The sequence below is a fragment of the Barbus barbus genome, assembly GCF_936440315.1.
Source record: "Barbus barbus genome assembly, chromosome: 17".
NCBI classification, from domain to species: Eukaryota; Metazoa; Chordata; class Actinopteri; order Cypriniformes; family Cyprinidae; genus Barbus; species Barbus barbus.
In genome coordinates this window covers 7,261,565-7,405,743 of record NC_136745.1, presented here as the reverse complement: position 1 = coordinate 7,405,743, position 144,179 = coordinate 7,261,565, and the positions used below count along the sequence as shown (strand labels likewise).

At 38.9% G+C, this 144,179-nt stretch overlaps 7 protein-coding genes across 23 annotated transcripts in view; 1 reads left to right on the top strand and 6 right to left on the bottom strand.

Annotated features, from left to right (window-relative positions):
• LOC306883329 (receptor expression-enhancing protein 2) overlaps positions 1–7,544 on the bottom strand; it is a 22,086-nt gene extending 14,542 nt beyond the window's left edge. The window contains exons 1-2 of the mRNA XM_079438511.1: positions 7,338–7,544; positions 4,945–5,017 (exon numbers count right to left, since the gene is read on the bottom strand). Coding sequence (XP_079294637.1) covers positions 4,945–5,017; positions 7,338–7,369 — 105 coding nt within the window. The 5' untranslated portion in view covers positions 7,370–7,544. The remainder of the gene's footprint in view (positions 1–4,944; positions 5,018–7,337) is intronic.
• A 5,975-nt stretch (positions 7,545–13,519) lies between these two features.
• On the bottom strand, positions 13,520–46,198 carry LOC306883429 (lysine-specific demethylase 3B-like). Of its 11 annotated transcripts, none has more exons than XM_079438685.1 (26): positions 45,737–46,157; positions 43,927–44,079; positions 43,347–43,460; positions 43,126–43,231; positions 41,861–41,997; positions 41,707–41,775; positions 40,479–40,652; positions 39,924–40,337; positions 36,418–37,609; positions 34,337–34,544; positions 34,035–34,249; positions 31,696–31,848; positions 31,469–31,570; positions 31,259–31,386; positions 30,894–31,158; positions 28,174–28,421; positions 27,573–27,845; positions 27,321–27,492; positions 27,095–27,185; positions 22,990–23,120; positions 22,779–22,898; positions 21,771–21,794; positions 16,864–17,003; positions 16,548–16,724; positions 14,621–14,755; positions 13,520–14,476 (listed from the first exon to the last, which is right to left on the bottom strand). In XM_079438685.1, exons 1-26 carry the CDS (start codon positions 45,887–45,889, stop codon positions 14,396–14,398), a joined length of 5,175 nt encoding a protein of 1,724 aa, XP_079294811.1. In that variant the 5' UTR covers positions 45,890–46,157; the 3' UTR covers positions 13,520–14,395. The 11 variants fall into 11 exon arrangements, with proteins under 11 accessions (XP_079294811.1, XP_079294812.1, XP_079294813.1 ...); XM_079438686.1 differs by having other exon boundaries at positions 27,573–27,848; positions 39,924–40,334; positions 45,737–46,144; XM_079438687.1 differs by having other exon boundaries at positions 39,924–40,334; positions 45,737–46,144.
• Positions 46,199–51,584: 5,386 nt separating this feature from the next.
• LOC306883431 (uncharacterized protein) lies at positions 51,585–88,606 on the bottom strand. 6 transcript variants are annotated; one of them, XM_079438690.1, is made up of 14 exons: positions 88,252–88,500; positions 83,775–83,831; positions 77,584–77,663; positions 72,892–73,060; positions 72,604–72,736; positions 68,915–69,073; positions 67,618–67,677; positions 63,707–63,865; positions 63,426–63,531; positions 57,099–57,469; positions 55,169–56,477; positions 54,240–54,364; positions 53,804–53,891; positions 52,184–53,026 (listed from the first exon to the last, which is right to left on the bottom strand). In XM_079438690.1, exons 2-14 carry the CDS (start codon positions 83,822–83,824, stop codon positions 52,863–52,865), a joined length of 2,973 nt encoding a protein of 990 aa, XP_079294816.1. In that variant the 5' UTR covers positions 83,825–83,831; positions 88,252–88,500; the 3' UTR covers positions 52,184–52,862. The 6 variants fall into 6 exon arrangements, 4 of the variants coding, with proteins under 4 accessions (XP_079294817.1, XP_079294816.1, XP_079294819.1 ...); XR_013785354.1 differs by lacking the exon at positions 83,775–83,831 and adding an exon at positions 53,985–54,156 and having other exon boundaries at positions 52,252–53,026; positions 88,252–88,498; XR_013785355.1 differs by lacking the exons at positions 83,775–83,831; positions 88,252–88,500 and adding exons at positions 53,985–54,156; positions 82,043–82,224 and having other exon boundaries at positions 52,252–53,026.
• LOC306883433 (uncharacterized protein) lies at positions 58,762–62,952 on the bottom strand. Of its 2 annotated transcripts, XM_079438697.1 has the most exons (5): positions 62,822–62,952; positions 61,054–61,393; positions 60,719–60,877; positions 60,146–60,241; positions 58,762–60,012 (listed from the first exon to the last, which is right to left on the bottom strand). In XM_079438697.1, the coding sequence occupies exons 2-5, from the start codon at positions 61,195–61,197 to the stop codon at positions 59,713–59,715; spliced, it is 699 nt and encodes a 232-aa protein (XP_079294823.1). In that variant the 5' UTR covers positions 61,198–61,393; positions 62,822–62,952; the 3' UTR covers positions 58,762–59,712. The 2 variants fall into 2 exon arrangements, with proteins under 2 accessions (XP_079294823.1, XP_079294822.1); XM_079438696.1 differs by lacking the exon at positions 62,822–62,952 and having other exon boundaries at positions 61,054–61,583.
• A 13,376-nt stretch (positions 88,607–101,982) lies between the features above and the next one.
• On the bottom strand, positions 101,983–103,412 carry LOC306883435 (lysozyme g-like). Its single transcript, XM_079438700.1, has 5 exons — positions 103,349–103,412; positions 103,126–103,209; positions 102,818–103,014; positions 102,467–102,605; positions 101,983–102,345 (listed from the first exon to the last, which is right to left on the bottom strand). The coding sequence occupies exons 1-5, from the start codon at positions 103,350–103,352 to the stop codon at positions 102,212–102,214; spliced, it is 558 nt and encodes a 185-aa protein (XP_079294826.1). The 5' UTR covers positions 103,353–103,412; the 3' UTR covers positions 101,983–102,211.
• Positions 103,413–108,535: 5,123 nt separating this feature from the next.
• On the bottom strand, positions 108,536–129,197 carry LOC306883204 (lysozyme g-like; the record flags this gene model as incomplete). The annotated part of the gene is given in 7 exon segments (XM_079438324.1): positions 108,536–108,759; positions 108,889–109,027; positions 113,377–113,446; positions 113,448–113,571; positions 127,590–127,672; positions 128,887–129,126; positions 129,181–129,197. Coding segments are annotated over 7 exon segments (807 nt in total). The 3' UTR covers positions 108,536–108,625.
• Positions 129,198–130,122: 925 nt separating this feature from the next.
• Positions 130,123–131,045, top strand: LOC306883436 (lysozyme g-like). Its single transcript, XM_079438701.1, has 3 exons — positions 130,123–130,186; positions 130,340–130,423; positions 130,537–131,045. Exons 1-3 carry the CDS (start codon positions 130,183–130,185, stop codon positions 130,689–130,691), a joined length of 243 nt encoding a protein of 80 aa, XP_079294827.1. The 5' UTR covers positions 130,123–130,182; the 3' UTR covers positions 130,692–131,045.
• Positions 131,046–144,179: the final 13,134 nt, after the last annotated feature.

Below are 144,179 nucleotides of genomic sequence, written 5' to 3'. Positions count from 1 at the left end.
AAAATTAAAAAAAAAAAGTCAAACAGCACCTACATCACCACATGTTGTTTGGGAGGGTTTCAAGAAAAATTCTCATCACTCATCCCAAAACAAACTCCAGCATATTCAGTTATCAGACACGACTGTAACTTCAAATGGGACTGGCTTCTATGGTCAGATGAAACTTTAAAAAAAAAGAGCTTTTTAGCAGCAAACACTCAAGATGGGTTTGGTGAACTCAGGGATAAAAAGTACCCCATGTGTACAATGAAATATTCTGCTGTGTTTTTGATGTTGTGCACCTATATTTCTGCTGGAGGTCCTGGACATCTTGTTTAGACACATGGCATCATGGATTCTATCAAATATCAACAGATCAAAAAAAAAAGTGGCTGACTCTGTTAGAAATCTTATTATGGGCCATGTTTGGATCTTCCAAACGGACAATAATCCAAACACGAACCTCAAAAACACCACAAAAATGGGTGACTGAGCACAAAACCAAGCTTCTGCTGGCCATTTCAGTCCTCTGACCTGAACCCTGTATAAAATGAGGGAGGTGAACTGAAGAGAAAAAGCACCGTCATGGAGCTGGGAACCTAAAGGATCTGGAGTGATTCTGGATGAAGGAATGGTCTCTGATCTCTTGTCAGGTGGTCTCTAACCTCATCAGGCATTATAGGAGAAAATTTAGAGCTGTTAAACTGGAAAATGGAGGTTTCAAAAAGTATTGAATAAAAGGGTGCCGTTAATTGTGGCCAATGTGTATTTGAGAAAAAACATTTATTTCATAATGATATTTCCCCCCCATTTTAAATTCTTATTATCCAATGAAAGGTTAGATGTTTGTGATTTTTTTTAATAAAAGATCAAAAGGAGTAACAATGCAGATTAATATTCACAGCCTTCTTTGATCATATTTACCAAAGGTGCCGATATTTTTGGCCACGACTAATATATATATATAGTTTTATGTTGCTGCCTTATGTTAAACTGCTTTAGATTACTTTTTTTTTCCACATCAATCTACACTCGAATACACTATAATGGTAAAGCAAAAAAAAAAAATCTTTGCAAATTTATAAAAAGAATTAAAAAAAAAAAAAAACTTTAACGATTCCATTGCATAAGCACTCATACCCTTATCTGGGACATTTGGAATTAAGTTCAGGAAAATTCATATTGCTTGTAGGTGTTACTAGACTTTGAGTGAAGGTAACCTGTGGCAAATTCAATTGAATGGGTATGATGTGGAAAGGCACACACACATCTTAATAAAAGGTCCAACAGCTGATAATGCATAGCAGAGCAAAAACCAAGCCCTGGGGTCAAAAGAACGGTCTGTACAGCTAAGAAACCGGTTTGCATCAAGCCACACATCTGGGGAAGAGTTCAGAAACAATTCTGCTTCATGTACTCTCTGTTACCCTTAATGGAAGAAGATTCTTCTTAGAGCTGGCATCCTGACCAAACGGAGCAATTGAAAGTGACGTGACATGTGACCAAGTATGGTTACCTACACTCGGAATTTGTGCTCTGAATTTAACCCATCCAAAGTGCACACACATAGCAGTGAACGCACACACACCGTGAACACACACCCGGAGCAGTGGGCAGCCATTTATGCTGCGGCACGCAGGGAGCAGTTGGGGGTTCGGTGCCTTGCTCAAGGGCCACGACTCCCCCCAAGATGGAGAACGGCTTTGGTTAGAGTGGTGACGAAGAACCTGATGGTCACTCTAGTTGAGCTCCATGATCATATGTGGAGATATGTGGAGAAATCTACAGAAGGACAAACATCACTGCAACACTCCACCGATCTGGGCTTTAGGGCTGTGTGGCAAGACTCAATCCTCTCCTCAGTGAAGACAAAAGAAAACACATTTGGAATTTACAAAAAAAAGCACCTAAAGGACCCTCAGACTCTGAGAAACAAGATTCTCTGGTCTGATGAAACTCAATTCTAAGCATCATGTTTGAAGGGAACCAGCTCTGCTCATCACCTGCAGAGTACCATCCCAAAAGTAAAGTCTGCTGGTAGCAGCCTCATGTTGTGGGGCTGTTTTTCAGCAGCAGGGACTGAGGGACTCATGAGAATAGAAGAAAAGCTCAATGCACCAAAATATTGAGATGGCCTTAATGAAAACCAGACCAGAGCTAAATATTTAGTTAAGGGTATGAGTAGTTATGCAATGTACTTAGAGTTTTAAATGTTTTAATAAATTTACGAAGTTGTGACAATTCTGTTTTTGCTTTGTCAATATGGTGTATGGAGTGTAGATTGATGTGGGGGAAAAAAGTAATTTAAAGCAGTTTAACATAAGGCAGCAACATAAAATGTGGAAAAAAACCAAGGGGTATGAATACTTTCGCAAGGCACTAATATATATATAAAAATAAAGAGTTCATTTGCAAAAACCGATAACTTCATTTTTTTTGTTTTTTCCAGAAATCACGTTTTTTTTTAGTGCGCATTCCAAGTAATATAAATCAAACTGCAGTTGGGTTGTTTTGATTAAGTAATAATAACTAAACAAATACAGGCAATATACAAAATTAAAGTTCTTTGAAAGTATGTTTTACAGCAAAAGCAGATAACTCCACATTTCAATTTTTAGAGTTTTAAAAACACTTGTTTAATCTTTGTAATCTCCACAGATGACAATGTAGATGCCTGACAAACGTTGTTGTTGTTGTGATCATAGTGTATGGATGTGACATGGAGCTTTTCCCTCACCATTGTAACGTGCTGCTTTTTCAAGGTTCCATGAAAATGTTTCAGCTTTTGTTTTCCTTTTTCGCCCTGAAGATGATATCACAGGTTTATCAAGTTCGTCGAAATTATCCATCCTCGATCACTTTTAGTCAGCTTTGACGAAACTCCTCTCAGCTAGCACGTCTTTTCAAAGAGAAAGTAGCCTTATCACCTGACCTGAATACAGTGTGCTGATTCGCTAAAATGGACTTATTGGCTTCTGTTCAAAAACAACAAGGGTGCTTGTTGGCTTCTGCAGTAAAATGTGAACTCGCGATGCCTTGAAAGTGGAAAATACAGGCTTTTTTGACAAAATGTGTTAAGGGTTGATCAGTTTTTGCAAATGAACTCTTCATATAAGTGCCGTAGAAAGGTTTTTGCCCCCTTCCTGTTTTTTTTGTTTTGTTTTTTTGCATGTCACACTCAAAAGATTCAGATCAAACTAATTTTCATATTACACAAAGATAATGCAATAAATACAAAATGCAGTTTTTAAATGATTATTTCATTTATTAAGGGAAAAGAGCTCTCCAAACCTGCCTGGCCCTGCATGAAAATTCCCCCCCTCCTGTTAAATCATGAAAGAACTGTGATTAACCACATTATTTTAGAAAGCGGAGATAAAATTCACTAGCCAAAAACAGGCCTGATTACTGCCAGACCTGTTGAATCAAGAAATCATTTAAATAGAACCTGTCTGACAAAGTAAAGCATGCTTAAAGAGCAACACATCATGCCGCAATCCAAAGAAATTCAAGAACAGATGAGAAACAAAATAGTTGACATGTATCAGTCTGGAAAGGGTTATAAAGCCATTTCTAAAGCTTTGGGACTCCAGCGAACCATGGTCAGAGCCATTATCCACAAATGGAGAAAGCTAGGAACAGTGGTGAACCTTGCCAGGAGTGGTCGGTCTACCAAAATTACTTCAAGAGCGCAATGACAACTCATCCAGGAGGTCATAAAAGAACCCAGAACAAAAGAACTGCAGGCCCCGCTTGCCTCAATTAAGGTCAGTGTTCATGATTCAACAATAAGAAAGAGACTGGGCAAAAACGGCATCCATGGGAGAATTCCAAGGCAAAAGCCACTGCTGACCAAACGCCCCCCCCCCCCCCCCCCCCCCAAAAAAAATATCTTGATTATCCCCAAGACTTTTGGGCAAATATTACTTAAATCCTTAATTACTTAAATAGGACTTAAATCCGATTGAGATGCTGTGGCATGACCTTAAACAGTCCATTCATGCTCGAAAACCCTCCACTGTGGCTGAATTAAAACAATTCTGCAAAGAAGAGTGCGCCAAAATTTCTCCACAGCGATGTGAAATACTCACTGCCAGTTATTACAAATGCTTGATTGCAGTTGTTGCTGCAAAGAGTGCCACAACCAGTTATTAGATTAAGGGGGCAATTACTTTTATTAAAAATGAAATTTTTAGTGCTGTTTTGTACCCTATTCACGGGAAGTAAATACACTGTATTAATGAGTGAATTGTGTTGGTCTATCGTAAATTATTTAAAGATACACATATGGCTTGACATTAACACCCGTCAACCCGCCAAATGCGGGTGGATTTCAGCTGTGGCGGGTAACACGGTCACTCCCACTAGCCACTCTGGCGGGTTGAATTATACAGTAACAGAGCTCGACATTAATGCTTGTCTGGGACAAGTAGATTTTTTGAAGGGGCAAGTGAAAGAAGATAATTTCACTTGCCTGACCGGAGGACAACTAATCTGATTAAAACATCTAATTGCACCGAAATTTTGGCGAGAATGGTTCTGATTTTATTAAATTCGGTGTAAACGGCGATTGACAATGGATAATCAGTAACAAGAGAATCTGGTGGAGAAATCAAAACAAATGAACGCAACTGCACGGTTGGGGAAAAATGCCCTTTAAATAGGTCAAAAATGAAATCAATTTAAATATTTTTTTGTATGCAGTATTAAGTCATATAAAACGCAATTTCACAAAAATCACAAAATTGTGGCCAGTGAAAATGCTGAGTGGCTAGTAAATTTGGAAAACCACTAGCCACAGTGGCCGGTGAGCAAAAAGTTAATGTCAAGCCCTGTGTGTGTGTGTAAGATTTTGTTTATTAATTGCCATTAACCGGACATTAAGAGGAATGCATTCAATTCTGCTGACTATAATATTGTAAGAGTCAAATATCAGGCTAATTTAAGCCACACTGAAATACTCACATACTCCTTGACGTTTTTCGTCTTCACAGCCTTATAAGAGGAATAGGCTGGATAGAGGGTCCCGAAGGCCAGGCTGCAGAGAGAAAAGACTCTTATTAAACACACAACCAAGCTCATCTTACCATCACACCAGCTCACTTCAGCATCTACAATTTCACTTGCACCATTACCTCAAGCTAAAGTACACAATCATGACACTTCAGAGGCTGCTATTTACAGTAAGTGTTAAAGGTAGGATAGACATCACCGGTTCATTCAAATCCAACCAGAACAGAAATAAATCAGGTTATGAATCACACATCCAATATACTGGTGGCTGATCAAAATATTCAGAGCTGTACTTTAGTGAAAAGCCCATAAAACATATCCCAGTCAACACTAGCTTTACTGTACACACACAATCATGCCTGATGATGTTACTGAAAGCAAACACTCGGAATCTGAGAGCCATTAAAAGTGAATCATTTATGAAAGGGAGTCGGAGCGCACAGAGACGGATGCACACACAAAGGGACCGGATTAAACGCAGATGCAGCATGCACTCGGACACATGCTCTCGTTCACTCACGCTCCCACACACACAAACATGCCGTTTAGTGCTGATGTGACAAAAGCTGAACGTTCTGCAATGGCAGATCCACAGGACGTCAGGATACGGGACAGACCACACCTACCCACTGAAAGCACTGCAGACAGCTGGCATGAGTGTCCCAATAACTGTGTTCTGTGGCTATAGACACTACAGGCAAAACCATAGTTTTTTTTCTTGGACTGCTCAATTTAGAGATTTTGACCTATTTGGCTTTCCATAAAATATTTTGTTTGAGACTAGTGGGGGAAAAACCATCGAAAATGGTTACTTTTTTCCCCAAAAAATATCTATTTGCACCTGTAGATTTCAATTACAAATACATGTTTAAAGGCCAGTTTCTTAAAAGGAGCGTTTTCTCATACGAGACGACAAAAATCTCCACTTCAGCAGCGCTTGCATACACCAAATTTATAGTTTTATTCCTATCGATATTTTGAAGGTTTTTACAGAGGAGGTTGTTTGTATACAATTTGCCTCATTTTATAAAAATGGATTTTCTGGCTGATTTATGGAGAGCTGAAATTAGATCCAAGATGCCCTCAGTAAAAATCTCTAATACAGTATGTCGACAAAATAAACGAGAATTTTGTATGTGGCTTTATTTTATGTTCAAATTTGTCTTCTGGAATGTTTGCAAATTAGATGCTTCATTTGCATATCTAAATACACCATTTCAGGAAACTCGTAATACAAAAACAGTTTGCAATTCTTAATTAATAAAGACAATGGGAAAGTAGCGATATCTATTTGTTGCATTTTTTTTACCCTATTCACCTGGGGTGTCTTGCCCTTAAAACATGGTACTTAGGGTGCATTATATTCAGTAAATGCATATGTTCATATGTGCACCGTGTGTAATGCATAATGAAGACAGCGTGTGGCAGACCACATGCCCTCTGTCCCATTTGTTAGCCTGACTCCCATAATGCATCTGCACGCCACAGTAAAAGCATTCCATGAGATTCAGCAAAACCACGATAATGATACCTGATGTTTGTTTCTAATGGCCTAGATCCAGGCCAACAAAGTCATAACAACAAATTTGACCTCTCCCATTTGTGCCCAAGCAGAATAATATGACCTGCACATGCATTGTGGAGCGAAGCCTGAGCGTTTGATGTAATCAATGAATCGGGAAGTTAGTAATCCGAGTTGGCAGACTGGGTCTGATCCAATGCGAATCAAAGTCACCTGACTGTAAATCCCACTAGGAACCCATCTGAGACCCAAACATTACAAATGTGTGAGTCATATGGACCAGATTGGCCTCCTTTACATTACCAGCAAGGAAAAATCACATAGGTAGGTAGGCCTTCTTACAGAAAAACCCTCATCAACTAATCTCAGAAGTCACTGGTTGCAGTTAGTAAATTAAAAATGGACATTTAAAAGTATGATGACATCAGCATATAGAGGAGATGATGTGATGGGTGCGATATACACAACAGCTGTTACGTTTAAAACCTGCCAATATGTTTTTAAGCCAAAACCACATTGCTTATTCTCTATTGACGTGTTTGGTACATTAAGGCACAATATCATACATGGGGCATATGGCCTTAATCGTGCACAGAACAAGCAGCACACATGATGAACCCTCGTCTGGATTAAGTCATCGCTTTTTTAACCATTTATATAATTTATAAGAGTAGCCGAATTCATTTAAATCCCTCTAAATATTAATAATAAAGCATTTTAATAAAAAAATAGCAGAAATATCTTCTATTTCCATTGAGAAGAGCCATGTATCCGCAGCAACACAAACACAAACACAACACGCGCGCGGCGCATAAACACTCACACCACCAGCCGCGAAATGATCCACGACACCATCTTGATCTCTGCGAGGACTTTTCCTTATTTTAGTCGATTATTCAACATCTCCATTCCGAGCTCAGGAGTGATGCTGATTATCAGAGGAATCCCTGCGGATCTTGTGCGTCTGTGTCTCTGTGTAGCTGTGAGGATGACGGCGAGCCGCTGCATATGCGCTCTGTCAGCCCGCGTCTCTTAAAGGGACAGCGACACCTTTGCACCTGCTCCGGTTATTAAAAAATAAAAAAAATATTTATGTTTCATTGCTGCGCTCACAAATATTTAATATGGTACCCATAACACTATTGTTGTACATACTTATTATTACTACTGTAAAGTTTGCACCAAATCTTTTGAAAGAGGCTAGGTCAATTTCAATAGTTTTCATTTGAAGCTCAAATTATGGAGGCCTATTTATCTTATATTTTACTATAATATGTCTGGCCTGCTGACCTTTAAAGCTGTATTTGTGTGAATTTTTGGGTTTACATTAATCAATGTTATATACTGCAGAAACTACAATCAAGCAAATGCTTTAATAAATACATTGTCAGCTCAAAAGGCTACACGACATTTGTGTTTCTGTACATTGATAGCACATAATACTTTTCTGTGTACAAATACTAACTGATGTTGACTGGGTGTTATTACAGCCTGCAAAAAATCAATTGTATAATATATATTACAAATTTTAATATTGTAATACTGCAATGCAAAAATAATACGCAGAATAAACTGTTAGTCAAGACAACGTATGCTTCTGAGTTACTGTCAGGGTAAATGAAAATGTGCTGTCATAGACTAGCCTATTACAAAAATAGTTATATCATTTATATTAATAGCCATTTACTTTATAATAATGCTCTCTGGAATCACACAAACATAAAACAAAGAAACAAAAACAGAAAATTATATATATATATATATATATATATATATATATATATATATATATATATAGTATCTCACAGAAGTGAGTACACCCCTCACATTTTTGTAAATATTTTATTTCTTTTTATATTTTATTCTTTTTATATTTTATATCTTTTCATGTGACAACACTGAAGAAATGACACTTTGCTACAATGTAAAGTAGTGAGTGTACAGCTTGTATAACAGTGTAAATTTGTTATCCCCTCAAAATAACACACAGCCATTAATGTCTAAACCGCTGACCACAAAAGTGAATACACCCCTAAGTGAAAATGTCCAAATTGGGCCCAATTAGCCATTTTCTCTCCCCGGTGTCATGTGACTCGTAAGTGTTACAAGGTCTCAGGTGTGAATGAGGAGCAGGTGTGTTAAATTTGGTGTTATCGCTCTCACTCTCTCATACTGGTCACTGGAACATGGCACCTCATGGCAAAGAACTCTCTGAGGATCTGAAAAAAAGAATTGTTGCTCTACATAAAGATGGCGTAGGCTATAAGAAGATTGCCAAGACCCTGAAACTGAGCTGCAGCACGTGGCCAAGACCATACAGCAGTTTAACAGGACAGGTTCCACTCAGAACAGGCCTCACCATTGTCAACCAAAGAAGTTGAGTGCACGTGCTCAGCGTCATATCCAGAGGTTGTGTTTGGGAAATAGACATATGAGTGCTGCCAGCATTGCTGCAGAGGTTGAAGGGGTGGGGGGTCAGCCTGTCAGTGCTCAGACCATACGCCGAACACTGCATCAAATTGATCTGCATGGCTGTCGTCCCAGAAGGAAGACTCTTCTAAAGATGATGCACAAGAAAGCCCGCAAACAGTTTGCTGAAGACAAGCAGACTAAGGACATGGATTACTGGAACCATGTCCTGTGGTCTGATGAGACCAAGATAAAAATATTAGGTTCAGATGGTGTCAAGCATGTGTGGTGGCAACCAGGTGAGGAGTACAAGTGTGTCTTGCCTACAGTCAAGCATGTTGGTGGGAGTGTCATGGTCTGGGGCTGCATGAGTGCTGCCGGCACTGGGGAGCTACAGTTAATTGAGGGAACCATGAATTGATCATCTGTGGGGCATCCTCAAACGGAAGGTGGAGGAGCGCAAGGTCTCTAACATCCACCAGCTCCGTGATGTCGTCATGGAGGAGTGGAAGAGGACTCCAGTGGCAACCTGTGAAGCTCTGGTGAACTCCATGCCCAAGAAGGTTAAGGCAGTGCTGGAAAATAATGGTGGCCACACAAAATATTGACACTTTGGGCCCAATTTGGACATTTTCACTTAGGGGTGTACGCACTTTTGTGGCCAGCGGTTTAGACGTTAATAGCTGTGTGTTGAGTTATTTTGAGGGGACAGCAAATTTACACTGTTATACAAGCTGTACACTCACTACTTTACATTGTAGCAAAGTGTCATTTCTTCAGTGTTGTCACATGAAAAGATATAAAATATTTACAAAAATGTGAGGGGTGTACTCAGTTCTGTCAGATACTGTATATCTCATAAACAAATAGCCTACTGTGGCAACATGATACTGGAATTCATGATACCTACTCGGCTTAATGTCCAAAACACTGTGGTAATAGACAATACGTTTTTCTTAGAACTGACTCCACATCTCTGAGCCATTCTTGTTGTGGTGCATCACATTACACCAGATTTAAATTTGAACTTTTACCATACATGTTTTAATTGTTTCATGCATTTTTGTTATAATGTAATTTTTATGTGTTTGCATTTTTTTATGCAGTTAAAAAAGATCCTCTGTTGAAATTCCAAATAACATTTTAACACAAAGTCTCTCTGTTTGAGCTCTTATAATATCATGGAGGAATTCAGAACGTGCCACGCGACTGTATAAAGCACGAGACTCACCTGCTCACTTTGAGGCGAGTAAGGAGTGTGTTATCAACAGTGTTTACCGTGAGTTTACAGTTGATAGCGTTTTTTCTCCTGCTGATTATGGAACAGTGACTATCTCGTGGAGGGACAACACTGACACTCACCGACCACAAATTCTTCGTCATCAGTTAGGAACCTAGGCGTACTTTTTTGATAGCAATCTTTCCTTCAAAAAACTGTTTCTAGCATTTGTAAAACTGCATTTTTCCATCTTAAAAATATATCTAAATTACGACCTATGCTCTCAATGTCAAATGCAGAAAATGACCTCGAGGTTAGATTATTGTAAAGCTTTTTTGGGTGGTTGCTCTGCACGTTTAATAAACAAACTCCAGCTGGTTCAAAATGCAGCAGCTAGAGTTCTTACTAGAACCAGGAAGTATGACCACATTAGCCCGGTTCTGTCAACACTGCACTGGCTCCATATTAAACATTGTATGCATTTTAAGATCTTGCTAATTACCTATAAGGCCCTGAACAGTTTGGCACCTCAGTATTTGAGTGAGCTCTTATCGCATTATAGTCCTTCACATCCGCTGCGATCTCAAAACTCTGGCCATTTGATAATACCTAGAATATCAAAATCAACTGCAGGCGGGAGATCGTTTTCCTATTTAGAGCCCAAACTCTGGAACAATCTACCTAACACTGTTCGGGAAGCAGACACACTCTGTCAGTTTAAATCTAGATTAAAGACCCATCTCTTTACCCTGGCTTACACATAATACACTATCGCATTTCTATAATTAGGCTGCTTTAATTAGGTCAACCAGAACCAGGAACACTTTCCAAGACACCTGATGTACTTGTTACATCGTTGAAGAATGGCATCTATGCTAATATTAGTCTGTTTCTTTCTTATTCCGAGGTCACCGTAGCCACCCAGATCCAGACTGTATCCAGATCAGATGGTGGATCAGCACCTAGAGATGACCTCTACAGCCCTGAATGTCAGCGGAGACCAGGACAACTAGATGAGTCCCAGAGACTGATCCCCAGTGAAGACCCTGTCTACAAGACGGCCATCGGGACAAGACCACAGGAACCAGATGAGTCCTTTGCACAATCTGATTCTGCTTTAGCCTAGATATAAACTGCTGATTTTGTCTGGCCAGAGGAGAATGACACTATTTCTACAAACAATTTCCCCATCTAAATACTGTAAAGCTTATATAAAGCCACCCAGCTATATATCAAGCCGATGTAAAGCTGCTTTGACACAATTTGCATTGTTAAAAGTGCTATACAAATAATATTGACTTGACTTGACCACATGGCGGAGCTCCATCTTCTCCTGATGAGACGCCTGTGGATATCAGTGAGGAGGAGAGAGGAGACAAGCCCAAGAAGAAGAGGCAGAAAAAGAGCAGGTTTTGGAGGTTTGCCTCTTTATTCTGTTGTTTCTCTCCCCACAAATCCACCAAAGCTCAGGGTGAGCAGCTGGAGCAGAGTGAGGAGGAGCAGGACACTGATGTGTCTCCATCCAGGAGCTTTACTGATGGTAAATAATGAGCTCTGAACTTCAGAAAGTCTCTTAATCATTTACACACACCACCAACAAACCATATAAATGCAGATAAATAAGTTTTTCACTACATGTGATAAATGTTTTAGTAAGGATAAAGTATAATTCGAAGAAGCTTAATAGTTCAAGATTTCAAGCAACCAAAGGTACAGTAACTCCTGAATGAAGAATTAACATGAGTATGCAATATATTATAAATAATATTTGATTAAAGCAAGCTTTTGGTTGATATTGCGCTCTTTAGATCAGACTTCTCTACAAGATGTCAATTTATAAGATCTTAGATTTATGTAAAACACAGAGTACAGATATTTCAATAGACAAACAGACTGAGCTAAATCCTTATTTGAGAAACTACTTCCATCTGACCATCATAAATGCAATCTTTCTTCTAGTCTGACCATCCCAGGCCAGTTCCTCTCGAGGTGGCTTTGACAGTCATGGCCAATCAAGGCCCCCACTGTCACCGCATCATAGAGCTGCTGGACTGGACTTGGTTTGGTTTGATCATCAGCATATGGGCATTAGCTTCTTAATATTACTTTTCAATAACCGTCTGCTACCTGTTATGAAGAATGTTTGTGTAATTTGTATAATTTCTAATTGTGTTTCAGGTCCTGTAGGTCGTGGTGAAGAGGGTCAGTCTTGTGTGGCTGGCAGGCCTCGGTTGCGTCTGGCGTCTTGGCTTGAGGCAATAGTTTTAGCGTCTTGAGGAACTACTCGCCTAGGGATGTGAGTTGTATATAGTTTAGTTGTAGTTAAGTACTGAACCATCCAATCATATTTTTAATAATGGAGTCACCCAGAGCGTCCCACAGCTCTCTGTCAAGCCCGTCCTGTCCACGACAAAGGTTCCTCTCATGATGGGACAGAACAGCAAAGAAGTTCCAGTCAAGTCAGTCCCAGTGTTTGGGGTCGTAGCCTCAGCCAGAGCTGGTGTTCAAGAGCTCCTCTCTAAACCTCCCTGCTCCCAGAGGATCCTGCTAAAGCTGCTCTGGTCCAAGAGGATTCTGTCACAGCTGCATCCTCTCGCAGCCCCAGTGTTTCCTTTCACTGCTGTTCAAGTTTATTTGTATAGCGCTTTTTACGAGGCAAATCGTTGCAAAGCAGCTCTACAGGAAATTAAGTTTCCACAATATATTTATATATTGCAGAACCTTAATATGAACCCCCCAGCTCTAATATAAAGTATACCATCCCCCTATAAGCCCAGGGTGGCACGTAAAGCCAGATACCCATGTAACCAGCACCCATGAAGAGATGCTCTGTTTATATCCAATCTCAGTGATGTCACACTGACAAGTGTATTAGCATTCGGAGTGTCTCTAACTCCAGTATGGTAAAGGTAAGTGACTGGCCCAAACAGACAGGACACCCGCACTCTTCAGTTTTCTCAACACTGACCATGATGAAGATTAATTGTGAAGCCTTACTTGAGTCTATTCTCAGTTCCTCTCAGGCTTGCGTACACCAAGTGCATTTCTCACAAATGATCTACAGCCGTGCCACTCCCTTGTATCTTCTCTATTAGCCTTTTTATGATGCTATATAATATATTAATAGAGAAAAATTATTTTGTCTCATTTCATTTGCACTGCAATATGGTCGGTCATGTCTGGCAACTGAAAAATATGTATTAAGTATCATTGGCATATAATATATACTTAAAACATGTTGAATGCAGAAACATATATTTTAAAGAATGTGTATAACTAAACAGTTGCTGGTACCCATTGACTTCCAAGTTATTTGATACACACTGATTGTAGCCAAAGTTCCCCTTTTGCATCAAGAAAATCAGAGTAAACAGACAATATTTCAAAAGCTTTAGTTTATTGCAGTGTCATCCATGAACCACAAAATGTCTTATAAAATAAAATAGTAAGCATTAAACAAATAGATAACTAAGTTCATTGTGTAATTTCCAAACAACAGGGCCAAATTATTTCTTGTAAACCTTTATTTTGGAAAAAGAAAATAAAAAAAATTATACACACTGCTAAGATCAATATATATATTGGTACATATTAATGACCAGTAGTTCTGCAGAACTGGAATTGTTGATTCTTGAATGACGCTCCTCAAAGCCAGTCTAACGCTTGTTGTCAGTGAAATATTACCTAAATGGCATATTACAAAAAAAGCAAAGAACATGTTTTCATCAAAAAGACAAAAAAAGGAACTAAAAATAAAAAACTTTGGTCTAGTTCCCTTCCATGCTCTTATCCACCTCTCCTGAAAAAGTTGGTGGGAATCTTTTAATCAATTTAATTACTGTTGACCCCCATCTTAACTAAAAGCTCTGCTTCATCGAAGAGCTCAAAATGAATGTTCTCTAAGAAGGAAACCCAGTGCTCATTTTTTTTTTTTTTTTTCTACAGAAATCATGAAGAAACCTTGTTGAAGGTCTTTTAAATGATTCATGTCAGCTTATTTCACCAGCTCTCTGAACAGTCCAACAAATTCTAAACGCTGAGAAAGAGAACAGACTTTTTAAATACAGAGAAAAGGATTGTAAAACTAAACAATGCTTTTGTAACACTGATGAAGCAGCATCTTCATCCTACCAAAACGCTGAGACGTTCCAATATAAACAGCTTGTTTTGCGAGCACACTGGCCTCATCCAAACCCAAATCTCACCCACCCCGAGACCCAATCTCTCGGACTTTTCCACCATCAGTTCAACAACTAAGAGCGGCCTAGTTTAGGCTCATGGGCTTTTAATGTTCCCACAGCATCCTTCACGGCATGGTAGATGATGTTCTTCACCTGTGAACGATGGAAATACAATATTAAATCAGAATAAAGTGCTTGACAAGAATTTATGCTCACAGCTCACCAAAAAATATTGAAATTTTACTTTGGTGCTCCGCACAAGAGTTACATCAGGTTTGCAATGACATATAGAAGTACCTGTAGCTTGTCTTCATGGTTAGTGTGAGTGGTGGAAAGGTGGCGGAACTCCTGCGTCAGTCTAAAGCAGTGCTTCACATGCTCAGGAGAAACAAAGTCCTCTGCGACCTTGATACAGCTGTACAGGTTGTGCACCTGGGAAAACCAAGATGAGAAAATGAGTATTTATGTGTCAAGTAGGGGTGTGCATTGTATTGTCTACTATAATATCTTAATTGTTGTTTTAATGTGTCACTTTGCAAAAAACATGCTTTGAGAGTTCACACTTTCAATGAAGCCCATTAAAAAGCAGTTAGAATCACCCAGAATTCAATATGTAGTGGCAAAAATGCCCCTGTACGAGTTTTAGTTTTATATTTCTATATGATAGAGTTAAGCAATATTATGAGCAAGTGCTGTCTTTCTGAATTTCTGCAAAATTGCAAATGTGTGATTTCAAGTTTTCTTTTCTCTTTGGAGTGTTACAAGCTGTTCGTGCATAGATGAGATCCCTAAAGTTGCGAAGACTAAACTCTCAAAACCAGAGCGATATTCTTATAAAAGTTAAGACTCATCCACGCCCGCCTAAAACACCTCATTCAAACACGTCTACGTCACGATGTGGAAATATTTGTGTAATGCCGCCCAAATGTTCACTCAAAGAAAGAAGGTGTGGTTTCAGTAAGCGCTGTAGTATTGATGCAGCCATGTCAGGGAGACGGTGTGTGTTTCTATGTGAAAGCAAAAGCACTTTATTTGGCCTTCAGAAAGTAGATGCAATTAGTAATCATTGTTAAGATTTGTTTCCAACAGAACAGCACAACCCAAATGTTTAAATTTGTGCAATGCATTTTATGGACGACAGTTTTGTGAACCTAGGAGAGTACAAGGCTGGGTGTGCACGAAGGCTATTTAAAAAAAAATAGGTCAATTCCGACTTTGCTATGACAATCTGGTGCTTCTGAATCAGTGACTGCAAGTATGTTTTGTTATTAGTTCAAGTATTTGCTATTGACTGTTCAAATGCGGAGTTTTGCGTGTAACACGTTGTGTGTGTGTGTGTGTGTGTGTGAGGGGAAGAGGGTCACATCACAGCGGCGTGAACAGCCCGTCAGAAATCATCTTAACTGCGGCTTGTGTACTGCAAATACATATGAGCATCATCACTGTGTCTTTCACGCGACTTATTCGCGTTACATTTCCGACGTGAGCTTGTGGTGTTCGGCCAATCACAATGCACTGGGACAGTTGGCCAATCAGAGCAGACTGCACTTGTTGGAAGGAGGGGCTTTGTAGAAAACGACACGTTTGAGAGATGCGGGGCATAGAGGAACTACAATAATGTACAGTATTTGAAAAATAATTTGTTTTTTGAACATTAAAGCATGTCAACATATTATGTTACACCAAATAATGATCTTTAAAAATGCATTAATAAACAAGATGTTAGCATTGTTAATTACAAGTTTCTGAATTTGAATGAATTGGTAAAATGAATGACTTAAAGCAGTAACTTGCTGCTACCAACAGGCAGTTTCATCTTTAAAAAGTAATAATTCAATTGTAAATGCAGTGTAAATATATCTTAATAATGCTTTAGATGGAGCTTATGCACCCCTTATGCAGTAAAAAATGGATTTTGTTTATATTTATTTGATTTGATTGGTATCAGCCTATAGTGTCTTACTATTCTAATTTAATTAATTGATTAAATGTAAGAATTTAACATAAAATCATCATCTAATAAGGTTAGAAATAGTCCTTATAAAGGTAAAAATGCCCTGGAGATCAATTTAAGCTGGCAAATATAATGAAAAGGTTCCAGCACAAAAACAAACTCTGCTAAATACAGTCTAATTATTATCTACACAATCCAAGAGTAATTATGAGGTATTATTTTTCTGTATATTGCACACCCCTGATGGTGGACATCATCTAAATAACCAACCTGATGTGGCGCTCCAGCTGGGATAAACACGGCATCTCCCAGAAACTGCACAATGGACCAGCCCTGGACTCCATACTCCTCATACAGCCTGCGGCGCAGCGTCTGGTCCAGGTACCAGCTCTGGTCGTGGATAGGATCATGGTCTGGTGGGTTCTCCTGACCTTGTTCCTCTCCAACCTGCAATTAATAGGTGAAATGAACTTCAGACATTCATAGCGTTTTACAACATAGAAAGTAGAGAAAGCTGCCCAAATGTTGTTTGGAAACACATGAATGTCTTTATTTGGGATAAACTCATCCAAAGTCATCCTTTCACCTTTCGCAGGAGCTCGCGGATCTTCTCAGCGTCTTTGGCGGCGTAGATGTGCCAGAGAGCTCCAGGTTTCTCCTTTGCTTCATAGACTCTTCTCTTAGTCATGTCATCCACATCTCCCTCTTCAATCGTCTGCATCACCTCTACAGTAATAACAGGTCGGTCAGTAAACACACACACACACACACACACACACACAATCATAACTTGTGTAAACGTCTTTATCTTTTTCATTAAACACTGAACTAGAGCTGAACTACAGATATTGATTGTTAGAGCCTCTTTTGTTTCTACACAGGGTTTCCAAGCATTGGGCAACTATACTATGGCCATCAAAACAGAGAGTAGATATTTAATATTTTAAAGTTTAATAACTCATCATTATTAAGCAACAGGGCTGTCAAAAATGTTCGTTCAAAACGTTTAACACTCATTTCTGCAATGCCGTGAACAATATCAATATATCTGACAGTTTCATTGTGGTATTTTCAAACACATGCTGCCTTTCTCTGCCCGCTGAAGATACCAGCAAACCCAAACACACAAAATGATTGACGAGCAGAAAGCATTTCCCAATTTTTTTTAAACAAGTTCTGCCAGTCCCCTGACACACACGTGACCAATCTCAGTGATATCGGTCAGACTGGCCATTTTATGAGTGGCATTGCAAGAAATAATCATTTATAGGACATTCAGTTACTCACTCACGTGCAAAACACACTTACACATCGAGCAACACAGAAGGTTACACAAGATTAAAGGGATAGTTCACCCAAAAATTAAAATTCTGTCATTAATTACTCATCCTCATGTCGTTCTAAACCTTTAAGACCTTTGTTCATCTTCGGAACTCAAAGATATTTTTGATGCATTCTGAGAGCTCTCTGACCCTCCATAGACAGCAAGAATCCTTACATGATCAAGGCTCAGAAACGTAGCAAGGAGATCGTTAAAATAATCCAAATGAGATCAGGGGTTCAACCGTAATTTTACAAAGCTTTAAGAATGGTTTACATTGCTTACATGTGTGATACTCTCCAAAATGGCGCTATAGGGTGACGCGGAGGAGACAAATTATTGAATAAAGTCTTTATTTTTTGTGAACAATTATTTTATTTAAAGGCAAACTCAAAATAAAAAAATAAATAGCATACAGTGATACAAAAACTACACATCAAAAAGAAGAAAAACACATGGATATACATAAACTGCAATTTGAGAAAGGCGATACATGCACACAGATGCACCCCAAGGGGACAGACAAAGTCCATGCAGCAATTTCAAATGAATCATCCGATGATCTGGGCTCTTCGAGGATGATGTGATTGTCTCCCAAATCCGATCAGAAAACAAAGTTCGTAAGTCACCACTGATATCCTTAGACCAGATAGTTGTTACGGGCAATGGTCTGCATGATTGTACGAGGAGAAAAGAGCAAACAACTGAAGCAGACACAACAGAACTATCAGTTAGGATCAGGAAGAATTACTTTCCACAAGGGATGCACAGGCAACTCTGTCAGCACCATCACCACCTCCGTCTAAAGTGGAAATACATAATCTCTTCAAACAGTTATCAAAACACCCCCAGTTCTATCGTCGGTCGCAGCAAAAGAGACCACCCTGCAATACCCATCATTGCATCTATGAACATCATCCCTCCACAAATGAGCTCCCTGGATCAAAGCAATGCCAACCCTCTCTCGTCGCAGTAGTTGCAAAAAACCTGTACGTCCATGGGGGCCACCTAAACCATTGCCACCACAACTCACCTTATCAATTTCAGTCATTACTATCAAACAAATAAGTGAACTGAACAAATGAGAGAAAGTTATACCACTGCAAATGAATTAACTCAAGTCTGCCTTTAAAAATCCATTAACATAAAGCCGATTGTCACATGAAGATCTAGAATAGTAAATCAGAAGTCGAGTCACTCGGTATTAATCAAACCCTTATGCCACGTCCATCCCAGGAGAATGAGTAGAGGGAATGGAGCTCAGGAACTGACGTGCTTCGTCCGGTGAGTGCATTAGTTTGGTCTCGCCGTGTTTCATGATAATCTTCAGCGTAGCTAGATACTGAAGAAAGGTCTGCAGACCTGCCTCTTTCAATTCCTTCCATATTGCACTGAAGGAACTCCGCTTCTTTGCCGTTCGTGGGAGAGAAGTCTGGGAAGAAGCTCAACATCGCACCGTCACCCGCTTTCACAGGACCGCGGCGTCTTGCTTCATTAAGAATCAAATTCCTGTCGTTGTAGCGTAACAGTTTGAAGAGACACTCGCGGTTTGGAGTGATCCGTTGAAGCTCTGGAGTAAACTCGATGCAAGCGTTCGATCTCGATATCTCTGCCCGCAAGTGATGGGATCCAGATCGGTAGTGACCGTTTCAGAAAGCCGATCGGGTCATTCTTCTCTGCGCCTTCAGGGAGTCCCAACAGCTGGAGATTATTGCGTCTGCTGCGGTCTTGTAAATCAGTCACCTGCTGCTCGAGGGCATCCAGACTCACAGTGTGTTCGCCGATCACTTTTTTCTGCTCTCTCTGTTCCCCGATTAAAAAGTCAACTTTAGAGCACATATTCTGGATTGTAGTCATGTGAGAGGCGAATTCGGTGCGCATTGCTGCTAATTCAGCCTTCAAAATGTCCTCAAAATGCTTTATAGTGACCGCCATATTGTCTTCAATGTCTTAAAATTTAAGAATTTCTTCTTAATTGGCAAGGATGATGGTGAAAGATAAGCGAGTTTCCGACTGTGTGACATCTCCAGACCAATGACAAACGAAAAAATATATTACCATCTTGTAAAAGACGGTAATATATACAGAGCTCAGCTAATGTGCGACTTGGCTCATGAAAGCATCACGTGATCCCCAGAAACTCAATAAAGTCGTTATTTTTGTTTTCTTTGCGCACAAAAAATATTCTCCTAGCTTCTTAAAATTACAGTTGAACCCCTGATGTCACATGGATTATTTTAACGATCTCCTTGCTACGTTTCTGAGTCTTGATCGTGTAAGAGTCCTTGCTGTCTATGGAGGGTCAGAGAGCTCTCAGATTCCATCAAAAATATCTTTGCGTTCCGAAGATGACCGAAGGTCTTAAAGGTTTGGAACGACATAAGGGTGAGTAATTAATGACAGAATTTTCATTTTTGGGTGAACTATCCCTTTAAGTCCACATAATGTGGTAAAATGGTTGCATTCATTTTTGCAGATTACACAAATAATTTCACAACTTGTGGTACTGCCAATCTACCAAGCTCAAATAATGCTTTGACTTTTTGTCTTAAGAAGGAACTGAACAACAAGAAATTTGAGATTATTTACAGTGAAATATTTGAATCTATTGACAGCCCTACTAATCAAGCAAGCAACAGAGCAAAGAGGCTGAATAAGGGAGAAGGCAAGGATCAATCCTGCAGGGTTTTAAAGAGAATGTTCATCAAAAATATTATAATCACAATAAACTGCTCAAGTATCCCAACACATTTTTGTACAGGAAAAAAAAAAAAATGACCGCACAGATTCCTGGAAAAAAAAGGTGACAAATTCCAATTCATGTTTTTTTTTTTTTTTTAAACATTTAAAAGAAGGAATGACAGGATATGAAGGCCCATCACCAACCACTGAAGAGCAAGAAAAAAAAAAAAAAAGAAAAAGCTTCCCTATAGCAAATCAGAACCATTTAAAGGGTCATAATGTTAACCTAAAGTTGAACGCCAAATGTTCAACAAATTAGTCTGATTGTGAAAGAACTGTTCAGTTGAAGTTATGAACTAGATTAACCAGTTAACCAAAACTAACTAGCACAACAGAATTATCCGTTCGATCCGGTTGCAGTGGTTCTCAAGTTAACAACTCACTGGAAGGTCTGGGTCTGCTCCTGACTCGATGACAATGTAAGTGTCGTTGCATTTTAATGTTTTTGTTAGCTTATCCAGTTAAACCCACTAGATGTGGCGCTGCAGAGTTGTTCATTCAAAATATTGCACAAAAATATAACATCATAAAACTGAAACCAAGCCATTCACACAAAATGCATATTTTACAAATTTTTAAGAAGGACATCTATCACCGTTGCAGTCACATGTTTAGTAAGCTATGTAAAATTAAATGCATGTTCAACTTTTATAAAAACATCTATGGCGGGTTTCTTTCCCATCCCACTGCATCTCATGTTTTTAAATGAAAAAAGTCCTCTGTGTGATTGGCTTTCGGCCCTTGTATTAAACTATCCATACATACATGATGTGTTTATAGTTGTTTATATTTAGTTTATAAATATTATTTTAAACATTATGCACTTTTTCCACAGATAGTCATGTTATTTTATTGCTTTGAATAAACGTGCATTAGTAATATTTTGCTTGATGCACCCTCTTGTGGCCTAAAGAGAAAAGCCAAAAGCTTTTTCACCCTAACTGAAATTATGCCTTTTAAATTTGAATTTAATTCAAACGTTGATAATATTTAAGTACAAAATTTGAATTGAGTTTTTCAGCCATTTTGACAGCCCTACCAGTTTCGTCCTCAAACAAATGCACGAAACATTTATTTGAAAAGAACCAAAGAAATTGTGATTATATGACCCCTTTAAAATAACTCAATCATAAAAACATTTGAAGGGGCATCAACACCGTGAGATGTAACAAAAAAACAAAAGAAAAACACTATGGTCACTATGTTTCGGTGTCCTGGAAAACTCTGAATGGAGTTTACAAATTGGTGCACTGAATTTACAAACTGGTGCACAAATTGGTATTTTATAATGAACCATCAACATAAATAATATCCCATTTAATGTAAAGAGTAATAAGAGATGGGTTAAAGCAATGGGAGTGAAGAACAAGAGAGCGAGAAAAGTGAGAGGGCATGCCTAAGGTGAGACAAAAGAAAAAAAATGCACAGACCTTTGAATCCAGCGAGGTCTGCTTCTGTGAATGAGAAATGGTGCCACAATCAAAAGTAGCAAGACCCCAAGATCACAGGCCATCCTAAAGGCCTTAACTGCGTCCAACTCACTGGCCTGTGAGCGGTTCGGACACAATAAGGCTGTAGCTAGATTTTTGGTAAAGCTTATAATATTTTTTTTTTCCTATGAGAAACCTCAGTCAGAGCAGACGCCATATTTAATTGATATCAATGAAAATGCAGCTGTAAGGGAAAGACATTCAATATGTCATACGGATCAAGCTTTAACGGTGCGTCATCAAATTAAATACGGCTTCTGCCCTTACTAAGGTCTATAGGGTGCCATGTTGGCCTCTAAGAAACTACCTCTTGAGGGAGGCTTGCAATCATTATTCAATGATTTATTTAGGGGTCTGAATACTTTTGCAAGGCACTGTATCTATTTTTTTGTTCTATTTTAATGCCAGTTTCCTATCAAAATATTTAATCTATGGGTGGAATCTCTATCATTCAGACATTAAATAATTAGCTTACACTTACAGGGATAGTTCAAACAAAAATGTCATCATTTACTCATTACCCTCGTGGTTTTCTGAATCCAGAAGTCATACAGATTTGGATCAGCAATGAGGCTGAGTAAATGATGACAGAATTTCATTTTTTGGGTGAACTATCCCTTTAAGGACAGGAAGTGTTTTCAGGGAAATTTGAAAGCTTGCGAACCACTGTGGATTTTTACATTTCCATTGAGACCAATATAAACACAATAATGTGTGTCAAAGTATGAAAAACAGACTGCAAAATTACTTGTACAGCACAGGGGCAAAAAAGTCCAACATTTTATATATGTTACAAATGAACAAAAGAAAACTGCAGCCATATCTATGAACAGAAATAATAGCTTAATTATATTTGCTACAAAAATCAACAAGAACTGTTGTATTGCTGCGTCAAAATACACATACACAAAAAACCTTAACACACATAAACAATAGCTAAATGCTTACTTTTTTCATGGTCGCTGTCTCCTTCTGGGATGCCCACATACACCATTACGTTGACCGCATCGGATACGTCCAGATGCAGGTTAGTGGTGCCGACCCTCCTGTCTTCTGTGGAGATCAGACCTGGGAGGGACACGGCAAAGGGAAGAGGTTAAAGAGCTGCCAGTGCATTCCTCAGAAGCAGTGGCGAGGATGTTGAATGCAGATCTCTTACCATAGGCGTTGTACATTTTAGGACCCAGATCTGGCCGAACAAAGAAGTTTGGAAGACGAGAGGCCAAGTTGAGACGGCCATCTCTCTTTGTGTACTCTGGCAGAGGAAGGTTCTCCATGAGATCATCAAACCTGCAAACAGGAGAACATAAGTAAGCCAATTCATAAAAACCGGCTGCTCCCAAGCGAGGATGCCATAGGCAGTGGTCGACCGATATGTTGCCAAGGCCAATATTATAGGCTGATATTTGCCATTTTTTTAATTATCAGCATCGTTTCAGCAATGTTTGGCCAATATGTCAGAAGTGGAAACTTGTCAGTGCACAGGACTTTTATTTTGACAACGCTGAATGCACAGAGCTCCCATCTTCATTATTTTAAAATGTGTTTGTTTGTGTTTAACACCATTCCAGCTTCTTCATGGCGAGAAATATCATGTTTTTTTTTGTTGCTAAAACTCTATTCAGTTAACTCTTTTGAAGAGTTTTTTTTTTAAAGAGTTCAAACCAGCACAATCTAATAAAACATGCTTAATGATAAAGGGATGCCATTATTTTATGGCCTCTGTATACCAGGTCTTAAATCGCTGGGGTATATTTGTAGCAATAGCCAAAAATACATTGTATGGGTCAAAAACATAATTTTTTCTGTTGTGACAAAAATTATTAGGATATTAAGTATAGATTATGTTCCATGAAGATATTTAGGGAATTTCCTACCGTAAATGTGTCAAAACTTAATTTTTGATCTGTAATATGCATAGCCAAGACCTTAATTTAGACAACTTTAAAAGGCGATTTTCTCAGTATTATTATTTATTCAGCTTTCAGATGGTGCAGAAATCTCAATTTCTAAAAATTTCAAAAACTTGTGACTGGTTTTGTGGTCCAGGGTCACAAATTATGACAGAGCTTTTAAACAGAATTGGTTAAGAGTGTATGAATGTATTGTAAGCATTGGCTTTACTATTGTTAATGATAAAGGCAAACAGTGTAATGCTTCCACATCTACTACCCGCATTCAGCAGATATGCATTTAAACAAGTCTGAATATCTAAAAACTATTTACTTCCACTAACCTTGCTGTGCTATATCCAGTTTGCTGTTGCTATGCTATATTCATGTTCATGTATGTCAAATTAGAGCTAAATAGTGTTATATACACACAACATACCGTAACTAAAAAGGTATTGCGATCAGCGTTGGGGAAAGTTACTTTTAAAAGTAATGTATTACACAATTGCATTACTCCATTAAAAAGTAATTAATTATGTTACTTTTATGGAAAGTAATGCATTACATTTACTTATGTCTAACTTTTTGTCACCTGAGCTGGGCTTGCTTATTTGTTTTTTTAATAATAAAAAGTAAAAAAAAACTATTTCTGGCAACTGCAAGTTGTCAATAAATGGAAAAAAGTAACGTGAGTTACTTATTTGAATAAAGTTACCCAGATATATTCTTGCAAATTTAAAAGTAATAAGTTACTTTACTAGTTACTTAAAGTAATCCGATTACATAGCTTGCATTACTTGTAATGCGTTACCTTTAACACAGCCTGCTTTTAATTAACATGGTTACTATAGTTAAACCATGGTAACCACAAATTAACAATGGTTTTACACTATATAGTTCACCATGGTATTTGTAGTTAAACTCTGGTTACACAATTGGTAATCAGTCTGCCAAAAAACAAAACATGGTTACTTTTACCATAGGCCTAATAATACCATGGTTAATTGTCCTTATAGGACAAAACATGACCCACGATAATGCAAAAAGATTTTTTCTATAAAGATAAAGGATGTAGCTATTATTGTACATTTAGGTACGATAAAACAATAACAAATGGTCCTAATGTAATAATTATTTCTAAAATAAAAGTATACTATGTGCAAACAAATTAAAATGAGGTGGTTGTTTTGCAACAAGGTGGAGATGTGTTGATAAAAAAAAAAAAAAAAGATTGAAAAAAGTAAACATACACATAAGGGACAAAGAGATGTCAGGGGAAATGAAGAGACTAAAAAGGAAATTGGAAATTCAAGTGATAACCTTGAATTATTTTGCATGGCCTCAGGCTACAGATTTAAACTTTTTATGTGATTATGATGATGGTCATACAGAAAATATTGTTGTCCGTGGTTTAAATTTTTTTTGTGGGTTTATGGGATGGCCTGGATGAGTGTGAGATTTCCCGGCCTGAAATTTTGTCCCAAGTCCTGTGTGTGTGTGTGTGTGTGTGTGTGTGCAAAGAAACAATCTGTCACAGCGCGCGAGTACCGTATTGAAATCTCTTTCGCTTTAATGTTTAAACTGACAAGGCTTAAAGCACGTGAGAACGATAAGGCAGCACTAGCCCGATTATTCACATAGATTAGTTAAACTGCATTCTCATAACAGCAGGTAAATTCGCAGGTGAACATAAAATGTTACACACCACTACTGGTGAACGAGCCAGTGTAATGCAAATATGTGACCCTGAACCACAAAACCAGTCATAAGTGAACATTTTTCAAAATTGAGATTAACACATCTGAAAGTTGAATAAATAAGCTTTCCATTGATGTATGGAGTGTTATGATATGACATTTACAACTATTTGAAAATCTGGAATCTGAGAGTGCAAAAAAATCTAAATATTGAGAAAATCGCCTTTAAAGTTGTTCAAATGAAGTTCTCAGCAATGCATATTACTAATCAAAAATTAAGTTTTGATATATTTACAGTAGGAAATTTACTAAATATCTTCATGGAACGTGATCTTTACTTAATATCCTAATGATTTTTGGCATAAAAGTAAAATTTATAATTTTGACCCATACAATGTATTTTTGGCTATTGCTACAAATATACCCCAGCGACTTAAGACTGCTTTTGTGGTCCAGGGTCACATATGTCTGAAAGGTCTGACATAAGATGCCACATGAACGATAATGTATGAAGCATTATTTGATTACATCACGTTGCGCCTCATACAATGATCAAAACTTTGAGATGAAGTGATATTGATTTAGATATTGTATATGTTGAATATTCATCCAAATTATGGTGAAAATCAAAACATTTGTGTGTTAAAATAACATGTGTGTTCAAAATGTAAAGAAATGCTTCTATTACTTTACTGGCCAGCGGAGCAAACAGCCCCCGTGACGTCACACGCGGTGGTACTGCAAGATGCTGGCGCACTTGTTGCAAAAGCTATAACAAAACATCCTTTTTTTCTTTAAAACGGTTACATTAATTGTGTTTGTTATATATTTTTTAATTAAAGTGGAAATCAATTTACTAAATAATGTAAACTTGACTGACTGCTTCACTTCCACTTTAAGAATGACAGTGTTTTAATAAGCCATATTTCGTTAGTTTCGTCAATGTGCGACAGCAGGACAGTGTGTGTTCAGTGCTCTGCTTCTGAACCCTGAACCCTACAACCCTTCTGAACACTGGCCTGCCAAACTTTATATTCATTTTGATTACTTTATTCAATTTCTTATCTCTTAATTGAATGCTACTGTTAAAATGCTACTGCCTTTTTGGTGGCAGGTGGCATATGACTTTGTTTTTATTTTATCATTATTATTATTAGTTTTTAAAATTAATAGATCAAATAATGAACTACAAATTCCAAGTGCATCATCTATTATTTAATTACTGTTCCTGTTGTCTTATGTTTTGGTTGTGATATCGGTTCAGTAGTAGTATTGAGAGACTAGTCAGGTATCGTATCGAAGTCAAAATTTTGGTATCGTGACAACACTAGCGCTAACTCGTAGAAGCGTTTCTTTATTTGTGAAAAATACTATAATAGAATTTCAGAAAGAAGTTAGCATCTAAATAATGGCCTTTTTATCAAGTTAATATTTTTTCATATTTATTCATTTTCAAATGACAATCTAGAAATTATTATGTAAAATAAATATAAATTTAATTTTCAGCAATTGTTGTGTTTTTACTATCCTTAAATTAAACATTGCGCTATATATATTGGCTTCTTACTGCCCAACAGCCACCATGCTCTCCAAGATATCGGCATCAGCAATAAAAAATAAATAAAAATCGGTGGACCACCAGGTATAGCACCAAATAACATGTCAGCAAACCTACCGAGTGGGCATCATGTCTCTGAAATCTTCTCCAGGAGGCCAGTCTTTAAGTTTTAGTACCATAGGTTGGCCATCTCCACCCTGCAACCGCTCTAGAGAACAGAGAAGAATATAAAAGACCACCAGATTAAAGTGGTTTCATAGTTCATAACGATTAAAGATGTTAATAGTCAAATCAACAATAAAAAGATCCAGGCTTGCTCAGATGTTAAAGTGTCTGTACTCACTGGAAATGACCTGGAAGCCATCCCAGAATTCTCGGACTTTGACATCAGAGATGATGGCGCAGTTCCTACAGTTGACCAGGTCCACATCCTGGTCTCCAAACTCCTCACTGAAGGACTCTGGCCTCCATAAGTTAGTCTTAAGCTTTTTGTGTATGCCTGAGACCAGCACAGGCTAAACAAGAAAAGGTTATTAGCATCAGCAGAATGAAACTGACCAAATAAATGTGCATCCATTTGGCCTTCAGCGCTCACCTGTCCTTGTTTCCAGCACTCTCTGAAGATCTTCCAGTTGTTGCTGTTGCTGGGGTCCTGCAGGCAGAGCAAGCGGCCATCACACAGCCAGGAGTGCGAAGTGTGGGGGTCTAATACACTGAGACCCATCAAGCCCTCTCTGCGAGGAGCAGTCCCCGACTCGCTGCCTTCTGCTGACCCTGACACACGTCGACCCTCTGCCTTCTTCGTCTCCACCACTGATGCAATGATATGATCCAGGAAGTTAGGAAGACCTCCCTTCATTTTATCAGCCTGCTTAGGAGTGAAAGAACAAAAATATATAAATAAAAACACATTAAGAACATTCATTTTCTTATGTCTATGTCTTAACAACATTTACATTACAGTTTAAAATTTTGTTGTCAGTAAGAATTTAAGAAATTAATACTTTTATTCTGAAAGGGCGCATTAAATTGATTAAATTAAAATTTAAATCTTCCATTTACTTTGTTCTTTTTAACTGTCTATTTATAAGAATGCTGAAAATGTATAATTGAAGCAGCACAACGGTTTTCAACACTGATAATAATAAGAAATATTCCTCAAAACATAAAGATAAAGTTAAAGCACGGTCACGTACACCAGCAGTGGAGAACACTGAAGGGAAAGGAACACCTCCTTCGGTGGGACCCTGCGGGAGCTTCCCAGGACCAGAGTTCAGCAGATCCCGGAGGCTAGTGCCCTCTGCTTTGGGTTGGGAAGGGCCAGCGCCCAGCAGCAGACTATTGAAGAGCTTGGGACTGGACCCTGAGGGTTTGGAAAGGGTGCCGAAGGAGTCCAGACCAAATGGAGCACGAGAGTCACGACCCATCACGGAGCGCAGAGACTCTGAGACAAAACAAGAGCAAAAGCCTGAGCACGTTGTGTCTGCAAAGAGCCCTTGTAAAGATTTACCAAAGGTTTACCAGAAACGTTATGTATAGTGGTTCTAAAGCATTGTTAAGGGAACAAAATTGAATCACAAGTTTGCAGACAGCAAGTGTAAAAACAATGCCAGGAAAAGGAAAATATCAAAATGTTGCTAGTGCCATATAATCATGCACAGTTAGGATAGCAAGATAAATAAGATCAAACTATATGCTGTTTTACTGCAAATTCATGTTACTTTTAATTTCTCTCTTTATATTTCTTTTGAAAGCATTGTTTGTTTGTTTTTTACCTGGTATTCCATGTATACAATTACATTTTTTTTATTAACTACAAAATGGGTTTCAAATTACATTAATTATGGTATTTTTCATCTGTTTCTCTGAATAACTTCGTACTTGATGTAAATTTAACCATAAAGTTGCATTTCTTCTATATGAATGGTGTTATACAAATAAAGTTATTTATTATTATTGCAGTTTATTATAATAACAATGCCCATAATTATAAATATAATAATAAACATCTCTGCTCAAATGTACCAAATAGGGATGCACGATATTGGATTTTTGCCGATATCTGATATGCCGATATTTTTCCACTCATTTTGGCCGATACCGATATATTTCCTTTTGTTTGGAAACAACACCAAGTCTCTCCTGTGCAGAAATTATAATCAAAATATTTTTACATTTTGGTTAGTTTTTAACAAGAACTTTATTAGAAATAAATAAAAAATTGTGGATAAAATTATCCACAATTTTTTTTTTTTTTTCTAATTCCTTTTTTTTTATTTTTATTATTATTATTATTTTTATTATTATCATTATAATTATAATTATTATTTTATTATTATTATTATTATTATTATTATTTTTTTTTTTTTTTTCTCTCTCTTGTTTTCTCTGTCCCCTGGTCTTGTCGGTCATAGTATGGTTAAATAAAAGGGTATATAAAATTTAATTAATTAATTAATAAAAAAAAAATAATATAAAAAAAAAAAAGGCTGTGAATGATGATAGCATAACTACACATACGTACTGTCATGTGTTATCTGTGTTACTGACAGGCCAAAAAAAAAAAAAAAAAAAAAAAAAGAAAAAAAAGAAAGGAAAAAAAAAAAAAAAAAAAAAGAAATAAATAAAAAATAATGATAATAATTTTTTAACAGTACATTGAAGCTTTGAAAATAACTAAAACTATATCAATAGCTGCATTTCCCCCCTGAAATGCACTTACCTGAAAATACTTTTATCTTTAACATGTTCGTTTATGTCCAACACAAACTACTTTTGATTTTCACCTTGACTGATTTTTAGACTAGTAACTTACGCGCCGATGCGGCAAACTTGTCACAGTAGGATGTGCGGTCCATGTCTGCTGAACTAACTGTTTTAAATATTTTTATATTTAACATGCTAGTTTTTCAGTATGTTTGAAAGTATATTATTTCGGTTATTGGTACTTCCAGGCTCTCGCTCTCTCTCTCTCTCTCTCTCACACGCACGCGCGGTATAAAATCACCAAATGGTTATGAAATAACCCATGCACGATAATATCGTGTATCGGCGATCTCACAGGCTGGCGATACGACGATATGAAAAATTACCATATCGCCCAACACTAATTCAGACAAAACTTTGCTTCAAGAATGAGCCACACTGCTGACGTGATCTAATCACTAGTACACCCTGAGCACATGTGAGTTAACCCATTCCTCTTATCGGCAAGACATATCAGCATAATTTTTTATATCAGGCCGATTCCGATATTCACATTTAAAGTCATTATCGGCCAATTCCGATATTATCAGTCAGATAATATCGTGCATCCCTAGTACCAAATAATATATACTATAAGGCTGTCAAATAAAAATGTGAATTTCAAAAATATTTGTCGAAATTAAATAAAAATCCACATTCGAAAGCAAAAATGTTGCATTTGAATTTTAGGTGTGCGTCAGGCAACCTTATCAGTGGCACACGAGATGCGATGATGAGCTGTGTGGTTCATTCAAAATATTGCGGAAACAGAGAACATCACTGTGGAGAAGATCTTGTTTACGGCAAAACCGAAACCAAGCCGTTCACAGAACGCATATTTTATCGCATGTATGGCAATATTTTGCACGATTCGCCCTCTTGTGGCCTCAAGAGAGAAGCCAAAAACTTTTGCCCCCTAACTGAAAGTATGCCTTTTAAATTCGAATAGAATTCAAATATTGGTAATATTTGAATACAAAATTCTAATTTTCAGCCATTCTGACAGCCCTAATATACTAAATAAAAATAATATATATAAAGTCCATGATCATTTTGGTCAAATGTAGGCTAAATTCAAGGTCCTGAAGCAAAACTAGTTGATAACCACTGTTATTAAGCACGTCCATATGTGCCATCCACTAACTGTTCACTGCTTTAAACTTAGTCTCACCTTTGGGCTCCTTTTGTGTGGCCAGGTCGGCCAGCCAGTGAAGGGCTGAGGAACTGCCCTTGCCATCTTTAGCAGCTGGTATTGGGGCAGGAGCAGGGCTAGAAGTGCTGCTGTTTATGCCACTGGAGCCTGACGTTGTGTCAGCACTGCCCGCCTCTTCAACAGGCTCTGTTTTGACTACTGCACCCGCTGCTGGTTCCCCGTTCGGACGGGTTGTGGCTGAAGTGGAAGTGGCTCCGTTCCCCACACTGTTAGCTGCACCCGACTGCACCAAACATGAGACACAAGATGAGAACAGACAAAAACATCTAAGAGCATTACAGATATAATTTACTTTCAATTCAAATGTTTTGGAGATGTCTTACCTGCGAAAAGCCATTTGGAGCACTGGGCCGCACCAAGGGTTTGTTATGTCGACTAGTGCAGGGGCAGTTCGCTTTGATCCCCCATTTACCTCTGGCAGCATGTACCATGTCACCGATGCTGTACAAGGCTAAAGGGATACAAGGAGACGATAAAACTGAGCTCCAGTTACTGTGATTTCATATATTTTTAACACGGTTAAATGCACTAACCTGTGCCAGGTATAATTTGAGTTGGCATGAGGTTCTGTGGTTCATGTGGCTGGCCTTTAGCACACTTCAGCCATGAGAACACATCTTCTTCCGGACTCTCGTCTACAGTAAGAGCAGAAGTGAGAGTCAGAGATATGATGCAATGAACGTACATGACACAAGACAGTGCTCTTGTATCAAATATGATGGTAGCTTCATGAATGTGGCTGATCCTTTGTCATATCTACCTTCAGGTGGCCTGTTCTTGCGTAGCCGGTAGCAGTCGAGACAAACGCCGAAGCCGCATTTGCGACACACCCAGTGGATGTTGAACAGCGTTGTTTCACACACGTCGCACATTTCTCTAACTCCCCTCACAGCTCGCTTCCATGCCACTTTTTCTGCAAAATCACAGAGAGAGATATAGATATATATATATACACACACACACACAGGGTTTCTACACATTTATCTACACATAAATGGTTCATAGAGTAATATTTTCACCTCTATATTTGGTATTAGAGGTGTAAATCAGATGGTTCGTCACGATACGATATCGATTCTCATACCCAGCGATACGATATTTGCAGATACCTCAAAAAATAATACGATACGATTCTACACAAGAGTATATCGATATTATGATATTATATACCTATTTTAAACAACCATCTACATTTTTATTAACTCAAAAATGCAACCAGAATATATAACATTAACATTTATCTGAAATTTTCATATCCTGTACCTCAATTGGCACATTCACACACAAAAAAATATAAAAAAATAAAATAAATAGGCCTACACTTTAAGAAATTAAACAATTGGAGAAACAGTTCTGGCTACTACAGGTTTTCAGGTAGGCCTACGCTACAGAAATGTAATAATTAAATGTAAAATAACTACATAGTCTTCACTGTATAAATTAAATATAGATTAATCATTTTTGATGTTACAAAGGTTATTTAGTCAGGAGCAGTGAGCACTTGTATTTTTCTTTGACAGCATTAGATTTATTATTAGTTTAGTTTCACTTTAAGAATGAAAGCATGGATTTAATATACTACTACACGTTTTCTTAGCTGTTTTTGTTAAAACATACAGACTGTTTACTTGGATATTCGCCCATTTTGTCTGTATTCATTCATCTATGCACAAAAAAGCGTAAGAGAGCTCAATGTAGTATTCGCACGAGTAGATGAGTGTGCGCAGAAAACTTCAGACAGCGCTCGACTGTTACGCAAACTTGGTGACCAATTCCGATTTTGTGACTATATCCGATTTTTTGGACGACGTGCTTACATTTCTTTTAAAAGTGACCCATATCCGATGTGTGCTTTTTACACTGCACTTGGTAAAACAAGCCAAAAATAGCATATGACATCACAAATCAATTTGAATAGTACATTGAGTTTAATTTATCGACATGGCATTCATATAGAAACATTTTTAATGCAATAGTTACATCTATACATCAAAATAATAATATAGTCTACTACAAATTCTTCAGGACCTTGATGTAGGCTACGCAGCTCCGCTGAAAGCTTGCGAGTGGAATACTCTGGTGGTAGATATTGTTGGCATGTCACATTGTCTGTTTTTTTTTTGTAATTAAAACCAAATGCGTTCATCAGTGATTGCATATCAAAGGCAGGGACATTTTATTTTGTGGTTTCAATGGAACGGGACTGAAGCGCTCGTCTGTGCGTGAGCAGCGTCACTGACAACAGCAGCACATTTCAGCATCAGATCGTCTTTTATTTAACACAAACAAACAAAATGAATACTCTGCTACTCAACTAGAGATGTCTCCTTTGTTACAAGTATGTCTGTACAGCGAAATGTTTATTAAAACTCACTTTTCAATGACGTAGGAGTCGCATTTACAGGGGAATATCCGATCTGACCGCTTACACGGCAGGCGCAAATGCACGTATCCGATTCAAATCTGATTTATTTCCACATATGAATGAGGCCTGAAACCGATCAGAGAATATCTGAATCCATGTGATTTTTTTCCTGCTTACATGGTCGTAGGCCATATCCGATCTGTGCCACATGGGAGAAAAAAAAACTGAATTGGGTCACTTGAACCATGCAGTGTAAATGCGGCCTTTTATGCTCATCTTGTGCCTTCGGGCAGTCTTTATATCGAGTCCTCCTGATACGTGAGTTTAAATGAGAATGCACACGTTGGCGGTAATGCATAGACAGACATTATGTAAACATGTGGACCGTGCCAAAATAAAGGTACCCATTTATACTACAGATATCGCTATTTTATGCATGGCATCGATGCATTGTATTTTCAGACATCGTATCGATGTATCGTTACACCCCTATTTGGTATATAGTATAATCTAAAATCTTCTCAGGTTTTTTTTTTTTATTGATTTTCTCGAAGTGACAACACAGTCCTTAAAATAAAAAAAAATAAAAAAATACAGACTTTTTTTTTTACATGCCCACAAGAAGCTTTTTTGTGCCCTCGATAAACTATTCACTTTTTTAGAATTAATTCAGATTATAAATGAGTTTGTGTGAACAAGCTGTAATCAGTTTTGATAAACAAACAGTTACTTACGATGGGGCTCTACCATCATCATGGCCTCTTTCTCTGACATGACCAGTTGGCAAAACTGGTCACCCACGTTTGCTAAAATATATTTGGACGTGTCCAGGTCAAGTCCTTCCTGTACTGTGAGGGAGGGGAGCCAAAGCCCCATTGCCATGCTGTCACTCTGCTGCGGGCTCAGAAAGCCTTCCACACGAAGGACTCCCTTCTTAGTGAAGGCCAGCCTATTACAACACAAGTCAAGGTGTCAGTCTCATACCCTATCCAAGAGTTAAGCTAGTCATACCTGTAGTTGTCGAAATCATATTCACCTGCGGAAGTGGAAGAATCGACAGGCCACGTTTGGGTCGTCGTCATCGTCATCGTCCTCGCGGGATTTCCTGTAGCGCTCCAGACGGCACTCACGGCATTTGTGCAGGTGGGGCGCCACATTAATGCAGGAGCCGTCTTGCAAAAAGGACTCTCCGGACTGCTTCAAGCGCCGAACCTTATTCTGGTCCTTCAACACGGACTGCCCCGCTAACAAAACAAAATCAGATGACTGTGAATGCTAGCTGATCTATCAATATGAACTACAGATTGGTGGTCGACCGATATGGATTTTTTTTAATGGCATTGCAGACACTTTAGAGAGCAGGTGGACAGAACTTTTAAACAAAGACAGTCAACTAATGAATAGGGCACTGCAGGAATGACACATTTTTGTAGGCCAAACCTTTAAAAATTGTCAGTGACTTATCTTATAAAACAGCATTTTTGCTGTAATGTTTAATGGCAAACATGTTCAAAATTAGTTGATGAGACGTTGATTCATTAAATGCTAAATGCTAACCTTGTAGGCTTGCTTTAAAGTGGTTTTGGTTGCTAGCAAGTGGCTAAATGGGACCGAAGTAGTTTCTGGGGACAATAAATATCGTGGTGTAGTTTGCTAATATAGTGTACGTTTAGTTTTTTGCTTCTGGTGATTGTATTTAGGCTTAAAAATGTGTTGGTTCAGTTTCAAAAATTTACGGATTACATAATGAAAGAGTTTTTGGTTTAGATTTGAAACTACTTTAAATCAATCTGCAGATGACAAAAAAAAATTGTTCAAATAAATACAAGTTTAACATCTTGCTATTCAGTATATAGAAGGTAGTTCTGATAGAGTGCAAACAAACCATTCAACAGCATTAAATATCAGTGACTGTAGTTTTTTCTTTGGCGGGACGATAACGAATGATTTGCGGATCCTGAGCACCACTGACAAGCATCTGATCTTGTATAATGTGTAGTAAGTACTGCCGCTCTATAGTATAAACAGAGTATGTGTGATCGCGAATCTTGAAAGTGGAAATGAAACAAAAGCAATCGTGCAATCAAAAGCAGTTTCAATGCCAGGCATAATACCGGCTCCCTGATGCCCGCAATTTTATATACAGTATGATTATCCAATGATAAAACTGCGACAGAAAGAATTGAAATATATTTTCCTCCCATCTCGTATTTATTCCCTTTAAGGAGTCTTTCCATACACGGTACTGGGATGCGGCGGATTGCGGGGGGAGGATCACGATGCCGGCTTAACATCGTGATGTCTATCAGCCATCGGCGAGGGACGGTCTCATCGTCTATCGGCCCAACCCTATATGACAAACGCGCGGGGGGAGGGCTGAGCCCATTCGGAACTACGGGAGCCCAGAGGGGAGTTAAAGAGAAAAACGATTTTCATTCAAACAAGTCAACAAACTACGCATTCAAGTTAATCGATAAAATCTATTTATCGCCCAGCCCTAATATTATTCTTACCTTTATAAGCAAAAATGACGGCGCATTTTAAGTCGTTTTCCACTGTTAAGAAAAAATGCAAGTGAGCGCACTGGCGCCTCCATGTCCTGCAAAGTGCGCTTTAGCTTCCACTCTCCGCACAAACGATTGGATAAATGCCTAACAGCACACATTTATCTAGATTAAACGCTTAAACTAACATTGTGATATGCTTGAAGTATTTTATATCTATAGATTTTACTTTTGAGAAGGCTAAATTGATCAAACATAGGCCTGTCTGCCACTGGCCACTTGGTTGTAAAACAAAAACTGTAACAACAAACAAAATTCAATAAAAACAATATCACAGGAACCTCGATTTTTTTTTTATAACAACTTTAAATTTGTAGCATAACTTTAGACACATGACTTTAATTTTACAGCAAAATTAGGTTAAAGGACATTTTTTAAAATACTTATTTTAAATAAAATACAATTTTAGTAAACTAACTTCTTATACTTTCATTTTTTCTTTTTTCTTTTTGAAATGGTGGAAAGAAAAATTCTGGATTCAGTATAAAGAAACTCACACAGGTTTAGACTGACATGAGGGTGAGTAACATCATGCAGTTGTCAAGCACGTTACCTTTGAAGGGTTTGCTCCGCGGCCGGCTCTTAGCCGCAGGCTGGGTCTTCTTCTTATCTTCACCGGCTGCAGGAACCCCAAGTTTCTGGCTCTGGCCTGAGTTGTCCTCCGCCTCGCTCAAATCAGACAGGTCACTGTTGCTACTGGACTCTGAATCCCTTTTAATGGACTGACTACGTTCCTCCAAAGAAAACTTGGTTTGGTCGAAAGGCGTAGCAACACCTTGGCCTTCGGTGCTGACGCGGGTTCCCGGGCTGCCATCTGAACCGTCTTTGTTTGATTTGGACGTCTGTTGTCCATCCTGGGCAGCTGGAGTGAACGATGGAGTGGTCGTGAGAGCAGGAGCAGTGAATTGAGGGGCTAAGATTCCCTTAGGAGGTTCTGCCATGGTGAACAGGTTTGGTTTGGCATCACCACCAGGAGGATCTTGACTAAGTAGACTGGAGCTGCCCGAAGGTGAAACAGCAGAGGTGGACAGCACAGATGACGACTTTGGAGTTGACAATGCACTAAAAGGGCTGTGAGAAACAGCTCCACCGTAAGCGAAAAATGGATTTGTTTCCTTGGTGCCCTGTAGGAAAAGGTTCTCGTGAGCTTCTGAAACCTTATTGCCAGCAAGCAGACCAAAACCACTGACTGGGCTCGAGCTGTTAACATTTCTGGCACTGCCAAGCCCGCTGGTTCCTAATCCCAAAGAGGGTTTCTGTGCCTCCGCTGGGAGTTTGCTTTGCGCCTCCCCAACCGTTCCGAAAGGCTTGTTCATTAGGATCCCATTGCCTGCAGGCTTGATATCAGGCACTTTTGGCTGCTCTTTCATTGGTGCCAGGCCACTGGCAGATGCTGAACCAAACAGTCCAGCGGATGCAGAAGCCACAACAGCCTTTTTGAACCCCTCGGAGGGAGCGGCAGGCTTGAACAGGCTGGGCGGCTCCTTGTTCGGGCACTCGGACAAGGACGTGAAGGCCTTTGACTGACCTTGTGTGATGCTCTGGTTCTGAGACATGATTTGGAAGAACAGGTTCTGTGAGGGATCAGAGTCCTGCCTCTGCGACTCCTTCGCAGCTCCAAAAGGAAAGCCAAAAGGCTTGTCCTCCTGGGAAGAACCGTTAGCCTGTGTGGGAACATCCCCAAACACTGCCTCACTCGACTGTTTACCAAATCCTGCAGCAGCTAGAGCAGGGGTCTTGGGGCTCTGAAATACAAATAAGCCAAATAAATGATGGTTAAAGATTAATAAGTGTGCCCACAAAAAGAAAAAGGGGGAAAAAAGGTTAAAATCATTGCTGTTGTTATTATCTAAAACTATTAAATTTGGTTTTGGTAAATGAAATAAATCTGTAATAAAATAAAAGTAATAGATGAAAAAAAATGCCTTGGCAACTAACTGAAATAAAATAAGATGAAGTACCAAAATTACTAGTACGGAAATGAAGCTAAATAGAACCTGAAATAGCTCAAAAGAAAATATAAAAAATGACTAAAAACACAAAATTACTAAAATTAAAATACAAAAAAAATTAAAATTAAAATAAAAAGCCCATTCAAAATAATAAGCACTATAAAAGTATATACATAATATTAAAATAACACTGTTTAAAAATTAACAAATTTTATATATATATATATATATATATATATATATATATATATACACACATACATACATACACACACATATATACATACATATATATATATATATATATATATGTGTAAATGTCTGGGTTTCATGTAAAGGTTTTCTTGAAAATGTTTTATTTAAATCGTGTTATCATAGTACTATACTTTTTAGCAGACAAAATCATTTTAATTTTTAATTTGTTTATTAATTTTCTTTTACTTAGATTTTTTTCTAAATGTTTCAATTAATATGATAAATGTACAATGTGCTTTCCAAAAATACAGTCAGTTAAGAGCAGATCTTTAAGATATTGTGACATGAATTTTACTTCCAACAGACAACAAAAGTAGCTCATAAATAAAAATAACAAACCCTAAATAAATAAATAATTAATAGGAAAAGAGTAATTAATTAAAAAAAAAAACAAAAGAAAAGAGAAAAAAAAGGGTAGAAACATAATACAATCTATAAGTATTAATATTAACAGTCGCAACCTGTAGAGAAGCGCACACAAAAAAAATCCATATATATTCCCCTAGATATCTCCAGTAACATAACCCTGTAATAAAAAACATGTCATTTGGATCAAAACAGAACATTAGAACTCAAAAGAACCAAGACCATTCTTTATGAATTTTTAAGCCCACCTACAAAAGAGGAGGAAAACGGATCACCCACAAAATCCTAATAGACACACATAACCATTTTTATCACGTCTGGAGGCAAGCGATCTATAAAAGGAGACCATACATTTTGAAAACTCTGTATATTACCCCTCAGCACAGCTGCTAGCCTCTCATAGGGCAAAACCACAAAAATCTCTCTATACCACAGAGGGGGGAATGCTTTTTATCCATCTAATAAGGATGCATTTCCTTGCCACTAGTAGCAGTTTATCCAACAATTTATACATTTTAGCGTCAAGTGTCAGTGACATTGCCTGTCTTTTGGATAGAAGCCCCAAAAGAAAGAGACCAGGATCCATTTTCAATGTTATATTAAGAATGGTGCTAATTTCATGAGCAATGAAGTTCTAGAATCTTGTAATGAGCTTGCACCTCCAAAAACAATGAAAGCAGGGATGCACGATACTGGATTTTTGCTGATATCCGATATTTTTCAACTCATTTTGGCCGATACCGATATATTTCCTTTTGTTTGGAAACACCACCAAGTCTCTCCTGCGCAGACATTATAAGCAAAATATTTTTAATTTTGGTTAGTTTTTAACAAGAACTTATATGTTAAAGACATATCTGCATAATTTTTTATATCAGGCCGATGCCGATATTTACATTTAAAGCCATTATCGGTCGATTCCGATATCAGTCCGATAATATCGTGCTTCCCTAACTTAAAGTATGTCCCTAACTCTGTATGACACTTAACACAAAGAGCCTAATTAAAGACTTTTTTTTTTTATTATTCTTAACACTTTAGATTAAGAAACAAATTCACTATTAACTAGGAGTTTTCCGTCAATAAACTCCTAATTTGCTGCTTATTAATAGTTAGTAAGGTAGTTGTTACGTTTGGGTATGGAGTAGGATTAGGGATCTAGAATACGGTCATGCAGAATAAAGCATTCATTTGTGCTTTATAAATACTAATAAATGGCCAATATGCTAGTAATATGCAGCAATAGTGAGAACTAGTCCTTAAAATAGAGTTTTACCAAATTACGTAATAATGCTTCTTCTATGAGAAAATATTCTGATATCTTTTTTTTTTATTTTATTTCCACCAAACATTTTTAAAACATGAAAGTTTTCAATTTCAGAATGAAAACTCATTTCAGAAGTGGGGTTTTCATTTGGATGTATGAATTGCATTTTTTTAAATAAATGAACAGATCCAAAGTAAAATACAAGCATCAGTATCCTACCTGGCTCGCTTCTGGAGTTGATCCCCACATACTGGGCTTTTGGTTTGCTTCTACGGCAGCAGAGAGAATCACACTTGAAGCGTGGTCTTGGGAAGGTGATGAAATGGTCACAGGACCTGGAGACACCAGGGCAGCTGTTTTAGGATACCCTGAAAGAACACCTCCCTCCTCCCTCTCGGCTGCTGGGAGTGTGGGAGACGATTTAGGGGCAGGGGCCCCGGGCACCAAGCTGGGCATTTGACCCAAAGAAGGAAAAGTGTTAGAAAAGGGTGATGGAGCAGGCTTCAATGGAGGAGGTGTTGGAGTGGACACAGGAAGCACCGCTGATACTGAAGATGATAGCCTGTCTTGGTTCGGGACAAAACTGCCATTCTCCTTGACAAAACTTGTGCTCCTTATGTGGGAGTGCTCCTGCTGAGAGGAATTGCTGTTGTTAGAGGAGTCTTGACTTGGCAAAGCTACTGGACTACAGGTGTTCGTCACCCTCCCACCTACTCCACCCCCTCCATCTCTTCCCTCCGCTACTCCCTCTCCCGGCATCTCTACGCATGTTACCATAGCCTCAGCATCCTTGTTGGAGCCATTCCCATTCTGGCTGTCAGAGGTGCCCTCCCCGGCTCCTTTGAAACGTTTCAGAGTAATGTCTTCATCTCCTTCAGATGCTGTCCGGCGCCGCCGACTGCCCTCACCCTTCCCTCCGTCACCCTCCTTCTTGCGTCGATCTGGGCTCTATGAGAAATGTGATATGGCAAAATGACCCAGGTGCATTATCAATTACCAAACTTGCATAACAAAATTCGTACAACTTTAAAGGCAATTTTCTCAATATTTAGATTTTTTTGCACCCTCAGATTCCAGATTTTCAAACAGTTGCATCTCGGCAAAATATTGTCTGATCCTAACAAACCATACATCAATGGAAAGTTATTTATTCAGCTTAAGACTGATTTTGTGGTACAGGGTCACATATATTATGTACACAAAAACTCTTATTTTGGATGCGATTAATCGCAATTAATTGTCTGACCATATTACTTTTAACACACACATATCCATACATATAACAAAGATTATTGTTTTTAAAAGAAGTCTCTTATACCAAAACTACATTTATTTATTTTTCCATTTTTAATAGATTTTAAAGTGTAACTTATTCATATACTTTCAAAGCAAAATGTCCTACACGATCCTTCAGAAATCATTCAAATATGCTGACGCTCAAGAAACATTTCTTATTATGATTGTTTAAAACAGTGGTTTAATATTTGCCTAATATTTTAGTGGAAACAGTTACACATTTTTTCACGGTTCTTTGATAAAGTACAAAAGAACAGCATTTCTTTGAAGCAGTTTTTGAAACATTTTTAATGTTATACTGTTTCTTTTGTAAAAGTATTCATTTCTTTCAAAGACAAAAAAAATAATCTTACTGACTCTAAACATGTGACTGTATAAGTTGTTAGTGTATATATAATATTCAGTATGTATTCAATGGCCATTTTAGTTCATCTTGTGATTGTATAAAGAAACTGGATGCTTAGATGTGACTCCTAAACAAAGACTATGATGTGTTTTATGATTTCCAAGTATTATTGCTAACATTACAAATTATTGTTGTGCAAATAAAATGTAGCATTTAATAAAAAATAAATATTTCTGATACAAATAAATTAACTTTGTAATTGAATTAAAAATCATTTTAGTGGAATGGGGTAATCATCTAGTCTTAAATTAGACAATTTATGCTCTAAACAACACTAGGAGAGACAGAAACCCAACGCACCTCTTCTAAATGTTCCACAGCATGCATCACATGAATGACCCGAGGATCGACGACTTGTGTCTCCTCCCCCTGAAACAAACCACACATTGAAGTCAGCTTTTATTATCTCTAACCCAGTAACACTGACTAGATTCTAAAGAGACATAGTACTGACTTTCACACGGACCTGGTCCATGGTAATCTCCATAATGTGTGAAACAGGATCATGCTGAGATACGAGTCCCAGGGCCCAGGGCTTCTCAAACTCCGGCTGATACACCTGCACTCTCCGACCCTGAATAGTGTAAGATCCTGTCCAAGAGAGGAAAGAAGTACAGCTTAGATTATCAGCTTGTCAGTTAAATACTCAAGTACTAAGCATTCATGAAAACGGAGAAAAAAATATATTATTAGAGAAATCTAATAATTCCATTCTATATTGTTCATATGTTTGACCCAGATATTTTTATGTTAAAAAATTTAAAAAACTATTCGGTCATGACTACTTGTACACTGAGGTGAAATTTGCAGAATAACCACAAGTACATATAAATAAAGTGCCCCTTCTTTTCATTGCTGCAACAGCCTAGTAATTGAGATTTAAAAAACTAACAACCAAACATTTCATTTCACTCACTTTTCAACCTTGAAACAGTGAATTGTACTTGGCTGATTTAGAAGACGGTTTCAATTTCAAGAAAACTTGAAATAAAAATGAAAAAGAAAACTTACGAGTCTTAAATTTAAATTAAAGTTCCCACGTATTTCATATGTCAGTGTTTGACAAGCTACAATAAATGCTTTGTTGTTTTTTAATCCAACTCTTTAGTGTTTTTCTAGTGCTGATTTTTGGCAAACTGCATTGAAACCAATGAGGGTCAATTTGACCTCAACACAAGAGTCATCATTTATGTAATACCTTCGCAAAATACATCTATGTGTCGAAACTTTGAATGCACATTAATGACCCTAAATGGGAAATATTCACAAAAATGTATGAATAAATAGAGTTTAAAAACCAAGTCTGGATCAAATGGAGGACAACAGGAGGATTAAAAGCATAGTGCACACAAAAATTAAAACTCGCTGTTAATTTACTCACCTTCAGGCCATCCAAGACGCAAGTGACTGTTTTTCTTCAGTAAGTAGGTAATGTTGTAAACTGGAGTCATGGGTATTCATTTTGTGTTCCCAGTTTTTGACTCTCAAAGTGATGCATTTTATGAACCACCAATGAGCACGGTTTCAGCTAAAAATCTTCTGTATTGTGTGTTTTACTGAAGAAAAAGTGTCACCTAGATCTTGGATGGCCTGAGGGTGAACAAATTTTCAGTTTTGGGTAAAATATTCCTTTAATACCTTGCATGACTTCCTTTCAGGCTTTGCACAGGTAAGTTTACCCAAGCACATTAGTTTATAGAGTTAGAGTTTATTACTGACCTTTCCGCAGGATCTCCTGCAACTCCGAGTCACTGTGCCAGCTGCTGATGGCAGCTTGAAGAGCCGGCTGCTCTTGTAGCAAAGAGTGTCTAAAATCTTTTTCAGTCTGAAGAAAGAAAGATAATCCATTTCAGCTATTTCTATTTGAACATTTAACTGAAAAAGTTCTGCATTAGTACATGCAAATATATGACAATGCAGATTTTATGACAGCCACCAACTTCAAAAGTGTGCAGTGAACTCGCATCAGGGAGAAATGTCAAAGTTCTTGCTCCAAAGAACTCCACAGGAACCAGGGATCCCAAACCCACACGGTCAACCAGCGGTTTGAACATCTGAAGATTGAGCCGAAAGACAAATGGCTTTCAGGAAACCAGCAGTGGGTGCACAAACGAGTGAATATAAACCAGAAGACACTATATCTTTATTCTTACAAGAGATCTAAAGACAATTTACAAAAAATCATGAACGTGCCAGACATATGTAGATGTAGTGCAATATATACAACGGTCAAAATAAGTATTGAACACGTCACCATTTTTATGTTTCTAAAGGTGCTGCTGACATGAAATTTTCACCAGATGTCGGTAACAACCCAAGTAATCCATACATACAAAGAAAACAAACCGACATCTGGTGAAAATTTCATGTCAACGGCATCTTCAGAAACAAATTTACTGAGAAAAAAGGTGACGTGTTCCATACTTATTTTATCTGTAGTACATACCACTTCTTAACCTATATTAAGAGTCGATTTACAGAAAAATGATGGAAAGAGGTGCAGTGTGCATCTGTACTCACCAAGGCTGGCCACTGAGCAGCAGCGGAGAGCGATGGGTCGCTGCAGCTGGCCCAGACGATGGCACTCTCCACGAGAACGGCTCGCACCTCATCCCCGTACACCTGCACCCATGAGCGCTGCCGCCAAGGGCTGTTGTAAAACTCTACAAACACCTACAACGAAGACGCATGGTTGACAACTTAAGACAAGTGATATGCTGCTGTCTACAAGCACCCTTCAAAGTTTCGTATGGGTCATCTATTGCCAATGAATAGTACGGTAATTAGCATAAGACCAAACTTTTTAGTCTTATGTACCCAAACTGCCCGATCATAAGGGCTCAGGTATCCCTACATCAGCACCAAGCCAGAAAAATACTCCTTTTAACTCATATTTCATATATTTTTTTAAATGGCTATTATTAAAACAGTGAGTGAAACAGACTCACTAGGATTTCTCTCAAAAATGAAGTATTTAAGAAATCAGTTTTTAGAACTGCATTTAGTTTGATATTGGTTTGATTAGTGGAGACATTTTAAGGGACAACAACAGGATAAAGCTACTGCATAACTCTATATGGAGTTACAAACATTATCATTCAAAGATTTGGGTTCAGCAAGATTTAATCCTAAATCTCAAGATTGCAAAAGCTACATTTATTTGATCAAATTACAGTACAAAAAAAACAATACTGTGAAAAATGACTACAATTAAAAATAAATTCAATTTTAATTTTAAAATGTAATTTATTCCTGTGATGCAAAGCATCACCATTACACATGATCCTTCAGAAATCAGTCTAATATGCTGATTTGTCGCTCAAGAAACATCACCAATGTTAATAAAATGTTTGTGCTGCTTAATATTTTTTTCCAGAATTATTTGATTAATGCTGTTCTTCTGAACATTCGATTAATCTGAAATGGAAATATTTGGTAACATGTTGTTGTGACTGTAACTTTTGATCAATGCAATGCTGAAAAAAAAGTTTACTGTAAATTGTACTGAACCCAATCTTTTGAACCATAGCGTACATTTCACCAAAAGTGTCAGCCACACAAATAAGTAATGACAGACATACTACTACATTCCTATCAGAAAATTAAAATGAGATCAAACCAATACACAACACAAAGCATTCATAAAGCGTTCATATATGAAATATATATATACATACCTATACCTATATATACTAAATGTCTGCTGTATTTCATTGGTTCTAGTACTCTATACACTGATCATAAAATTTACCTAATTCAAATTTAATCCATGAATAATAACTTATAATAAAAATCAACAAATAGACGTTTAATGAAGTTTGCCTGTGTGAATATGAACACATTTTATATGCATTTATCTATTTATTCAGAATTGCAATAAACCATTTATAAAAGCTCTCTTTCCCCCATCATATAAAATTAATATTACTTCACAACCAACACGCCATGAATAATGACCTTTCCCTTTGTATTCATAATCAGTATGTTTAATTGATTTAATAGCTGCATTTATTGTGTGGGACGGTTTTTAATCACAATGGGTCATTTACTAAGTCTACTGCAGTCTTAAACTAGTCAGCTGCCTAACTAGACAACATCAATGACACCAAAAAACAGTCTAAGTAGCATATCTGCAGCTAGCCACTTAGCTAACTAGCATTCAAACACACATCAGATGTTTACTACATATCTCTTCCTCATTTCTCACGCAAACTAGAGTCATAATTCACAGTCGTGCACACTGAAACTGACGAATGCGTCAGCGTTTGTTCTCACGGGTCGGTTTTGTTTTGTTGGTGTGTTGTTGTTGTTGTTGTTGTGTCGGTCTCACCTCCACCCCTGGGCTCGCCAGCCCGATCACACTGACCGCCCGCACGGTTCCCCGGAGCCAGGCCGCCTGCTCCACCGATCCTCCCGCCGCGGAGCTCCCGTCATTGAGCAACAGCAGCAGCCGCTTCCCGATCAGACCGAGCGAGTCCCCCATATTACAACCACCATCAAGAGACCGACTTCCTCCGGAGCTCCGCTGAAATCCGCGATCAATCGTGCCTAAACTCAGTCGGTGAACTGCTATAGCCACATATGAATGACTGCACGCTATGCATGCGGGATTCGCATCGGCAAACTGAGACGATTAAGAAACGCTTTGCTGGGAATGTGCGGTGTTATTGTTCGCGCTACAGCCCCTTGTCCTCATCCGCCATTTAGCTGTGCAGTAATCAAACGCACCCCTCGTACTGCTGCGGGACTGCGCTCCGCTGGCTACCGGGGAAATGGAGCAGCGCCCTCCGCTGGACACTGTACGCGCCATTCACCGTCAACGCACTTCTTTGGAGGTCCCAAACTCTCGCGAGATTTGCACAATGGGCAGCTACACACTTACACCGGTTCTCCCAATATTTTTATTAGGGAGAATATAATGCTGTATTCGAATGGTACTAAATACATTCTCTCTAGAGCACTTCCTGAGTTATGTTGAAGCATTTTTATAATTAACATTAAAAAATAGAAATGATCTCATGCTCTTCAAATGAAGAGCAACACAGTATAACTCCTCTGAGATGTTACTTACCTAGTAATACTTATCTGGTGAGTTTATTATTTAATTCTTTATTATTCTAGTTAACATTCAAAGTAATAAATATAAACTGTAACCTCTCTAGAACAGAAAAAAGTTTCATATTTACAGATTATCACATATTTTCCTATTAAAACAACAGTTTGTGTGTGTGTGTGTGTGTATTTTTACAACCACAAAATCTTTTTTTCACATAGGTGTAATGTGTTTATGGAGGAATCACAGCAGTGACAGAATCCTCTTGGACCAGAGCAGCTTTAGCAGGATCCTCTGGGAGCAGGGAGGTTTAGAGAGGAGCTCTTGAACACCAGCTCTGGCTGAGGCTACGACCCCAAACACTGGGACTGACTTGACTGGAACTTCTTTGCTGTTCTGTCCCATCATGAGAGGAACCTTTGTCGTGGACAGGACGGGCTTGACAGAGAGCTGTGGGACGCTCTGGGTGACTCCATTATTAAAAATATGATTGGATGGTTCAGTACTTAACTACAACTAAACTATATACAACTCACATCCCTAGGCGAGTAGTTCCTCAAGACGCTAAAACTACTGCCTCAAGCCAAGACGCCAGACGCAACCGAGGCCTGCCAGCCACACAAGACTGACCCTCTTCACCACGACCTACAGGACCTGAAACACAATTAGAAATTATACAAATTACACAAACATTCTTCATAACAGGTATAAAAATACATCTTGTCATTTGTGTAGTGTATATTGACTGCATCGCAGCTGGTATTCTGATCAAATCAAATCAACAAAAAGACAAAAAAACAAACAAATAATTTTAACTTGTCTTAGACTTACCTTGAACCAATCATGGGAGAGCATCCAGATGAACTCTAGAACTGCTCCGGGTCGCTGTTCAAGCAAACGCAAATAAAGCGGCAGCATTCTGTGCATACCATTGAAGGTGATGTAGGGCGAGCTTTTCAGGAGGTCCCCAACACCGAAATCGATCAGTTTGACCTGCACGGTCTCTGTGTTGAACAGGAGATTGGACATTCGATGGAAGACCTCCGGGAACAGCAAACGACAGCAGCGTCAATCGCCTGCCGCATGAAATGACACACCAGCGCCTCACTGAAGAGCTCACCGTGATGTCCATGCAGGGTGAGGGCTGCTCTGAGACCAGGATGTACTGGTCGGGATGCTCCTGCAGTCCAGCAGCTCTATGATGCGGTGACAGTGGGGGCCTTGATTGGCCATGACTGTCAAAGCCACCTCGAGAGGAACTGGCCTGGGATGGTCAGACTAGAAGAAAGATTGCATTTATGATGGTCAGATGGAAGTAGTTTCTCAAATAAGGATTTAGCTCAGTCTGTTTGTCTATTGAAATATCTGTACTCTGTGTTTTACATAAATCTAAGATATTATAAATTGCAAACAGGAAATGAGAGGAGATGACAGAGAGAGCACAGTCTACTTACAAGGCTGAGGTACGGCTAGTTTTCTGTCTTCGCTGTGAATTTCACAGCCATCTGAAGGCTGTCCTCACAGCAGGTTCCTTCAAAGACAGAGCCTCCTTCCCCCAACTTCTCGCCAATGGCATACGTCCAGCAAATGATGTCTATTGCAAGATAAATTGCAGTTATTTGATTTAAGTTCACACTGCAGGACTAAATGTACTTTAAAAAAAACAGTTGCATTATTAAAACTTACAGCTGCATTATCAAAAGTCTAAACTTTCCTTTATAGATACACCTAAAATAATGAATTATAAGAAGAGCCTGTGCGTAGTATTTTGGGTTATGACAGTAAACTCACCCTCGCTCCTCGTGATCTCGTCACAGTCCAGATGTCTCAGATGTGAAGGACTCTCATCTGCTGACGGACTGACTGGACCTGATCTCGAGGCTGGACGTCCTGCATTTGCTGCTCCTCGGCAGTGAGGGGTCTTCAGGAGCACTGGAAGGAGACCCCTGATGATCATGTCCTTTACAGTACAGAAGACGTCCTGTAGAGAAGTCTGATCTAAAGACAGCAATATCAACCAAAAGCTTGTTTTAATCAACTATTATCAATCAAATATTAAAAAAAAAAAAATTCATTAAGGGAAAGTTCTTGTTACTTGAAATCTTGAAATATTTATGTACTACGTTAAAACAATTATCACATGTAGTGAAAAACTTATCTGCATTTATATGGTGTGTTGGTGGTGTGTGTAAATGATTAAGAGACCTTTTGAAGTTCAGAGCTCATTATTTACCATCAGTACAGCTCCTGGATGGAGACGCATCAGTGTCCTGCTCCTCCTCACTCTGCTCCAGCTGCTCACCCTGAGCTTTGGTGGATTTGTGGGGAGAGAAACAACAGAATAAAGAGGCAAAACCTGCTCTTTTTCTGCCTCTTCTTCTTGGTCTTGTCTCCTCTCTCCTCCTCACAGATATCCACAGGCGTCTCGTCAGGAGCTTTTCCATGTGGTCGTGGGTGTCAACTGTAAACTCACGGTAAACACTGTTGATAACACACTCCTTACTCGCCACAAAGTGAGCAGGTGAGTATCGTGCTTTATACAGTCGCGTGGCACGTTCTGAATTCCTCCATGATGTTATAAGAGCTCAAACAGAGAGACTTTGTGTTAAAATGTTATTATTCGGAATTGCAGCAGAGGATCATTTGTAAGTTCATTTTTTAAAATGTAAACGCATAAAACTTACATTAGGCTATAACAAAAAATCATGAAACAATAGAGCAGGAGATCCTCACAGACATTAAAATTAATTAAGGATGTGTGTGTAAATCTTATTCTGTCAAAACATAGGACGTGTATTGAAAATAAATGTATTTTACAGCACCTTTTCCTCATGTCTTTTTACCGGTATTCTTACTCTTGCTGTTTCAAAATGTCTAATATTATTGCATACTATTATTTTTATTGTGATACACTAAGACTGTAGACACTCAACAGAACACGTGCGATCTTGACTTTAAAAATTCATTAGCTGGTTTTTGCATGAATCACTGAGAGATTTGGAGTCAGAAAAGCTCTAGCTTCATCTGTTTGCAGTTGTGACTTGGATTGATTATTATTCTAATCAGACAGTTGTATGTTTTTAATTCATGTATATAGAATGCTATTCTTTGGCTTAGTGTAATGTTCTCAAAAGTAAGCCTATACGTATTTATGTAGGCTATTATTACAGGTGGCATGATGAATAGCCTACAATTGTAACCTCTGAGCACTTGACACATATAGGCTATACTTAAGAGTTAGTAGAAAGATCATAAAATACATAATTTCACCTGTTCTTGCATTTATTTCTCATTCAATGATCAGTCAAATAAGTGCTCATTAGATTCTGGATATTATAAAACAAGTCTTTGTGTATATATTTTGTACCAGTAAGCCACTCCTTCTTCCTTAAACAAATCTGTCTCTACTTGCTTAGTCCCACTGTGTTTCCTACATTCACCTTATCTGCACTTTTCTCCACTCTGTCCGATCTCTCTTCTCAGGTCTGTGTGACCAGTCACTGTCTGTACACAATTATGGCTTCATTTTAGCTATACCAAAACAGGAATATGATAAGAAAGGTTTGCTAATGCTTATTAATGTTTAGCACACTAAACATTTCACTATTACAGGATAGCATGTGTAAAGGTGCGAATGAGGCTGGGAAAATACACATCCAGCACCCGTACGATCAGCACTGGAGCTCCTCAGGGCTACGTTCTCTCCCCACTGCTCTTCTCCCTCTACACCAACGACTGCACATCTAAACACCCCTCTGTCAAGCTCCTGAAGTTTTCAGATGACACCACACTGTTCGGCCTCGTCCAGGACGGTGTCGAGTCTGCTTACAGACAGGAGGTTAAGGAGCTAGCTCTCTGGTGCAGTCTTAACAACCTGGAGCTCAACACGCTCAAAACTGTGGAGATGATCGTGGACTTCAGGAGAACCCCCCCTGCACTCCCCCCACTCACCATCATGAACAGCACTGTGACTGCAGTGGAGTCATTCAGATTCCTGGGAACCACCATCTCTCAGAACTGAGGAAGTTCAACCTGCCACAGGAGCTGTTGAAACAGTTCTACTCCTCCATCATTGAATCCATCCTCTGCACTTCAATAACTGTCTGGTTTAGCTCAGCTACCAAATCTGACCTCAGAAAACTACGGATCATTGGTCAACCCTCCCCACTCTCCAAGAACTGTACTTATCCAGAGTGAGCAAAAGGGCTGGTAAAATCACTCTGGACCCCTCACATCCAGCACACTCCCTCTTTGAACTGTTACCGTCTGGTCGACGCTACAGAGCTCTGAGCACCAGAACGACCAGACACAGGAACAGTTTCTTCCCTCAGGCAATCCATCTCATGAACACTTGAACTCTTAACAATAAACATGAAACACACAACACTATCATACGTTTTTTATTTTATTTTACACACATACTTATTACATTTCAAATATGCACCTAACATACCTATACATACTGAATTGTCTATTTTGTATTTTGTGTTTGTGCTATTTTTCATATTGTCCATTTTGTATATTTGTACATTATTATTTTTATTTTTTTATTATCTGTTTGTCATGTTGCTGTCATTCTGTCGCACTGTGGAGCTTCTGTCACTAAAACAAAATCCTCATATGTGCAAACATGGCAATAAAGCTCATTCTGATTCTGATTCTCAAAATGAGAATATAAATCAGAAAAAAAAAATTATAATAATTTGCCACCTTACTAAAAAGCGGAAACAACATAAGTGTAAATAACTTTTGTGAATTAAATACAATGTTTTTTTTTTTAATTGATAAAATTTACTCAACCTCAGGTCATTCAAGATGTAGATGAGTTTGTTTCTTACAAACACAGTTTTTTTTGTTTGTTTGTTTCACAGGATGTTAATTGATGGACTGGAGTCCAGTGGATTATTGTGATGTTTTTATCAGCTGTTTGGACTCTCATTCTGACGGCACCCATTCACTGCAGAGGATCCACTGGTGAGCAAGTGATGGCATGCAAATCTTTTCTGAACTATTCCTTTACTAATCCCAGTAATGTCTAAGCATTATTGTATATTCAAATGGTTAAAAATGCCACAACATTACTGTATTTTCACATATGTAAATGAACATGAACTAATAATCTGCTAAAATGTTTGTATTTTTATTGTCTCTGCACATGTTGGGTTTTACATAGGCTACACTACCAGTCAAAAGTTTTTAAACAGTTTTTAATGTTTTTTTTTTTTTTTAAAGTTTCATCTGCTCACCAAGCCTGCATTTATTTGATCCAAATTACAGCAAAAAACAGTACAATTTTGAAATATTTTTACCATTTTCTATTTGAATATATTTTAAAATGTAATTTATGATTTCAAAGCTGAATTTTTTTAGCATCATTACTCTAGTCTCTTAAGAAATCATTCTAATATTCTGATTTGCTGCTCAAAAAACATTTATTATTATGTTGCGTAAACAGCTGAGTAGATGTTTTTCAGGTATCCTTGATGAATAGAAAGTTCAGAAGAACATCTGTCATATCTGAAGTAGAAATCTTTTGTAACGTTATAAATGTCTTCATCACTTTTGATCAATTTAAAGCATCCTTGCAAAAAAAACAAAAAAACATTAAAAATCTTACGGTTCAAAAACTTTTGACTGGTGGTGTAGAATACTGGATGGTTTAATGTTATCTTTTGCTCATACAATCACATGCATTAAATACTACATAATAACCAATACAATCCTAAAGAAACAGAAATGAATGAAAAATTTATTTAAAAAACATGAAGAAAGAGGAAGGAAATCTGGCATGTGTGTCCGAGGCTGGATCAAATAAACAAGGCTCCATTTTATTATTTTTCTTGATTTCATTTTTTTTTTTTTGTACTTCACATTTTATGTACAAGTCACAAAGCTGTGCACGTAAATACAAAAATACATAAAACATACAAGAGTGAGATAAATAAATACAAAAGACACCTTCCACTCCATTCATGATAACTGTGATACTAACTTTAAAGGCTATAACGTAACGTAGCAAAGTTACTTAGTAAAGAGCAGTTATAAATAAAAACACAGCTTTGATGGTGGCTCATTTTCAAATTTTTTTGTATGCAAAACTCGTTAGGATTTTTTTTTTCCTCAGTTTGAAGCATTCTGAACTCTGACATGTTACATAGTCTGTTTGAAAAAATGTAAATGTGTTTTGTTGCAAACCAAGTTATAATACAAATGCAATGTATTACCCATAAACCCCAGTCTAATGTGCATCGTTTCCTTTATGATGTCAGAAAAACATGAATGACGGATGGGCGGATTAAGCAAAATTAGGCTGTATATGTTTCCTATTACTGCTCACATGTTTTGTTTATGTGTATGTAAATATAGGGAAGAATTATGGAAGTCCATATGCCAGTGGGGCCTTTCACTGAACAATCTGGGGCATTTCACTCCATGCTTTGGCTTTCTTCTTAGCGAGAGCCAGCCAGGGAGGCTCATCTTGGGCCAATGGTGCAGTGGACGGGTTAGTGCTTCGCTTGCTTTCCTTCTCTACCATGGATGTGTTGGACAGTTCAAGGGAGCAGAACACTGTTCATTCAAAACAATGGATAACAGCTTACATATTTATCTTCATTCAAAATGTAGACTTCTGTATCATATCAGATGTAATACATTTGTGCAATTAACATAGGGTCACACATACACTGTCGGCCAAAATTTTGGCATAATTAATTATTTTATTTTTTTATGTTTTTGAAAGAAGAGCAATAATAACTGCTAATAATTGAGCAGCAAATCAGCATATTAGAATGATTTTATATGGCAAGAACGCATTAAACTGATCAAAAGTGTTACAAAAATATTACTGAGCATCAAATCAGTATATTTAAATGATTTCTGAAGGATCATGTGACACTGAAGACTGGAGGAATGATGCTAAAAATTCAGCTTTTGATCACATGAATAAATTCTATTTTAAAATATATTCAAACAGAAAACAGTTCTTTAAAATGTAATAATATTTCACAAGAGTACCATTTTTATTGTATTTTTGATCAAACAAATGCAGCCTTGCTGAGCATAAGAAACGTCTTAAAAAAATAAAATAGGGAAAAGTACTGTATGAGTAGTATTTCTACTGATTTACATTGGAAATTTAAACAGTTACAATATATATCCACTAGAGGGCAGACATTTATTGATACATTTCCTTTTCAATCGGAGTTTAAAACATAACCTCATGATATTAAGAGATTAAAACCATATTTGTGACTTTGCAGGTCATTGCACTTTTTAGACCAAACAGAACAAAGATAAATCCATAAAAGCTATGACAGCGAATGATACTAATGGAAAGATCATTACCTTGTAAAGGTGAACATTGCTGTGCCTGTTGCTCTTTGGCGATTGGATTTGATAAACTGGCCGGTGAATCCTGTCTTTTGACGTCTCCCTGAGAACAAGAGGACATATTTTAAAAATGAGAGATTAACACTAAATATCATTAAGGATTCATGCATTTGTAGAATTGGCTAAAACTAATTACCACAAAAAATGAGTCCGTATCCTAGCTGAAATAAAACCTCACTTGCTTTAGTGTTCGATTCATTTCACTTCATTAAATCTTTCCAGAACACTGCATTTTCCCAAGCTGCAACATGCAGAGATGACTAAATAGGATATATGCGTGAATATGATTGTCCTGTTGCTTCATGATGCTAAGACACACAAACACCTTCTTGAGAACCGGGCAAGATTTTACATGACATATTTGTGCATTATACGAGGCAACAGCACAAACCTGCGAGGGAAGTTTCTCTGGAGAGTTTTCTGGCGAGTTCTCGATGAAGTTCTTCTGTTTCTGTCTGGCCATAGAGATCCAGCTTGGAGACTCGGAGCTACCAACAGATATTCTTCCCACTGTATCTGAAAAAGGACATACAATATGCATCATATTATTTTTATGATACTTTTTTTGCTTACATAACACAGGAGAGAAAATATTACGCTAAACAATAACAAAAATAACACCACTTTTTAGGATCCAATTAAAACCTGCTCAATGAAATAAAGCCCTGCCCTGTAATATTTACAGTAATATAAACATTCTGCTTCGCTCTGAAATGTCATGTTATTTAAGTTAAGTTAAATGCATTGAAAATACAATTTTAAGTTGTCTTAATAAAATAAAATTGTGAGTTTTTAAATTTATGCCTACAAATAAATACCAAAAGAACACAAAGAAAAACATTTCCTGAACTGAATGCACTATAAAGCAGTTTTATAGAGGTTGCAACTGTCCTATTTTACATGGCAAAATATATAATTATTCAATAACAATTACTAATTCAATTTAATAATAATTTTAAACAATTAAAAATGAGTATTTTGTCCAGTTTCACAATAAAAATATTTGATCATCCCTTCAAAATAAATTAACTTCAAAAGCAATATATATATATATATATATATATATATATATATATATTATTTTTTTTAAATGTTACATTATTTTAATGATAGTTTAAATGGAATTTGCAATAAAATAATTGAATTTATAATACAAGTATAGTATAGTAAAAAGTAACAAGACTTTTAAATGACTAAGTTTAATTTAGTAATGAAAACTATTTATAAGGAAAAGTATTTTATTTATCTTGTTTTGATGATTGTAAAAGTTTTTTTTTTTTTTCCATGTATACACACTCAGCTGTTGAAGAATGGAGGTACCTGGGATTTTCTTGACGGACATCACCGTGTCAGCTAGCAGATCAGGGTTCTTTGGCAAGATGGGCTTCCTGCCGCTCTGTTCGTGGTCCGGGGTCTCCTGCGCCCCTGGAGACTCTGTTTGAGTGGGGGTCCAAGGTGAATCTCCATCTAAACCATAGCGGTGCAGGACTGGAGTCTTTCTCAAGCGCACTCCAAACGGGTTCTCTGGGGTCATCTCTTCTTGAAGCTGGGGCATCTCCTCACGCACAAGAAGTGTTGGGGAACTCTGAGCTCGGGCTGGTTTGGGATGTTCTTCTTGTACGGGAGTAATGAGTTCAGTTATTTGGGGAGATTCATTAGAAGCATTAGTTTCTGGTAGCACCAGTGAGATGGTCTGGGTCTGCTCTTGGGCGCTTCCAGAAGCCAATGACCTTTGCCATGCAGGGGCGATGGTGAACCGAGGTCGAACCTCAACCATTCTCGATGGTTCTTTTGTAGATGACTCAAGAATTTGCAGCTCAGAAACACCCTCGAGTTTTTCTGAAGACACTTCCTGAGGCTCACCAGGCGCATCTAGCTTGTTGGGCTCAGGTTCCTCTTCCTGCTCTACAGGAGACATCGATGCACTGGAGAACTGAGTATGGAGAACTGGACTCTCCATCACAGGAGATATAGTAGACAGAAGTGTCTCTGCTGAGGCTTCAGGCTCATCAGTGGTTCCTGCTGAGCTCCAGACATCATCTCTGACTGTCGGATCAGATTCAGGAACGTTCTCAACATTGACTGCAGATGATTCTCTTTCATCAGCTGAAGTCTCATCTTTCTCAGGTTCTAGAGGACCTGTCTGATCTCCAAGCTCTTGATGTTCAACATCATTTGTACAGTTCTTCTGTATTTCAGGTTCTACTACCGTCAATTCATCATCTTCATCTCCACCGTCTTTGGTTTCTCTCTCCAATTCAGCTTCATCCTCAACAACATCTTCATCGACTTCATCTTCATCTCGTTCTTTCACATTTTCTGCAAAAGCTTTTGGAGATTCTAGTAACACTTTGCTCTCCTTGGCACTCTCAGCCTTGTCTGCTTGTGTCTCAACATCATCTTCAGGCACTTGGTGACTTATATCCACAGACTCTTCTTCAGCAGACTCTGGCACCTCCAGCAGCTCCTCCTCCTCTGTGGTCTCCTCTGAATCCGCAGATGATTCAGAAAGCGAATCAGGCAGAGGAGCCTGTTCCTTTGTGCTCACCATAGGCTCTGAGGGATTGAGAAGATCCATGTTGTCTTCCTCAAGCTGAGCAACTGTGCTCTCAATATTTATGTCTTGCACCTACAAAAAGGAGCCGCAAATAGTTGACATGATGCCATTTCTAATGTATCAAAAATTCATAAAAAATTCAATTCATACATCAATGACTTATACATACAATTTCTGAATTAATATTCATATTTTTGGGGGCATGAAGTAATATTACAAATATTACATTCTTAAGTAGTTTGGCATAATCTCTTATTAAGAACATTACATAAGAATATTAGAATATTATATACACAGTATATAATACTAAATAGTTAATAATATAAAATCAAAATCTATAATATGAATAAATAATTTATGATAAATTGAAAAAACTATTTGACCATTTGAAACCATTTTAAATATATTTTTAATCATTTGATAATAATGATTAAGATATGTACATGTATTTAAGGGATGTATTTAACAATCAAGATTACACCACATGATTAATTTACAGTCATTATATTTAATCATCTGATGAAAATCATATAATTCTTTTCCCCCCAAAACTAACATGAATGCAAACAGTACATTTCAAGAAACTTTTTTAATTAGTCTCAAACACCTTATTTAACCATTACGCCAACTACTTTGCAGATGGAATATCTCATTGTTTCGGTCTTCTTGAAAAAGTCACTGAATGTGCTGTACCTCACTCTGAAGAAGCATGTTCTCATGCTCCAGTGCTAGTCCTGACGCAAGAGGGCTCTTCAGGGAGCTCAACACTTCCTCCAGCAATGACCCCTGCTCCTCAGGAACGACCTCGCATCCTGTGTCCAACAGGAAGTCATCGGCCTGCAGCTCAAGTGTTACTGGAGTATCCCAAGAGGATTCTGGGACCTCAGACTTGAGCACGTGATCCTCGCCAGGAACATGTTCCTCTCCTTCAGAGACGTCTCCAGCTGAGATGGAGGATGTTGGAGAAGTTTTCTGACACTGGCCGGAGTCGCTCACTTCCTCTTCCTCCTGTTCGGAAGCAAATGACTCACGGTCTGAATAATTTACCTGTTCTCCGGCCAAATCTAGACCAAATTGAACATAAGAAAAACAGTTTTTGAATTAGTAACAATAATTATTGAATTACTATATAATTATAGTTTGCAGTCAGTAACATTTTTGAAATAATGTAATGAATGAACTGTTTTCTATGTATATATTAATATATTTTAAAATGTAATTTATTCCTGTGATCAAAGCTGAATTTTCAGCATCATTACTCCAGTCTTCAGTGTCACATGATCCTTCAGAAATCATTATAATATGCTGATTTGCTGCTCAAGAAACATTTATTAATACTATCAATGTTGAAAACAGTTGTGCTGCTCAATATTTCGGTGGAAACCGTGAAACATTTTTTCAGGAGTCTTTGATGAATAGAAAATTCAAAAGCATAGCATTTATTTAAAGTTGCTTTTGATCCTTTTAATGCATCTTTACAGAATAAAAGTATTACTGACATTACTGATCACAAAATGATGAAAATTGTAGTTATTAACAATATATTGGATTACACACGTGAAATGATGTATTCTGACTTTTTGATGACTTTTTTTTACCTAACTCATAATCTAAAATATTTCATGCTTTATCAAATTATGAATAATTTACTTTACTGCCATTGTGAAAAATGTAAACATGTAATCTATAAAAATTTAACTGTAATCTGATTATATTTTAAAATGTATTAGAATCTAACTGTAAGTACTTAATTGTTTAATCTAAATGACATGTAATCAGTTACTACCCAGGATTTCATATATACAAGTCAATTATTATTAATAAATAAATAAATAAATAAATAAATATGACTTAATACCACTGGATGCTGGATCAGCCAAAATATATTAATTTATACTAGTGCTGTCAAACGATTAATCGTGATTAATCGCATCCAAAATACAAGTTTTTGTTTACATAATACTGTACTGTTTATTATGTGTATACACACACACACACACACACACACACACACACACACACACAGTATATATTTAGAAAATATTTACATCTATATACATACATATATATATATATATATTTAATATATACACTGTAAAAAAGAAAAAGTTAGTTCAACTCAAATTTTCAAGGCAACCGACTGCACAGAATTTTTGAGTTGAAGATATCAACTTAATTGTTTAAGTTTTGAAGAACTACAATTATTAAGTTGCGTCAGCTAAGTTTTTCAAGTTCTAACAACTAAGTTTTTTTAATTCAAGTTACTGGAACTTTCAAGTCTGTAATAACTTACTATTTTGAGTTTAAATTACCCCCCCCCCCCCACTTTAAATCATCCACTGACAGTAAACCAGTTAATTTATGCATGTTTATTTAAACAACTTTGGCACAAACAGCTTTACAATTCCACAATGTAAACAAGTAATCAGGCTATAACAGTAATGGTGAAACACAGCTTGCTTCTACTGAACTATCAATACAGTAGTCTCTTGACAGTAATATGACAGCTACACATAAAAGATTTGTTTTTAGTTCAAATAAAGCACTTGTGTCCAGAGAAAATAAGGCACATGTCAATAAGTTGGGGAAATCAAAAGGAACAACATAGGGATGGGCGATATATCGCATGACATTGTTAGGCGCATCTCGTCAGTAAAGCCGGTTCCTTGATTAGTAGTAAATCGCCATCACCTGCTTTCAGATGGAGCGGCATTTACTACAGAGAGCCGTAGTTAACTGACAAGCTGAGCCATATCGCATTAATTATCACAGACTGCGATAATTAATGCGATATGACTCAGCTTGTCAGTTAACTACGGCTCTGTGTAGTAAATGCCGCTCCATCTGAAAGTTATGAAACTAACAGGTGATGGCGTTATGAAACTGCCATGAGGTGATGGCGATTTACAAGGAACCGGCTTTATTGACGAGATGCACCTAACAATGTCATGCGATATATCGCCCAGCCCTAGAACAACATAAAAAATATAAGGTGGACTATGTGAAGACTTACAAAATATCCAAACATAATAAATGAACAGACATGATAAAAGAAATCTTCCCCATGGACACTTGCCACACCAGCAAAGATGCAGACTATAACAGCAATGCTGAAACAAAGTTTGATGCTTCTGAGAAACAATCAATAGTCTCATGACAGTTGTATGACAGCTACAAATAACATTTGTTTTTAGTCAAAATAAAGGAACAACATAAAAACTATAAGGTGGTCTATGTGAAGACTTACAAAATATCCAAACATAAATGAACAGGCATGATAAAATAAATCTTCCCCATGGAAAATAAATCACTGGTTTAACAGCATGGTCTTGAAGCTCCGGACACGCTGTGAGCAATTGGTGGACATTTCCATGAAAATATGCTGGATAGCTTCAAAGGTATACCTGATGTCTTTTGGGAACTCCATGTTCAGGGCATACAGCAAGCCAAAAAGATACGCAAGCGCAGTTGGGGTGTCTGGGATGTCTTTCAGGACAATGGTTTCCTCCAACACAAGGGCAATATTAATGACGTCGTCATCATCATCAAGCACTTTGAGGACCCCCATCTTGATGCCTTTCATCTGTTTGTCATCTGCATCAGTTGCCTGACAAAACAAAAACACCACTGAAATAATGTCCTGTAGAAAACTAGTCAATAAACAGTGTTGTCTATTTGTGTATGGCCTCTTTGCTATACAACACTACTAAAAGCTGAAGGTCTTCCACAGCTGCACTCACCAGGCATCTAGAGAAAAGCTTCTCAGTATTCTCCCGCAGAAATATGGGAAGACCTTCCACAGCTGCCTGTCTGCGATGACTTGTGATGTCAGATGTCTGTTTTGGAAGAATATAAAGACAAACAAATACTTCTGTTTAGCTCTGTGAAATGTACTTGTGCATGTGCACTTGTTCCATTTGTATTCCCATCTCTACAATTATGCATGTAGGCAGATAAAATAATTGCAGACTCTGTTAGTTTGTTAGTGTTTCTTTTCGTCTTTTAAGGATAAGTTCACTATTTTGCACTTTGAGCCCCCTTTCTGGGTTATCTTGGATGAAATAGAGCGTTTGACGAACACTCGACGAACACCACTAACCAATCGGTGAGTTGCACATCTTTGCAACATTTAGGGTTGATTTAAAGACATGTTTGTGAATGCATGTAGCTAGCCATTCTGAAGCATGGCAGGGCTGATTCTAAATCAGCATTTGGCTGATTACATCAAAAGTGCAGAGTGCTAGCTTGGTAGTTCCTTCTTGATTAATGGTTTAAATATTCTGAAGAAAAGGCCTTGTAGTCAATATAACAACCTGTTTGTCAAGCATTTCCAAAAGGGTTTCCATCTCTCGACAAAAGGCGCCCTTCCTGGCACGATACAATTTCAGCAGACGAGGGGTGAATATCTCAAGGGCAGCTTTAAATGTTCCCATCAGGTCCTTGGTGGTCACACGAGTGAACTCTTGACAAATCTGAATGAAACAAATGCAATACAAATACAACAAGCTGATAGTGTGATTTCATTGTTATAATTAAGACTGCAAACTCAAAGCCATGATACAAATGAACCAACATACACTATTATGAAAAGAAAAAAAACACAAATGTAAACAAATGCACCAAGTTCAAGAAAAAAAAGATGCCTTACCTGTTCTTCAAGAAATAGACCAGGCCACCTCTCCAGAACCTCTGAGACCATGGGCTCCATCTCTACAATCTCCATTCTCCTAAGGGAGAATGTGATGTCCATCTTCTGTTTGATAAACTCAATGTCCTTGTTTTTCTTCTTCATGGCTTCAACCAGGGAAGACCTCAGGTCTTCCAAGTCATCCTCAGTGTAGCTTTCAGGATTATCTGGTACATGGTTGACCTCACCTCGTTTTGGTTTTTTCAAGGAAAACCTTCCTTCCGGACCACCATCCCCATCATCATCATCTCTTGTTCCCCTGTTGACACCATGATCATCCGCCTCCTCCCTTCTTGATCTCCTGTTGACACCAACCTCATTACATCCTGACGTAGAAAATAGAATTCTGACTAACCAACACATTTTTTGAACGGCTGTGTACACTCAGTAGGTTATTATTTATTGCAATATAAACACTGTCAGAGTGATCAACAAGGTAAGTTATCACTTCATTTACCAGTCGAAGACGGAGCAACTTTCTGCTCTTATGTTTACTCCGCGCACTGTCAAGGGCTTCATCATATCTGTCGTGGTGCCGGTCTTTGCAACAATTATTTTACCGCAAATACTGCATCGAGCCTGGAGAAATGTAGCCACACTTTTGATCGACTTTTCCACATCTTTAGGGTATTCTGTGTGTGCTCGCGTCTCATATGAATATGTGCGCAGAGAGTTTGTGTGTGTGTGCTCGCGTCTCATATAAGTATGCGCGTAGACAGTTTTTGAGTGCGCGCGCGCGTCTCGCATGAGTATATGTGCGCGGACAGTTCCGCGCGTCTCGTGTGTGTTGAGTTTGCGTGTATGTGCGTGAGCGACTTTATGTGTGTCGTTGTGCATTCCATATGTAACGTTATTTGTTTGAGCACTGACGTTGACGAGTTAACTCCTTATCGAAAACTGGAACCGAACAACATTCCATTTTTCGATACTAGATAGTATCGAGGTAATTCGGTCGGTACCTAAAACGTATCTAACTCTGTACCCAGCCCTACATAAAGGTCGCATGCTAGAAGCTATATCTATCTAGTTAACTGTATCAAACCGAAGCTTTGCATCACAGTTTTAGCCAGTGCTCGAATTGAATCAAGTCTTATGGGGGGTCCCCACCATCAGACTTTTTTTTTTTTTTTGGTGGGGGTGGGGGTTAGTCTCGCAATATACAATTTATACAAAATAAACAATATATTTGATCATAATATGCATAACTATATACTATTTAATGTTGCATAACAAAGAGAGATAAGCTACTATTCTTCTTTTAAATGGCTTACTCCAAGTAAAAATGTCTGAGGGACCCCCCTAAGTCTATTTTTTACTTCTTATGGGGGGTCCCTAATGCCTTATGGGGGGTCCCGGATCCCCCCAGCCCCCCTTCAATTCGAGCAGTGGTTTTAGCACGTTAGTTCTACTTTGGTTGCAGCGCATGGTCACGATCAGCAAAGTGAACTACCACGGTGCTTCGGTTTCATGTCAGTGAGCAAAGCAGACGTGCATGAAACAATCATTCATCGAGAATAACAAACATAACGGCAACACAAATCTTACAATTAATATGTGGACAATATTTATAGCTGTTCAAATTAAGCTAAGTTAGCTTCTAACTGATTAGCTGGTGGGGGATTTTGTATTGCCATAAACGCCTCGCCTGGTTATGATTTATCGATTTTGTTTCCCGCAATGAAATGTAATACAAATACCAAATGCATACATATTCATATGATTAGCTTACCTGTTAGAAAGGAATGTTTCTCTTCGTCAAAGACAGGGAAAGTTACCGCTGACATCGTGACAAGATGGCTGATGCAAACTTTCGAAGGCAGCTCCTGGGAAAATCCTTGGAAACCCCGTTGCAGCTGGTTGCCATGACAAATTTCAATTGAGCATGCGCAGATAAGTTGACCTCACTCTAACTGAGTGTCAACTACAACTTCAAAATAAAATCAACTCAATTTATTAAATAAGATGAACTTTTCTTCAGAAACGTCTGAAAGTGAGTTCAAGTGGCTTACAACAGATAGTTCAAGTTCCAACTAGCAATTTTATTGTCAGTGAATGCAAAAATCTTAGTAAGGTGAACACTTTTGAGTTGTCGTTTTTACAGTGTAAACAACATTTTTCTTAAATATATACATGCATGTGCTTGTATTTATATACACACACACACACACACTCATATTATGTAAACAACAACGTTTATTTTGGATGTGATTAATCACGATTAATTATTTTACAGCACTAATTTATACCAACAAAAACTAATTTTATGGAAACAGAAACAGCTTTAAGGTAACAATTGCTGGTTACAACTTTTTATAGCGTATATCTAGACAAACCTTTATGTTCATCTCCAATACTTGTGACCATCATCCGTAGTTTGTCTTCTGTGTCTCTGAGCAGCACTCTTTCCCTCAAGTCTCTTCTCTTGTCCAACGTTTGCCTCTAAACACGAATAAGCACACAACTCAGTTCAACCGCTAACACAAAAAGATGAATGTTTTTCCATTTTGGATTCCTGTAATGCTCAAAAAGACGACTTAAACAAGAATAAAACATCACTAACAGCTTGTTGGGCTGATAGATAATTAAAGAGAATGGATCATGTAAAGAATCTTACACTGGCAGGCTTTCTCTTGGCACAAGCGTTGGCTTTGACAGCGATGCGGTGACGGGCAGCTGAGCTGTCTAAGCAGGAGACAGAGCTGGCAGGCAAATTGAAGTCTGCGGGGACGGACCCCTGGGGGGTGCCGGGTCTCGAAGAAGCTTCACAAGACATCTTCATATGATGGAGGGGAACAAGACAGACAGATGTTAGTAAGTATAAATAAATTCAATAAGAAGTGTAATTTGTTTACAACTTTAATTCAAAATAATAGTACTCTTAAAATTCTTTCAAACCACTTCCTGACCGAAACCTCCATATTTGGATTACGGTTTCAAATAGACGGTCGTATTCAAAGCATTTCCTTCCATGCCTTAACCACCAGAAAACCAGAGTGGCATCACGATAGCAGAATAAATTCTTATTCGAGGTCACTCGCGCATACAGCATGAACCATAATAAAAAATACCACCACTGACTCATCATGACCAATTATGATGATTGTCCTCAGCTATTTCTTTTCAGAATGAAATGCAAACAAAAGCCTCTCCAGCAGAAACAACTGTAGGTTATGTTGGCAATGTTGCGACTGCTGATCCTTACCTTACTGTTTTTTTTCTCAGATCTGCATCTCTAATACAAAGTCTTTATTTTTAAAGGCTGCTTGCTTCTAAAACTTTTATTATTTAAATAATTCTCCAACGGAAGGAACAATTTTGTGGCAACATAAAAAAAGCAGCCGTGTGTTTGGTACTATTGGCCTCTACTATAACTTAAATATTATTCATGAAGCTTAAAAAGTACGGAAGCTGGTTTCCACCATGTTCCGCTCGTTATACAATTAATAAGGTAGCTGCGATTTTTTTGATCACACAATATGGACATTTCTGAGTTTGCATCTCACAATTCTGAGAGATTTTCCTGGAATTCTGAAAAAACAAAAAAAAACCTATAGATATAAACAATGTAAGATATAAACGCATTTGTATTAATTCACACAAGAAAAAAGTGAGAATTACCTTTTTTTACTCCATAGCAAAAAAAAAAAACTAAATTACAAGATGTAAACTCAGAATTCTGAGAAAAAATTCCACATTTTGAGTTTGTATCTTGCAATTCTGACTTTTTCTTGCAGTTCTGTTAATGTCTCACAATTCAGATTTTTTTTTCACGCAATTCTGAGTATTGCAAGATATAAAAAATCAGAACTGTGATATACAAGAAAAGCCGCAGAAACAGGCTTCGATCAATAGGAAAGCATTAACTTCAGCTTAACACTTTTGAAAGTGAAAAAACAAGCTTTAAAATGCTTTTAATGGTGCAGTATGGCAGGAACTCGTGTGAATGAGTTAAGTGAGACAGCTGTGTGTTTGTTCTGTGTTCAGGTCCAGCTTGGCAGCCGTTTTGACTGAGATTGCTGGAATATCCCATTTCCAGCAGACAGCCAGGCTGCGAGGGTGAACCGCTGGAATGCTTTTCAGACCACACGCCTACTTCACTCATAACCCCTGCAGTCAAAGACAGCCAGCATTCAACAACACTGTCAAATTTCACTAGTCGGTAACTAATAGGGGTTTTAATGGCCGATGCTGATATGATATCTAGCCAACAGGGTGCCAATAAATACATCAACTGTAATACGGAAAATCAGAAATAATTATGCAATGTAAACACTTTTCACAATTGTATCAAATTCATCCTTTACTTGCTTCCTTGTTTTATCATCCCTAAGCTGTTCATTCAATAGTATTTGTGCACTTCACTCATTACACTACTGTTTAAAAGTTTGAGTTCAGCATCATTTTTTTTTAATTAATACATTAGAAAGTATGCATTCAATTAATCAAAAGTGAATAAAGACATTTATAAATGTTCATTTTAGCTTTATATTATTTTTTTCTACTTTTTGTCTTTGTATTACTTCACGGTTTTCACAAAAATATTAAGCAGCACAACTGTTTTCAATATTGATAATGTTTCTTGAGCAGCTAATCAGCATATTAGACTGATTTCTGAAGGATCATGTGACACTGAAGACTGGAGTAATGATGCTGAAAATCCAGCTTTGCATCACAGGAATAAATTACATTTTAAAATACAGTTATAAAAAAAAAAAAAAAAAAAAAAGGTTATTTTAAATTGCAATAATATTTCACAATATTACTCATTTTACTGTATTTTTGATCAAATAAATGCAGACATGAGCATAAGAGGCTGCTTAAAAATAAAAAAAATAAAATCTGAACCCAAGCTTTTGAACATTAGTGTATAACAAAAATAAATCCCCATTTAAAATATCTAACAGTACTTTTCTCACCGAAAGCCAATTTCTCAAAACATCCTCTGGTCCAGCTCAAAGCATTGCATAACACAAACACATGATGGCTATTTTAAGCCCCGGCAACAACACAAATCCAAAAGTGCATGTTTTTCAGTGGTTTGAGATTGTTTTGGATAGGCAATGGTGTCGTGCGTGAGATGCATGTGCATCGAGTCGTAGAAATGCCCTTTCAATGAACACTAGTTTCACTTTTATTTGAAATTCAAATGTAACTTTCTACTGGATACAAGCAGTGTCCCGCTCTCTAATGTCTGCGTCTCCAACTACCTTTGACTGTCAAAGCACTTGTTCTGAACACGTCAGTATCTGTAAATACCGCTGATGACAGCACTTAACTGAACAAGTTCAACTTGATCCAAACTAGCCAAAACAACAGAAGATAAGCACACTCTTAATATGAATCTCTCAGCGCTGAACTTCATGGGAACATTCCAAACATGTTACTAAGCCACACCCAGAGGTGCTCAATTCAAATTACCTTGGTCCAAAACAGAGATGCAAGTCACATTTAAATGCATGAATATTAAGTGATACCCACAATAATTCTACAGCATTTCTCAGAAAATCCAGCTACAGGTTATTAAAAAATATTTAAACTACAGTCAAGCTACCGATGTTAAAATGAGTTAGCTACAAGACAAACTACAAACAAAAGTGTGTTTCTAATGCTGGAGGCCTCCCTTATTTGACGTGCCCGTTTGAGTCTCTACAAACCAGCTGATGAGTTGATTCAGGTGTGTTTGATTAGGAAAAGTCTGAAAATGTGTACCGTTGGTGTGCCTCAAGGAACAGGGCTGGGAAACACTGCATTTGTGTGTTTAGTTGGATAACGAATGCCTACAAACAATTTGCCTACATGTAGATGCAGCTGTAATTAATTTGCATTTAAATGCATGACATCACCATTCAAAGCATGCCATTGTGCTCACTCTTAAAGGGATAGTTCACCAAAAAATGAACATTCCGTCATCATTCACTCACCCTCGTATCATTCCAAACCAATAACTTCCGTTCATCTTTGAAACACAAATTAAGATTTTTAATGAAACCTGAGAGATTTCTGATGCTCCATTGAAAGTGCATTCGCCCAAAACTTTCTTCATTCAAAAAGATCATAAAGGCATTGTAAAAGTAATCCATATGAATCAAGCTATTAAATCCAAGTCTTCTGAAGTGAAAGATCACTTTTTATGATTTATATGGTTTACAGATTTAATTTAGGTTTTTATTCACATGTAAACACTGATCAACGCACATTCATAGAGCACATCAAATATGGTAAACGACAGCTCAAATGTGCTTGTTTGACATGCGAGAACCAGTGAGGTTTGTTCTTCCATGTAATGCAAGTACGGCTGAGCTTCTGTTTATTGTTTTACAACAGAAATCTCTCAAGTTTCATTAAAATATCTTCCTTTGTCTTTTGAAGATGAACAAAAGTCATACAAGTTTGGAAATACAAGAAGGTGAGTAAATGATGACAGAATTATCATTTTTGGTTGAACTGTCCCTTTAACACAAGCCTTCCACAGGCCATTCAGGCATTTCTGATACGTGGCGTGTGATTTATGTGTGCTTGTGTCACCTGATCATAGTCACTGTCTGAAGCCTCCATGCTCAAGGAACTCTGGGTCAAATCCACCGACTGCAACGATAAAGAGACATAATACAATCATTTCCTGAATGTTTGACATAAAACATGTTTTCCTTAATAAATGACTCCCAAATCAACAAAATAACTTTACCTTACCAATTACAAGAAAATATGATATTACTGTCATATTCTCCCCTGAAATACATTTTTACTTCACTTTCATAGTGTGGACTAGAATCTCAAAACTCACTCTCACTATATATGGGATTTTCTAAATTAAAGAGCAGCTTTGGTCTCGCTGTGCTCAAGTTCAGGGAAGGTGAGGACAGGGACTGTGTACTTCTCTGAGGAGATTTGAGGGGAGGCAGGTACAGCGAAGGGAACGGCATGGCGACTAATCCTGTTAGAGAACTCAGCAGGGAGCTTCCTGTCTTTTCAATCATGCTCTGTGATGTCTGAGTCTCTTACATGCTTTTCACAGAGCCAAAAATATCCAGGCATGCATAGCACGTTCATCACAGTGTGTCTGATTGACTTTGTATATGGTTCTATTTAGTGATGAAAGCACAACGTGGTTATGAGAAAACGGCTTCAAAATGTATGTGTAAAAAATTATATTTTAGTGTATATGGGCGTATATAACGTTTCTGTTCCCATTGTATGATCAAAAATATAATGGAAGTCAAGATATTTTTCGTCTTTTAATAAATATCGTCTTTTGTGTTTCACAGCGGATAGAAAGTCATTCAGGTTTGGAATAACACGAGGGTGAGTAAATGATGACAGAATTTTTTATTTTTGGGTGTCGTCACTTAAAGGGACGGTTCACCCAAACATAAAAATTCTGGGAGAAAGTAAAGGCCTTAAGACATAATCATCTTTTCATATAAAAAAAGCTCTACATACTATGAAAACATACTTTCAAAACTCTCAACTTCCTTCCCAGTGAAAAAACTTCCTTCTCACGGAATATTTATCGAAACCAGTCAGTCACAGTAAGCTAATAAGAAGCAAGTAGGATATATATTTTTATTTCAAAACACCCATTCAACTAATGATAAAAGTAAAACGTGTCAAAGGCTGTCAAACCTAGTGCTGTTTCTGTTTGTGTGTAGCACCTACAATCTGTTGTTTATTTTTTAAAAGGTTTCTGATCATTTCAGTCTGATTTTAAAATTTAGCGTGACACATTTCAGCGGTTTGTGAATTTTACAGATCAAAGCTATATCAGTGCCATAGAAATCCATGAGTCTAAACTGATGTGAATGATAAGTGAGGAGAGGCGTACCGTGTGAGGAGGTGTGGCCAGCACTGTGTGGAGGCTGGAGTATTCTGGGGGGCTGCAGGGAAGACCATCATCTTCAGAAAGAGCCCCTGCGTCCTCTCCTTTCCTCCCGCACAGGAGTGATGGTGGAGAGCCCAGACGAATCGCCTGCTTCAGCTGCAGCTACAGACAGGACAGAAACGTGAACTAATAACTGTTCAAACAGATTAATCTCACTCTACTACTACCTACCATACTGTACATTAATGTGTTAACATGAGACACTGCCGTTAACAAGTTTGAGCTCAGTATGATTTTTTTTTAAAAGAATATAATACTTTTATTTTGCAAGGATGCATTAAATTGTAAAAAAACACAGTAAAGTTAAAGTTACAAAAGATTTCTATTTCAAATAAACGTTCTTTTGAATTTTCAATTCATCAAAGAATCCTGTAAAAAAATGTTAATGCTTTCCATAAAACTATTCATATTTAGAAATCAAAAGAAAATGTATGACAATCAGAAATAATAAGAAATGGCTGTATTCAGTAGTAAATCTTGAGAATCAAATTAGCATCTTAGAAAGTTTTCTGAAGGATCATGTGACACTGAAGACTGGAGTAATGATGCAGAAAATTCAGCTTGATCATCACAGAAATAAAATAGCATTTTAAAATATATTACGATGCAAAACAGTTATTTTACATTGTAATAATATTGCACAGTATTGATATTTTTACTGTATTCTTGATCAAATAAATGCAGCATTGGTGAGCATAAGAGACTTTCCAAAAAAATATAAAAAAAATAATTTTATGGTAGTGTAAGATGACAGAATTGTAATTTTTGAGTTAAATATCCTTTAGAAAAAAAAAGGAAAATATCCAGTCCGTGCATTTTAGACACCTCTAAAAAAAATTAATTCTGCATGTGTCAGCTATATTTTTAGATGAACTGCTTCTTTCAAACACTGGCTGAAAGTGGCTGTTTCCTCACTTAATGGACTGGTAACTTTCATTGCTGAGCTTCTCTCATGTCTGGCTCAGTGAGAAAGTGCCTATGTCTATGGCTAATATGCTAACCGCATCAAGATAGCTACGCTAAGTAGCATTTAAGTGAAGTGACATACTGCCTGGCGACTTTAAATACTGATACTCACATAAATACATTTAAGGTTTATAAACTTACTGAACATCACATACACATTTGTTTAAGGTAATTGTTGAGTTCACCCTTGTTTTGTGTTTATTCTGTCTATCAGTGACATTGACAATGATCCCTGCTGTCTAGATTGTGCTGATGGCAAAATGTCAAGAGTGAAAATCTCAGGCTCTGTGTCTTGAGGCTTAGACCTGCTAATTTTATACCAAAGTCCAGTGCCTTCACTAATACTCATTAAAGAAAGAGGACAGGAAAGAAAACATATACACTCCATCTGAGCACACGGATGCCACTTTCCATAAAAATGGCACACAACTGAGCCAGAAAGACTTTTTTTTTTTTTACATAGCCAAGTTATCTTTGCTGCTAAATTGTTTACAGTTTATGTATGTATGTGTTTATTTATTTATTTATTTTTTTAACAGTGTGGGGTTTTGGAATTTGGTGCATTTAGAATAACTGAATAAAAAGTTTTTAAAAAGTTAGAACAGGACAATATAAAAATATATATACTTGATATATATGATATTAAGTAACACTAACTTGAACATGTCTGACAATTGAATGATGATAATAAAAAAAAAAAAACTTGGGCATAAAACACAATTATTATATGAAATAGTGCTGTTAAATTATTAAGTTTTTGTTTACATAGTATGTGTGTGTGTACTGTGTATTGTTTATTATGTATATATATATATATATATATATATATATATATATATATATATATAAATACACACATGCATGTATAGAAAAATATGTTACGTTTATATATTAAATATATTTATATATAATATAAATTATATGAATAGAAATATATACATGTAAATATTGTCAAAACATATGCTGTATGTGTGTGTCTTTATACTGTATATATAACCCGAATTCCGGAAATGTTGGGACGTTTTTAAAATTTAAATAAAATGAAAACTAAAAGACTTTCAAATCACATGAGCCAATATTTTATTCACAATAGAACATACAGAACATAAATGTGTAAACTGAGAAATTTGACAATTTTATGCACAAAATGAGCTCATTTCAAATTTGATGCCTGCTACAGGTCTCAAAATATTTGGGACGGGGGCATGTTTACCATGGTATAGCATCTCCTCTTCTTTTCAAAACAGTTTGAAGATGTCTGGGCATAAAGGTTATGAGTTTCTGGAGTTTTGGTGTTGGAATTTGGTCCCATTCTTGCCTGATATAGGTTTCCAGCTGCTGAAGAGTTTGTGGTCGTCTTTGATGTATTTTTCGTTTAATGATGCACCAAATGTTCTCTATAGGTGAAAGATCTCGACTGCAGGCAGGCCAATTCAGCACCCGGACTCTTCTACTACGAAGCCATGCTGTTGTAATAGCTGCAGTATGTGGTTTTGCATTGTCTTGCTGAAATACACGTCGTCTGGAGAGGAGCATATGTTGCTCACCTTTATATACCTTTCAGCATTCATAGTGCCTTCCAAAACATGCAAGCTGCCCATACCGTATCCACTTATGCACCCCCATACAATCAGATATGCTGGCTTTTGAACTGAATGCTGATAACACGCTGGAAGGTCTCCCTCCTCTTTAGCCCAGAGGACACGGCATCCGTGATTCACAACAAGAATGTCAAATTTGGACTCGTCTGACCATAGAACACTTTTCCAAATGGAAACAGTCCATTTTAAATGAGCCTTTTAAATGACGGCACTTCTGGTCCATGTTCACATTGGCTTTCTTTTTGCATGATAGAGCTTTAGTTGGCATCGGAAGATGGCACAGTGGATTGTGCTTACCGACAGTGATTTCTGGAAGTATTCCTGGGCCCATTTAGTAATGTCAATGACAGAATCATGCCGATGAGTGATGCAGTGTTGTCTGAGGGCCCGAAGACCACGGGCATCCAACAAAGGTCTTCGGCCTTGTCCCTTACGCACAGAGATTTCTCCAGCTTCTCTGAAACGTTTGATGATGTTATGCACTGTAGATGATGAGATTTGAAATGTCCTTGCAATTTGACATTGAGGAACGCTGTTTTTAAAGTATTCCACAATCTTTTTAAGCACTCTTTCACAGATGGGAGAGCCTCTGCCCATCTTTACTTCTGAGAGACTCTGCCTCTCTAAGAAATGCCTTTTATGTTACAGACCTGATGTCAATTAACTTAATTAGTTGCTAGATGTTCTCCCAGCTGAATCTTTTCAAAATTTCTTGCTTTTTCAGCCCTTTGTTGCCCCCGTGCCAATTTGTTTTTAGACCTGTAGCAGGCATCAAATTTGAAATGAGCTCATTTAGTGGATAAAAGTGTAAAATTTCTCTGTTTAAACATTTGTTATGTAATATATGTTCTATTGTGAATAAAATATTGGCTTATGTGAAAGTCTTTTACTTTTAATTTTATTCAAATTTAAAAAATGTCCCAAGATTTCAGGAATTTGGGTTGTACATGATAAATATACACAGTACACAAACATATATTATGCAAACAAAAACTTTTATTCGATTATATCGCGATTAATCATTTGACAGCACTAATATGAATAAATCATAACAGACTCGAATACCTGTAGAGATTTCACTTTCCCATGAATGCTGTCTTGGGATGCCCCCAGACCCTCATTAGTCTCTGATGAGGGTGAATCAGACACGAAGACACTATCATGTGACATGGCTTTGTTTCCCATGTTGATCTTAGATCTTTGAATGAAGGACAGAAAAGTTTATATGTCATAAATAATTGGTAAAGTGTAATACTGGCATATGAGAAAATGGGAAAAAATATGAAAATAGATATATAATAGAAATGCAGTATAGTAATACAAATCAAAGTGATTTTTACTGTATTCCCTCACCCGCAGTCATTGTCGCTGTTGGCGTGGCAGATGGTTGGCTCTGAGGTGTTGACGTCGTCACTCGATTGACTGGCCTTTAAACCACTTTCACTCGATGGTGCAGGACTTTCCTTCCTCTTTTTCTTTACAAAAAAATTCTTGAATGTCTGGAATTTGGACTTCTTTTTCCCTGGATTAAAAACACAACATAAACATGTTTAAATGAGTACCACTTGTGAAGGCATCTCATAGGAGAATCTTGAATTTTGAAAGGCTTGCATAAAGCAAACATTGAACATGTGCTTACAATTAGTCAGTGTTCACTTATCTAAACAAAATAAGTTCAACTGGCAGACAATCATGTTTGCAGGCCCTCAAGTCTTAGAAATTATATATACAGCATGTTTAAACAATCGTGTCGTAGATTATGACGCAAATACCACTTGCATTGGGGTCAAGATGGTAAAGTAAGGAGTCCTACTGACCGTGGTAAAGTACATCTGACAGTGAATTGCTGTGGACTGTATAATACTATAATAAATGTGTTTATATAATAGCTATTTAACAAAATGTCATTGTAGACCCATAAATATTCCCTCCTGGGTGCTTATGTAAGACTAATTTATCTTTAGCTGCCAATAAAGTACTAATCGCATTAGTGAAATGGCTGTAGAATCGATCCACTGTTACTTTCATTTTAAAAACTAATTTGTTAATAGGCCCAATGAGGTTTAATATTGAATAATTTCACACAGCAATATTGTTGAACACACAACTGAGCCCCAATAACGCATTTAGTGTTAAATCAAGTGATTTCTTAGTTAATCAATGATCTAGTTCACTGGAATACAATGAAATGTTTGTTTTCATCATATAGATTTCTCTATGTATAGCAGCCAAAACAGTCGCTAATTCGGTGTGTATTTTTCATGCATCATGACATGTGACAAGTAATTTCATGCATTACAAGTAATAATATTACTTCTTTCATGTAACTAGTAAAGTAACGCATTACTTTTTAATTTACAAGAAAATATCTGAGTTACTTTTTCAAAAATGAAAATGTATTTCCCATTTATTGACTGACAGTGCGCTGTGTGAACATGCTGTTACTGTAGTTCTAGACTAAATGTGAATGTGCATTAATTCATCCCACTCGCAAAAAACTGATTTAAAATTAATCAAAATGAATTAAAACAGTGAAATGGAAACTGCAAACCTGACGCAAACCTGCAATAATTAAATATGTTAAATAACACAAATATATCTAATCCCATTTATTAACCAATGTCTTTGCTGCTGACCTTTGATGATCCAGTTGAACCATACTAATACGCAAAAATGACTTTAGATGAACTAACAATTGTGCTTCATTGTGTTTTTTATTGCTGAAGAGTGTTGAACCTTCTTCTCATGTGTTCTACGTTACAGACGTGAATTTCGTTTTCCTTCAGCCTGAGGTTTATTCATTACACTTTTTGGTGTGAAAGGGCTTTTACATTTGCTATAATTAGAACTTCTTGTATTAAAAACAATCAAGCGCTGCTCATATTTAAAAAGTAACGCAAAAGTAACGTAGCGCATTACTTTCCATAAAAAGTAGCTAAGTAACGTAATTAGTTACTTTTTTAGGGATTAACACAATATTGTAATGCATTACTTTTAAAAGTAACTTTCCCCAACACTGACTATGACATCACCTGCTGTGCATAGCTTAAGATGCAGTGTTGGGGATTTCAGATGGTTTTAACAATTAGATTACAAACTGATTTTATTCATCCCAAAGGTTAAGAGCCACAAAGGCTTAAAAAGCCAAAACATTTAAAGGTCAGTCTCATTCTACTGAAAAACCCAGTGGTCTTTAAAGAAGTACAGCTGTGTGAACACTACTGGGATGATGACCTTTAATAGTACAGTTATTCTTTCTACTGAGAACAAACACAATTCAACTCAGTGATGGTTTGCACTTGTTGTGGGGAGATTTTTAAAAACAACACTAGCCAACTTGACCGTTTTAAACATCCTAGATCTGTTTATCCTAACAACCACTGACTCCAATCACAACTCCAATCCAACAGAATTTGGCAAACATGATACTCTGAAGGCATCTTTACACAGCTGAGTTAAGGCTGCTCTGTGCCTTCTCAAAAATCAGTATAAAGAGAAAGAGGTAATGCAGCATAAAAAACAGAATAAATTATTCCTGCTTTGACCCACCTTTGCCCATAGTATAATAATGCAGTTAAAATTGGTGTGCCTCCTCTGAGCAGCATTAAACAGTCTGTTTAAAGAGACCTACATGGCACTTCAGAAGCACTTCTGTAAGACCTTTGAAGTTTCAATTTGTCATAAATGCCAAGTTCTCTCATGAAACTCTAGATGGCGCGTTAATGCAAATTGATGATATTCACAGCATTAAACTACTTGGCACAAGCTGATTGGTTCATAGTGCATAAACAGCCACTACTGAGCTCCTCTGGACTCCTCCACCTTCCCCAGCTCCACCTGTATAGATCTGCTATGGGTTATAATATGTTACTTGTGTAGCAGCACTATGTCTTAAATTCTCATGACACCTGTCTCCTGTACTTGCTTTGCAGCAGCAGCAATAATCTACAACAACAGCAATAACCAACAGCAGCGTTTGATTTCTTAAAAATGCTGTCTAGGTAGGCAGCTTGCTAGGTTTTGGAACAGAGCTAGTCTCACTCAACTCAACTCAATCAAAAACTTTCTTGAGAATAAAATCATAGCTTTGGTGGGTGAATTTACTGCCCTCCATACAGCCTTTGAGGACTCAATTATGACTTTAGGCTTTGTGTATTGGTTTTCCCTTGCTGTCTGACATCCTGTCTCTCTCACTCTCGTCTTGAGGAGAGTCACATGATGTAGCTCTACTGGCAAAGCCTACAGTCTCCAGCTGGGGCCCGTCTAAAGGCAGTAAACAACACACAGAGAAAGAGATCTCACTGTCTCTTATAAACCACTCAATGCTCGGTTATTTGATTACACAGTAAGGGATGCTAAATATTGCCTTCTAAGAACAGAGCCTCAGTATATTTTAATGTGGCCACATTAAACACTAAGTGCCCTAGTAAAAAGGTTTGCATTGTTTACGCCGAGGTTTTATTTCAGGGATGTACAATAATTGTTTATGCCAGTATATTACAGCAAAATTTACAATAAATCATCTTTATCATTGTCAAAATAATTTAATAATATTTAAACTAGTAATCAAATTCAAAATTAACTTTTAATATATTACAATCATGTCTTTTTCCCAGAGTCTGCATTGCATCTTTTCAACTCAGTATTTTGAAATCAATCTTTTAAGTGAAGAATACAGTCCCGTTCACTTACCATGACTCATATTTTCCATTCAGGCCTCTCCCTTGTAGCAGAGAGACGTGATTGCTTTTTCTACCTTCAAACACTAACTGCAGCATGAGCAAACAGCCTTACAACACAAGCTTTAAAGGAGGATATTATTGGTTAGATGAACTTGCTGAAGATATATGGACCTATTGAACATACTAATGCTTGAGTCTATGACTCAAAAGTTTATCAATGGGAATAAAAATACTGACGACCACAATTCAAGGCACAATCATGACATCTATAGGAAAAGTTAGTAAATGAATCAGTAAATGAATCTGACTGAGTTTTTTGTTAAATGATTCTTATAACTTAACTCACTTGCCAGAATCAATGTTCCAGCAATTAGCATGTAACTTTGAATGAACAATTAAGGACATATTCAAAGTGCAATATAAAATCTGCAAGCTATAATAATGTAGCCTACAGGGAAGGTCATTGATCGAAACAACAAAAGAATCTGAACGAGTATTTTAATGAACTGATTCAGAATATTTGAGTCAGTACTAAAAATCTAGTCTCAATTTTTGAATCAGCAATTCTGAAAATACTTTTCAAGTGTGTAATAATGCATCGTACAGCTAGGGTTACTGAATGAATCATTCAATTAATCTAAATGAGCATTTTTTTTGGTAAAATGATTCAGAAGATTTGAATCAGTACTAAAATCTAATCTACATTTTTGAATCAGCAATAAAAAATACTTCTAAAGTATGTAATAATGTAGGCTACCAGAAGGGTTATTGAATTAATCATTGAATGAATCAGATTTTTTTGTAGACAGATTCAAAAGTAGAAGATTCAGATTCAGATTCAGAAATCCTTAGCTACAATCATACCAACTATACTTGGATCCTTTGACTCGCAGTAACAGCCACGAATTTAACGAATGTAACATGGATCAATGATCATCATCCTGTGGTAAATCTGTACAAGATTAACACCTCCCAAACACACCCTAGCCACTGACTAACTCTTGAACTTAATAGACTTAGATAGACCCCGCAATCCGATAGAGGAGATTATCGGGGCTCTGCGAGCACCCTATTTTGTGAGGAAATGGCTAATCCACATCACCACGCAGGCCCGCCGTCTGCGCTGCAGGATCTGACTCTGGCAGTCTGGGCTTCTTTCTTCCCACACTTAACTGAATCTTTGTCTGTGTGCTACATAACTTCCTGTCAGTGAAACCTAGCATTGTGTGTCTCTTCATTGAGTTCAGAGTGTCCTAATGCTTCACGTCTGATCTCTATGTGAGGAAAAATGTATGACAGAGTGAGATGGATGTTCTCGTTGTTCACATGGATGCTAGAACACCGAATGGTACTTGAACGTTACCTGAACACTCTTCTGCTGCTTCTGATGGTTCAGTAGCGACTGTGATGTCTGGAGATCCTGAGGCCATGATGTCACAATCACTGTTGAGAGAAAAAAGAGTTTGTTAGATAAATAATTCCTGAACAGTTATTCTGAAAAACAAGAAAAAAAACAAGAAAAAAAAAAAAAAACTCATATTTAAGAAAAATTTAAAACTGAGGTACATATTTAAATGATTAATTAGCAATTAGTTGTAGTTGTGAGCTAATTTGTTATTGCATTTTCATGCTGTTCCAAACCAATGTGGCCTTCTTTCTTTTGTGTAAAGATGCAGTCACTGTTTACCATTACTCTGTGAAACTTCGCAACCAAACACCAGTAATTCTAATAGGAACCTAGAAAGCGGCTTGGTTCAAAACTTCGACTTCGGTGAGAGCAGTGCTTTACACATCGCTATTGACAATAGTCAATGGACTTTTTTCTACCAGCGAAATTTAGGCAAAAATAATGTGACCATACCTTAAAGGGTTACTCCACTCCAAAATGAAAATTTTGTCATTAATCACTTACCCCCATGTCGTTCCAAACCCGTAAACGCTTCATTCGTCTTCGGAACACAATTTAAGATATTTTGGATGAAAACCGGGAGGCTTGTGACTGTCCCATTGACTGCCAAGTAAATAACACTGACAAGGCCCAGAAAAGTATGAAAGACAACGTCAAAATAGTCTATCTGCCATCAGTGGTTCAACTGTAATTTTACGAAGCTACGAGAATACTTTTTGTATTTTTTTGTAGAACAGCATATGCTGTTTGCATCCAGTGGATACTCTCCAAAATGGCGCTACAGTGATGCAGAGGAGACAAATTGTTGAATAAAGTTGTTATTTTTGTTTTCTTTGTGTACAAAAAGTATTCTTGTAGCTTCGTAATATTACGGTTGAATCACTGATGGCAGATGGACTATTTTGACGATGTATTTCATACTTTTTTGGGCCTTGACAGTGTTATTTACTTGGCAGTCAATGGGACAGTCACAAGCCTCCCGGTTTTCATCCAAAACGTCTTAAATTGTGTTCCGAAGACGAATGAAGCGTTTACGGGTTTGGAACGACATGGGGGTAAGTGATTAATGACAACATTTTCATTTTGGGGTAGAGTAACCCTTTAACACTGAGCTGCAATAAAATATGTTTTAAAATGAAATGAAATGTCTTGATATGCCATATTTATATATTTCAGCTTTGGTGAAATTATTTTATTTGGGCAAATTTCTTCTATGGGAGTGGAAAGACACGAGAGTGAGTAATGGTGACAGCATTTGCGTGAACATTTGAAGGATTTGTCACTTGTTCTTTGAAGTACCTTGGGTTTAGCAAAAAGGGTTCATTTCTCACTTTATTAGGGTTCTTAAGTTGGCTATATTATATAAAACGTATAATATAGCATGACTTCTATAGACAGCACTTTTGGTTCTAACTGTAACCTTTACAAGATTATAAGGTAACACTTTATTTTGATAGTCCACTTTAGACATTCTACTAAGTAATTTTGCAACTCAATGTCAACTAGCAGTCATTAGAGTATTAGTAGACTGTGATAAAAATAAACTCTTTATTTTGATGGGTCCACATACAACATACTGACTATGAGAAACTTTGCAAGTATTTGTCAACTTATTCTACTAACCCTAAACCTAACCTAACAATCTACTCTGAGAATTAGTAGACATGTAGTTGCAAATTAATTACAATTAGTTAACATGTTGTAAAGTTACTTATAGTTAGTAGAATGTCTAAAGTGGACTATCAAAAAGTGTTACCGATTATAAAACTAACATTTATTTATCTACTTTATTTTCTCTTTTGATTTCTTCAGTTTTTCTTTATATGCACCTCTGCTATTTCTGTAGTAATAAAAAATAAATAAACATAAATATAAAAATTAAATAAAATATGTCAATTTAATGTTGTACGCCTTTATTTTTATGTTTTTTTAAGGCATTTAAATTAGAATTTTAATAATTACAGGGCTGCCCCTGGAACTTTCAGATCCACTGATATCCAATGTTTTCACCTAGACATCACATCAATACACTAAACATGTTCTCAGCTATTATTAAAAAACTTCAAACAAAAACAAAGGCTGATCAGGTCTGATTTCTATAGTAAGTTTGTCAATATAATATTTGCCCACACCCCTGTCAGCACCCAAGGACGCACAGGTGGCATTGGTGATAAGCCAATGCTGACTCATTTAGATTACAGCACTGGAGCCGAGTCACTCCAGTGGATCCACCGTATCTGAAGTAGCAGACTTGCTGATACTAGCAGCCCAAAACAGATTCCAGACCAGCTGAGGCCTCAGTATTTGTCCTGATGAGTGTCTACAGCCTAATCCTGGATCAGACTCTCCTCTGGAACAACTCCAGCTCTCAACTCTCAAACAGTATCTATGACAGACAACTGCAGCTCCAAGCCGGAGGAACGGCCAAACAGGATGTGAAGGCAATTTGCAGTCTAGTCTGACATGCGTTAATTTGACAAGGATTATTCCAGTTTAAAAAGGGCAAGATATATGATTGTTTGACTGGTTCACTATTCCAATGTTCAAAGCCTGTCGTTTTAATTTTCTCCATAGAAGGGATTTGTTTTATATATTGCGTGCCGCATATTTTCAGTTTAATTAAAATCAACATGCAATGTCCAAAGCTAACTGTGACAAGTTATTGCACATGGGTTGTATAAGTATTACGTATACATCTATTCATCCAGACACTCATGTAGCCAAAACATCTGGCATTCTATCATCACTCCCACCCTCATTTGTACCACTTCCTGTACTCTACTCATCCCACCATCCACTTCCTGTGAGAGTAACATTAACCAGATTCAGGCGGGTTTATTTTACATTCTTTCAACAACTTAACAATGGAGCAAAATGACAAATATGTTCTACTCAGTGTTTGTGCCAGGTATTCAGGTTTTGTGATGTGATACTCTTCATATCAGACCATGAAATGTGTTTATCTTTTAAATGTAGCAGCTAAATATAATTCTGATTCATATTCCCGGTTATGCTTCATAATTTTGCCAAACAAAGACAATGGGACAGCTTGAGATGAGTTACAAGCCAAATTCACATTCAGTATAGACTGAGCTACCAGCTAATTCAAATAAACATTTTGAGATTATCAGCATCAAGTAACACTTTAGTTTAGGGACCAATTCTCACTAGTTGCTTATCATGCATATTACTAGTATATTGTCTGTTTATTAGTATTAATAAAGCACATATTAATGCCTTAACAACTACCTTACTAACTAGTTATAAGCAGTAATTAGGAGTTCATTGAGGCAAGAGTCATAGTTAATAGGACCTTTCATGTTTTGAACATTATATAAACATAACATTGTACTGACATTTTTGTTTATTCAGAAGACAATCAAAAATAATACTCCTTCTGCCTGTTTTGACAAACTATTCAAAGAGAACAATGTGAAGTACATCCAGAGCAGCAAAATGAGTAAAACTCAAGTCATCAGTGATTTCTATCTGGCTCACACCTTCAACATATCTGCCAAACATTGCTTAACCCAGAGCATCTGAGCCAAATATCATTCATATTCACATTCAACAGCAATACAAATTTCCCAATTCAAGCACAAACAATATTTTCTTGGTCACGCTTCCTCTATTGAGTGACCAAACCCAAAGCCATGAGATGAGAAGTGTGCTGTCACTTTTCAAAGTGATTATTCTAAATGATTATAAGATGGCCTAGCGGATGATAAAAACATATATAGCGAAGTAAAAACATGAGACGTATACTATTGTTCAAAAGATTGCGTGTTTTTAAAGAAAGTAATACTTTTATATAGCAAGAACGCATTAAATTGATCAAAAGTGACAGCAAATGATTTTATAATGTTACAAAAAAAATTACTGAGCATCAAATCGGTATATTAGAATGATTTCTGAAGGATCATGTCACACTGAAGACTGCTTTGCATCACAGGAATAAATGACAATTTAAAATATATTCAACTATAAGATTGTTATTTGAAATGGCAATAATATTTCACGGTATTATTATTTTTTACTGTATTTTTGATCAAATAAATGAAGCCTTGGTGAGCCTACCAACATCAAATTTTGAATGGTACTGTATTTAGGGACCATAACATTATGACTGATGGGCTCGTTCAACTTGTGCCAGTAAGGAAAGCTTCCCAGAAACCATCCAAAGCACCCTAGAAACCACAGAGCAACACACTAAAACTAGTCAAAACACCTTAGCAATCCGCATAGAAACACCTGGTTCTGCAGAGGCAAGCACTCCTCACATTTCCTTCCTTGCAGTTTATACAAGAAGCCCATTCAACAGACTGAGACCATTCTTGTTTGAGCTTAACTGCGTGCTGAACATCACATGAGACCAGATACCAACAGTCAACTAATGAGAAACAATCCTCCTTACCATTCCATGTAAGCACTATCTGTCCTTTATTGCTTAACGGAGACCAGGCTTGCAGTTTCTTACACACTGCTGCTAAACGTGTTGTGCAGATTTGTTCCAGTGGTTAGAGGGGCTGGTGTGACATCAGAGCACACGGATGACCCGTACTCGATGTCATCAGATAGCGCTCATTCATTTCCTCTGCCTTCTCAGGGGAAGTAGTGCATATAAAGTCTGCTTCACAGATTCACAGACGAGGGATTCACAGATAGCTTATATTGGCATATGAAAGAATGAGACAAGAAAAACCATAGATACAAAGAACAGTCACGGCTAAAGCATAAACACACACACCATAAAGCACTAATCATGAGGATATTCAAAGGAATAATAAATACATGCAATAATTAGTTATTGCCTAAGGGTGCGATTATGAAAGTCATGTGACACTATGATGATCAGTTGTGCAATTCTCATTTGATCCATTTGGGTGTTTAGATGATTGTTTCAGGCAGTTCTTTCACTTAATTGTGGTAAACAAGGAAACTCTGTATTGCTGCTGTCCCATAAGCGCCACCTGCTTTCAGTTAGTGAGTTTGCGTCTCATTCAGCTCGTCTGCTTGTTTCGTTTCATTCAAATGTGTTTTATGTAGCATAGTTTCTCAAAGCTAATGTCAGGCCACTCTGTTTTTGCTTCAAATTTTGAAATGATAATAAATCAAAATGACATGTATGCAGCAAAATACAAGATTCAAGATTTTTATTCGTCACATACACAATTATACAGAGTATAACCAGCAGTGAAATGTAATTTTAAATGGAAAGAGCAAAGTATTTGTTTATATGCAGGGATTTCTTTTTTTTTTTGTAATATTTATTTATTTGATTTTGCTTCAAAATTTCAGTTTAGTTTTGCTATTTAACAAATTTCAATTTCACAAAGAAATGTGCAGCATTTTGTCCAAGCAATATAAAAGGACACCTTTTCATTTATAATTTTTCTTAAATATAAAAAAAATATAATTTTTTTTGCACACTAGGCCTATATAGTAGAGAATCATTCGATTTCAGACACAGCAAATCATTTTGCATTTATGTTTGGTGGCTCTAGTGACAGAAATTACACACTGCAGCTTTAAATACTATAAGCATGCTCATTTTTACTTGAAAATTCTGTCATCATATAAGGTGGGATCAGATTTACTGTTGTTTGGTGCATTTTCCCAGGCAAATCCAGTTATTTCAATAGGAATCCACAAGAGCGTGCAAGAGCATGATGATACTTTCCCTAAACAAATTTTGCAAACGGTTCAATATGGTCAGATTATTGCATTAAACAGAAAGCTGTTTGGTTTGAAAGTTGATTTTTAGCATATAATGACTTTTAAGTTGCTCCTTATATTACACTAGTTTTACTTCTGAAAACTTGTAGTATATTTATCCCATTTACTGCTTCTATAAAACTTCCATGACTCAATTTTTGGAGCTCAACAGCATGGATCACCAGAAAAGCAAAGCATCTTCTTTTGCCTTACAAGGAAAGTCATACTTGTTTGCAATGGTATTAGAATGAGTAAATGATGACAGAATTTACATTTTATGTAAGCTCTTGCTTTACAGCGTATCAAGCAAACCAAACTGACCTCTTCCCAAGAGCCTCTTCTGACTAAAAAGTGTCTTCTTCTCATTGCCCAGTGCGTGACTATGATAGCAGAGAGGTCGTTCAGAGCTCTACAGGGACTAATGGACTGACCTTGGACTGCCTCCAACGCCAGAGTTCTGCGATGACGTCCGACGTTTCATGTCTTAACTTTTGGACATGGAGAGGAAGGGAGAAATAAGAGAGAGAGAGAGAGAGAGAAAGAAAAAGCAAGAGTTAGTGAAGCGTTGAAGCAGAAGATATTAGCAAGCATCCTAGCTGTGTTAGATTCAAACATTGTGTTTTTAGAAAAACAAGCAAAAAAGAAAAGCTTTAGGAGTTATCAAACAGAAGACTGCAATACATTTATATGCATATGAAAACTTGATTTAGTTAAACACAATACTTTAAATACACAGTGTGATTTATATCAAAAGGTAAGGGTGACGAATAATCACACATTTTCCGTTTTTAGTGAATTTAGCAAAAAAAGTGTAAAATAAGCGTAAAATTATGAAATTTTGTGATGGGATACATCAATATTAGTCTATAATGATAGTCTATAAAGTTTATAAATCTAATAAGCCTATAATGATAGTCCATTTCCTCACTATTTTGAATAAACACAATAAAAATAAAAAAACACTAAAAACTACGTGAATTTATGCATCACAACATTTTAATGTGCAATGTGAAAAATGCTCATTTTGAGACTCGCTAAATATTAATGTGAATTAAAGGGAAATTATCAGTGTTCTAAAAAATTTACTTTAAATTAGACAACAGCAAAGGTAACACACAGAAAACGCTCAAATATATATCAACCTGATAATAATAAAAAAATATATAATAAAATCCAATAACCAATCAATACCTGATATAGTCCTAATTTTGTGTGCATATTATTTGCTATTCCATTGTTCTAATTAAAATGTCATTATTTATATATATTGTCAAAAACATCTATGTACATATTGAGTAAAAGAGAATATAGATCTGATGAGTCTTGCATCTATTGGTGCAGCTGTGCTAAGATTAAATGCAAGTTACAACCAAAATGATGATTTGTTTAGCGTGTCAACCCTCGTCATGCAACATCCTGACAATCAGCCATATTATCCAATGCTGCTTTAGACCTGAGCTTCTCCACAGGCCTCGATGGTGAACCACACATCAACAATTACTTTAATGTAGTGATGGACTCCCTCAAGTCACACCATCTGTCGAGTACCTCAGAAAATGTCAAAATAATGTTCTCCTCTGAGGCTGAAAGGACAGCGCTGCTTTCTCCAGACATCAGTTGAAGTGGATGACATATCTGATAAGAATGTGAATCAGGCAGAGAATCTGTTCATTATGTCACAGACCCTGTGGTCCTCTGAGAACCAGTGCAGCTCGCCAAAAGGGCACATCAAATTTCTAATTGTGTTGTCCTTTCTTACTAATTCTATTGTTTGGGGTCAGGAGGTCTCATCTGCTCACCAAGGCTGCGTTTATTTAGCTATAAATACTGTAAAAACAGTAATATTTTGAAATATTTTTACAAGTTAAAGTAACTGTAAAACTACAAAGTAATTTATTGCTATGATGCAAAGCAAAATTTTCAGCATCATTACTCTTGAGTGTCACATGATCCTTCAGAAATCACTCTAATGTGCTGATTTGCTGATCAAGAAATATAATGCATCCTGTATACATAAAAATATTAATTTCTTTCAACTAAATTGAACAGTTCGCGAACTTTTGAAAGGTAGTGTATTCAATTATTGGAAGTTTTACTCTGCATATTCTTCAGGCTGAGGGACCTGGAGTAAACTACGATATAATGAGTTTATTAAACCAGCTGCAGTCACCATTCGGCTCAATCAGTTGACAACATTAGCTAAAGTGGTGACCATCCCCATCTCATTCCCTAAATTATATCTGAAGAGAAAGAACATCCTAAAACATTTATTGGACATAATATGGCTCACCTACAAATGAGGTCTAATTCTATTACTTGCTGGTTTTGTTATGAGACAGTAGCAAAATGAAAGCAATCTTCTGTGACTTTATGAAAGTTCATAAAGTTTACTATGCAATTTAGCTTTTAAACAGCCACCAAACCATAATAGTAATGATGAGCATGTTGTTTTAGTTAGATTCTAACATCTAGCAAAATGTGTGGTTTTAGGCCTAATTTATATATAGTTCCTCGTGAATAGGAAATGAACCTTACACATGCAAAATAGGACGTTATACATATAATATACAACACTGAAGTTACTTCGACTTTAAAGGGATAGTTCACCCAAAAAATGAAAATTCTGTCAATAATTACTCACCCTCATGTCGTTCCAAACCCGTAAGATCTTCGTTCATCTTCGGAACACAAATTAAGTGTTTGATGAAATCCGAGAGCTTTCTGATCCTGCATAGACAACAATGTAACTCAAATGTTTCCAGACCAAGAAAAGTAGTAAGGACATCAGTAAAACATTCCATGTGACATCAGTGGTTCAAACGCAATTTTTCGAATCTGAGAGAATACTTTTTGTATGCAAAGAAAACACAAAAATGGCTTTATTTATCAATTCTTCTCACATTTTCCGGCATTATCGAGAGTACCTTTGCACATAAACAATGCATGCGCGTGGTGCTGCTGCTGACGTAAAACACGCATCGTAGTACTCTTGAGATTTGGAGAAGAATTGTTGAATAAAGTCATTATTTTTGTTTTCTTTGTGCGCAAAAGTATTCTCGTAGCTTCGTAAAATTACAGTTAAACCACTGATGTCACAATTTTATCAATGTCCTTACAACATTTCTAAGTCTGGGAACATTTCAGTGGCATCAGATGACTCTCGGATTTCATCAAAAAAAAAAAGACACTGACATCTTACACAAAATGTGGGAGCTTTTTGTGAATAAAACTACACAGCTGTGTATTTAAAGAACCCTACAATAACAGATACAGAGCATTTATCAAGCCCTGTATTTTCTATAAAAATATATATATAATTTTTTATTCTCCATTCAGGCAGATATTTAAGGCAATATCACCGCATGCGCTCAATGAGCTGTGTTTGGAAACCCTTTGCTGTTGGTATTGATTGATGGATTAAAAAAAATAAATCTAAGTAGTTAGCAGAGGCAGCATAAATCCAGACTATCTGTACTTCTGTGGTTCTTCTGAACTTTAACCACAAAGTACACAACTCTTTTAGCCATGGCTGAAGCAAAGAGCAGAGCATTCTGGCTATCTGATACCAGATGATTCATTATTAGAGAATCCATAAGTAAACCCCAGCTGAAACATTTTTACAAATTAAAAGTGAGTGGGGTAAGATAGGCCACCTTTTACTTAAACTGAGAGGGAAAGCTATAGCACGTAGGGATTAGAAAATACTTTCATATAAAGTTGACACACTTCTTACCCCACTCTCCACAATATGCTAATTTAACTGCATGGGCTCACACTTTAATAAAACAGTCTCACACTGACTTGAGACTCCTTTGAGAATGCATGTCTTAAAAGATAGCAGAAGCCTGCTAAAAACAACAACCTCATCAACTGTGCAAGATGATGAGAAACTAGGAAAAGTCTGAGCTCAACATCAACAAGCTCAGAGGTCAAAACCAATAGGGGTCAGAACATTAACATTTGGACTCTTTTTTCATGGGATGGCTCAAGTTTCTTGCCAAATAGATACTGTGTAGATACAAACAAAGCAGCACTCTCACAGGAGCTGTGTAGATACAAACAAAGCAGCACTCTCACAGGAGCGCAAGTACCATAAATGGGGTGAAAAATAGAGGTAGGTCAGATTGTAAGGATGAAGCTGGTTACAGTCCAAATCTTTAGCACGTTTTCAGTCTCTTTGCAAAGTCAAATTTTACATTTAGACCTGAATAAGGAACATTATGTTTCAATAAGTAGTCCAAACTCTCTTATTGTACATTCATTTAGTCTAAGAGGGGCTGGACTAGGAGAACAAACAATAATAAATGGCAAATTCTGTGAAAAGAAACGATAAACAAAACAGTCTCTTTTCTAAACTTGCAAAGAATCTGGACGAAACCCAATGGTAAACAACATGTTCTCTCAGCGGTTTTGGAATACCAACCAGTGGTGATGTGTAGAGTCTTGTTGGACATGTCATGAGACCATTAGATAGAAGAGCTTTTAAAGAGTTCATCTAAGAAGCTATTATAGTGCATTCACAAAAGAAACCTTACAGTACAAAAGTCAAGTATGTACTCACACTCTCAGAAAAAAAGTACAAAAGCTATCACTGGGACGGTACCCTTTCAAAAGGTACACATTTGTACCTTATTTACCCTTAAAGGTGCATTTTAGTACCTTAAAGTTTCATATTTGAACCTTTTGAAAAAGCACTACCCCAGTGGCAGCTTTTGAACATTTATTTTCTGAGAATGCATACAAAACGATCATTTTCATCAGTGCTCCACTAATAAACAATCACAGTTTTATATGCAACCATGCCACTAAAATGCAACCTCAAGCACAAGAGAAGTATGAAGTGTTTTATAACTATACTAGGAGTCATTTTAAATTAAGTTTCCACACAAACAAAAGGCTCCAACTTACTTTTTGTCCCCAAAGCAGCTGTAAAATCCAGCCATGGTGTCAAAGTTAACCTCAAAAGCAGAGTTTCCTTAGTGCATCCTTTGTACAAGGTCCAAAAGTGAATCTTCACATCGGTTTTATCAAATCACCAACATCTCCTTGTTCATATCTTCACATGGGGTGTTTGTAAAAAAGCAGAAGCTCATGAGACTGTGTATCCTTCCCATGGAAGGTACATGTGTGCTCCAGTAGCCTGTCTCTCAGGACTGAGCATGCTCTCTGTCTCTTCCTCTTGGATTCCCCCCTCCCTTTCCTTCTCAACCCCCGTCACCTAATCCAGAGAATCAGCTGCTATTGTTTCACCCCAGCAGCTTACCGCCGACAGGCCAGGCATCATTTGATAATTAGATGGGGCAGCTCCCTGAGGAGATACCACTTTCGTGTCTGAAGGGGGACTCATTCTCAAGGGGGACTCATCCATGAAAGGGGGTTGGAAAGCCAGTCAGACGGCCAACACAGTTTGAATAAATCATTAGCAACTTTTCACCAAATATTTAGTCAGCTACTAGACACCGTTAGTGAAAACTTAACACTTACTGCTCAGAATGGCTTAACTTACACTCTTAAAAATAAAGGTTCTTTATTGGCATCAATAGTTCAATGAAGAACCTTTAAGATCCATGGAACCTTTCTGTTTCACAAAAGGTTCTTTAGATAATTCAAATGTTCTTCAAAACCCAAAATAATTCTTCTATGTCATCACTGTGAAAGTTCCCTTTTATAACTTATTTTCACTTATTTTAAGTGAATATAGACCAACGTGTTGCTGGTTCATGCATGTAAATAAAAATACTTTTTTACTTTAGGAGAAGGGTGACCGTTGAAGAGCCAGATTCATGATTCTAGGTGGAAAATGATATTTTACTCTAATGGAAGTGACTGGACATTTTAGTGATTTAGGACATTCATCATATACATTATTTTCTTTAGAAAATGTGTTGTGCACACAACCTCAAACCATAAGACTCTGCTACATACAAATGTTTCGCGTTCCTGCCAGTTTTGAATATTTTCCTTTCCCCTCAGGCAAATCGTGTAGGAGTATCCAGCAAAAGTGTAAACAAAGCATTGCGCCGGCCCGTGCTTTTTCTTAAATACAAACAATAGCTGGATTTCAAAAAAGTATTTGGGAGATTCATGCTTCATATTACATGGTACAGACTGATATAGGCAGACATACACGTCAAGTTCACACTCAGTGATAGCTGTCAAACCCCTTTATTTTTTTACCTCACACATATGGTGAACAGAGTCTCTATGGAGTTGGACTGCAGGTCTTACAGTCCTCTTTCTCAAAGCTGGGTGGAATGTCAGTAGGTTTTCCTTCTGAAAAAAGCCAGGTTGGTATTTCCTGAGACCTTTTTGCTCTGCCACTGAAGAAACCCATATGTATTTCATTTCAGACATACGGTTTCTTAAGAGGGCCATACTGAGCATTATCAGTAGATTCATTCATGCAGTCATTGTATGTGGTTGCTTGATAATCAGCAAATTTCTTAATGGCTTTCTTAATGTTTGGGGGGCTAAATACTTTTGGAAAGCTAACTTGTCTTGTACAGCATGACTTGCCACAATTTCTTCTTCTTCTTTTTTTTTTTTTTAATAATTATGCATCTTTTCATCTTTTATGATCATTGTAGTTAAAGGGATAGTTCACCCAAAAATGAAAATTTGATGTTTATCTGCTTACCCCCAGGGCATCCAAGATGTAGGTGACTTTGTTTCTTCAGTAGAACACAAATGAAGATTTTTAACTCAATATTATTCTCAGTATTCAAATAGAAAACTATGGAAGCCCGTTTTCGCCACTGAATAAAAAATAAAAAAGGTAATTGCGACTTTTTATCTCACAATTCTGACTTTATAACTCAATTGCATGTTATAAAGTCAGAATTGCAGGATATAAACTTGCAATTCTGAGAACATAGGTTTTTTCCCTCCTCAAAACTGGACTTTATAAAAAAAGTTTATCTCACAATGCAGTGAAAAAAAGTCAAAAAAGTTGCAATAACGTTTTTTTATGCTTCTATAGAAAACAGTTATTTTAAATTGTGATAATATTTCATGTGATAAAAATGACTGTTTTTACTGTATTTTTGATTAAATAAATGCAGTGTTGGTGAGCATAAGAGACTTCTTTTTTTTTTTATCCAAACGTAAACAGTATTTTTTTTTCCCAATATGCATTTATGTGAGTTTTAACCCCAAATCATTAAACATTTACAGTATACATTTGGCAGACACTTGCATTCAAGGTTAGGTTCCCTCGGAATTGAACCCATGACCTTGCTGATATCATGCTCTACCTATTTGGGCAACAGAAACCCTGTTTTTTGTTGCTGTTGTTGTTCCTGATGCTGATTTTATTTTATACGATACACATGCTCGAGCTCATAAGTGCATTATCACAGGTGATGGAGCTGTAACATTAACCATCACTCAATCAGATCAATCACCTCAGGCACAGAATCAGCCAGAACAAATCAGACTACATTCTTTTAAAGACCTAGACACAGTCATGAATTTTTAACCCTGAAGAGTGCCAGAAACCCCCGCCCCCAAATTCAACTCTGTCAATCCCTTCAACAGTCTTCACTGACTCGAGTTTCTTTAGGCATCTCCTGCAGAGTACTGTTTCTTTTCTTTACAAAGCTCTCTGAATTCCAGCCCACATCTGGAACACATCTTCTGAGGCAGCGCTCTACCCCACACTCTAATTAAGGCCATGAATGCCAAACTGTAAATAACCCAAGAAATGATACCCCTCGGCTCAGAGGCCCGAAAAAGCAGGACGAAAGATGGTTTGAAATAACTTATAAGATGAATATACAAGTTCCTGTCATCATGCAAAGTCTATCCTCTCCTGAGAAAAATAAAGCCATGAGCCCTCCATGTGTTCGTTAAGTCCTTTACTCTTACAATAAAAAGCATCCAGCTGGGTCCACACAGCTTGACCATTGAGCACAATCCATTCAGCTGCTCTTTTCCTCTATCTGTGACCAGTTAACTTTGTATCCCTGTTTTCCAGGCTTTTTAAATCTCGGTGTGTGGCGTTTCTGGAGGAAGGTTTCCAAATGGAGTATTTTAATAGTTTAAAGAGATGATAATAATGAAAAAATTGCACCCTGGGTTTTACAATGCATTCCTTTACAGACACAACGGGACAATTAACGTGGCTCATCATCAAAAGATACTTTACAGGACAACAGTCTCTGTTAGCACATGCTCGGAGTGGCATAAAAATACAATTCAGTACAACTAATAAAAATACAAAAATACAACTAATAAAAATTAAATTCAGCTCTTTGTCTGTTTAAACGACTCATGAGAAATACACAGACATTGAATGAGTGTTGTAATTTAAATAAAGATGTTGTGTTGATGTGCCATCTCTAGAAAACCTTTCCTTTTTTTATTTTTTTTTATTAAAGTCACCTGACACACACACACACACACACACACACACACACATATATATATATATATATATATATATATATATATACATATAGTAGTAGTGCTGTCAAGCGATTAATTGCGATTAATCGCGTACAAAATTAAAGTTTTTGTTTGCATAATATATATGTGTGTGTTCTGTGTATATTTATTATGTACATATAAATACACACATATACAGTATATATTTTGAAAATATTTACATGTATTTACATTTCTATATTATATTAATATAGTTTATATTATATATAAATATATTTAATATATAAACATATTTTTCTGAAATATATTCATGCAGTATGTATTTATATAATTGTACACAGTACACATACATATATTGTGTAACCAAAAACGTTTATTTTGGATGCGATTAATCGCAATTAATAATTTGACAGCACTTATATATACAGTCATGGCCAAAAATATCGGCACCCTTGGTAAATATGATCAAAGGCGGCTGTGAAATTTAATCTGCATTGCTAATCCTTTTGATCTTTTATTTAAATAATTCACAAAAATCTTACCTTTCATTGCATAATAAGGATTTAAAATGGGGGGAAATATCATTATGAAATAAATGTTTTTCTCAAATACACGTTGGACACAATTATTGGCAGCCCTAGAAATTCTTAATAATGTAGAGTAAAACATCTCTGAAGTATATTCCCATTCATATTCACAATTTTAAGCACTCCAGGGTGATTATGAACATGAAATTATCCAGCCATGGCTTCCTGTTTCACAGAAATATAAATAGTAGGGAGCCCAAATTCCCCCAAATTCCCTTAATCATCGATCACAATGAGAAAAAACAAAGAATATATTTCTGATGTGCAGCAAAAGATCATTGAGCTTCACAAATTAGTGAAGTGGCTTTAAGAAAAAAGCTAGAGCAGTGAAAACTCCCATTTCCACCATCAGGGCAATAATTAAGAATTTCCCATCAACATAAAATGTTAAGAAACTGCCTGGAAGAGGACGTGTGTCTATATCGTCATAATGCACGGTGAGAAGGAGAGTTTGAGTGGTTAAAGACTCTCCAAGGACTGGAGAATTGAAGAAAATAGTTGAGTCAAGAAAAATACACCTCGCTTCAATCCAAAAACAAACTCCAGCATATTCAGTTATCAGACATGACTGGAACTTCAAATGGGACTGGCTTCTATGGTCAGATGAAACTTAAAAATTAGCTTTTTAGCAGCAAACACTCAAGATGGGTTTGGGGAACCCCATGTGTACAATGAAATATACTGCTGTATTTTTAATGTTGTGAGCCTATATTTCTGCTGGAGGTCCTGGACATCTTGTTTAGACACATTGCATTATGGATTCTATCAAATCCCAACAGATAAAAAATCAATAAGTAACTGACTCTGTTAGAAATCTTATAATGGGTCATGTTTGGATCTTCCAACCGTATGATAATCCAAACACAAACCTCAAAAACAACACAAAAATGGGTCACTGAGCACAAAACCAAGCTTCTGCTATGGCCATTCCAGTCCTCTGACCTGAACCCTGTAGAAAAAGAGTGAGGTGAACTGAAGAGAAGAAGCACCAACATGGAGCTGGGAATCTAAAGGGTCTGGAGTGGTTCTGGATGAAGCAGGGCTCGCAAAATCACTAGCCCGACGTCCCGGGGCTATTATGTTTTCCAGTCAGGCTACCAAAATGGATCACCTCCCTGCCCGACGGGCTATCTTAAATACAGGGCTCCCACAGGTCCTTAAAAGCTCTTAAATTTAGTTGTATCAAACTTAAGGCCATAAAAGTTTTAAATACGTTACATGATATAAGAAATATCTTAAGTTGGGGATGGAAAGACAAGAATCGCGATACAGCTGGATTAAACTTCAAAAGGCAATGATGTCATTGAATAAATATGAGCGCTGCACATTTTAAAGTCAAACCACGGCACGGATGTCTTTATGTGAATGTAGGCTATCTGAAGGGAACCGACTGTCCCCAGAAACGTGTCGTTGGCATTTTTATTTCATCTTACTTATAATGCCTGATAAAGCAGCGTTTATGAGCATGGATGGTGCTGCTTTGTGTACAGTTGCTAACAGGGAATTTCCCTGAGGGAAATAACCACTATATTAAGCAGCAAACACATAGAGTTGTACATGAGAAAGAAGTTGATGTGCCTTCTAAATATCTAAACAATTAAGACAGTAATATTTATTCGTTTTAAATTAATATAATAATGTATATGCTTGATATATCCCCTTTCATAAAAATGGTCTAAAGGCTGAAATGCTGTTGTATAAGTTCCTCTTCAGGAACTCGAGCTGCGTCAGGAGACGCTTTGGGGAATGCCTACAGCGTAACCGGCTCTGAATACCAATGAAATCTGTCCAATACATGGGAGGGACGTCACGGGCGAGGTGACGTAATGACCAGCTGGTATAAGAGCATGTGCGGTGCAACCGGCGTCAGCTTTCTGTCATTCAGCTAAGTGCTCTGTGTCTTGTAAATCTTATTTACTGTTGTCTGTCCGTTTTGCAAGGCACCAGAAGGCCGGGAAGCAGGCGGTGGCGTTCCAGCGGTTTCTCCCTCGCCACTCTCCAGCTCTCGGGGCTGCTGGGCGAGAGCAGCCCCTGCCGCGTGCTGGCTCCTCGCATAGGGAGGCCACCCATGCACCTCCTCGTAAGCGGGGTGGAAAGAAGGGTGCGCGGCCGAGGACCTCTCAGCCTAAGCAGGATCTGCGGACCATGCTTCAGGCGAGGAGGTCTTCGTCCATGTTGGTGGACCAGGGCTTATGAGGGTAGCCCCCACTGGGGTAGAGGGACGATCGCTGCGGCACACAGCGGTCGTCGCCCCCCAGCTTCCTCAGGAGATCATTCTGCAAACCCTGCCACCTACGGTGCTTCAGGGCGCAGCGGTCTCCAGCGAGCACACATCTCAGTCTCTTCCGCCCGGTACCGTAGCAGAGCTGAGATGCTCGCCACCCCTTCAGGGGTCTCTAGAGCAGCTGGTTCGGTCGTTCCCTGCCGGTGCACCGCTTCAGGGCACCGAACTAGCCGCTCTGATTACACCAGAGGCCAGTCTCGAGAGACTGGTTCCCTTAGTAGACTATTTCACAGCGTGGAAACTACTACCAAATGTGTCTCGATGGGTCCTGCGCACTGTAGAAAGAGGCTACAGAATCCAGTTCGGTTCTCGTCCGCCTCAGTTCAACGGGGTGATTTCCACGTTAGTGGGCCCCGAGCAAGCTCTGGTAATGGAACAGGAGGTACATACTCTCTTAAGGAAGGAGGCCATCGAGGTGGTTCCTCCTCATGAGATAGAGTCCGGGTTCTACAGCCGGTACTTCATAGTTCCAAAGAAGGATGGAGGGTTGCGTCCCATTTTAGATCTGCGGCGTCTGAACCGCTCAGTCAGCAGACTGAAGTTCAAGATGCTCACGCTCAGGTAGGTCGCGTCTCAAATCAGGTCCGTGGACTGGTTTGTCTCGATCGATCTAAAAGACGCATACTTCCAGCTCTCCATCCTTCCCTCTCACAGGAAGTTCCTGAGGTTTGCTTTCGGGGGAGAAGCTTACCAGTATCGGGTACTTCCCTTCGGCCTAGCACTCTCACCCCGCACTTTCACGAAGTGTGTGGACGCCGCGTTAGCTCCGCTGCGGCTACGGGGCGTCCGCATACTCAATTATAGCGACGATTGGTTGATTCTCGCTCAGTCAGAGCGGAGGGTGGCTCAACATCGAAATGTTGTTCTCGCCCACATGAAAGTGTTGGGGTTAAGACTAAACCCCAAGAAGAGTGTTCTTTCTCCAGTACAGAGAACCACTTATCTTGGTGTGGTGTGGGATTCGACCACGATGCAGGCACGTATGTCTCCTGCTCGGATCGAGTCGATCCTCACGGAAGTCAGGAGAGTGAGAGAAGGCCAGTCACTCACTGTCAAGCAGTTTCAGAGACTGCTGGGTCTGATGGCGGCTGCGTCCGACGTGTTACCTATTGGCCTGCTGTACATGAGACCCCTACAGTGGTGGCTCAAGACCAAGGGGTTCTCCCCGAGGGCGGTGCCTACGTGCCTTGGACATGTGGAGACAACCTTGGTTCTTGTCCCAGGGCCTGATGTTGGGAGCTCCTTGTCGCCGCGTAATGCTAGCGACGGACGCATCCCTCACCGGTTGGGGAGCAGTCATGAGTGGCCACCCTGCCCATGGTCGGTGGAGAGGTCATCATCTCGCCTGGCACATCAACAGGCTCGAGATGCTGGCCGTGTTTCAGGCTCTGAAATACTTTCTCCCAGACCTGAGAGGTCACCATGTGTTAGTTCTCACCGACAACACATCCGTGGTCTCTTACATCAACCACCAAGGAGGTCTGCGGTCGCGGCCCCTGTACAGGTTGGCACACCAGATCATTGCTTGGGCCCAGGGCAAACTCCTCTCACTGAGAGCTGTTTACATCCCTGGGCATCTCAATATGGGAGCAGACACCCTGTCGAGGCAGGGGCTGTTATCCGGGTAATGGATGCTTCACACCGAGGTGGTGAAGGAGATCTGGAGAGTGTTTGGCCAGGCTCAGGTGGACCTCTTTGCCACTCGAGAGTCAGCTCAATGTCCCCTCTGGTACTCTCTACGTCATCCAGCTCCGCTGGGCCTGGATGCCATGGTACAGACGTGGCCGAGGCTTCGTCTGTACGCCTTTCCCCCGATCGCTCTGCTCCTCCTGAGTTCTGGAGAGAGTGCACTGGGACGGACTCCGGCTAGTAGCCCTGTTCTGGCCGGGCCGAGTATGGTTTTCGGACCTGATTTTCTTCCTCGACGGCTCTCCATGGGAGATTCCAGTCACGAGGGATCTCCTCTCACAGGCAGGAGGCACCATTGTGCACCCCCGCCCGGAGTTGTGGAAGCTGTGGGTGTGGCCCCTGAGGGGGCACAGCTCATAGCTTCCGGTCTCTCAAACGAGGTTGTTGAGACCATTCTCTAATCCAGAGCTCCCTCTACGAGGAGACTGTACGCCCTGAAGTGGAGACTCTTCACTTCATGGTGCGGAGATCGCCAGCTCGACCCAGTTAACTGCCCAGTTTGTACAGTGCTGGAGTTCCTGCAGGCTCGACTCTCCGCAGGGTTAGCCCACTCCACCTTGAAGGTCTATGTGGCGGCAATCTCGGCTTACCACACCCCTCTTGGTGGACTGACAGTGGGCAGCCAACCCCTAGTTACATGTTTCCTCCGTGGTGCACTGAGGCTAAGGCCTCCGGTACGGTCCCGGGTCCCCCCTTGGGACTTGGCTGTGGTGTTGATTGCTCTCTGTAGGCCTCCCTTCGAGCCTATTGAGGAGATCTCAGATCGCCATCTCACCCTGAAGACCATGTTTCTTCTGGCGATGACATCTCCGAAGAGAGTTGGGGACCTGCAGGCCCTTTCTGTGGCCCCTACCTTGTACATGTGGTACATTTGGACTTTGCGCCTGGTATGGCCAAAGCCTTTCTATATCCTTGTGCAGGGTATGTCCCCAAGGTTCCTTCTGTCACAACACAGCCTGTCGTACTGCAGGCCTTTAGTCCTCCTCCCTTTCGGGAGCCTGACCAGCTGAGGCTAAATCGTATGTGTCCAGTGCGAGCACAGAGCATACGTCCACAGAGCTGCCTTATGGAGAAGACTGCTTATTTGCTTTGGTCCCCCTAAGAGATGTCTTCCTGCGTCCAAGCAGACCCTCAGTCGGTGGATGCCATTCAGTTGGCCTATGAGTCTTCTGATCTCCCCTCGCCCATGGGAGTCAGGGCTCATTCCACTAGGAGTGTGGCGGTCTCCAAGGCCTTTCTCGCAGGTGTCCCTATACAGGACCACGCCCCTGACCTTTGTCAGATTTTATGGCCTGGACATGCGAGCCACTCCAGGCTCTTCCGTTCTCTTGCCCTAGTTGTGCTCTGTATGGATATACACAGGGCAGGAATTTGGAAGTCTGGTGCCGTGGGTATCTCGTTCCCCAAAGTGTCTCCTGACGCAGCTCGAGTTCCTGAAGAGGAACATCTTAGGTTACGTATGTAACCCCAGTTCCTCGAAGGAACGAGACGCTGCGTCGCGAGGCCACACTTCCGGCATCCCTGCCAGCGCTTGCTTCATTCTAGAAGCTGACGCCGGTTGCACTGCACATGCTCTTATACCAGCTGGTCATTACGTCACCTCGCCCATGACTTCCCTCCCATGTATTGGACAGATTTAATTGGTATTCAGAGCCGATTACGCTGTAGGCGTTCCCCAAAGCGTCTCCTGACGTCTCGTTCCTTCGAGGAACTGGGGTTACATACGTAACCTAAGACGATTTCTGTTTTTGTGAATCCTGTATCTGAACAGTAAATCATGTCATTTTATGGCTTAATACTGTATGTTACATAGACATTGTCCAACCCCACTCATACTGTGTTCATTTTACTTGTGCAGCTCTTAAAATGGGTCATAAATTGCCTTAAATTTATTTTTTTTCAATTCTGCAGATACCCTGTAAATAGATACCCTTCCTTCATATTTGTTGATATTTGTGTATTGAAAATATTTTTGATTGACATTAGACTCCTATCTGATTTTCTATATTTAAAAAAAAAAAAGTTTTTTTTTTTTTAATTTTGGTTAGTTAAATTAATTGTCGGGCTACCAAAATCTGAAGAGTACTTGTCCGTAGGGCTACCAGGGATTTAAAAATTTTGCGAGCCCTGTGAAGGAATGGTCTCTGATCTCTTGTCAGGTGTTCTCTAACCTCATCAGGCATTATAGGAGAAAATTTAGAGCTGTTAAACGGGAAAATGGAGGTTTCAAAAAGTTTTGAATAAAAGGGTGCCGTTAGTTGTGGCCAGTGTGTATTAGAGAAAAACATTTATTTCATAATGATATTTCCCCCATTTTAAATTCTTATTATCCAATGAAAGGTTAGATTTTTGTGAATTTTTTAAATAAAAGATCAAAAGGATTAACAATGCAGATTAATTTTCATAGCCTTTGATCATATTTACCAAGGGTGCCGATATTTTTGGCCATGACTGTATATTTTTATATATATATATATATATATTAGGGCTGTCAGTTTAGCGTGTTAATTTAATGAATTAGTTATGCAACAAAATAACGCAATTAAAATATTTTAACGCAGTTAACGCACTGGCCCTGCCCCCAAACCTGTACATCATCTTACATCTCATACAGTTGACTGTTGACAAATATGATATAGCCAACAACTCCATAAATGCAGTTATGCCCTAAAATTCAATATATAGGGGCAAAAAATGCCCCTGTATGAGTTTTTGTCTCATATTTATATCATATGATAATAAGCGATATCAAACCAGCAGCGAGAACAATATCATGAGTGCTGTTTTTGTCACAAAGAACACAAGTGCAAATGTGATTTTAAACAACAGTTCAGTAAATAATAAGTTAATATTGTGTTATATTTTAAACACAATATTGTGTGTTTTGTTCAATTTTGCCAACTAAAATATTACCTAAAGTCTCAGCAGACTTGTTGTGCGTCTGTGAGTCAGTGTTTAGTTTCTTAATGAATCCGCGCTTTGAACCAATGATTCAAAGGCCCATTCATAAAAAGAGAGCCGTTTACTAAATTCCTGAATGAATCAGATTCAGCCATTTGGGCAGCATTACACAAATATAGTGAAGTGACATTCAGCCAAGTATGGTGATTCCATACTCGGAATTCGTGCTCTGCATTTAACCCATCCAACGTGCACACACACAGCAGTGAACACACACACACACCGTGAACATACACCCGGAGCAGTGGACAGCCATTTTATGCTGCAGCGCCCGGGGAGCAGTTGGGGGTTCGGTGCCTTGCTCAAGGGCACCTCAGTCGTGGTATTGAGGGTGGAGAGCGCGCTGGACATTCACTCCCCCACCTACAATCCCTACCGGCCGGAGACTCGAACCCGCAACCTTCGGATTACAAGTCCGACTCTCTAACCATTAGGCCACGACTTCCCCACATATATTGTGAAATATTTCCACATCGTGACGTAGACATGTGGGGGCGTGTTTGAATGAGGTGTTTTAGGGGGTCGTGGATGAGTCTTAACTTTGATAAAGAATATCTGTTTTTGAGAAATCCGGTTTTGAGATTTTAGTCTTTGCAACTTCAGGGATCTTATCTATGCATGAACAGCTTGTAACACTCCAAAGAGAAAGCAAAACTTGAAATCTGACCCCTTTAAAAAATTAATAAATAAATAAATTCTGTCTTCATTTAGGCTGCTCATCCTCATGTTGTTTCAAACCTGAATGACTTAGCCTACTTTCTTTTGCACAAATTAAAATAAGGTATTTTGAAAACTGTTGGTAAAAAAGCTTGGTTACCAGTGACTTTCATTGCATGAACAAGTTGTTTCTGAAATTATCGTCTTTTATATTGCATGCTTTATGTTAGGCCATTGTAGCCTAAACATTTAACACAATAATAGCTAAATATATTTATATATGTTTTTTATTATTATTATTATTTTTTTTTTCAGATTATTTTATTTTAGTTAAAGAATTGTTTACATTTTGGGTCCAGTAACTAGTGATCTTATAAAAAAAAAAAAAAAAAAAAATCACTTTTATGCAGTATTATTTTACTATCACTATTACTAGATACTATTACAGTTTTATTAATATTTTGAATTAGTTCTTATTTTATTTGAATGTTAATGTGTTTATCATTTTCATTAGTTTATATACTGTATATATATATATATATATATATATATATATATATATATATATATATATACAATTTTATTCATTCAAATTTTAGTTTTTCAGTTATTGCCTTGGCAACTAGTTGAAATAAATTTGTTTTTTAAATATTTTATTTAATTTCAGTTAATGTTTATTTTATTTTTTATTTTTAGTTAACTATAATAACCCTGCTTTTATTTCCTCACTAGATAATTTTGTGTAGCTTTGCAATTTGATAAAAACATTTTTAAAAGAACCAATATGTAGTCTCTCAATTATTCCAAGGTCATAAAACGGCATGAAAATATATATTTGTCATCAAGTTAAGAATAGCCTCATTGTTGCAAGTGAATATAGAAAAAAAACTGTCGATTTAAATATTTTAAGATTAATTATAACATGTCACAGCACAGCAGCCTTCTCTAAAACTGCTTGAAATTTCATGTCAACTTCTCCAAATACTAACTGAACATATGGAGAAGGACATTGATCATGAGGCTGTACTGTCTGTACAGTAATCAACGAACACACTGCTGAGAGCAAGAAAAGGGTTATTTGATCTTCTCTGAGCAGCAGGCGCCACAGATTTTCCTGCAATTCAGTATCTAGAAAACACGTCTTTTGTCTCTTTTAACAATTTATTCTTACAGACCTTGAAAAGTTTAAAACTAATTTTCTAGATATGTTGGTGGTACATAGATTTACATGCAGCATTTATTATATATGGCTACCTGTCTATTTATTCCAAAACGTATGTGATCTATAAGTACACTAATTTTTAATTTTTTTTTATTTCCCAAAATATAACCAATTAGTCAATAACTCTGAATCGTAGTTTTGTGGTTCTCAAAATTGTTAAAACAATACAAGAAAACAAGGATACTAAACATGACTTAGAAACAACAACATTAACAACTAAAACGTTTGAAAACTTTTAACTAAAAATATAGTTAAAAAATGAAGTGAAAATAAAATAAAAAGTAAATACGTAAAACGTCACAGAATTTCAGGCATTATGTCAGCTCGATGCTCTGAAAATGTACATTATTAGAGCACTATTAAATGTTCCGAAGTTATCCTCTTTTACATTACAAAACATTATTTAAAAAGTCATACTATTATAAACTACCGAAGAACAAATCGTTAGTTACAACCCAGCAAATTTTCACTAGAATTAGCGGAAAGTGATGATGTTCGCTTCCCAAACTTCCCAAACAACTGCTTTGTCCAGCGCAGTCAGCTAAAAACTGACAAAAAGCCTCAACAGAACCAAATTCGCTCATTAATGCGTCAACGCAGACATGTACTAACATGTCTAAGAAAATCCTAGAGATATCTGGCCAACCTTAAGCGAGCAAAACAGATTTTTACTAATGACATTCTCCAGTGGCATGTGTGTGAGAGAAGGATGAGGCTCGACAACAACAATAACACACTCCTTCAAAACGTGCTTCCATCCATGAGCAATGAAGCATAGCCTACATATGAGGCTAATTTAATGTAGATCTTGAAAGACTTCACAAGGCCGTTGTGATAAATAGTAAACACATGATTGGAGGAAATAAATGAGCTTTATTTAATCAGATCTTCATTACTATCATCAGAAGAAATGCACTGTGCATGTTTCATTTTGAAAACACCACAAACTCATAAAAGAGAAAGATTACATCAGCATCTAATAACTATTTTTAACTAACCATAGCAATACAGTAGGCCTAATATTAAGGATCAGGACTGGTGGTTCTCACTGCACTAATGTAAGGATTTTACTGCTGTTTTTCTTCAGTAACCCTTGCTTTTGAGCCACTGGGCTCTCGCAACAACATCATTGGCATAATCATCTCCTGTGGTGCCGATGTCCATGCGCTCATACGTTTGGACATTCTTCACACCTGCGTTGTAGGCTGATATTCCCCCTGAAACAGACATTATACTACAACTGAGACTTGAAAGTTAAGTGATGAACTACTATTTGCATTTAATTGTCTTTCTTATGCTATTTATGTTTATTGATCTCTCAGTGTAAACCCAACATACCTTTAAAGCATTGCTCTTGTGTCCACTTGGGGAATTTTACTTTAATTTCTTTAATGAAGCTAATGAGTATGTCAATAGCTTGTGTGATATGCAGCTCACTGTCCCATGTACCTGTTGGAGTGTGGGAGCGTTTGTCAACCTATAAGAAACATAATCAAAAGAGAATGATTTGAAATGTTTAGAAATATTAAATGTACTCTACTTATTTCTTGCTGGTATAAAAATATCTTGCATGGGATATCTACTACTTACATTTACGAGTCAGCTTTAGTTTAGTAGTACTCACCACCTTAAATCTTATCTCATGGCTCATGATATTTAGAAATAGAGAAATCAGTTCTTCTGACCTACCTGCATGAGGCCAAAGCCATTGCCATGGTCACCCCACCCATCCTTCAGGACGGCTCCGGCTCTGGACTCTCTAGATACGATGGCAGCAATCACAGCTGGGTCCATCTGCTTTGCTCTGGCAACTTTGATAATTATACTCTTGTATTTCTCTATCCGGACCAAATCATGCTCAGCCAGTTTTTTGGAGGCTTCAACCCCTATGACAAGTTTGAAGTGTTATTACATATTGCAACATGGTGCACTTTGCATATATTGGCAAATGAAACAAAAGAATCATATGTGATTTGTATGCAGTCATGCATTCTCACCCTTAATGGTTAATTTGTCTTGTTTTGCTGTCTTCTCTGATGCACCGGTGGTGTCTATTTTCAGGATGTCTCCATAAAGGCATGCTAGAAACAACATGGAAAATATCACCTGAAACCCTTGAATAATTATTTATGCAGAAAATGTATGCAGTGCTAAACTATCACAAAATGAGAATACTGTACCATATAAAAAACAGTCAGCAGCTGATATTATATGACTTACCCATGATATTGATGTAGAACTGCTGTGAAAGAGCAAATCAATGAGTTCGATGAGCCTTGTTACTAAATCGGACCTCAGCAGGGCCTTATTATATATGATCGCAGAGGGAGTGGTTTCTCTTTTTTCCCAGGAGTTTTTTTTTTTTACCACACCCAATCGAGTGAATCATAAGTGGGAAGATTTATCAGATGGAGGCTTCATAAATGAAAATAAAACTGTGGGAAAGGTTTTTTTTTTTTTTTTTTTTGGAAATGTTAGCACTTGTACCAGTGAAAGACACATGCCAAATCTGCCATTCCAAAACTTCCTTGATTAAATGTTAACTTTTGTAGCAAAGCATCAGTGAAGGTAGGTGTTTAAACCTCAGAAAACATTGTCAACCTCAGGAGGTCAAACTAAATATTGTTTAAACTCTTTCCACGTTTAATACATCTATTCATTTATTTACATGAAGCAACTTCATTACAAACATATACAGTCTGCAATTTTATTATATTGTCATGGAAATTCCCAATACTAATCTGACTTCACCACAGACAATTCAAACAACTTAGTTGTTAATATAATATCTACAGTATCTCGTGCTAATTCCCTGAATTCCCAGAATACTTAAAATACAATACAATACTTCCCTGAAGAATGGTGATGGCATCCCGTCAAGAAGCTACCATAACTACCTCAATCACACATGAGCACACAGGTCTTTCGCATCTACACACTCTCACCGCTCTTCTCAGCTGTACGCTGGTCCGACACAGGCTCTATAGTCTTCCAACACTATCACTGTCTTTGCAGTGGTTTTTTGAGCATAGAATCTTTAGTACTTTTATTCCTCAGCTTCACAGCATATACCAGACACCACTCCCAAGTTGCTCTTTGCAGGAATGAAAGTTTATTCACGGCCTGGAGCCCACTGGTCACAACAACCAAGAGAGACTCCCTGAACAGAAGGAGAGGCTACATGAACATTTATACCTTGTAGTTGAGTAAAAATCAATGTCACTCAATTCTTCTTCACTGTAATTGGTTATACTGATCTGGTCTTTGGTTTGTCATATGACTGTTAGTTCTTCTATTTTAAGCACTTTTTGGGTAAGTATAGATTATTTAATCATAGAGCCACAGTCTTTGATCTGAGCATCCTTAGTCTGCACTTTTTCTTGACTCCTTCTGAGGCCATTACATAAAATATTTCCATCACAATATAATATTGCAATTGTACAGTATTTTCTATCAAAATAATAAATAAATGTAAAATTGAACAGCAGTTATAAAATGTAAAATAATATGATGATTAGATTATATAAAATTAGTTAGCAGTATAAATTTATGCTTATTTGCTTATAACTCACAAACCATACAAACTAGTGTCAGGCAGTTTTCTTTATAGTGGAGTAATAGTTGAGATATGGGACCATCCAATTCTGATTTGATTGTGCTTTACAGTTACTGTTGCCCATGTATATTTAGGACAGAAAAAGAATATGGCATCTAAGAAGCACATGAAAGCAAAGAAGACTAAAACTGCTATTCTGCCTGGTCCCCTAACAAGATCATTTTAATATGGATATGGGAAGACACATGAAAGACAAATGATTTGAGTTAATAAAAGTGTTTAATTGCATCCCAACAAATAGAAAGCAAAATAAATAAAAGCGAACATCTATTAGAATGAACAAAAAACAGTGTTCTTCAAGTAACCCTTGCTTTTGAACCACTGGGCTCTGGCAACAACAATTTAAGCATAGTCACCACCTACTGGGCCCACGTCCATGAGCTCATGATATTCCCCCTGAAATAGACCTAGACAAAGGACCTAGACCCCCCCCCCAACCGAACATGCTCGCAAGGGGCATAGCCATATGTGGAAATTGACTAATAGAACGTCAGTTGTCACCATTCCTTTCAGAAGCTAAAGTATACATGGTTGTTTTGTGTATTCAATGTCAATTATTTATCTAAATCATCTAGATTTTCATACTGCTGACTTTATTTTCCTGAACTATGCCCTTGAGATTGCAAGTATTGTTACTTCAGAAAATAAACTGCACAACATCCTTGCACATTAAGTTAAATATTTCTATTGTTATTCTTATTACATTTTACTTCATTTTATTTTTAAAAAATCACTTAATGTAATGGAATATCAAATTAATTCTGGCATATTACAGTCTCATTAAAAAAAAAAAAATTCAGAATGTAATAATAATAATAATTGTTGATTATTTGTGTCACTCTTGCCTCAGAAATACAGTCTCAGTTAATGCAAGCTGATGTGAAGAGATTGTAAAATCTAGCAGGTTTACTGAGAAGCACATACTTGCTGCCAGATAGATTGAGTTTACGTTCCTTTAGCCCAAGCCCATGAAGAAACCATGCCCCTAGTAAAGTGAGGGTGAACTCCAAAATTACAGGTCTCCCATTTAGAAGCATATGCCAATGCTATTGGTTCCACAATCCAATGAGACAACCACTGTTTGAAAACCAGTATTGCGACCTCCGAAACAGACAACAGGCTACTCAGACAGTCTAAAATGACTAGACTGCTCTAGATAAGCATGCAAAGTGCAAATGGGACATGAAGGATGTGTCTTCTGAAGAGCAAATACTTGCAGAGTACCTGTGCTCTGAATGATGTAGAAAGCGCTTTAGGCACGTAGCCACATCTGGGTTGCAGTCTATCTATGCAGTCATGCTTAGCAAATTCCAAACAAGCAGTATCCATAAAAAGTACATGTAAATCACCCACTTTCTTCAAACATGCTAAAGCAAGTAAAAGCGTTGACTTAAGTGAGAGCACTTTCAACTCTTTTGTCAAATCCCGGCTGGTTGGGCCAATTCAGCGCAACCAGAAGAACAGTCTCCTGATCTTGTGCAGCACCAACAGCATGATCTTGAGACACACGGAGCCTGTGGCAAGCCATTCAGACCATCACTGACTACAAGCCCCCGCCACAGGCCTGTGATGAGGACACATCCCTCCCCGATGCACTCAACCACTTTTATTCACGGTTTGAAATACAGAATGAAACACCTGCACAAAAACTGCCCACACCCCCCAACGACCGGGCGCTCTGTCTGTCTCCAGCCGACGTAAGGAAGACCCTATCTAGGATTAACCCACGCAAGGCTGCGGGTCCTGACAACATACCTGGCCGTGTTCTGAGAGACTGCGCTGCAAACACCCCCCCCCCCCCCCCAACCTTACCACACCAAAGAAAAAACTGTATGGAACTTTTTTTGTGCAATTCGAAGTGTGCTGCACACAGGTGAGTGGGCCTGTACAAACCACCTGTAGTAACACACTCTCCTCTATTTGCACTAGACACTTTACACACACTGCTGCGTGTACACAATCCCACAAAGGACTTAGCAATATATGTATGTTTACATGCTCATGCACTACAAATCATCCTGCACTGTTCAACAAACAGCTGCTTGACTCAAAATGTTTCTCTTTGCACATGTACAGTATTTGTGAAGCATTCGTATAGTTTGTATTTTTTATCTTTTATTTTTTAGTTTGTATAGGGTAAATATTTATGTGAAGCATTCGTATAGTTTGTATTTTTTATCTTTTAATTTTTTTAGTTTGTATAGGGTAAATACTTATATATACTATACTTATAGTTAAATCTGTCAGTAGGTTAGTAGTGTATAGGTTTATAGTGTATTTTACTTCATTGTTGTATGTCTTTATTTATGTAGCACCGTGGTCCTGCGAGGCACGACATTTCGTTCCACTGTATATCCCCACATGTAGCGGAATGACAATAAAGCTCAACTTGAACTTGAACTTGACTTGACTTGAATGGAGTAAAAGCTTTTTTATGCTTTTTTGGCCAGTACCTTGACAGCTCATCCCCTTCCAGTGGTACACTCATCCGAAGAACAGTGGGCAAAATGAGCTTGCATTGCTCGCGAGTTTAGGGTCATACCCAAGAATGTGATGCTCTGTGTGGGATAAAGCATGCTCTTGAAACTTCAAAAGGTCTAGAACGGGGGTCTCAAAACTCAGACCTGGAGGTCCTCCAGAGTTGAGCTCCAGCTTGCCTCAACACACCTGCCTAGAAGTTTCTAGTATGCCTGGAGTGGAGGAGTGGATCTCTGCTTGCAATATGGGTGCGTCCCGATCTGGCAAGTAGGCCAGTCTGTGTGCAAACTTAAGTGTATAAGTTCTCCTGATCATGTTCACCACCCATTCTGATACTGTTGGCCAGTACCTTGACAGCTCAAGGTACCTTGACAGCTTACATTGCAAAAGAGAGGTTGTAGCACTTTGTGATGTGTCAGAGGCAGGTCACCATCTGATGACAGGGAGCCTACGTACCCTCGTGCTGAGAATAAGAGAATCCACAAGGCTTACACCCTGCAAAACACCGCTCTGCGCATAATATCTGAATGAGAGTAAGAGTGAGGTGGAAAAAAGTCCTGATGTTGAGACGATGTTTGGTTTTGTTCGACTTTTTTATTGGCAACAAAGAACCCAAATATTTCCCATGTGGAAATGTTTGGGTTCAACACAGCAAGGTGAACTCTACAAACATATTCGTTTGCAAGTATTTACAGTGTTTCAGCTCATCTTTTTGTGAATCTTTGGTGTAAACTTTCCAGGCCCCCTTTCCAAAATATTGCTTCCAGCGCCCCCCAATGTTCCCTAAATGCAATGTTCTCTGAGAAACGTTGTTCTACTACAGCAGGGATCCTCAAATCTTGCTCGTGAGATCCACTTTCCTGCAGAGTTTAGCTCCAACCCTGATCAAACTCACCTACCTGTGATTTTCTGTTGATCCTGAAGACATTGATTAGCATGCTCACGTGTGCTAAACTCTGCAGGAAAGTGGATCTCGCGAGCCAGATTTGAGGATCCCAGCACTACAGTTTCATGTGTGAGTGCAGGATTAGGCTCAACATCGCCCTCTGTCGTGGAGAACAAGATGTTTGATGAGAAGTTGTTTCAAGATGTGTTTGATTTGGATCCACTTGGCTACTTTCAGGATAAATAATACACACATGATGTGAGTAAATATTTAATTTTATTTAAAAAGATTACAATCATTACAGGAAATTCACTGCAGATCTGTATATCATTAAAATGGTCATATTTTGGAAATGCAAACTCTTAAATGGTTTGGAAAGATTATATTAGCAATCTAATATTTATATTTAACTAAGCATATTACAATAGGCCTAATTTTAAAAATCAAGATTATAATCTTGAGTTGTTGTACTCATTTCACTAATTTAAGGGTTTTACAGGTTCATAACTGCTGTTCTTCAGTAACCCTTGCTTTTGAACCACTGGGCTCTGGCAACAACATCATTGGAGTAGTCATTTCCTGTGGTTCTGGCATCGATATTCTCATACGAACTGACTGTACTCACACCTGCGTTGTAGGCTGATATTCCCCCTGAAACAGACATTATAATACAACCGAGACATGAAAATTAAGCGATGAACTTGCCTTTATTTATCTATTTTTTGATGTTTTATGCTATTTATGTTTATTTATTTATCGTAAATGTTATTGTAAACTTACCTTTAAAGCATTGCTCTTGGGACCACATGGGAAATCTTGCTTTAATTTCTTTAGTGAAGCTAATGAGTATCTCAGTAGCCTGTGCAATATGCTGCTCACTGTCCCATGCACCAGCTGGAGTGTGGTAGCGTCTGTCGACCTAAAAGAAACACCATCAAAGAAGAGAATAATTAGAAATGTACCATCTTATTTTTGCATACTTTGCAACTTCTTGTTTCCATAAATGCATGCTAGAAAAAACATAGAAAATATAAAGTTAGTAAATTACACTATCACAAATTCCTCCTCATTACTCAGACAATATCATATAAAAACAGTCAGCACCTGATGTATTACATTATTATTAGCAATTTTTCTCTGGCCCAGCTCTAGCCCACACAATCAGCTTTTGCTTGGTCCATATACCGCAATGAATTATGGTCCTAGTGTGGACCAGGTCTGGATTCCAGACCTGGTCCACACTAGGACTGTAATTCATTGCAGTATGTGGACCAAGCAAAAGCTGATCGTGTGGGCCGGAGCTGGGCCAGAGAAAAATTGCTATGTGGGTATAACTTACCCATGATGTTGACTTAGAACTGCTGTGAAAGAGCAAATCAGAGCTCGATGAGCCTTGTCACTAAATCTGGACGTGATTATACAGTATATGATTGCAGAAGGAGTGGTTTCTCTTTTTTTCCAGATGTTCTTCCAACTACATTGTGGAGAAAAGAATAACCAATTTTGCTAAATGTTAAAAAAGGGAAATCTTAGCACTTGTACCAGTGTAAATGCATGCCAAATTTAAACTTTTCTAAACAAATGGTTGTAGGACTTTTTAGTTATGGGCCCCAATATCCAAAATGTAATCAAATTTGTCAGAGTTTGAATCTCTGAAGTTTCCCCTTTATATATTTTATTTAAAAAAAATATTTTTTTATTTTTTTATATGGGGCAAGTCCATTGCAAACATTTTGTAATACATGTTTATACTGTCTGCAATTGTAGTAATACTGAAATTATGTATAGCCTTCAGTATTTTCAAACAAATAAATAAATAATTTTATGAATTATTTAATTGGAGGGTGAACCAACTAAAAAGGCTAAAAGTAGCCTAATGTTAGTGTAATCTGTTATAATCAATGAAGCTGTCTACACTGTTAAATGAATCTTCCTTACAGTAGTACATGGTACGTAGGCCTACATCTGCTACATCATAATTCACAAGAGCTCAGAATTTAGTCAGCGATGACTAATCTGAACGCCTCTGATTGGCTACTGCATTCATAAGCTCAACGGAATCGCATGCTATTAATTATAATGCGCAACACAGCCGTAATAGGTTTAGTTTAATCGACAGTTTTCATTTCATTTTCACTTTGACTTTATTCGACACAGCCATAAAACAATGAGTCACTTTTCAGTTCATTTTCACTTTCACTTTATTCGACACAGCATAATAGGCTAGATTTTAGTTTAATCTACACTTTTCATTCCATTTTCATTTTAACTTTATTCGTGACATCCGTAATAGATTGATTTAGTTTAATCATTCAGGAACAGGCAGAGAGGGGAAAACCAAAGCCCTAAAAGTAGCCTGTTGTTGAATACAACGCACATCACAAACCCGTTATTTTAGGCAATAGCCTACCAGAAATGGGTGTCATGTCATAAAACAATTTTAATATGACTGAATTTTTATTTAACATGACCACATTTTAATTAAACATTGTAATTTATTAGCTAATTAGGCTATAACCTTCCTTTCCACGGTTATTCAAACAGTGAATAAATGAAACCGAGCAAATTATTTAATGTCAAAGAACATTATGACAGTCTTGCGCGAGTTCAAACTCTCTCAGAACACTCCCCTTATAATCAATGAAAGAAGGAAATGAATCTCTTACTTACATCGTAGGCTACGTAGATCTGCACTGGTCACTGGTCATTCAGGAACAGGGGGACTTACACGGTGGAGAGGGGTGGGCGGATCGAGATAGACCACCCATATTAGGAGGCTGTTTATTGGAGCGCATGGGGAACTCCAAAAAGATGATTCATTAGATTTATGAGTTACATGAAAGACACGTGATGTGAGTGAATAAATGACAACAAATAAATAAATAATAATAATAATAATATTAATAATAAAAAATCAAGTCATAGCCTACTTTAACAAGTGAAATCTTTCATAGAAGAACCACAAGCTGTTTCAAGAAAGAAGTCTTATTGAAGTAGGGTGCAGTTTAAAGACTTTTCTAGGACCCTACAGTTTTATATTATTTTATTTTATTTATTTATTTTCTGTATGTATTAGCCACTCATACTATTTTAACTTGCTATTCAGTTCTGTATATGTATATTTTTAAGGAATTATGTATTTTTAATTGCATAAACTTAATTATTATATTAACCTTTTCTTTATTACTTTTGTAAACTTTAATGTCCAGCTATAATATTTAATTTTGAATACAGTTTATATATACAGTTTCAAATCAGAATATTGATAAAAAATGAGCTCTGCAATATATTAAAGATGTGGCTATAACACAAGCAACAACAAATAGGCTAAACAATGATAAGATGATCATTTAAAATGGTAACCATAAAAAATGCTTCTCTGTCTATGCTCTTTAAACACTTGAAACCATTTTTAATTGTGTCCATATTATAAAGCTTTAGGCTATATTCTGCATCTATAATTTTCTCCTCTCATCCTTTCTTCACTCCACTCCAATGCCTCGACTTCCTTTCTATTTTCTCTTTCCTTTCTTCCATCTCTGACTTAAATTTCCTGACTGCAGTCTCATTTCTGTTTTATTATTTCTCATTTAAAAGTTAATGGCAACTATAAAATAACCAGTGAATGTCAATTTATTTAATGAATTTGGGTATACTTACTGAAGCTTAAAGGTTTAAGGCCTTTTAAAGGCCCACTTTACCTGAATCACACATGCCCACTTTATCTAACACATTAAGTCAAAGTGGGCCAGCAATATTTAAACACCTTACAAGAAAGCTAACAAATTTTAATGTCAATGATAGTATCAAATAAATCAGGAACTGTCACAATAATGTTCGTTTACATTTAGTAAGCAACCTTATAAGTTATCAATACAAATCTTATGTCGAAGGGTTTTCTACCTTTCACCATGACACAGTCCTCCCTTGAAGTGTGGCCAGACCCACCAGTCTCATATTGCATAAACCAAACTATTTTATCATTTAGAGAAGTAGTGTCCATTTAATTAAGGATTAAGGACTATTGTTCCGCTCTGAAAGTATTAACCATTTGAGCACTTTACAATCAATGTTAAACGGCCCACTTTAGCTGAATCCACCCTATTAAATTCAGGTTTCTTGGAAAGAAAGACTTTTGTCAGTGCAAGACTTCAGTTCATTAGCCGCACACAGGATAATAAGTACTGTAAGGATATCAAAACTTCAGTCTTCACTTTTAAAAGTAATAATTTTTGTTATCAGAAATGGCCTTCTTAAAAAAAATCTAATTTTTTAACAATTGCCAGGCCATCGGTTCTCTGCAGGTCTCCGTGCAAGTCATGTGACTGAAAACCAGGAACAATGTAGAATATGAGGTCATTTTAATGTGAATATGGCAAGACTGTTGATAAGATGGACAATTTGAGTGAAAAAAGTTTATTTTGTCATATTATATACAGTGACGTAATTTAGCTCTTAAGATACAGAAAACAAAGATATTAAAAAGGATTGTATTACACAGAAGCTATATGTTTAAGTGACACAAATACAGTAACTTCAGTAATGAGGAGTAATTCAGTGAAGTTGATACATTGTATTTCACAAGAGTTTAACAGCTCAGTAACTGCTGTTCTTCAGTAACCCTTGCTTCTGAACCATTGGGCTCTGGCAACAACATCATTGGAGTAGTCTAGTCCTGTGGTTATGGCATCGATAGTCTCATACGAAGTGACTCTACTCACACCTTTGTTATAGGCTGCTATTCCCCCTGAAACAGACACGAAAACCTCAATCAGACTGATAACATTCTATTTACATTTAACTTTTTATAGACAATTTAAGATTTATTAATTAATTCATCAAAATTCATCTTTCAAATCATCATTCTTGCATTTCTCTCTTCTCTGATGAATCTAATGTGCGTAGTTTCTGAAACAAGACACATTTGTGGTTTCTGAGAGTGGAAGTGTACTACCTTTAAAGCATTGCTCTTGTGTCCACTTGGGAAAGTTTACTTTAATTTCTTTAATGAAGCTAATGAGTATCTCTGTAGCTTGTGCGATATGTTGCTCACTGTCCCATTCACCGACTTTATGGTGGTACTGTGTGTCAACCTGGGAAAAAAATGAAGCTTTGAAACAACAGACATATTTAATAACACTTTGCATGGATGATTATTGTGACAACTTAAACACCTTGAACCTTATTTTATGTACACTCATTCATGTATAAACCTCATCTTAGGTCTAATTTAATTTTAAATAGAGTAGATCTATAGTTGTAATGAACCTGCATAAGGCCAAAGCCTTTGTGTGCGGGATCCCATCCATTCTTCAGGACGGCTCCAGCTCTGGACTCTGGATATGATGGCAGCAATCACAGCCGGATCAATCTTCTTTGCTTTGCCAACTTTAGTGATCATACTCTTGTATTTCTCCACCTGGGCCAGATCATGCTCAGCCAGTTTTTTAGAGGCTTCAACCCCTATGACATATTTAAATCATTTTTAAACATATTGTAACATGGTGCTCATTGCATATATTGGCAAATGAAACAAAAGTGCCATAAGTGATTTGTATGATGTCTCCATAAATGTATGCTAAAAACAACATGGAAAGTATCAAGCCCTTTCAAGACAATAAATAATTATTTATGCTGAATATTCAAGCAGTGTTACACTATCACAAATTGCTCCTCATTATTGAGGCAATATCGTATAATAACAGCCAGGACCTGATATTATATAACTTACCCATGATGTTGATGTAGAACTGCTGTGAAAGACCAAATCAATGAAGCTGATGAACCTTTTCACTACATCAGACCTCAGCAGGGCCTGATTATATATGATCGCAGAGGGAGTGGTTTCTCTGTTTATCTCAGATGTTCTTCCTCTAAGGTGTGGAGAAATAAGTTAAAAAAATTAGAATTTCCTTGTTTGTTTATGTCTTATTATTAGACCAATCCCTAGCCATTAATGATGAATGAGCTGGATTATAAGGTGCTTCATACAGTTTAAAAATGTTTATCATCTCTCTCATTTATCATCATTTAGCAGGTTCGCGCTCAGATCCAAGATGGCGGTGCAATCAGACGCAGCGGCTGCTCCGGGTCCCAAAGATGGTGCTTTTATGTCTTTTAATGTCGTCTGTTCTTCTCCAAATAGTGCCAGTTTACCGCTAACTCTTAAGGAAATCACCCCAAAACTCATCTATGATCGCCAAAGTCTTTCGGATATCGGCAACGCATACAAACAACAACTCTCGCCGGCGGCTACTGAGAAGCTACGAGGCCTTTGTTTACTGCTGGAGCCGGACCTCGAGACCGCGGCCTCGCCTACTGACGCTACCCGCACAAGGCAGCGTCGCAAGCGGTGTGAGAGAGGACGGAAGCGCGGTAAGCGTGGAGGTATACGAGCTAGGCTAAGAGCTAACCCCACAAGACTGTTGTGTGTTTGTTTTTACCGAAACATGGCTAAACGACAACATCCCGGACTCCGCCATTCAGCAGCATGGGCTAACCAGCTACCGAGCGGATAGAGATTCATCACTATCTGGTAAGACCCGCGGAGGAGGATTGTGTGTGTATATCAACAAAGACTGGTGTAACAATGCTGTGGTATTATAAAAACACTGTACATCGCTGGTGGAGTTTATGTTTGTGAAGTGTTGACCGTTCTACCTGCCGCGGGAGTTCACGGTCATTGTTATTGTCGCGGTCTACATCCCCCCGTGTGCAAACGCTAAGGACGCGCATCGTGAACTGTATAGCGCCATCTGTGAACAACAAACAAATAACCCTGACGTCAAACCGGTTCAAAAGCAGATCACAGTATGGCCAGACAATGCCACCTCAGCACTACAGGACTGCTTTCAGTGCACAGACTGGAACATGTTTAAAGAGGCAGCCACCTACAACAACCACACAGACCTGCATGAGTACACTGAAACTGTGACTGCTTACATCAAAAAGTGCACTGATGATGTGGCAGTCACCAAGACCATCACCACACGTGCAAACCAGAAGCCATGGATGACAGCAGAGGTCCGTGGGCTGCTAAAGACCAGAGATGAAGCATTCAGATCAGGAGATAAAGCAGCCCTCAAAACAGCAAGAGCCAATCTGTCCTGTGGCATCAAAAATGCAAAGCGGTCATATGCTCAAAAAACGTCTCAGGTTACGTATGTAACCATGGTTCCCTGAAGGGAACGAGACGCTGCGTCCGGAGACGCTTTGGGAACGCCTTCAGCGTGACCATGCTCTGAATATCAGGTGTAATCAGTCCGAAGGAGGGTGAAGCGTCACGGGCGGGGTGACGTCACGACCAGGAAGCATAAAAGCACGTGCGGCGGAGCCGGCTTCAGCTTCAAGTCATGAAGCAAGCACGGGCAGGGATGCAGGAAGTGTGGCTATGAGACGCAGCGTCTCGTTCCCTTCAGGGAACCATGGTTACATACCTAACCTGAGACGTTCCCTTCCAGGAACTTCGAGCTGCGTCCGGAGACGCTTTGGGAACGAGATACCAACGCCGCCAGACTGACAAGTCCCTGCCTGGTGTCAGGACGAGAGGACGGATGAGCCTGGAGTGGCTCGGATGTCGCGGTTATAGAACCTGGCGAAGTCAGGGGCGTGGACCACCCAGCAGCGTTGCAGATGTCCTGAACCGGGACACCTGCCCAGAGGGCCTTGGAGGCTGCCACGCCTCGGGTCGAGTGAAGTGAGGAAAGGATGAGTTTAAGAGAATGAAAATGTGAAATCCCAAGTTTACAGCAATATGTTCAATTGCATAGACCTGAACAACCATCAATCACTTATTTAACCCTCGCTTTGAGTTTCTCAATGAGGCTAAAATTTATATTAAATGCACCTGATTCAGTTTGAATCTGGAGGTCTACTTGCTTGCATTGCCTGTGTTACGGGGTTTCCTTTGTGTCTCCTTGCAGACAGGGGGTTCCCCGAAGTTGCTGATTGGTTGAGAGTTCAGTAGTCTTTGAAGTGAGGTATTGGGCGTTGGCTGAGGATGCGGAGTTGGAGTCTAGTCGAAGCTTGAAGCGAGTGCAGTCGGAGCTGGACTTTGTAGCAAACTTACACTAGAACACGAAACTCCACGGAAAGAAAAGAAACTAAAGTAAAAGAATAAAATAAAAGGATGTAATGAGACTAAGTTGTTTTCCTCTCATTATGGCACGTGGGCAAGAGCACGCTCAAAGAGCAGCACGCAGTGGCAAAAGAGAAGAAGAGAGAGAGAGTGACCAGCGAGAGTGACAAGAGAGCTAAGAGAGTGAATTTTACGATGTCCTGAGTTTTTAAACTCGGCTTTCAGACCGTCCCCTCTGGACGTCTTGACCAATTAGATACTGTCCTTGCTTGGGGTGTTGCTCTGTTCCTCCACCAAATCATAAATCAACTTGTTATCCGTTCAGTCAGAGGTCCTAACTTTACAGACTCTTGCAAAGTATACCTTTTGAACATTGATTTCTATTAACAAGACTATGATGCATTTGACAAAGAATTGATTGGAAGAAACATTTAAAGCATGAATTTTCAAGCTCATACATACTAAATATGCAATATTTCTCTTTAAGGCTCGAGCTATTCAATACTTATTAAAAGCAAGACATATTGAGTGATTAAAACAAGGATATTCGAATGTTCAAATGGGTTACATACACATTATGCAGTTATGCATAGAAATTATTAGTTTCATTAAACATTGAAAATGAAAGTCTTTTATGCAGTTCTATGGAGAACGACGGCATGTTCTTTAGACAAAGGAATGTTGGTTTGGGCTGTCTTCTATGTGGGGGAGAAGTCAGTCTAAGGAAGCTCGTGAATTCAATCGTGGAACACGTGATGGCCATCTCTTTGACCATCAGTCTTGATTATTTGCAACAAATTTGACAGTCTCCTTCTTGAATTGAAATTATCAATAAGTGTTCTTTTGTCTCAGTGTTGCAAGCTGTTTGGTGAAAGAGGCTCGCTGGTTAGATTGCTTGCTTCAAACTAGGTTTACGACGTGCTGTTTCCTTAAGGCCTCTCTGCATTCCAGCTCCTCAGGTTTCAATGTTCTGATGCATCTTAAAATTGTCTGATTCAGTCTCTGATATCCTACAATGGTGAGGAGTCTATCAGTTATCTCCTCAATAGGCTCGAAAGGTGCCTTGCACAGAGCCTCCAGAACCACAGCCAGGTCCCACGTGGGGACGCGGGAGCGTACCGGCGGCCTCAGCCTCAGCGCACCGCGGAGGAAACGTGAAACTAGGGGGTGTCTACCCACTGTCTGGCCACTAATAGGGGCGTGGCATGACGAAATAGCTGCCACGTAGACCTTAATAGTGGAGTGGGTTAACCCTGCGGAGAAACGGCCTGCAGGAACTCCAGTACTGTACCAACTGGGCAGTTGACTGGATCAAGCTGGTGGTCCCCGCACCAAGAAGTGAAGAGCCTCCACTTCAAGGCGTACAGTTTCCTCGTGGAGGGAGCTCTGGATTGGAGGATGGTCTCGACAACCTCGGTTGACAGACCGGAAAGCTATGAGCTGTGCCCCCTCAGAGGCCACACCCACAGCTTCCACAACTCTGGGCGAGGGTGCACAATGGTGCCCCTGGCCTGTGAGAGGAGATCTCTCTTGACTGAAACCCGCCACGGGGTGCCGTCGAGGAGAGAAATCAGGTCCGAGAACCATACTAGGCCCGGCCAGAACGGTGCTACTAAGAGTAGACTGACCTCGTCCCGGCGCACTCTCACCAGAACACCCGGGAGCACAGCGATCGGGGGAAAAGCATACAGACGAAGCCTCGGCCAAGTCTGTACCATAGCGTCCAGTCCCAGAGGAGCTGGAGGAGCTAGAGAGAACCAGAGGGGACATTGTGCTGACTCTCGAGTCACAAAGAGGTCCACCTGTGCCTGGCCAAAAACTCTCCAAATCTGCTTCACCACCTCGGGGTGAAGCATCCATTCCCCGGGCCTCGGCCCCTGTCTCGACAGAACGTCTGCTCCCACATTGAGATGCCCAGGAATGTGCACAGCTCTCAGTGATAGGAGCTTGCCCTGGGACCACACAAGGATCTGGTGTGCCAGCTTGTACAAAGGGCGCGACCGCAGACCTCCTTGGTGGTTGATGTAAGAGACCACTGCCATGCTGTCGGTGCGCACCAGCACGTGGTGATCTCTTAGGTCTGGGAGGAAGTGCTTGAGTGCACGGAACACAGCTAGGATCTCTAGCCAGTTGATATGCCACGTGAGGTGGCGATCACTCCACAGACCGCGGGCAGGGTGGCCACTCATGACCGCACCCCAACCGGTGAGGGAGGCGTCCGTCGCAAGTGAGACGCGGCGACAAAGAGCTCGCAGCACCGGGCCCTGAAACAAGAACCAAGGGTTCCTCCACATGTCTAAGGCACGAATACAGCGGCGTGTCACTTTGACAGCATGGAGCGGATTTCCCCTAAGGGAAACCCCCTTGGTCTTGAGCCACCACTGTAGGGATCTCATGTACAGCAGGCCGAACGGGATCACGTTAGACGCAGCTGCCATAAGCCCAAGCAGCCTCTGCCACTGCTTGACAGTGAGTGACTGGCCCTCTCGTACTCTCATGACTGCAGTGAGGATCGACTCAATCCGAGCAGGGGACAACCGAGCCTGCATCGTGGTCGAATCCCGCACCACGCCTAGATAAGTGGTTCTCTGAGCTGGAGAAAGCACACTCTTCCTGGCGTTTAGTCTTAACCCCAAGTCTTTCATGAGGGCGAGAACGACATCTCGATGCCGAATCGCCAACCGCTCTGATCGAGCGAGGATCAACCAATCGTTGATATAATTGAGTATGCGGATGCACTGCAGTCGCAACGGGACCAGTGCCGCATCCACACACTTGGTGAAAGTGCGTGGTGAGAGTGCTAGGCCGAAGGGCAGAACCCGATACTGGTACGCTTTGCCCCCGAAAGCGAACCTCAGGAACTTCCTGTGAGAAGGAAGGATGGAGACAAGGAAGTAGGCATCTTTAAGATCTATCGTGACAAACCAGTCCTCGGACCTGATTTGAGACACGACCTGCTTGACAGTAAGCATCTTGAACTTCAGTTTTCTGACTGAGCGGTTCAGTAGACGCAAGTCCAGTATGGGTCTCAGCCCTCCATCCTTCTTTGGAACAATGAAGTATCGGCTGCAGAAGCCGGTCTGGGTGCCGTGAGGAGGAACCAAATTGATGGCTTCCTTCCTTAGCAAAGTAACGACTTCCTGTTCCAGAACCAGAGCCTGCTCGGGGCGGACCGCAGTCATAACAACCCCGTTGAACGGCGGGGGTGGCCCGCTGAACTGAATGCAATATCCATTCGCTATGGTTTGCAGGACCCAACGAGACACATTTGGCAGTCGCTGCCAGGCTGCAAAAACGATCTGCTAGGATCCGCGGTGTAAGCCGCTCCACCCCAGTAGGGGTCGCCCTCCACGGTCCTGGGGCTCGCCCATCAGGACCTTTTTGCCGAGGACCTCTTGGCCGAAATGACAGCCCTCAGATCTGCCTTTGGCCGCAAAGTCCCCGGTGCAGAGCGCTGCTGGTCTCGGCTTCTCTGCGGGGGAGCAAGAGAAGCGATGCTTTGTTTTTGCGCATCGCTGCGCGAGGAGCTGGTATGCGGAGGATCCTGTGCCCGCCCAGCAGCCCCCTGCCGCATACCCTCTGCCCACTTAAAAAAGATGTTGTACGCAGAGGCTTAGTGGGCAGCGCAGGAGCCTTCAAAGACAATGCCGTCGAGGGAGACAGATAGCTCGCAAGCGTCTGCTCAACCGGCGACATCGCCCTGTGCCCGCGCTCATTCAATTCCCTAACGTTGCCATAATAATCAGCGGAGGGAATGAATGGTCGGGACGAAAAAGGTTTCACCCGCGATCTCGACACCTCAGTGTGGAGATCGGGGAAAACGGAAGGCTCCTGTGTAGAGATGGCGGCCGCGAGCGTAGAAAACGCTTATCCAAACGGCTAGTCTGCGGTTCAGATGCTCTCTCGGGGGACCAGCTGATGTCAAGCTTGGCCACTGCCCGAGTAACCACCTCTAAAAGCTCCTCATACTGGGGCGAAAGAGGCGGCGAAACCTCGTGAACGCTCGTCACATCAACCTCCTCGGAGGAAGAAAGACGCAGCGTCGAGCCCTCGTCTCGGGGGGAAGAGACCGCTTCCAAACGAGAGACGGGGCGCCAGATCTGCGAGCCCCACGAGTGCAGCCGCCGCTCTGCCTCGGCAGAAGCGGGACCGACACTGTGTGGAGAGCTCGTGAAGGCTCCCTCCTCGAAGAGAGCCCTCCGGGTGCGGAGTGTAAGCAGCGACAGCCGCTCGCAACACACAACCTGAAACACGATCTGGAATCGCCCTTGCATTTGGGTATCTTTTTATTTTTTTTGAAAGACAGACAACACCAAATAAGACTGACACACACAGAGCGCTTTGCTGAATGACAAAAAGCTGAAGCCGGCTCCGCCACACATGCTTTTATGCTTCCTGGTCATGATGTCACCCCGCCCGTGACGCCTCGCCCTCCTTCGGACTGATTACACCTGATATTCAGAGCATGGTCACGCTAAAGGCGTTCCCAAAGCGTCTCCGGACGCAGCTCGATGTTCCTGGAAGGGAATCAACAATCACTTCACAGACAGCAGAGACACACGGAGCCTGTGGCAAGCCATTCAGACCATCACTGACTACAAGCTCCTGCCACAGTCCTGTGATGAGGACACATCCCTCCCCGATGCACTCAACCACTTTTAATTATGGTTTGAAATGCAGAATGACACACCTGCACAAAAACTGCCCACACCTCCCAACGACCGGGCGCTCTGTCTGTCTCCAGCCGACGTAAGGAAGACCCTATCTAGGATTAACCCACGCAAGGCTGCGGGTCCTGACAACATACCTGGCCGTGTTCTGAGAGACTGTGCTGCACAGCTGACAGATGTGCTTACAGATATCTTCAACACCTCGCTGAGCCAGGCAGTCGTCCCCACATGTCTCAAATCCACAACAATCATACGGGTACCAAATAAATCACCTGTGTCCTGTCTAAATGACTACTGTCCCATAGCACTGACTCCAATCATGATGAAGGCTAGTCATGCACAACATCAAAACCAGCCTCCCCAACACACTCGACCCGCTCCAGTTTGCATACCGTTCAAACCGCTCTATGGACGATGCAATTTCCTCCACCCTCCACCTGGCTCTTACCCACCTAGAAAATAAAGACTCCTATGTTAGAATGCTGTTCATTGACTTCAGCTCGGCATTCAACAAAATAATTCCACAACAGCTCATAAATAAACTAAACCTGCTGGGCCTTAACAATTCCCTGTGTAATTGGATCCTGGACTTTCTAACCGGAAGACCTCAGTCAGTCCGTGTCGGCCACAACACCTCAAGCACTACCACACTGAGCACAGGTGCCCCACAAAGCTGTGTACTCAGCCCGCTGCTCTTCACACTGCTGACCCACGACTGCACTGCCAAGTTCAGCTCCAACCACATCATCAAGCTTGCTGATGACACAACAGTGGTAGGTCTCATCAGCAACAACGATGAAACGCACTACAGAGAGGAAGTGGCACAGCTGGCGGAATGGTGTGGCACTAACAATCTGTCCTTCAATGTGGAGAAGACAAAGGAGGTTGTGATGGACTTCAGAAGAAACTCCGTTGACCACCCCCCTCTGACCATCGACAGCTCGACTGTGGAGAGAGTCAGCAGCACTAAATTCCTGGGGTGCACATCACAGAGGATCTCACCTGGACCACCAACACCATGTCACTCTCCAAAAAGGCACAACAGCGCCTACACTTTCTCCGCCGGCTGAAAAGAGCAAGTCTCCCTCCACCCATCCTCACCACATTCTACAGAGGCACCATTGAGAGTGTGCTGACCAGCTGCATCACAGGCTGGTACGGGAACTGCAGTGCTGCTGACCGCAAGACCCTCCAGCGGATAGTGAACAAAGCTGCAAAGATCATCGGTGCCCCTCTCCTCTCCATCCTGGACATTTTCCTTACACGATGCTCCAGAAAAACCAACAGCATAGTGAAGGACTCCACCCATCCCTCCCACAGTCTCTTCTAGCTCCTACCATCAGCAAGACGGTACTGGAGCATCAGAGCCCGCTCCGCCAGACTGCTCAACAGCTTTTTCGCCCAGGCTGTGAGAGCCCTGAACTCAAATCACTCCGCCCCCCCTCTGAAACCCCATGCAAACCCCTACCTCCTGAAACATGGACCACCCCCCACCCCAAACACCCACCCCCCAACCTTACCACACCAAAGAAAAAACTGTATGGAACTTTTTTTGTGCAATTCGAAGTGTGCTACACACAGGTGAGTGGGCCTGTACAAACTACCTGTAGTAACACACTCTCCTCTATGTGCACTCGACACTTTACACACACTGCTGCGTGTACACAATCCCACAAAAGACTCAGCAATATATGTATATTTACATGCTCATGCACTACAAATCATCCTGCACTGTTCCCCAACCAGCTGCTTGACTCAAAATGTCTCTCTTTGCACATGTACAGTATTTGTGAAGCATTCGTATAGTTTGTATTTTTTATCTTCTATTTTTTAGTTTGTATAGGGTAAATACTTATGTATAGTATACTTATAGTTAAAATATGTCAGTAGGTTAGTTGTGTATAGGTTTAAAGTGTTTTTTACTTCATTGTTGTATGTCTGTATTTATGTAGCACCGTGGTCCTGCGAGGCACGACAATTCGTTCCATTGTATGTCCCCACATGTAGCAGAATGACAATAAAGCTCAACTTGAACTTGAACTTGATGAATCAGCTAGATTCCAGGGCTCTAACATTGCAGGTGCAGGCAGGAGAAGGAAGTGAAGAGAAAGCATTTTATGAAAGTTTGTGGGAAATCTTAGCACTTTCACTAGGGTAAAAGCATGCCAAATTTGAACTTCTTTTATCAAATGGTTGTAGGTTTAATTATGGCCACCAGAATGTAATAGTTTTGGCAGTTATCCCCTGAAAAGCACTTTCAACGAAAGGGCCTAAAACAAAAAAATAAACATAAACAGACACATTTAGTATAAAAATAAAAAAGAATAAACAATATACGATTTGACTGAATTCAGTGACTTAATTCTATAATTCTAGTCTGTGTGGTTTGTGAGTTATAAGCAAATAGGCATAAATTTACACATTATAGTGCCTGCTAATAACAGAAAGTTGTCCTTGCGCTCGGCTGAGTATTAGGTAAGATATGAGACCATCCAAATCTGAGTTGTTTGTGCTTTAAACAATTGCAATATATAAGTATGTAAAGATTATTCTGCAGATACAGTGCTGCTTGAAAGTTTGTGAACCCTTTAGAATTGTCTATATTTCTATATAAATATGACCCAAAACATCATCCGATTTTCACACAAGTCCTAAAAGTAAACAAAGAGAACCCAATTAAACACTTCAACTCTGTGATGTTGGTGGGTTTCCTCCTATGAACTGCTTGCTTCAGCTCCTTCCACAACATTTCAATTGGATTAAGGTCTGGACTTTGACTTGGCCATTCTAAAACATCAGCTTTGTTCTTCTTTAACCATTCTTTGGTAGGATGACTTATGTATTTGGGTAGGTAATAGGGGAGGGTAACAGTGGTCTTGAATTTCCTTCATTTGTACACAGTCTGTCTGACTGTGGATTTGTGGAGTCCAAAATCTTTAGAGATGGCTTTGTTGTCATCACAGATAGCCTCGTGGGCAGCGAGTTGACATGTAGCTCCATTGTGCTTTGGGTGTTCCATGTTCGAGTCCAGGCTCGTGAACCTTTCCCAATCCCGTCCCCCCTCTCTCACTCCAACTTCGAAAACACAAGTTTCAAGTTGCGTGACAATGCAATTTGCACGGGGTAAACGTGGTCAGACAGGCAGGGTCCAGTATCAGCAAACAGTAATTTCTTTGCATGAACATTTGGGCGGCATTACGCAAATATTTCCACATTGTGACGTAGACATGTGGGGGCGTGTTTGAATGAGCTGTTTTAGGGGGGCGTGGCAGAGTCTTAACTTTGATAAAGAATATCTCTTTGGTTTTGAGACTTTAGTCTTTGCAACTTCAGGGATCTTATCTATGCACAAACAGCTTGTAACACTCCAAAGAGAAAGGAAAACTTGAAATGGCATCATATGACCCCTTTAAAAAATAAATAAATAAATTCTGTCATCATTTAGGCTGCTCACCCTCATGTTGTTTTTAAACCTGAATGACTTAGCCTACTTTCTTTTGCACAAATTAAAATAAGGTATTTTGAAAACTGTTGGTAAAAAAAGCTGTTTTGGTTACCAGTGACTTTCATTGCATGAACAATTTGTTTCTCAAATTATCGTCTTTTATGATGCATACTTTATGTTAGGCCATTGTAGCCTAAACATTTAACACAATAATAGCTTTACATTATCTTTTGGGGGTATTTTCACAGCCAAATTTAGTTTGCGATTAATTATATTATATTACATATTATAATATAATAATTATAATGCTCCCCATTCTCCGACATGGACGAAATCCTTCAACGACTAGCGGAGGTCAGCATCCGTCAGCAACAGATCACGGAGCACCTTGCTGCTCGCCAGGGGCAGACCGAGCGGGAGCTCGACGAGCTGCGCACGGCAGCCGTGCGACGTGTTCCGCTACCCGATCCTCGGGTGAAAGTCATGCAACTGCTGCCGAAGATGATCGCTGATGATGATGTTGAGGCATTTCTCCAGATGTTCGAAACCAGCGCGACTCGGGAGGGCTGGGAGAGTGACGACTGGGCACGGTTGGTGGCGCCCCTTCTCACCGGCGAGGCTTAGTGAGCCTACTTCGCTCTGCCGTCTGAAGTATTAAGCAACTATGGCGAGCTTAGAAAGGAAATCCTGTCCCGCTTTGGGCTGTCTTCGGTCTGCGCAGCCCAGTATTTCCACGACTGGGAGTATAAATCCCGCCTCCCAGCCCGAGCCCAAACCGCCGAACTCTTACGCCTCGCTCGGCATTGGCTGCTCGACGGAGAACCCACAGCTGCCCAAGTAGCGGAGCGCGTCGTCATTGACCGTTTCAGAACTCTTGTAGAACGCTTCAACCAAACCCTCAAACAAATGCTGCGGCAAGTGGTAGCCGAGGACAGGCGGGACTGGGATCTCATGCTCCCCTACGTGCTGTTCGGGATACGGGAGGTTCCTCAGGCGTCAACTGGCTTCCCCCCATTCGAGCTGTTGTTCGGGCGCCAGCCCCGGGACCTCTTGGACGTGGCCAAAGAAGCGTGGGAGCAACAGCCGGCGCCCCACCGCTCCGTTATTGAGTACGTGAAGGAGATGACGGAAAGGATTGACCCGGTCATGACATTAGTCCGGGAACACCTCGCAAAGGCCCAACAGGCGCAGCAACGGCATTATAACCGAGCCGCCCAGCCCCGAGAGTTCCAGACTGGAGAGCGGGTAATGGTCCTTGTCCCCAGCTCCGCCTGCAAGTTCCTGGCCAGCTGGCAGGGCCCATATACTGTCACCGAGAAGGTCGGGCCCGTTACCTATCGGGTCCGCCAGACGGGCTGGCGGAAAACAGACCAAATATATCACGTCAACCTGCTGAAGAAATGGGTTTATTTTTATATATATACAATTTTATTCATTCAAATTTTAGTTTTTCAGTTATTGCCTTGGCAATACGCCTCTATTGATATTAAAATATCAAATTCAGTATAAAATCCTGCTATTTTCACTTCGTGTAAATATGTTGGCTGCTATCGCTATTTGACAGAACTATGTCAAATTTACCGACACTCCCATAGACACTGTATTAGAAACACCCTCACATTAGCATTAATACGTTTTTTTTGTTTTTGTATTATGATTCAAAGGTAATATAATACAGAGTACAGTGTTGTAAAGGTACATGCATGTATATTTTTAGGCAGCAGCTATTTGCACTGTGTAAACGGCGATAGAGACTATTTAACTAAGTGCAAAATAGCAGGATTTTATACTGAATTTGATCTTGTAATATCCCTTAATATTCTAGGGCATTATGTGTTTTCTCATGTTAAGTGTTTTAGAATGTCTAGATGTTTTTAGTGATTGAAATACAGTGGTGGGTGCTTTATATGGATCACCAGTGACCAAAACCTTTGTTTTTCTTCATTTAAGAGGAGATGTAAATGTTTATGACATGAAATAGATGGACAATTGGCAGGCCATCGGTTCTCTGCAGGTCTCCGTGCAAGTAATGTGACTGAAAACAAGGAACAATGTAGAATATGAGGTCATTTTAATGTGAATATGGCAAGACTTTTGATAAGATGGACAATTTGAGTGAAAAAAGTTTATTTTGTCATATTATATGCAGTGACGTAATTTTGCTCTTAAGATACAGAAAACAAAGATATTAAAAAGGATTGTATTACACAGAAGCTATATGTTTAAGTGACACAAATACAGTAACTTCAGTAATGAGGAGTAATTCAGTGAAGTTGATACATTGTATTTCACAAGAGTTTAACAGCTCAGTAACTGCTGTTCTTCAGTAACCCTTGCTTCTGAACCATTGGGCTCTGGCAACAACATCATTGGAGTAGTCTAGTCCTGTGGTTATGGCATCGATAGTCTCATACGAAGTGACTCTACTCACACCTTTGTTATAGGCTGCTATTCCCCCTGAAACAGACACGAAAACCTCAATCAGACTGATAACATTCCATTTACATTTAACTTTTTATAGACAATTTAAGATTTATTCATTAATTCATCAAAATTCATCTTTCAAATCATCATTCTTGCATTTCTCTCTTCTCTGATGAATCTAATGTGCGTAGTTTCTGAAACAAGACACATTTGTGGTTTCTGAGAGTGGAAGTGTACTACCTTTAAAGCATTGCTCTTGTGTCCACTTGGGAAAGTTTACTTTAATTTCTTTAATGAAGCTAATGAGTATCTCTGTAGCTTGTGCGATATGCTGCTCACTGTCCCATTCACCGACTTTATGGTGGTACTGTGTGTCAACCTGGGAAAAAAATGAAGCTTTGAAACAACAGACATATTTAGTAACACTTTGCATGGATGATTATTGTGACAACTTAAACACCTTGAACCTTATTTTATGTACACTCATTCATGTATAAACCTCATCTTAGGTCTAATTTAATTTTAAATAGAGTAGATCTATAGTTGTAATGAACCTGCATAAGGCCAAAGCCTTTGTGTGCGGGATCCCATCCATTATTCAGGACGGCTCCAGCTCTGGACTCTCTGGATATGATGGCAGCAATCACAGCCGGATCAATCTTCTTTGTTTTGCCAACTTTAGTGATCATACTCTTGTATTTCTCCATCCGGGTCAGATCATGCTCAAGTCAGTTTTTTAGAGGCTTCAACCCCTATGACATATTTAAATCATTTTTAAACATATTGTAACATGGTGCTCATTGCATATATTGGCAAATGAAACAAAAGTGCCATAAGTGATTTGTATGCAGTCATGCATTCTCACCCTTAATGGTTAATTTGTCTTGTTTTGCTGTCTTCTCTGATGCACCGGTGGTGTCTATTTTCAGGATGTCTCCATAAATTATGCTAAAAACAACATGGAAAGTATCAAGCCCTTTCAAGACAATAAATAATTATTTATACTGAATATTCTAACAGTGTTACACTATCAGAAATTGCTCCTCATTATTGAGGCAATATCGTATAATAACAGCCAGCACCTGATATTATATAACTTACCCATGATGTTGATGTAGAACTGCTGTGAAAGACCAAATCAATGAGGCTGATGAACCTTTTCACTAAATCAGACCTCAGCAGGGCCTGATTATATATGATCGCAGAGGGAGTGGTTTCTCTGTTTATCTCAGATGTTCTTCCTCTAAGGTGTGGAGAAATAAGTTTAAAAAATTAGAATTTCCTTGTTTGTTTATGTCTTATTATTAGAGCAATCCCTAGCCATTAATGATGAATGAGCTGGATTATAAGGTGCTTCATACAGTTTAAAAATGTTTATCATCACTCTTGATGAATCAGCTAGATTCTAGGGAAAGCTCTAACATTGCAGGTGCAGGCAGGAGAAGGAAGTGAAGAGAAATAAAATGAAAGTTTGTGGGAAATCTTAGCACTTGTACCAGGGTAAATGCATGCCAAATTTGAACTTCTTTTATCAAATGGTTGTAGGTTTAATTATGGCCACCAGAATTTAATAGTTTTGGCAGTTATCCCCTGAAAAGCACTTTCAACGAAAGGGCCTAAAACAAAAAATAAACATAAACAGACACATTTAGTATAAAAATATAAAAGAATAAACAATATATGATTTGACTGAATTCAGTGTTCGTTGATTACTGTACAGACAGTACAGCCTCATAATCAATGTCCTTCTCCATATGTTCAGTTAGTATTTGGAGAAGTTGACATGAAATTTCAAGCAGTTTTAGAGAAGTTTGAAACAACATGAGGGTGAGCAGCCTAAATGATGACAGAATTTATTTATTTATTTATTTTTTAAAGGGGTCATATGATGCGATTTCAAGTTTTCCTTTCTCTTTGGAGTGTTACAAGCTGTTTGTGCATAGATAAGATCCCTGAAGTTGTAAAGACTAAAGTCTCAAAACCAAAGAGATATTCTTTATCAAAGTTAAGACTCTGCCACGCCCCCCTAAAACAGCTCATTCAAACACGCCCCCACATGTCTACGTCACGATGTGGAAATATTTGCATAAAGCCGCCCAAATGTTCATGCAAAGAAATTACTGTTTGCTGATACTGGACCCTGCCTGTCTGACCACGTTTACCAATGAAAGCCTGCATTTGGATCCACAATTGCATTGTCACGCAACTTGAAACTTGTGTTTTCAAAGTTGGAGTGAGAGAGGGGGGACGGGATTGGGAAAGGTTCACGAGCCTGGACTCGAACACGGAACACCCAAAGCACAATGGAGCTACATGTCAACTCGCTGCCCACGAGGCTATCTGTGATGACAACAAAGCCATCTCTAAAGATTTTGGACTCCACAAATCCACAGTCAGACAGACTGTGTACAAATGAAGGAAATTCAAGACCACTGTTACCCTCCCCTATTACCTACCCAAATACATAAGTCATCCTACCAAAGAATGGTTAAAGAAGAACAAAGCTGATGTTTTAGAATGGCCAAGTCAAAGTCCAGACCTTAATCCAATTGAAATGTTGTGGAAGGAGCTGAAGCAAGCAGTTCATAGGAGGAAACCCACCAACATCACAGAGTTGAAGTGGTTAATTGGGTTCTCTTTGTTTACTTTCAGGACTTGTGTGAAAATCGGATGATGTTTTGGGTCATATTTATACAGAAATATAGAACATTCTAAAAGGTTCACAAACTTTCAAACAGCACTGAATCTGCAGAATAATCTTAAATTGTTTAAAGCACAAACAACTCAGATTTGGATGGTCTCATATCTTACCTAATACTCAGCCGAGCGCAAGGACAACTTCCTGTTACTAGCAGGCACTATAATGTGTAAATGTATGCCTATTTGCTTATAACTCACAAACCACACAGACTAGAATTAAGTCACTGAATTCAGTCAAATCATATATTGTTTATTCTTTTATATTTTTATACTAAATGAAACTGCCAAAACTATTAAATTCTGGTGGCCATAATTAAACCTACAACCATTTGATAAAAGAAGTTCAAATTTGGCATGCTTTTACCCTATGAAAGTGCTAAGATTTCCCACAAACTTTCATTTTATTTCTCTTCACTTCCTTCTCCTGCCTGCACCTGCAATGTTAGAGCTTTCCCTAGAATCTAGCTGATTCATCAAGAGTGATGATAAACATTTTTAAACTGTATGAAGCACCTTATAATCCAGCTCATTCATCATTAATGGCTAGGGATTGGTCTAATAATAAGACATAAACAAACAAGGAAATTCTAATTTTTTAAACTTATTTCTCCACACCTTAGAGGAAGAACATCTGAGATAAACAGAGAAACCACTCCCTCTGCGATCATATATAATCAGGCCCTGCTGAGGTCTGATTTAGTGAAAAGGTTCATCAGCTTCATTGATTTGGTCTTTCACAGCAGTTCTACATCAACATCATGGGTAAGTTATATAATATCAGGTCCTGGCTGTTATTATACGATATTGCCTCAATAATGAGGAGCAATTTGTGATAGTGTAACACTGCTTGAATATTCAGCATAAATAATTATTTATTGTCTTGAAAGGGCTTGATACTTTCCATGTTGTTTTTAGCATACATTTATGGAGACATCATGAAAATAGACACTACCGGTGCATCAGAGAAGACAGCAAAACAAGACAAATTAACCATTAAGGGTGAGAATGCATGACTGCATACAAATCACTTATGGCACTTTTGTTTCATTTGCCAATATATGCAATGAGCACCATGTTACAATATGTTTAAAAATGATTTAAATATGTCATAGGGGTTGAAGCCTCTAAAAAACTGGCTGAGCATGATCTGACCCGGATGGAGAAATACAAGAGTATGATCACTAAAGTTGGCAAAGCAAAGAAGATTGATCCGGCTGTGATTGCTGCCATCATATCCAGAGTCCAGAGCTGGAGCCGTCCTGAATAATGGATGGGATCCCGCACACAAAGGCTTTGGCCTTATGCAGGTTCATTACAACTATAGATCTACTCTATTTAAAATTAAATTAGACCTAAGATGAGGTTTATACATGAATGAGTGTACATAAAATAAGGTTCAAGGTGTTTAAGTTGTCACAATAATCATCCATGCAAAGTGTTACTAAATATGTCTGTTGTTTCAAAGCTTCATTTTTTTCCCAGGTTGACACACGACACCACCATAAAGTCGGTGAATGGGACAGTGAGCAGCATATCGCACAAGCTACAGAGATACTCATTAGCTTCATTAAAGAAATTAAAGTAAACTTTCCCAAGTGGACACAAGAGCAATGCTTTAAAGGTAGTACACTTCCACTCTCAGAAACCACAAATGTGTCTTGTTTCAGAAACTACGCACATTAGATTCATCAGAGAAGAGAGAAATGCAAGAATGATGATTTGAAAGATGAATTTTGATGAATTAATTAATAAATCTTAAATTGTCTATAAAAAGTTAAATGTAAATAGAATGTTATCAGTCTGATTGAGGTTTTCGTGTCTGTTTCAGGGGGAATAGCAGCCTATAACAAAGGTGTGAGTAGAGTCACTTCGTATGAGACTATCGATGCCATAACCGCAGGACTAGACTACTCCAATGATGTTGTTGCCAGAGCCCAATGGTTCAGAAGCAAGGGTTACTGAAGAACAGCAGTTACTGAGCTGTTAAACTCTTGTGAAATACAATGTATCAACTTCACTGAATTACTCCTCATTACTGAAGTTACTGTATTTGTGTCACTTAAACATATAGCTTCTGTGTAATACAATCCTTTTTAATATCTTTGTTTTCTGTATCTTAAGAGCTAAATTACGTCACTGCATATAATCTGACAAAATAAACTTTTTTCACTCAAATTGTCCATCTTATCAACAGTCTTGCCATATTCACATTAAAATGACCTCATATTCTACAATGTTCCTGGTTTTCAGTCACATGACTGGTGATCCATATAAAGCAAAAATCAAATCAAGAAAGACCAAATCAATGAAGCTGATGAACCTTTTCACTAAATCAGACCTCAGCAGGGCTTGATTATATATGATCGCAGAGGGAGTGGTTTCTCTGTTTATCTCAGATGTTCTTCCTCTAAGGTGTGGAGAAATAAGTTTAAAAAATTAGAATTTCCTTGTTTGTTTATGTCTTATTATTAGACCAATCCCTAGCCATTAATGATGAATGAGCTGGATTATAAGGTGCTTCATACAGTTTAAAAATGTTTATCATCACTCTTGATGAATCAGCTAGATTCTAGGGAAAGCTCTAACATTGCAGGTGCAGGCAGGAGAAGGAAGTGAAGAGAAATAAAATGAAAGTTTGTGGGAAATCTTAGCACTTTCATAGGGTAAAAGCATGCCAAATTTGAACTTCTTTTATCAAATGGTTGTAGGTTTAATTATGGCCACCAGAATTTAATAGTTTTGGCAGTTTCATTTAGTATAAAAATATAAAAGAATAAACAATATATGATTTGACTGAATTCAGTGACTTAATTCTAGTCTGTGTGGTTTGTGAGTTACAAGCAAATAGGCATACATTTACACATTATAGTGCCTGCTAGTAACAGGAAGTTGTCCTTGCGCTCGGCTGAGTATTAGGTAAGATATGAGACCATCCAAATCTAAGTTGTTTGTGCTTTAAACAATTTAAGATTATTCTGCAGATTCAGTGCTGTTTGAAAGTTTGTGAACCCTTTAGAATGTTCTATATTTCTGTATAAATATGACCCAAAACATCATCCGCTTTCACACAAGTCCTGAAAGTAAACAAAGAGAACCCAATTAAACACTTCAACTCTGTGATGTTGGTGGGTTTCCTCCTATGAACTGCTTGCTTCAGCTCCTTCCACAACATTTCAATTGGATTAAGGTCTGGACTTTGACTTGGCCATTCTAAAACATCAGCTTTGTTCTTCTTTAACCATTCTTTGGTAGGATGACTTATGTATTTGGGTAGGTAATAGGGGAGGGTAACAGTGGTCTTGAATTTCCTTCATTTGTACACAGTCTGTCTGACTGTGGATTTGTGGAGTCCAAAATCTTTAGAGATGGCTTTGTTGTCATCACAGATAGCCTCGTGGGCAGCGAGTTGACATGTAGCTCCATTGTGCTTTGGGTGTTCCGTGTTCGAGTCCAGGCTCGTGAACCTTTCCCAATCCCGTCCCCCCTCTCTCACTCCAACTTTGAAAACACAAGTTTCAAGTTGCGTGACAATGCAATTGTGGATCCAAATGCAGGCTTTCATTGGTAAACGTGGTCAGACAGGCAGGGTCCAGTATCAGCAAACAGTAATTTCTTTGCATGAACATTTGGGCGGCGTTACGCAAATATTTCCACATCGTGATGTAGACATGTGGGGGCGTGTTTGAATGAGCTGTTTTAGGGGGGCGTGGCAGAGTCTTAACTTTGATAAAGAATATCTCTTTGGTTTTGAGACTTTAGTCTTTGCAACTTCAGGGATCTTATCTATGCACAAACAGCTTGTAACACTCCAAAGAGAAAGGAAAACTTGAAATCGCATCATATGACCCCTTTAAAAAATAAATAAATAAATTCTGTCATCATTTAGGCTGCTCACCCTCATGTTGTTTCAAACCCGAATGACTTAGCCTACTTTCTTTTGCACAAATTAAAATAAGGTATTTTGAAAACTGTTGGTAAAAAAGCTGTTTTGGTTACCAGTGACTTTCATTGCATGAACAAGTTGTTTCTCAAATTATCGTCTTTTATGATGCATACTTTATGTTAGGCCATTGTAGCCTAAACATTTAACACAATAATAGCTTTACATTATCTTTTGGGGGTATTTTCACAGCCAAATTTAGTTTGCGATTAATTAGATTATATTAATTGTATATATATATATATATATATATATATATATATATTTTTTTTTTTTTTTTTTTTTTTTTTTTTTTTCAGATAATTTTATTTTAGTTAAAGAATTGTTTACATTTTGGGTCCAGTAACTAGTGATCCTTTATTGAAAAAAAAAAAAAAAAATCCACTTTTAAAATCACCTTTATGCAGTATTATTTTAGTATCACTATTACCAGATACTATTACAGTTTTATTAATATTTTGAATTAGTTCTTATTTTATATTTTCTGTTTTCATTTTAATGTTAATGTCTTTATCATTTCATTAGTTTATATATATATATACATATACATATATATGCAATTTTATTCATTAAAATTTTAGTTGTTCAGTTATTGCCTTGGCAACTAGCTGAAATAAGTTTAAGTTTTTAAAATACTTTATTCAATTTCAGTTAATGTTTATTTTATTTGAAGTAGGGATGCACCGATACCACTTTTTCCTGTACTCGCCTAATACCGATGGTTTTATGAAGGGAAGATGGCGGCGCGATCGATCGCTGCGGCTGCTCCGGGTCCCAAAGACGGTGCTTTTATGTCGTTTAATGTCGTCTGTTCGTCTCCAAATAGTGTCAGTTTACCGCTAACTCTTAAGGAAATATATAGTATACTTATAGTTAAATCTGTTAGTAGTGTATAGGTTTATAGTGTTTTTTCTTACTTCATTGTTGTATGTCTGTATTTATGTAGCACCGTGGTCCTGCGAGACACGACATTTCGTTCCACTGCATGTCCCCACATGTAGCGGAATGACAATAAAGCTCAACTTGAACTTGAACTTGAACTTATTTTTGGTACTTGTCGATACCGAGTACCGATACTGATATTTTCATTGCATTTGTACATTTTTAAAATATTGGGCACAGAAACCAAAAGAGTATGTATAATGTTAATTGGTTAACTTCATTTATCAAATAAATACAGTCAAACTAAAATTTATTCAAACACCTTTAAAATTTCTCACATTATCACAGTTTATTCGCTATAGTTTAGAAAATGGTAATAAAATATGACAAAACTCAGAGTAAAACTGTGTCTGAACAAAGTCAGCTTGATAATGTCAGATAACTTTGATAGAAAGGTACATAATGGATTACAATCAACCAAAATGATTCAGACAGCTGTTAGTATGACAATATTTACACAACTATCAATACTCTGTCGGGCCACCCTTAGCCTTAATGACAGCCTGTAGTCTCCTGGGCATGCTGTAAACCAGGTTCATGCAAACCTGAACTTTTTTTCCCCCAAACTCTGTCTGAATAATTTTTTGTCCTAAATTTGTATCAATTTTACTGGTCCACTGTATGAAGAATTTTTGGTTATAATATGTCAGAGTTTACTTTATTTTGATTTGACTGTATAATATCTTCGGCTATTTTCACACTTAATTATGCCCATTAAAATGTATTTTACAAGTTTTTGTTACTTTCACTGTTTTTGCTCTATGGTACATCATCTTTAATTTAATAGCATTAGAGCGGCTCCATTGCAGCGGCTCAGTACTGTAATTACGCGTTTTGCTGTAATAATGCAGGGAACCACTGGTTATAAATCTCCTAACTGTGATATTTTCAGAAATAAAAGTTGCTTTTTTTTCATCTGAAACGTGCTGCAATTTATATTCCAAAGCCACTCATATGATGCATAATCAATCATGAAGCAAGCAAAACACGCGTAACGTGCGCACGTATTGTACTGGTGCAGAATGAGAGGGACAAATACAGAATATAGAGCATAAGCTGTTAGTTTCACTTTCGCCAGAATGTCGTGTATGCTTAAGGTTGGAAATAAATTATGGTTTATAGCGAATACCCCTATAAATTGTCTTATATCTATGATTTTGTTTCAAGCCAAATGATGCGCCTGCCAAGTGAGCGAACATCAATAAAGATCACACAACAGAAGTGCGCGCACGCTCTCTCTCTCTCTCTCCCTCCCTCCCTACCGTTAAGTAACTCGTATATTGTTTTACTTACTTGTTTTTGACATATCCGAACGAACTACAAACTATCCAGTGATGTCTGTGAGAAAGGGATAATGCGCCGCCGCGCGCTCAATCCACTCAGCATGCTTTGCTTAGCCCATCAGCTCGCGCACATCAGCTATACAGGCATCAATACTGAATGTTTAACATTAATTTCATTGCATGCATATACTTCGTAGACATCCTTAGTCTCTAATAACTCCATTCTGCTGTCTGTTGTTCTGTTGTCTGTATTTCTTTGTCTGAATATGGCACTTATCACATGCTGTTTGGTATCGGGGCATTTTAACGAGTACGAGTACGAGTTCAGGAGCTCAGTATCGGTATCGCCCCGGTAGGAGGACCGCGGTGTAGGACGGGACGTTCTCGCGACCTTACGTAACGTTCCCTTAAAGTCCTGTGAAGGTGACGAAAGTCCCAAACCTTTACATAACATTAGGGACGTTCCTAAAACGTCCTCTTTTGGTTTTGAAAGTGCTGCTGTTCAACGTTCCCAATATGACTTAAGGGGAACGTCCCGTATTGGTTATTCTATGGTCATCTAGCAACGTTACAAAGAGCATCCCTAATTTGAACTAAGGATTTAATTTTAATTTTTTTATTTTTAGTTAACTATAATAACCCTGCTTTTATGTCTTCACTAGATAATTTTGTATAGCTTTGCAATTTGATAAAAACATTTTTAAAAGAACCAATATGCAGTCTCCCAATTATTCCGAGGTCATAAAACGGCATGAAAATGGTTAAATGGTCATCAAGTTAAGAACAGCCTCATTGTTGCAAGTGAATATAGAAAAAAAAAATCGATTTTAATATTTTAAGATTAATTATAACATGTCACAGCACAGCAGCCTTCTCTAAAACTGCTTGAAATTTCATGTCAACTTCTCCAAATACTAACTGAACATGTGGAGAAGGACATTGATCATGAGGCTGTACTGTCTGTACAGTAATCAACGAACACACTGCTGAGAGAAAGAAAAGGGTTATTTGATCTTCTCTGAGCAGCAGGCGCCACAGATTTACCCTAAAGAACAGAAAAACCTGCAATTCAGTATCTAGAAAACACGTCTTTTGTCTCTTTTAACAATTTATTCTTACAGACCTTGAAAAGTTTAAAACTAATTTTCTTGATATGTTGGTGGTACATAGATTTACATGCAGCATTGATTATATATGGCTACCTGTCTATTTATTCCAAAACGTATGTAATCTATAAGTACACAAATTTTTATTTTATTTTTTTATCTCCCAAAATATAACCAATTAGTCAATAACTCTGAATCGTAGTTTTGTGGTTCTCAAAATTGTTAAAACAATACAAGAAAAGAAGGATACTATGTAAACATGACTTAGAAACAACAACATTAACAACTAAAACGTTTGAAAACTTTTAACTAAAAATATAGTTAAAAAATTAAGTGAAAATAAAATAAAAAGTAAATACGTAAAACGTCACAGAATTTCAGGCATTATGTCAGCTCGATGCTCTGAAAATGTACATTATTAGAGCACTATTAAATGTTCCAAAGTTATACTCTTTTACATTACAAAACATTATTTAAAAAGTCATACTATTATAAACTACCGAAGAACAAATCGTTAGTTACAACCCAGGAAATTTTCACTGGAATTAGCGGAAAGTGATGGAGATGTTCGCTTCCCAAACTTCCCAAACAACTGCTTTGTCCAGCGCAGTCAGCTAAAAACTGACAAAAAGCCTCAACAGAACCAAATTCGCTCATTAATGCGTCAACGCAGACATGTACTAACATGTCTAAGAAAATCCTAGAGATATCTGGCCAACCTTAAGCGCGCGAAACAGATTTTTACTAATGACATTCTCCAGTGGCATGTATGTGAGAGAAGGATGAGGCTCGACAACAACAATAACACACTCCTTCAAAACGTGCTTCCATCCATGAGCAATGAAGCATAGCCTACATATGAGGCTAATTTAATGTAGATTTTGAAAGACTTCACAAGGCCGTTGTGATAAATAATAAACACATGATTGGAGGAAATAAATGAGCTTTATTTAATCAGATCTTCATTACTATCATCAGAAGAAATGCACTGTGCAGTTTCATTTTGAAAACACCTCAAACTCATAAAAGAGAAAGATTACATCAGCATCTAATAACTATTTTTAACTAACCATAGCAATACAGTAGGCCTAATATTAAGGATCAGGACTGGTGGTTGTCACTGCACTAATGTAAGGATTTTACTGCTGTTTTTCTTTTTCTTTTTTTAATTGTCTTTCTTATGCTATTTATGTTACAGACATGCCAGGCTCTGCCACCTCCCAATCACAGCGATCCCTATCACCTGAGTTCTAATCACGCTCACCTGTCCCGCATCACGTCCCTCATCACCAGTCAGCTATAAAACCACACACCACCCAGCACTTGATGTCCGGTCTCGTTTCTGCGAAGAGGACTTCCTACGACAGCACAAAGCCTGTATCCCCTATTGCTAATCTACTAACCTGTCTCTGTATATACTTACCTGTTCCAGGATCCTGCTCCAAGTCAGTTCCACGATCGCCGGTGCGAAGCTCCCAAGTCTGCGGTGTGTGTGTGTGGTTGCCGATCGTCCTTGGTTCCTCCAGTTATCCCTGCAAGTAAAGATTCACATCATTACTACCCAGTTCAAGATCACCAACTCCGGGGTCAAGAAAGCCGCGCCATCTGTTTACCTCTCTATTGCTTACCTGTCAATAAACATTCCATTGCCTGCTAACCTTGTGTCCTCCGATCTGTAACAGAAGACAGGACCACAACTGGATTTCTCCACCATGAGTTCTTCAGACCCCTTTCAGGAGCTGGTGGAGTTATTTAAACGAACCCTCACCTCAGCATCGGCATCTGCCTCAGCAGTCCCTTCCGGCATCAGCACTTCTTCGACGGTCACCACCCCCATGGCTAAACCAGCGCCCTACTCAGGCTCGGCGGAGGAGTGCAATGGTTTTCTCCTGCAGTGTTCCCTGTCATTTGAGCTACAACCTCACCTATTTCCCACAGAGAAATCAAAGATCGCTTTCATAATCACTCACCTGCGAGGCCATGCTCTTCGGTGGGCAGAGACCATCTGGGCTCAGGGCGGCACCGTCACTCAGTCATCCCAAGCGTTTGTTCAACATTTACGGGAGGTTTTTGGGAAACCAGCGTATGATTCTTCAGTCAGTGATCAACTCTATCGTCTTCGTCAGAAGTCACTACCCATCAAGGAATATGCCCTGCAGTTCAGAACTCTCGCGGCCGCCAGCGGATGGAACGAGTGCGCGCTACTTGCCGCCTACCGACAGGGTTTGGAACCCCATCTCCGTTTGCAATTGGCTCCCTTTGATGATTCCCTCGGCCTAGAAAGCCTTATACAACACTCTATCCGCTGTGCCACTCGTATGACTTATGAATTATCCACTGACTTCTCTCATCATCCAGTGCCCTTTTGCTCAGCTGAACAGCGCCCTCAGGAGACCACCCCAGATTCCATGCAAATTGATAATTACCGTCTCTCTGCCCAAGAACGCTCCCGCCGTTTTGCCCAGGGTCTCTGTTTGTACTGCGGAGAAAGGGGACATCTCCGTTCCAGCTGTCCCACAAGACCAGTTCGCCTGGGGGTGAGTGCTATTTCTACAGAAATTCCAAATCGTAAGCCCCTTACCATAGAAGTACGCCTCACCGGCCCTAAATGTTCCCTCGTAGTCACGGCCCTAATCGACACTGGCTCCGCGGGAAACTTCATCTCGGGCAGTCTCAGCCGCCAGCTCCATCTCTCCACCACCGCCACACCGCAGAATTACCAGATCCAATCAGTCACCGGGAGACCCGTAAGCCGCAGGTATGTCAACCAACTATCCGAACACATACGGTTGCAAGTAGGAGTTCTACATGTGGAGAATATCCGTCTATTGGTTCTCAAAGATTCATCCATAGATATCATATTAGGTAGACCTTGGTTCCTCCAACATGATCCTCACATCTCCTGGCGGAACGGAGAGATTCTCAGATGGGGAGATTCCTGCTTCGATCAATGCTTCCCAGAAATCCCCAAACCTATCTCCTCACCGCCCGAGTTGCTGGAGTTGAACATCACTTCCATCGAGAGCCTACCTGAAAAGCAATCTGTTGACATACCTGCCTGTTATCGCACTTTCCAAGATGTCTTTTGTCCCACGAGAGCCTCTCAGTTACCACCTCACAGACCTTGGGATTGTGCTATAGACCTCCTTCCGGATGAGTCAGTGCCCCGTGGCCGTATCTATCCCCTTTCAATTCCCGAGCAGAAGGCCATGGAAGAATACATCGAGGAGTCTCTCAAACAAGGCTATATCCGTCCTTCTACATCCCCTGCCTCCTCAAGCTTCTTTTTTGTCGCCAAGAAGGACGGCGGACTTCGGCCCTGTATAGATTACCGTGCACTCAACCAGATTACCGTGAAGTTCCGGTATCCACTTCCCCTCGTCCCAGCGGCCCTGGAACAGCTCCGAGGTGCCACCGTCTTCACCAAGTTGGACCTCCGCAGCGCCTACAATCTGATCCGGATACGTGAGGGGGACGAGTGGAAGACAGCATTTGTGACACCTACTGGCCACTACGAGTATCTCGTCATGCCCTACGGACTTGTTAACGCCCCCTCCGTATTCCAGGATTTCATGCACGAGGTACTCCGGGAGTTTCTCCACAAGTTTGTACTGGTGTATATTGATGACATCCTTATCTACTCCCGGAGTATGGCCGAACATCATTGCCACGTTGCGGAGGTCCTCCAACGCCTGAGGGAACACAATCTGTTCTTGAAAGCTGAAAAATGCTCCTTCCATCTTCCCTCAGTGCAGTTTTTGGGATACAACATCAGTAGCGGTGGCATCCAAATGGACGAGGGGAAGGTAAGGGCGATCCACAGTTGGCCCACTCCTGACACTGTAAAGGGACTCCAACGCTTCCTGGGCTTTGCAAATTTTTACCGTCGATTCATTCAGAACTATAGCACCATCTCTAGTCCACTTACCAACCTGCTCCGTGTAAAACCGAAAACCCTCATCTGGAATTCTGCAGCCAACCAAGCTTTCCAAGGTTTGAAGGATGCCTTCACCAAAGCCCCAGTCTTGATTCATCCAGACCCCGAGAAACCTTTTATTGTAGAGGTTGATGCCTCAACGTTAGGAGTGGGCGCTGTCCTTTCCCAGAGGCAGGGGACACCATCGAGACTCCATCCATGTGCCTTCTTCTCCCGCAAACTCAACCCGGCGGAGCGTAACTACGACATCGGCAACAGAGAACTACTGGCCATCAAGTTAGCCTTAGAGGAGTGGAGACATTGGTTGGAGGGGGCTCAACATGCATTCACAGTATACACCGACCACAAGAACCTCCAATATCTCAAGGAAGCCAAGCGACTTAACCCCCGTCAGGCCCGGTGGGCACTCTTTTTCACGAGGTTTAATTTCACTATCTCCTACCGCCCCGGATCCAAAAATATAAAAGCCGATGCCCTCTCACGCCAGTTTGACACCCAGGATGATCACTCCGAGGAACCTGAACCCATACTCCCGGAACAAATATTCGTCTGCCCCATTCAATGGAATCCAGTCCCAGCTCCCTCCACCAATGATCCCACGATTCCTCCGCCGGGTTGTCCTCCTGGACTGCAGTATACTCCCAGATCCCAACGCACTCAGCTTATCCACTCAGTCCACACATCTCTGGGCACTGGCCACCCAGGGGCCAACAACACCCTCTCGCTGCTACGAGATCGCTTCTGGTGGCCCAACATGGCAGGAGACGTTCGGAGGTATGTCCAGGGATGTGCCAAGTGTGCCATGGCGAAGAATCCTCGGCGACTTCCAGCAGGCAAGCTCCTTCCTTTACCAGTCCCCAGTCGTCCCTGGTCACACCTAGGAGTGGACTATGTCACAGATCTTCCTCCCTCTAGCAACAATACCTGTATTCTGGTCATAGTCGATAGATTCTCCAAAGCCTGCCGGCTCATCCCACTCAAAGGTCTGCCTACAGCCCTTGAAACAGCTGAACTACTATTCAACCACGTTTTTCGATATTTTGGGATTCCGGAGGACATTGTCTCGGATCGTGGGCCCCAGTTCATTTCCCGAGTATGGAGATCGTTTTTCAAACTCCTAGGTGTGGCCGTCAGCCTCTCCTCAGGTTACCATCCCCAGACAAATGGGCAAACAGAACGAAAGATCCAAGAGGTGGCCCGCTTCCTCCGAACCTTCTGCCATGGCCATCAGAACTCCTGGAGCCAGTTCATTGGCTGGGCCGAGTATGCCCAGAATTCTCTCCGCCAACCTGCTACCGGTATGACCCCCTTTCAGTGCATACTCGGTTACCAGCCACCCATGTTCCCCTGGTCGGGGGAACCCTCTGATTTACCCTCTGTAGATTTCTGGTTCCGGGAGAGCGAGAGGGTCTGGGACTCCGCACACCACCACCTGCAGCGGGCAGTGCGTAGGCGCAAGAGGACAGCCGACCTTCGCAGATCAGAAGCTCCCGTGTACCATCCTGGGCAGAAGGTCTGGCTGTCCACAAGGGACATCAGAATGCGCCTAGGCTGCTATTCCCCCTGAAACAGACACGAAAACCTCAATCAGACTGATAACATTCTCTTTGTTTAACTTTTTATAGACAATTTAAGATTTATTAATTAATTCATCAAAATTCATCTTTCAAATCATCATTCTTGCATTTCTCTCTTCTCCTTAATGAATCTAATGTGCATAGTTTCTGAAACAAGACACATTTGTGGTTTCTGAGAGTGGAAGTGTACTACCTTTAAAGCATTGCTCTTGTGTCCACTTGGGGAATTTTACTTTAATTTCTTTAATGAAGCTAATGAGTATGTCAATAGCTTGTGTGATATGCAGCTCACTGTCCCATGTACCTGTTGGAGTGTGGTAGCGTTTGTCAACCTATAAGAAACATAATCAAAAGAGAATGATTTGAAATGTTTAGAAATATTAAATGTACTCTACTTATTTCTTGCTGGTATAAAAATATCTTGCATGGGATATCTACTACTTACATTTACGAGTCAGCTTTAGTTTAGTAGTACTCACCACCTTAAATCTTGTCTCATGGCTCATGATATTTCGAAATAGAGAAATCAGTTCTTCTGACCTACCTGCATGAGGCCAAAGCCATTGCCATGGTCACCCCACCCATCCTTCAGGACGGCTCCGGCTCTGGACTCTCTAGATACGATGGCAGCAATAACAGCTGGGTCCATCTGCTTTGCTCTGGCAACTTTGATAATTATACTCTTGTATTTCTCTATCCGGACCATGCTCAGCCAGTTTTTTGGAGGCTTCAACCCCTATGACAAGTTGGAAATGTTATTACATATTGTAACATGGTGCACTTTGCATATATTGGCAAATGAAACAAAAGAATCATATGTGATTTGTATGCAGTCATGCATTCTCACCCTTAATGGTTAATTTGTCTTGTTTTGCTGTCTTCTCTGATGCACCGGTGGTGTCTATTTTCAGGATGTCTCCATAAAGGCATGCTAGAAACAACATGGAAAATATCACCTGAAACCCTTGAATAATTATTTATGCAGAAAATGTATGCAGTGCTAAACTATCACAAAATGAGAATACTGTATCATTTAAAAAACTGTCAGCAGCTGATATTATATGACTTACCCATGATATTGATGTAGAACTGCTGTGAAAGAGCAAATCAATGAGTTAGATGAGCCTTGTTACTAAATCAGACCTCAGCAGGGCCTTATTATATATGATCGCATATATATGATCGCAGAGGGAGTGGTTTCTCTTTTTTCCCAGGAGTTTTTTTTTTTTAACCACACCCAATCGAGTGAATCATAAGTGGGAAGATTTATCAGATGGAGGCTTCATAACTGAAAATAAAACTGTGGGAAAGGATTTTTTTTTTTTTTTTGTGGAAATGTTAGCACTTGTACCAGTGAAAGACACATGCCAAATCTGCCATTCCAAAATTTCCTTGATTAAATGTTAACTTTTGTAGCAAAGCATCAGTGAAGGTAAGTGTTTAAACCTCAGAAAACATTGTCAACCTCAGGTCAAACTAAATATTGTTTAAACTCTTTCCACTTTTAATACATCTATTCATTTATTTACATGAAGCAACTCCATTACAAACATATACAGTCTGCAATTTTATTATATTGTCATGGAAATTCCCAATACTAATCTGACTTCACCACAGACAATTCAAACAACTTCCAGTTGTTAATATAATATCTACAGTATCTCGTGCTAATTCCCTGAATTCCCAGAATACTTAAAATACAATACAATACTTCCCTGAAGAATGGTGATGGCATCCCGTCAAGAAGCTACCATAACTACCTCAATCACACATGAGCACACAGGTCTTTCGCATCTACACACTCTCACCGCTCTTCTCAGCTGTACGCTGGTCCGACACAGGCTCTATAGTCTTCCAACACTATCACTGTCTTTGCAGTGGTTTTTTGAGCATAGAATCTTTAGTACTTTTATTCCTCAGCTTCACAGCATATACCAGACACCACTCCCAAGTTGCTCTTTGCAGGAATG

Bases quoted from the DNA above. Each gene is read 5' to 3' on its own strand.
- LOC306883436 (XM_079438701.1), top strand. The intron at 130,424-130,536 runs GTGAGAATGCAT...AATATGTCATAG, and splicing joins AGACAAATTAACCATTAAGG to GGGTTGAAGCCTCTAAAAAA.
- LOC306883435 (XM_079438700.1), bottom strand. The intron at 103,015-103,125 runs GTGAGAATGCAT...AACTTGTCATAG, and splicing joins AGACAAATTAACCATTAAGG to GGGTTGAAGCCTCCAAAAAA. The intron at 102,346-102,466 runs GTATGTTGGGTT...TGTCTGTTTCAG, and splicing joins ACAAGAGCAATGCTTTAAAG to GGGGAATATCAGCCTACAAC.
- LOC306883429 (XM_079438678.1), bottom strand. From the start codon at position 45,889: ATGGGGGACTCGCTCGGTCTGATCGGGAAGCGGCTGCTGCTGTTGCTC. The intron at 43,461-43,926 runs GTGAGTACAGAT...CTCAATCTTCAG, and splicing joins CTGCTCAGTGGCCAGCCTTG to ATGTTCAAACCGCTGGTTGA. The intron at 31,849-34,034 runs GTAAGTAACTGT...GTGATTTTGCAG, and splicing joins GATGATGGTAGAGCCCCATC to AAAAAGTGGCATGGAAGCGA.
- LOC306883433 (XM_079438696.1), bottom strand. From the start codon at position 61,455: ATGTGTTGGTTAGTCAGAATTCTATTTTCTACGTCAGGATGTAATGAG. The intron at 60,878-61,053 runs GTAAGGCATCTT...TGTTTCATTCAG, and splicing joins GTCTATTTCTTGAAGAACAG to ATTTGTCAAGAGTTCACTCG. The intron at 60,013-60,145 runs GTGAGTGCAGCT...TTGTTTTGTCAG, and splicing joins AGCTTTTCTCTAGATGCCTG to GCAACTGATGCAGATGACAA.
- LOC306883431 (XM_079438690.1), bottom strand. From the start codon at position 83,824: ATGAAACGTCGGACGTCATCGCAGAACTCTGGCGTTGGAGGCAGTCCA. The intron at 72,737-72,891 runs GTGAGGGAATAC...CTTCATTCAAAG, and splicing joins AACAGCGACAATGACTGCGG to ATCTAAGATCAACATGGGAA. The intron at 67,678-68,914 runs GTACGCCTCTCC...TTATCGTTGCAG, and splicing joins TGGCCACACCTCCTCACACG to TCGGTGGATTTGACCCAGAG.